The sequence below is a fragment of the Hyla sarda genome, unplaced genomic scaffold (assembly GCF_029499605.1).
Source record: "Hyla sarda isolate aHylSar1 unplaced genomic scaffold, aHylSar1.hap1 scaffold_1246, whole genome shotgun sequence".
Classification (NCBI taxonomy): Eukaryota; Metazoa; Chordata; class Amphibia; order Anura; family Hylidae; genus Hyla; species Hyla sarda.
Genome location: NW_026607867.1, coordinates 1 through 108,017, shown reverse-complemented (window position 1 = coordinate 108,017; position 108,017 = coordinate 1). Strand labels below are relative to the sequence as shown.

Here is a 108,017-nt window from a genome sequence, read left to right as displayed (position 1 = left end):
TAGGAGATATCTTTATATTATTATATTATATACAATATATTATGTCCCCATCATACAGGAGATATCTTTATATTATTATATACAATATATTATGTCCCCATCATACAGGAGATATCTTTATATTATTATATACAATATATTATGTCCCCATCATACAGGAGATATCTTTATATTATTATATACAATATATTATGTCACCATCATACAGGAGATATCTTTATATTATTATATACAATATATTATGTCCCCATCATACAGGAGATATCTTTATATTATTATATACAATATATTATGTCCCCATCATACAGGAGATATCTTTATATTATTATATTATATACAATATATTATGTCCCCATCATACAGGAGATATCTTTATATTATTATATTATATACAATATATTATGTCACCATCATACAGGAGATATCTTTATATTATTATATACAATATATTATGTCCCCATCATACAGGAGATATCTTTATATTATTATATACAATATATTATGTCCCCATCATACAGGAGATATCTTTATATTATTATATACAATATATTATGTCACCATCATACAGGAGATATCTTTATATTATTATATACAATATATTATGTCACCATCATACAGGAGATATCTTTATATTATTATATACAATATATTATGTCCCCATCATACAGGAGATATCTTTATATTATTATATACAATATATTATGTCCCCATCATACAGGAGATATCTTTATATTATTATATACAATATATTATGTCCCCATCATACAGGAGATATCTTTATATTATTATATACAATATATTATGTCCCCATCATACAGGAGATATCTTTATATTATTATATACAATATATTATGTCCCCATCATACAGGAGATATCTTTATATTATTATATACAATATATTATGTCACCATCATACAGGAGATATCTTTATATTATTATATACAATATATTATGTCACCATCATACAGGAGATATCTTTATATTATTATATACAATATATTATGTCACCATCATACAGGAGATATCTTTATATTATTATATACAATATATTATGTCACCATCATACAGGAGATATCTTTATATTATTATATTATATACAATATATTATGTCCCCATCATACAGGAGATATCTTTATATTATTATATTATATACAATATATTATGTCACCATCATACAGGAGATATCTTTATATTATTATATACAATATATTATGTCCCCATCATACAGGAGATATCTTTATATTATTATATACAATATATTATGTCCCCATCATACAGGAGATATCTTTATATTATATACAATATATTATGTCCCCATCATACAGGAGATATCTTTATATTATTATATACAATATATTATGTCACCATCATACAGGAGATATCTTTATATTATTATATACAATATATTATGTCACCATCATACAGGAGATATCTTTATATTATTATATACAATATATTATGTCACCATCATACAGGAGATATCTTTATATTATTATATTATATACAATATATTATGTCACCATCATACAGGAGATATCTTTATATTATTATATACAATATATTATGTCCCCATCATACAGGAGATATCTTTATATTATTATATACAATATATTATGTCCCCATCATACAGGAGATATCTTTATATTATTATATACAATATATTATGTCACCATCATACAGGAGATATCTTTATATTATTATATACAATATATTATGTCCCCATCATACAGGAGATATCTTTATATTATTATATACAATATATTATGTCCCCATCATACAGGAGATATCTTTATATTATTATATTATATACAATATATTATGTCACCATCATACAGGAGATATCTTTATATTATTATATACAATATATTATGTCCCCATCATACAGGAGATATCTTTATATTATTATATACAATATATTATGTCCCCATCATACAGGAGATATCTTTATATTATTATATACAATATATTATGTCCCCATCATACAGGAGATATCTTTATATTATTATATTATATACAATATATTATGTCCCCATCATACAGGAGATATCTTTATATTATTATATACAATATATTATGTCACCATCATACAGGAGATATCTTTATATTATTATATACAATATATTATGTCACCATCATACAGGAGATATCTTTATATTATTATATTATATACAATATATTATGTCACCATCATACAGGAGATATCTTTATATTATTATATACAATATATTATGTCCCCATCATACAGGAGATATCTTTATATTATTATATACAATATATTATGTCCCCATCATACAGGAGATATCTTTATATTATTATATACAATATATTATGTCCCCATCATACAGGAGATATCTTTATATTATTATATTATATACAATATATTATGTCCCCATCATACAGGAGATATCTTTATATTATTATATACAATATATTATGTCACCATCATACAGGAGATATCTTTATATTATTATATACAATATATTATGTCCCCATCATACAGGAGATATCTTTATATTATTATATACAATATATTATGTCACCATCATACAGGAGACATCTTTATATTATTATATTATATACAATATATTATGTCACCATCATACAGGAGATATCTTTATATTATTATATTATATACAATATATTATGTCCCCATCATACAGGAGATATCTTTATATTATTATATACAATATATTATGTCCCCATCATACAGGAGATATCTTTATATTATTATATACAATATATTATGTCACCATCATACAGGAGATATCTTTATATTATTATATTATATACAATATATTATGTCCCCATCATACAGGAGATATCTTTATATTATTATATACAATATATTATGTCCCCATCATACAGGAGATATCTTTATATTATTATATACAATATATTATGTCCCCATCATACAGGAGATATCTTTATATTATATACAATATATTATGTCCCCATCATACAGGAGATATCTTTATATTATTATATACAATATATTATGTCCCCATCATACAGGAGATATCTTTATATTATTATATTATATACAATATATTATGTCCCCATCATACAGGAGATATCTTTATATTATTATATTATATACAATATATTATGTCACCATCATACAGGAGATATCTTTATATTATTATATACAATATATTATGTCACCATCATACAGGAGATATCATTATATTATTATATTATATACAATATATTATGTCACCATCATACAGGAGATATCTTTATATTATTATATACAATATATTATGTCACCATCATACAGGAGATATCTTTATATTATTATATTATATACAATATATTATGTCCCCATCATACAGGAGATATCTTTATATTATTATATACAATATATTATGTCCCCATCATACAGGAGATATCTTTATATTATTATATACAATATATTATGTCCACATCATACAGGAGATATCTTTATATTATTATATTATATACAATATATTATGTCACCATCATACAGGAGATATCTTTATATTATTATATTATATACAATATATTATGTCCCCATCATACAGGAGATATCTTTATATTATTATATACAATATATTATGTCCACATCATACAGGAGATATCTTTATATTATATTATATACAATATATTATGTCACCATCATACAGGAGATATCTTTATATTATTATATTATATACAATATATTATGTCCCCATCATACAGGAGATATCTTTATATTATTATATTATATACAATATATTAATCATACAGGAGATATCTTTATATTATTATATTATATACAATATATTATGTCCCTCATACAGGAGATATCTTTATATTATTATATACAATATATTATGTCCCCATCATACAGGAGATATCTTTATATTATTATATACAATATATTATGTCACCATCATACAGGAGACTATCTTTATATTATTATATTATATACAATATATTATGTCACCATCATACAGGAGATATCTTTATATTATTATATTATATACAATATATTATGTCCCCATCATACAGGAGATATCTTTATATTATTATATACAATATATTATGTCCCCATCATACAGGAGATATCTTTATATTATTATATACAATATATTATGTCCCCATCATACAGGAGATATCTTTATATTATTATATTATATACAATATATTATGTCCCCATCATACAGGAGATATCTTTATATTATTATATTATATACAATATATTATGTCACCATCATACAGGAGATATCTTTATATTATTATATACAATATATTATGTCACCATCATACAGGAAATATCTTTATATTATTATATACAATATATTATGTCACCATCATACAGGAGATATCTTTATATATTATTATATATACAATATATTATGTCCCCATCATACAGGAGATATCTTTATATTATTATATACAATATATTATGTCCCCATCATACAGGAGATATCTTTATATTATTATATTATATACAATATATTATGTCACCATCATACAGGAGATATCTTATATTATTATATTATATACAATATATTATGTCCCCATCATACAGGAGATATCTTTATATTATTATATACAATATATTATGTCACCATCATACAGGAGATATCTTTATATTATTATATACAATATATTATGTCACCATCATACAGGAGATATCTTTATATTATATACAATATATTATGTCACCATCATACAGGAGACATCTTTATATTATTATATACAATATATTATGTCACCATCATACAGGAGATATCTTTATATTTATTATATTACAATATATTATGTCACCATCATACAGGAGACATCTTTATATTATTATATACAATATATTATGTCCCCATCATACAGGAGATATCTTTATATTATTATATACAATATATTATGTCACCATCATACAGGAGATATCTTTATATTATTATATTATATACAATATATTATGTCACCATCATACAGGAGATATCTTTATATTATTATATTATATACAATATATTATGTCACCATCATACAGGAGATATCTTTATATTATTATATACAATATATTATGTCCCCATCATACAGGAGATATCTTTATATTATATACAATATATTATGTCCCCATCATACAGGAGATATCTTTATATTATTATATACAATATATTATGTCACCATCATACAGGAGATATCTTTATATTATATACAATATATTATGTCCCCATCATACAGGAGATATCTTTATATTATATACAATATATTATGTCACCATCATACAGGAGATATCTTTATATTATTATATACAATATATTATGTCACCATCATACAGGAAATATCTTTATATTATTATATTATATACAATATATTATGTCCCCATCATACAGGAGATATCTTTATATTATTATATACAATATATTATGTCACCATCATACAGAAGATATCTTTATATTATTATATACAATATATTATGTCACCATCATACAGGAGATATCTTTATATTATTATATTATATACAATATATTATGTCACCATCATACAGGAGATATCTTTATATTATTATATACAATATATTATGTCACCATCATACAGGAGATATCTTTATATAATTATATACAATATATTATGTCACCATCATACAGGAGATATCTTTATATTATTATATACAATATATTATGTCACCATCATACAGGAGACATCTTTATATTATTATATACAATATATTATGTCCCCATCATACAGGAGATATCTTTATATTATTATATACAATATATTATGTCACCATCATACAGGAGATATCTTTATATTATTATATACAATATATTATGTCCCCATCATACAGGAGATATCTTTATATTATTATATACAATATATTATGTCCCCATCATACAGGAGATATCTTTATATTATTATATTATATACAATATATTATGTCACCATCATACAGGAGATATCTTTATATTATTATATACAATATATTATGTCACCATCATACAGGAGATATCTTTATATTATTATATACAATATATAATGTCACCATCATACAGGAGATATCTTTATATTATTATATTATATACAATATATTATGTCCCCATCATACAGGAGATATCTTTATATTATTATATTATATACAATATATTATGTCCCCATCATACAGGAGATATCTTTATATTATTATATACAATATATTATGTCACCATCATACAGAAGATATCTTTATATTATTATATACAATATATTATGTCCCCATCATACAGGAGACATCTTTATATTATTATATACAATATATTATGTCACCATCATACAGGAGATATCTTTATATTATTATATACAATATATTATGTCACCATCATACAGGAGATATCTTTATATTATTATATACAATATATTATATCACCATCATACAGGAGATATCTTTATATTATTATATACAATATATTATGTCACCATCATACAGGAGATATCTTTATATTATTATATCCAATATATTATGTCCCCATCATACAGGAGATATCTTTATATTATTATATACAATATATTATGTCACCATAATACAGGAGATATCTTTATATTATTATATTATATACAATATATTATGTCACCATCATACAGGAGATATCTTTATATTATTATATACAATATATTATGTCCCCATCATACAGGAGATATCTTTATATTATTATATACAATATATTATGTCACCATCATACAGGAGATATCTTTATATTATTATATACAATATATTATGTCCCCATCATACAGGAGATATCTTTATATTATTATATACAATATATTATGTCACCATCATACAGGAGATATCTTTATATTATTATATACAATATATTATGTCCCCATCATACAGGAGATATCTTTATATTATTATATTATATACAATATATTATGTCACCATCATACAGGAGATATCTTTATATTATTATATACAATATATTATGTCACCATCATACAGGAGATATCTTTATATTATTATATACAATATATTATGTCACCATCATACAGGAGATATCTTTATATTATTATATTATATACAATATATTATGTCCCCATCATACAGGAAATATCTTTATATTATTATATACAATATATTATGTCACCATCATACAGAAGATATCTTTATATTATTATATACAATATATTATGTCCCCATCATACAGGAGACATCTTTATATTATTATATACAATATATTATGTCACCATCATACAGGAGATATCTTTATATTATTATATACAATATATTATGTCACCATCATACAGGAGATATCTTTATATTATTATATACAATATATTATGTCACCATCATACAGGAGATATCTTTATATTATTATATACAATATATTATGTCCCCATCATACAGGAGATATCTTTATATTATTATATTATATACAATATATTATGTCACCATCATACAGGAGATATCTTTATATTATTATATACAATATATTATGTCACCATCATACAGGAGATATCTTTATATTATTATATACAATATATTATGTCCCCATCATACAGGAGATATCTTTATATTATTATATTATATACAATATATTATGTCCCCATCATACAGGAGATGTCTTTATATTATTATATACAATATATTATGTCACCATCATACAGGAGATATCTTTATATTATTATATACAATATATTATGTCACCATCATACAGGAGATATCTTTATATTATTATATACAATATATTATGTCACCATCATACAGGAGATATCTTTATATTATTATATACAATATATTATGTCACCATCATACAGGAGATATCTTTATATTATTATATACAATATATTATGTCACCATCATACAGGAGATATCTTTATATTATTATATACAATATATTATGTCCCCATCATACAGGAGATATCTTTATATTATTATATACAATATATTATGTCACCATCATACAGGAGATATCTTTATATTATTATATTATATACAATATATTATGTCACCATCATACAGGAGATATCTTTATATTATTATTATATACAATATATTATGTCACCATCATACAGGAGATATCTTTATATTATTATATACAATATATTATGTCACCATCATACAGGAGATATCTTTATATTATTATATACAATATATTATGTCTCCATCATACAGGAGATATCTTTATATTATTATATACAATATATTATGTCCCCATCATACAGGAGATATCTTTATATTATTATATTATATACAATATATTATGTCACCATCATACAGGAGATATCTTTATATTATTATATACAATATATTATGTCCCCATCATACAGGAGATATCTTTATATTATTATATACAATATATAATGTCACCATCATACAGGAGATATCTTTATATTATTATATACAATATATTATGTTTGCATCATACAATTGAGATGTTTTTACTTTTGGAGACATCAGAGGCTTCAAAGTTCAGCAGCAATTTTCCAATTTTTCACACAATTTTCAAAATCAGATGACCCCATTATAAAAACTGCACCCCTCAAAGTATTCAAAATGACATTCAAAAGGTTTGTTAACCCTTTAGGTGTTTCACAGGAATAGCAGCAAATGAAGGAGAAAATTCAAAATCTTCATTTTTTACACTTGCATGTGGTAATAGGAGAAAAAGCCCCCCAAAATGTATAACCCAATTTCTCTTGAGTAAGGAAATACCTCATATGTGTATGTCAAGTGTTCGGGGGGCGCAGTAGAGGGCTCAGAAGGGAAAGAGCGACAGTGGGATTTTGGAGAGTGAATTTTGCTGAAATGATTTTTGGGGGGCATGTCACATTTAGAAAGCCCCTATGGGGCCAGAACAGCAGAAACCCCCACATGGAAACTACCATTTTGGAAACTACACCCCTCAAGGCACATAACAAGGGGGTTCAGTGAGCCTTAACACCCCACAGGTGTTTGACGACTTTTTGTTAAAATCGGATGTGTAAATGGAGTTTTTCCCCCCCCAAATTTACCATTTTTACAAAGGATAATGGGAGAAAATGTCCCCCAAAATTTGTAACCCCATCTCTTCTGAATATGGAAATACCCCATGTGTGGATGTCAAGTGCTCTGCTGGCGAACTACAATGCTCAGAAGAGAAGGAGAGCCATTGAACTTTTGGGAAGATAATTTGTTTGGAATGGTAGTCAGGGGCCATGTGCGTTTACAAAGCCCCCCGTGATGCCAGAACAGTGGACCCCCCCCCCACATATGACCCAATTTTGGAAACTACACCCCTCACAGAATATAATAAGGGATGCAGTGAGTATTAACACCCCACTGGCATTTGACAATTCTTTGGAACAGTGGGATGAGGAAATGAAAAATTTCATTTTTCATTTTCATGGACCACTGTTCCAAAAATCTGTCAGACACCTGTGGGGCGTAAATGCTCACTGTACCTCTTATTACATTACATGAGGGGTGTAGTTTCCAAAATGGGGTCACATGTGGGGGGGGTCCATTTTCCGGCACTATGGGGGCTTTGTAAACACATGTGGCCTTCAATTCCGGACAAATTTTCTCTTCAAAATCCCAATGGTGCTCCTTCTCTTCTGAGCATTGTAGTTCACCCGCAGAGCACTTTACATCCACATATGGGGTATGTTCTTACTCAGAAGAAGTGGGGTTACAAATTTTGGGGGGGATTTTTTCCTATTTTCCCTTGTGAAAATGAAAAATTTAGGGTAACACCAGCATTTTAGTGATTTTTTTTTTCCATTCTCCCAACCAAATTTAATGAAAATTCGTCAGACACCTGTGGGGTGTTAAGGCTCACTATACCCCTTGTTACATTCTGTGAGTGGTGTCGTTTCCAAAATGGGTTCACATGTTGGTATTTATTTTTTTGCCTTTATGTCAGAACCGCTGTAAAATCAGCCACCCCTGTGCAAATCACCAATTTAGGCCTCAAATGTACATAGTGCGCTCTCACTCCTGAGCCTTGTTGTGCGCCCGCAGAGCATTTTGCGTCCACATATGGGGTATTTCCATACTCAGGAGAAATTGCGTTACAAATTTTGGGGGTCTTTTTTTACCTTTTACCGCTTGTGAAAATAAAAAGTATGGGGCAACACCAGCATGTTAGTGTAAAATTTTTTATTTTTTTACACTAACAGGCTGGTGTAGCCCCCAACTTTTCCTTTTCATAAGGGGTAAAAGGAGAAAAAGCCCCAAAAATTTGTAGTGCAATTGATCCTGAGTACGGAAATACCCCATATGTGGCCCTAAACTGTTTTCTTGAAATACGACAGGGCTCTGAAGTGAGAGAGCGCCATGCGCATTTGAGGACTACATTAGGGATTGCATAGGGGTGGACATTGGGTATTCTACGCCAGTGATTCCCAAACAGGGTGCCTCCAGCTGTTGCTAAACTCCCAGCATGCCTGGACAGTCAGTGGCTGTCCAGAAATGCTGGGAGTTGTTGTTTTGCAACAGCTGGAGGCTCCGTTTTGGAAACACTGCTGTACAACAAGTTTTTCATTTTTATTTGGTGGGACAGTGTAAGGGGGTGTATATGTAGTGTTTTACTCTTTATTATGTGTTAGTATAGTGTTTTTAGGGTACATTCGCACTGGCGTGTTGAGTTTCCCGCTAGGAGTTTGCGCTGCGGCTCAAACTTGAAGCAGGAAACTTACTGTAAACCTGCCCGTGTGAATGTACCCTGTACGTTCACATGGGGGGGGGGGGGGGGGCAAACCTCCAGCTGTTTCAAAACTACAACTCCCAGCATGTACTGACAGACCGTGCATGCTGGGAGTTGTACATTTGCAACAGCTGGAGGCACACTGGTTGAAAGCATTCAGTTAGGTTCTGTTACCTAACTCAGTATTTTCCATCCAGTGTGCCTCCACCTGTTGCAAAACTACAACTCCCAGCATGTACTGATCACCGAAGGGCCTGCTGGGAGATGTAGTTATGCAAAAGCTGGAGGTACACAACTACAACTCCCAGCATGCCGAGACAGGTGTTTGCTGTTTGGGCATGCTGGGATTTGCAGTTTTGCAACATCTGGAGGGTTACAGTTTCTAGACCAGTGCCCAGTGATCTCCAAACTGTGACCCTCCAGATGTTGCAAAACTACAAATCCCAGCATGCCCAGACAGCAAACAGCTATGCAAGCATGCTAGATTTTGTAGTTTTGCAAGATCTGGAGGGATTCTGTATAGTGGTCTCAAACTGTAACCCTCCAGCTGTTGCAAAACTACATATTCCAGCATGCCCAAAAAGCTGTCTGGGCATGCTGGGAGTTGTAGTTTTGCAACATCTGGAGGGCTATAGTTTAGAGACCACAGTCTCAGACTGTAGCCCTCCAGATCAACTTACCGGCTTCCGTAGGATCCAGGGAGCCGTCATCTTCTGCCGCACGACATGCCGCCCACCGATCACCGTCGCCCGCTGCCTCCGGACGGGTAAGTGGACTTCGGCTTTCGGTCCCCTTCGTTTCCCCGTTCTGCCCCTCTTATTGTGGGTGGGCAGGACGGGGAAAACGAAAGTTAACCCCCCCCCCCCGCCCCCGATCTGCTATTGGTTGTCGCTTCTGGCGACCAATAGCAGGGATAGGAGGGGTGGCACCCCTGCCACCTCACTCCTATGCCTTCAGGGGGATCGTAGGTGTCTTAGACAACCGCGATCCTCCTTATATTCCGGGTCAGCGGGTCACCATAGACACGTATGACCCAGAATAGGCGCAAATCGCAAGTGTGAATTCACACTTGCGATTTGCGCCTATTCTGGGTCATACGTGTCTATGGTGACCCGCTGACCCGGAATATAAGGGGGATCACGGTTGTCTAAGACACCTACGATCCCACTTGTGATTTGCGCCGACATGGGGGGGTCTGATGACCCCCTGGGCATTTGCGCAGGGTGCCTGCTGATCGATATCAGCAGTCACCCCGGTCCGGTCCCCGCCCGGCACGCAGCAAGGACCGAAATTCCCACGGGCGTATGGATATGCCCTGGGTCCTTAAGTACCAGGACGTCAAGGCGTATCCATACGCCTTAGGTCCTTAAGTAGTTAAGTATACAGCCCCTAAAAAGTACTGGAAGGATTAATATTTTTTAATAGAAGGAATTTACAAATCTTTTTAACTTTCTGGCACCAGTTGATTTAAAAAAAAAAAAAAAAAAAAAGTTTTCCACGGGAGTACCCCTTTAAATTTGAATAAGGAAGGGTTTTTTTTAAATACATTTTTTATTCAACTTTTTTTTTTTTTTACACTTTTAGTCCCCTTAGGGGACTTTTAGGAGGAATCATTCGATTCCTCTTACAGATCAATGTGGTTTCACAGAAACATATTGATCTGTGTTCGATTGATAAAGCCTGCCAGGCTTTATAATTCACAGTGCAGCAGCAGCAGCAGGACAAGAGGTAAGCCCTCTGGCTACCTCAGAAGTGGATCAACCCCTGCGATTGCGCTGCAGGGGGGGGGGGCGATCCACTCCACTGGACCACAGCGGCGATCTAAAGGGTTAATAACCAGCCACGGCATTCGCTGCATGTCGGCTATTAACGCCTGCCCCCAGCTACAGGAATCAGCTGGGGGCCAGCCGGTATGACACAGGCTCGAGTCGGGAGCCCGCGCCATACAACGGTTGCCGTCTCAGGACAAGCCAGCTCGTCCATAGACGGCAACCGGTTAATACCTGGGATGGACACTTTGAGTATCTCATGATGCCTTTTGGTCTTTGAAATGCCCCAGCTGTCTTCCAAGAATTTGTCAATGATATCTTCCGAGATCTTCTCTATTCGAGAGATCTAGTCTTCCGTTCCTCGGTTACATAGTTTCTCATCAAGGCCTCCAGATGGATCCTGACAAGCTGACTGCAGTATTGGATTGGCCTCATCCTACTGGTCTACGGGCTATTCAACGTTTTTTGGGATTTGCCAATTATTATCCTCAGTTCATCCCACATTTTTCTTCCTCGGTTGCCCCGATTGTGGCTCTCACTAAGAAGAACTGTAACCCCAAGACTTGGCCTCCTGAGGCCAAAGAGGCCTTCACTAGCTTGAAGTCTGCATTTGCCTCTGCATCCGTCCTTTCAAGACCAGATCCAGAGAAACCCTTTGCTTTGGAAGTAGATTCATCATCCGTAGGAGCGGGTGCCGTTTTAGCTCAGAAAAACTCCAAGGACAAGATTATAACCTGTGGTTTCTTCTCCAAGACATTCTCACCTGCAGAGAGGAACTACTCTATTGGAGACTGGGAACTCCTTGCTATTAAGCTTGCCTTGGAAGAGTGGCAACATTTATTAGAAGGCTCTTCTCATCCGGTCAGCATCTATTAAGACTATAAGGATCTCCTATATCTTCAGTCTGCTCAGTGACTGAACCCTCGCAAAGCTAGATGGTCTATTTTATTTTCCAGGTTTAATTTCTTTATTCATTTCTGCCCTGCGAACAAAAACGTCAGAGCCGATGCTCTTTCTAGGTGATAGAATTGGACTCCACTCCAAGACATATTGTTCCCCCAGAGCATCTGATTTCTGCAGCTCCTGCCAAGCTTCAGCAAGTCCCACCTGGAAAATCTTTTGTGCCTATTCAACTGAGACGTAGAGTCTTGAATTGGGGACATTCTTCTTTGCTGGCTGGTAATTCGGGAGTTCTGAAGTCCATTCAGCTTATCTCTCGGCATTACTGGTGGCCGCACCTTGAACGCGATGTCAACGATTTTGTCTATTCCTGTGTTACCTGTGCCCGCGACAAAACTCCTCATCAGAAACCTGCGGGTGTCTTACAACCTCTGCCCATCCCGGAGACTCCTTGGTCTCACATAACTATGGACTTTATTACCAATCTTCCACCTTCCTGCAATAATAAGATCATCTGGGTGGTGGTAGAGCAATTCTCTAAAATGGCTAATTTCGTTCCTTTACCAGGTCTTCCATCTGCTCCACAGCTGGCGAAACATTTTCTTCAACATATATTTTTTGCCTTCATGGCCTTCCCATTCACATCATCTCGGATCGTGGAGTACAGTTTATTTCCAAGTTCTGGTGAGCTCTCTGTTCCCAACTTAACATAAAGCTGGACTTCTTCTCTGCCTATCGCCCTCATACCAATGGCCAGGTGGAGAGAGTGAATCAGATTCTAGGTGACTATCTTTGTCATTTTGTCTCGACAGGACGATTGGGTCGATCTTTTGCCTTGGGCAAAGTTTTCTTACAATCACAAAGACTCTGAGTCCACAAAAACATCAAATTTTTTTGTGGTTTATGGACATCTTCCTCGTGTTCCTCTTCCAGCTGCTTCTGGAGTGACAGCCGTTGATGATCAAGTACGGGATTTCATGTCCATCTGGCAGGAGATCCGCCGCTCTTTGTTTTGTGCCTCTTCCCGTATGAAATCCCAAGCGGGAGAGAAGACCTCATCCAACTTTCTCTCCAGGCGACAAAGTCTGGCTCTCATCTAAGTATGTTTATTTTAGGGTTCCCAGTTATAAGTTGGGTCCTCGTTTCCTGGGACCATTTGAGGTTTTGCACAGAATCAATCCTGTGTCCTACAAGCTCTGTCTGCCTGCCTCCTTAAGTATCCTGAAATCTTTTCATGTCTCCCTCCTTAAACCAGTTGTTTTTAATTGTTTTTTCAAAAACACATTGGCCCTCATTTACTATTGCAAACCCGACATGTTTTGTCGGGTTGTGTGCCAGAAATTCTGTCTGCGCCAGATTTTGCGCCAGAATTGAAAAAACCCGACCAACTCTCCATTTTGCTAAGAAAACCCGAAAAGGGGCGTGTTCCTGACATTTTCTCAAAAACCCAACATATTTACTAAGGAAAACCAGACAGATCAGAGCATGTGTAAAAAAAAGGAAAGAGGAAAGTGAAAATGTAGGGAAACCTTAGTAAATACCGTGGAAAAAAAGTTGTAGGGAATTAAAACCCACAAAGAAACCTACACTTCACTCTTAATAAATGAGGGTCATTGTGTCCTCTCAAGTGTCAGGATCCGGGTACTGAGAGGATACTGATGGTGGATCCTCTGTGTCAGTGGGGTGATGACGTGGACCGCACCAGGGGAACGAAGTCTAAGGGATTACTGGTATTCACCAGAGCCCGCCGCAAAGCGGGATGGACTTGCTGCGGCAGGTAACCCCCAGGTTGTTCCACCCGATAGCGACTCAACCCCGACTGACTGCTGAGATAGGCGCAGTACAAGGGATTAGGCAAGAGCAAGGTCGGACGTAGCAGAAGATCAGGGCAGGCAGCAAGGATCGTAGTCAGGGGCAACGGCAGGAGGTCTGGAACACTGGCTTGGGACATACAAGGAACGCTTTCACTGGCACAATGGCAACAAGATCCGGCAATACAGGGAAGGGGAAGTGAGGTATAAGTAGGGAGTGCACAGGTGAAATAACTAATTTGGGCCAGGCGCCAATCAGCGGCGCACTGGCCCTTTAAATCGCAGAGAGCCGGCGCGCGCGCGCCCTAGGGAGCAGGGCCGCGCGCGCCGGGAGTGGACAGACGGAGGACAGGTCTGGTAAGCAGGCTGGGATGCGACCGGGGTGCTGCGAGCAGGTAAATTTGCGAATGAGGTCTTGGTCGAGGATGTTATCCTCGGGCTCCCACGACCTCTCCTCAGGAACGCAATTCTCCCAATCTACGAGAATTTTTTTTTTTACCTCTGACCGTCTTAGACGCAAGAATTTCTTTAACAGAGAAGACATCAAAGGAACCGGAGACAGGAGCTGGAGCGACAACCTTGGGAGAGAAGCGGTTAAGAACAATTGGTTTAAGGAGAGAAACATTAAAAGCGTTAGGAATACGGAGAGAAGGGGGAAGAAGGAGTTTGTAGGAGACATGATTGATTTGGCACTTGATTTTAAAGGGTCCAAGATAACGTGGTCCCAGTTTATAACTGGGGACATGGAAGCGGATATACTTGGCAGAGAGCCACACTTTTCTCCAGGAGCAAAGACAGGAGGAGTTCTTCTCTTTTTGTCGGCATGCTTCTTCATCTGGGATGAGGCCTGTAGAAGGGATTTTTGAGTTTCCTTCCAGATGGTGGAGAAGTCCCGGGTAACTTTGTCAACAGCAGGCAAACCAGAAGGGGTGGGAGTGGGGAGGGGGGGGACGAGGGTGACGGCCGTACACCACAATGAACGGGGATTTGGAGGAGGATTCAGAGTCCTTGAAATTGTACGAGAATTCAGCCCAGGGTAGAAGATCGGCTCAATCGTCCTGCCGGGAGGAAACAAAATGTTGCAAATAGTCATCAAGGATCTGATTAACTCTCTCTACTTGCCCATTGGATTGGGGATGATAGGAAGAAGAGAAATTTAATGTGATTTTTAGTTGATTACAGAGAGCTCTCCAAAATTTTGATACAAATTGAACGCCTCTATCCGAGACGATATGCGTGGGAAGCCCGTGAAGGCGAAAAATGTGCACAAAAAATAGCTTCGCCAACAGTGGCGCAGAAGGAAGGCCTGGAAATGGAATAAAATGTGCCATCTTGGAGAAACGACCACCCAAATGACTGTGTTGCCATGGGATAAAGGCAGGTCCGTTATAAAATCCATGGCAATGAGTTGGATGGACTTCTTGACGCCAGCATGGCCGGCGAGGTGCGAGGAATGTCCCCACCTGAGGATCTTGAGGCGTTGGCGTGGAGGGACGAAAGTCTTTCCAGGAGGTGTTTGTCTGATAGAAGCTGGAGAAGAGGAGATCAGACACTCTGGAGGAACAATGTGTTGCAGGGGGGCTTCCGATTCGGAAGCATCAGAGGAACGAGAAAGGGATGTTTTTGTCAGCAGGGCGAAAATGAATCTCGAAGTTAAAACGGGCAAAAAACAACAACCACCTAGCCTGGCGTGGGTTCAGCCGTTGGGCAGACTGGAGATACGAGAGATTCTTGTGATCCGTGTAGATGACAATTGGGTATTTGGAACCCTCCAGCAGGTGCCTCCATTCTTCGAGGGCTAGTTTAATGGGCAGAAGTTCACGGTCACCAATGGAGTAATTTTTTTCCGCCGGAGAGAAGGTCTTAGAGAAGAAACCACAAGTAATGTTATGTCCAGTAGAGTTTTTTTGGAGGAGTACAGCTCCGGCTCCCACCGAGGAGGCGTCTACCTCCAGCAAGAAGGGTTTTGATGGATCAGGTTTGGAGAGTACGGGAGCAGAAGCAAAGGCAGTTTTGAGACGATTGAAAGCCACATCCGCTTGGGGAGGCCAGGACTTAGGGTTGACGTTCTTCTTGGTTAGGGCCACAATCGGAGCCACAAGGGTGGAAAAATGCAGAATAAACTGTCAGTAGTAATTGGCAAACCCCAAGAAGCATTGGATAGCTCGGAGTCCGGAGGGGCGTGGCCAATCTAAAACGGCTGACAGTTTGTCTGGGTCCATTTGAAGTCCCTGGCCAGAGACTAAATAACCTAGAAAGGGAAGAGATTGGCATTCAAAGAGACACTTCTCTATCTTGGCAAATAATTGATTGTCACGGAGTCTCTGGAGCACTAGACGGACATGGCGGCGGTGTTCTTCGAAGCTAGAAGAAAAAATCAAAATGTCGTCCAGGTAAACCACAACACAGGTATATAACAGATCCCGAAATATTTAATTCACGAAGTCCTGGAAGACATCGGGGGCGTTGCAGAGCCCAAAGGGCTTAACCAGATATTCAAAATGTCCATCTCTGGTATTAAATGCGGTCTTCCACTCATCCCCTTTCCTGATGCGGATGAGATTATATGCGCCTCTTAAGTCCAATTTGGTGAAGATGTTAGCGCCACGTAGGCGGTCAAAGAGTTCCGAGATAAGAGTCAGGGGATAGAGTTTTTTTATAGTGATCTTATTTAAACTGCGGTAATCGATGCATGGCCGTAAGGAACCGTCTTTTTTGGAGACAAAGAAGAACCCCACTCCGGCAGGGGATGAAGACTTGCGGATGAATCCCCTCTTTAAATTTTCTTGTATGTAGTCCGACATGGCTTGAGTCTCAGGAGCAGACAGGGGATAGATTCTGCCCCGGGGTGGAGTAGTACCAGGAAGGAGATCAATAGGGCAGTCATAAGGCCTGTGAGGAGGCAAAGTCTCTGCTTGTTTTTTTGCAAAAAACATCGGCATAGTCCTGATAGGCCTTGGGGAGACCTGGTATAGGAGGAGCCACAGGGGTTTGACTGACGGAGCTGGGAGCAGACGTGAGGCATTTTTTGTGGCAAGAAGCACGCCAGTTCTTGATTTCCCCGGTGGTCCAGTCAAGGGTAGGAGAATGGCATTGGAGCCAAGGTAAGCCGAGGAGAATTTCAGAAGTGCAGTTAGAGAGGACCAGAAATTCTATTTTTTCGTGATGAGGTCCAATACACATTATCAGGGATTCTGTGCGGTAACGTACAGTTCAGTCCAATTTTTCTCCATTAACTGAAGCGATATAGAGAGGTCTGGCGAGACTGGTCACTGGGATGTTAAACCTGTTAACGAAAGAGGCCAAAATAAAATTTCCTGCAGAGCCTGAATCCAAGAAGGCCACAGCTGAGAAGGAGGAGTTAGCAGAAGAAGAAATCCGCACAGGCACAGTAAGACGTGGAGAAGCAAAGTTCACACCTAGAGCTGTCAAACCTTTGTGCGGAATCGGAGTGCGTCTTTCCTGACGCGGAGGACGGATAGGACAATCCATTAGGAAGTGTTCGTTACTGGCACAGTACAGGCATAGGTTCTCATTGCGGTGTGTCCTCTCTTGTAGGGTCAGGCGAGACCGGTCTACTTGCATAGCCTCCACGGCAGAAGGCACAGGAACAGATTGCAGCGGGCCAAAGAGAGGAGCCGGGGAGAGAAATCGCCTGGTGCGAACAAAGTCGATATCCTGATGGAGCTCCTGGCGTCTTTCGGAAAAACGCATGTCAATGCGGGTGGCCAAAAGGATAAGTTCATGCAGGTTGGCAGGGATTTCTCGTGCGGCCAGCACATCTTTGATGTTACTGGATAGGCCTTATTTAAAGGTCGCGCAGAGGGCCTCGTTGTTCCAAGATAATTCAGAGGCGAGGGTACGAACTTGGATGGCGTATTCGCCTACAGAAGAATTTCCTTGGACCAGGTTCAGCAAGGCAGTTTTGGCAGAAGAGGCTCGGGCTGGTTCCTCGAAGACACTACGAACCTCAGCGAAGGACTGAACAGTGGCAGTGACAGGATCATTGCGATCCCAGAGCAGTGTGGCCCATGACAAGGCCTTCCCAGACTAACCACGAAAGCCACCTTTGACCGTTCAGTGGGAAATTGGTCCGACATCATCTCCAAATGCAGGGAACATTGCGAGAGAAAACCACGGCATAGTTTAGAGTCCCTATCAAATTTGTCCGGCAGGGATAAGCGGAGGCTGGAAGCGGCCACTCGCTGCGGAGGAAGTGCAGGAGCTGGCGGAGGAGATGGTTGCTATAGCTGTGGTAAAAGCTGTTGTAGCATAACAGTCAGTTGAGACAGCTGATGACCTTGTTGCGCTATCTGTTGCGACTGCTGGGCGACCACCGTGGTAAGGTCAGCGACAACTGGCAGCGGGACCTCAGTGGGATCCATGGCCAGATCTACTGTCAGGATCCGGGTACTCAGAGGATACTGGTGGTGGATCCTCTGTGTCAGTGGGGTGATGACGTGGGCCGTACCAGGGGAACGGAGTCTAAGGGGTTACTGGTATTCACCAGAGCCTGCCGCAAAGCGGGATGGAGCTGCGGCAGGTAACCCCCAGGTCGTTCCACCCGATAGCGACTCAACCCCGACTGACTGCTGAGATAGGCGCGGTACAAGGGATTAGGCAAGAGCAAGGTCGGACGTAGCAGAAGGTCATGGCAGGCAGCAAGGATCGTAGTCAGGGGCAACGGCAGGAGGTCTGGAACACTGGCTTGGGACATACAAGGAATGCTTTCACTGACACAATGGCAACAAGATTCGGCAATACAGGGAAGGGGAAGTGAGGTAATATAGACCAGTGTACAGGTGAAATAACTGGCGCACTGGCCCTTTAAATCGAAGTGAGCCGGCGCATGCGCGCCCTAGGGAGCGGGGCCGCGTGCGCCGGGAGTGGACAGACGGATGACAGGTCTGGTAAGCAGGCTGGGATGCGAACCGCGAGTGGGCGCGTCCCCCATCGCATCCCTGCTAGAGACACTATCGCATCGCTCCCGGTCAGCGGGTCTGACCGGGGTGCTGCGAGCAGGTAAATGCTGCGAGCGCTCCGGGGAGGAGCGGGGACCCGGAGCGCTCGGCGTAACACCCAGTCTCTGGTTCCTCGAATATTTTTTAGTAGACTGGAAGGGGTTCGGTCCTGAGATGAGGTCTTGGGAGCCGGAGAATATTCTGGACAATTTGCTCCCAAATTTTCTAAGACCCAAAAAGAGGGAGAGACCAAAGGGGGGGGGGGGGGGTACTGTTGCGGCGAGCGCTTCGGCCACTGACTCTGGCCGTGAGCGCTCTTACTCCAGTGGGTCCGGGATTCGCATCGCAGGAGGTGCCAGCATGTGAATCTCGGGCCGTCACTCACCACTTGCATCTCCACTACCTCTGTTACCCGACATGCACGACCCCACCTCCTAGGGCGCCCGCCAGAGCTCTGAGATTTTAAAGGCCAGTGCGTTCTTAATATGCGTTTTCACCTGTCCCTTCATTATAAGTATGTGCACCTCCCTCTACCTGGATCTTTGTGTGCTGTTTTCTCAAGAGAAAGTGTTACTGTGTTTAGCCATGCCTTTGTTCTGACCTTCCGCTCCATGACCTGACCTTGCTGCTGTGCCGCCTGCCTATTGACCTCCTGCTACGTTCCTGACCATGTACCTGTGCCGCCTGCCCTGACCATTTGCTATTCTGACTACGAGTTGTCAGATCCCTCCTGTGCCACGTATCTCCTCAGCAGCCTGTGTGGACGAGTCGTGTCAGGGGTAGCGACCTGGGTGCCGCCTGCCGCAGCAAGTCCATCCCACTTGGTGAAAATCAGCGGCACCTTAGACTCCGCTCCCTGACACGGCACAAGTAATTATCCACACAGGTACAGCGGATCTACAACCTCCGTCAGCGTAACAAGAAGATTTGTCTTATTACAAGAAATAAGGGAACTAGAGCAAAAACCAAAGCCATGAGAGGGAAAGAACTGCCTATTGAGACAATGCATGGCCCATAGTGTGCGAGTCAGGCTATTGTTCATAGATTGGGAGTCACGGTATGGTCCGTTGTTTGAGAGTCACGGTGTGGTCTATAGTTTGGGAGTCACCATATGTTCCATAATTTTAGATTCATTTTCTGGTGGCTCCAGACCACGGCATAAATTACTAAGGGTTATAGGGCAGCACTGGTGATATAGGAATGGAATAGAAGGTGCACCGGGTCTGTAAATGGCCCAAATATAACAAGAACCATAACTGGCCATGAAGTGGTTCCCTCTCAGAATATCCTCATGGTTGTGCTGTAAGTAATACCGCTACACAAATCGAGACAACCCAGGAAATTTAATATCCAAACAAAACAGACATCACCCAGGAAAAATGTCCCAACTGGGGATCTGACATGTGACATCACAGCCGAGGATCTGACATCTGACATCACAGCCGAGGATATGACATGTGACATCACAGCCGAGTATATGACATGTGACATCACAGCCGAGGATATGACATGTGGGTGACATCACTGCTGGAGAAGATGACATCCCAGACAGACTAAGCCTCAGCCATTGGGCCCCTCAGCTCTTCCAGGACCTCAGCGGCCATCGTCTTCAGCTCTGAGTTGGCAGTATGGGAGAGCTGTGTGATGAGGGGCAGGCACGGCTGGAGTTCTCCCCATAACATGTGCAGAACATCCGGCTCTAGAACCAAGGACTGGAGGAGACGCAGAGCATGCAGACAGACGTCACTGTCAGGATCTAGGAGAAGAGACAAAGACAATTGTCATCTCCACATCAACAATTCCATCTCCGGGCACTCACCGAGGTATAGGGCGTCTACAGGGAAAGGGACTGAAAGTGCTGAAAAGCGTCCTGATTCCTGTATTTGCACAATGTGAAGAAACATTTTCTCTACCTGCTCGGTGAGTGCCCAAATATTAACTAGTATACACTGAACAAGTCACATGATCTGCAGAGTGCCCAAATATTAACTGGTATACACTGAACAAGTCACATGATCTGCAGAGTGCCCAAATAACAACTGGTATACACTGAACACATCACATGATCTGCAGAATGCCCAAATATTAACTGGTATACACTGAATACGTTACATGATCTGTGGAGTGCCCAAATATTAACTGGTATACACTGAATACGTCACATGATCTGTGGAGTGCCCAAATATTAACTGGTATACACTGAATATGTCACATGATCTGCAGAGAGCCCAAATATCAACTGGTATACACTGAATACGTCACATGATCTGCAGAGTGCCCAAATATTAACTGGTATACACTGAACACATCACATGATCTGCAGAGTGCCCAAATATTAACTGGTATACACTGAATACGTCACATGATCTGCGGAGTGCCCAAATATTAACTGGTATACACTGAATACGTCACATGATCTGCAGAGTGCCCAAATATTAACTGGTATACACTGAATACGTCACATGATCTGCGGAGTGCCCAAATATTAACTGGTATACACTGAATACATCACATGATCTGCGGAGTGCCCAAATATTAACTGTTATACACTGAATACGTCACATGATCTGCAGAGTGCCCAAATATTAACTGGTATACACTGAATACGTCACATGATCTGCAGAGTGCCCAAATATTAACTGGTATACACTGAATACATCACATGATCTGCAGAGTGCCCAAATATTAACTGTTATACACTGAATACGTCACATGATCTGCAGAGTGCCCAAATATTAACTGGTATACACTGAATATGTCACATGATCTGCAGAGTGCCCAAATATTAACTGGTATACACTGAATACATCACATGATCTGCAGAGTGCCCAAATATTAACTGGTATACACTGAACACATCACATGATCTGTGGAGTGCCCAAATATTAACTGGTATAAACTGAATACGTCACATGATCTGCAGAGTGCCCAAATATTAACTGGTATACACTGAATACATCACATGATCTGCAGAGTGCCCAAATATTAACTGGTATACACTGAATACATCACATGATCTGCAGAGTGCCCAAATATTAACTGGTATACACTGAATACGTCACATGATCTGTGGAGTGCCCAAATATTAACTGGTATACACTGAATACGTCACATGATCTGTGGAGTGCCCAAATATTAACTGGTATACACTGAACACATCACATGATCTGTGGAGTGCCCAAATATTAACTGGTATAAACTGAACACATCACATGATCTGTGGAGTGCCCAAATATTAACTGGTATACACTGAACACATCACATGATCTGTGGAGTGCCCAAATATTAACTGGTATACACTGAACACATCACATGATCTGTGGAGTGCCCAAATATTAACTGGTATAAACTGAATATGTCACATGATCTGCAGAGTGCCCAAATATTAACTGGTATACACTGAATACGTCACATGATCTGCAGAGTGCCCAAATATTAACTGGTATACACTGAATACATCACATGATCTGCAGAGTGCCCAAATATTAACTGGTATACACTGAATACATCACATGATCTGCAGAGTGCCTAAATATTAACTGGTATACACTGAACACATCACATGATCTGTGGAGTGCCCAAATATTAACTGGTATAAACTGAATACGTCTGTCACGATGCCGGCTGGCAGGTAGTGGATCCTCTGTGCCAGAGAGGGATTGGCGTGGACCGTGCTAGAGGATCGGTTCTAAGTCACTACTGGTTTTCACCAGAGCCCGCCGCAAAGCGGGATGGTCTTGCTGCGGCGGTAGTGACCAGGTCGTATCCCCTAGCAACGGCTCAACCTCTCTGGCTGCTGAAGATAGGCGCGGTACAAGGGAGTAGACAGAAGCAAGGTCGGACGTAGCAGAAGGTCGGGGCAGGCAGCAAGGATCGTAGTCAGGGGCAACGGCAGAAGGTCTGGAATCACAGGCAAGGAACACACAAGGAACGCTTTCACTGGCACTAGGGCAACAAGATCCGGCGAGGGAGTGAAGGGGAAGTGAGGTGATATAGGGAAGTGCACAGGTGTAAACACTAATTGGAACCACTGCACCAATCAGCGGTGCAGTGGCCCTTTAAATCGCAAAGACCCGGCGCGCGCGCGCCCTAGGGAGCGGGGCCGCGCGCGCCGGGACAGAACTGACGGGGAGCGAGTAAGGTACGGGAGCCGGGGTGCGCATCGCGAGCGGGCGCTACCCGCATCGCGAATCGCATCCCGGCCGGAGGTGGTAACGCAGCGCCCCGGGTCCGTGGAACCGACCGGGGCGCTGCAGTGAGGGAAGTGTAGCGAGCGCTCCGGGGAGGAGCGGGGACCCGGAGCGCTCGGCGTAACAGTACCCCCCCCCTTGGGTCTCCCCCTCTTCTTGGGGCCTGAGAACCTGAGGATCAGACTTTTGTCCAGGATATTGTCCTCAGGTTCCCAGGACCTCTCTTCTGGACCACAACCCTCCCAATCCACTAAAAAAAAAGTTCTTCCCCTGACCTTTTTAGAGGCCAAAATCTCTTTGACAGAGAAGATGTCCGAGGAGCCGGAAACAGGAGTGGGAGGAACAGATTTAGGAGAAAAACGGTTGAGGATGAGAGGTTTAAGAAGAGAGACGTGAAAGGCATTAGGGATACGAAGAGAAGGAGGAAGAAGAAGTTTGTAAGAGACAGGATTAATTTGACACAAAACTTTAAAAGGACCAAGATAGCGTGGTCCCAACTTATAGCTCGGGACACGGAAACGGACATATTTAGCGGAGAGCCATACCTTGTCTCCAGGGGAAAAAATGGGAGGAGCTCTTCTTTTCTTATCTGCGAATCTCTTCATGCGAGAAGAAGCCTGTAAGAGAGAATTTTGGGTCTCTTTCCATATGGTGGAAAGATCACGAGAAATTTCATCCACAGCGGGCAGACCAGAGGGCAAGGGGGTAGGGAGGGGGGGAAGAGGGTGACGGCCGTACACCACGAAAAACGGAGATTTGGAGGAAGATTCAGAGATTCTGAAATTATACGAGAATTCGGCCCAAGGTAAAAGATCTGCCCAGTCATCCTGGCGGGAGGAAACAAAATGTCGTAAATAGTCACCCAAGATCTGGTTAATTCTCTCTACTTGTCCATTGGATTGAGGATGGTATGCAGAAGAAAAATTTAATTTAATCTTGAGTTGTTTACAGAGAGCCCTCCAGAATTTAGACACAAATTGGACGCCTCTATCCGAGACGATCTGTGTAGGCAACCCGTGAAGACGAAAAATGTGTACAAAAAATTGTTTAGCCAACTGAGGCGCTGAAGGAAGACCAGGAAGAGGGATGAAATGTGCCATTTTGGAGAATCGATCAACGACCACCCAAATAACAGTGTTGCCATGGGATGGGGGTAAGTCAGTAATAAAATCCATACCAATCAGAGACCAAGGTTGTTCGGGGACAGGTAGAGGATGAAGAAAACCAGCGGGCTTCTGGCGAGGAGTCTTATCCCGGGCACAGATAGTGCAGGCTCGCACAAAGTCCACCACATCAGTCTCTAGAGTCGGCCACCAATAGAAGCGAGAGATGAGTTGCACAGATTTCTTGATGCCCGCATGACCTGCGAGATGGGAGGAGTGACCCCATTTGAGGATCCCAAGGCGTTGGCGTGGAGAAACAAAGGTCTTTCCTGGAGGAGTTTGCCTGATGGAGGCTGGAGAAGTGGAAATCAGGCAGTCAGGAGGAATGATGTGTTGAGGAGAGAGTTCAATTTCAGAGGCATCTGAGGAACGAGAGAGAGCATCGGCCCTAATGTTTTTATCAGCAGGCCGAAAGTGAATTTCAAAATTAAATCGGGCAAAGAACAGAGACCACCTGGCCTGACGAGGATTCAGCCGTTGGGCAGACTGGAGGTAGGAGAGGTTCTTGTGATCGGTGTAAATAATAACTGGAAATCTTGATCCCTCCAGCAGATGCCTCCATTCCTCAAGTGCTAATTTAATGGCTAGAAGCTCTCGATCCCCGATGGAGTAGTTCCTCTCCGCCGGAGAGAAGGTCCTGGAAAAAAAACCACAAGTAACAGCATGCCCGGAAGAGTTTTTTTGTAGAAGGACAGCTCCAGCTCCCACTGAGGAGGCATCAACCTCCAATAGGAAGGGTTTAGATGGGTCAGGTCTGGAGAGCACGGGAGCCGAAGAAAAGGCAGACTTGAGTCGTTTAAAGGCGTCTTCCGCTTGAGGAGGCCAAGACTTGGGATCGGCATTTTTTTTTGTTAAAGCCACAATAGGAGCCACAATGGTAGAAAAATGTGGAATAAATTGCCTGTAATAATTGGCGAACCCCAAAAAACGTTGGATGGCACGGAGTCCGGAGGGGCGTGGCCAATCTAAGACGGCAGAGAGTTTGTCTGGATCCATCTGTAGTCCCTGGCCAGAGACCAAGTATCCTAGAAAAGGAAGAGATTGGCATTCAAACAGACATTTCTCTATTTTGGCATAGAGTTGATTATCACGAAGTCTCTGAAGAACCATACGGACATGCTGGCGGTGTTCTTCAAGATTGGCAGAAAAAATCAGGATATCGTCCAGATATACAACAACACAGGAGTATAGTAGATCACGAAAAATTTCATTAACAAAGTCTTGGAAGACGGCAGGGGCGTTGCATAGACCAAAGGGCATGACCAGATACTCAAAGTGTCCATCTCTGGTGTTAAATGCCGTTTTCCATTCATCCCCCTCTCTGATGCGGATGAGATTATAAGCACCTCTTAAGTCCAGTTTGGTAAAAATATGGGCACCTTGGAGACGATCAAAGAGTTCAGAGATGAGGGGTAGGGGGTAGCGGTTCTTAACCGTGATTTTATTAAGACCGCGGTAGTCAATGCAAGGACGTAGAGAGCCATCTTTTTTGGACACAAAGAAAAATCCGGCTCCGGCAGGAGAGGAGGATTTACGGATAAAGCCCTTTTTTAAATTTTCTTGGACGTATTCAGACATGGCAAGAGTCTCTGGGACGGACAGAGGATAGATTCTGCCCCGGGGTGGAGTAGTGCCCGGGAGGAGGTCAATGGGACAATCATAAGGCCTGTGAGGAGGTAGAGTCTCAGCTTGTTTTTTGCAAAAAACGTCCGCAAAGTCCATATAGGCCTTAGGGAGACCGGTTACATGAGGAAGCACAGGGACACGGCAAGGTTTACTGGGAACCGGTTTTAAGCAGTCCTTGGAACAAGAGGGCCCCCAACTCTTGATCTCCCCAGTGGACCAATCCAGGATTGGGGAATGGAGTTGAAGCCAGGGAAGTCCAAGAAGGATTTCAGAAGTGCAATTGGGGAGGACCAACAGTTCAATCCTCTCGTGATGAGATCCGATGCACATTAGAAGGGGCTCCGTGCGGAAACGTATAGTACAGTCCAATCTTTCATTGTTTACACAATTGATGTAGAGGGGTCTGGCGAGACTGGTCACCGGGATGTTGAACCTGTTGACGAGAGAGGCTAAGATGAAATTTCCTGCAGATCCAGAGTCCAAGAAGGCCACAGCAGAGAAGGAGAAGGCAGAGGCAGACATCCGCACAGGCACAGTAAGACGTGGAGAAGCAGAGTAGACATCAAGGACTGTCTCACTTTTGTGCGGAGTCAGCGGACGTCTTTCCAGGCGGGGAGGACGGATAGGACAATCCTTCAGGAAGTGTTCGGTACTAGCACAGTACAGGCAGAGATTCTCCATGCGGCGTCGTGTCCTCTCTTGGGGTGTCAGGCGAGACCGGTCGACCTGCATAGCCTCCACGGCGGGAGGCACAGGAACAGATTGCAGGGGACCAGAGGAGAGAGGAGCCGGGGAGAAGAAACGCCTCGTGCGAACAGAGTCCATATCCTGGCGGAGCTCCTGACGCCGTTCGGAAAAACGCATGTCAATGCGAGTGGCAAGATGGATGAGTTCATGTAGGTTAGCAGGGATTTCTCGTGCGGCCAGAACATCTTTAATGTTGCTGGATAGGCCTTTTTTAAAGGTCGCGCAGAGTGCCTCATTATTCCAGGATAATTCAGAAGCAAGGGTACGGAACTGTACGGCATACTCGCCAACGGAAGAATTACCCTGGACCAGGTTCAACAGGGCAGTCTCAGCAGAAGAGGCTCGGGCAGGTTCCTCAAAGACACTTCGAATTTCCGAGAAGAAGGAGTGTACAGAGGCAGTGACGGGGTCATTGCGGTCCCAGAGCGGTGTGGCCCAAGCCAGGGCTTTTCCAGACAGCAGGCTGACTACGAAAGCCACCTTAGACCTTTCAGTGGGGAACTGGTCCGACATCATCTCCAAGTGTAATGAACATTGGGAAAGAAAGCCACGGCAAAACTTAGAGTCCCCATCAAATTTATCCGGCAAGGATAGTCGTATTCCAGAAGCGGCCACTCGCTGCGGAGGAGGTACAGGAGCTGGCGGAGGAGATGATTGCTGGAGCTGTGGTAGTAACTGTTGTAGCATAACAGTCAGTTGAGACAGCTGTTGGCCTTGTTGCGCAATCTGTTGTGACTGCTGGGCGACCACCGTGGTGAGGTCAGCGACAACTGGCAGAGGAACTTCAGCGGGATCCATGGCCGGATCTACTGTCACGATGCCGGCTGGCAGGTAGTGGATCCTCTGTGCCAGAGAGGGATTGGCGTGGACCGTGCTAGAGGATCGGTTCTAAGTCACTACTGGTTTTCACCAGAGCCCGCCGCAAAGCGGGATGGTCTTGCTGCGGCGGTAGTGACCAGGTCGTATCCCCTAGCAACGGCTCAACCTCTCTGGCTGCTGAAGATAGGCGCGGTACAAGGGAGTAGACAGAAGCAAGGTCGGACGTAGCAGAAGGTCGGGGCAGGCAGCAAGGATCGTAGTCAGGGGCAACGGCAGAAGGTCTGGAATCACAGGCAAGGAACACACAAGGAACGCTTTCACTGGCACTAGGGCAACAAGATCCGGCGAGGGAGTGAAGGGGAAGTGAGGTGATATAGGGAAGTGCACAGGTGTAAACACTAATTGGAACCACTGCACCAATCAGCGGTGCAGTGGCCCTTTAAATCGCAAAGACCCGGCGCGCGCGCGCCCTAGGGAGCGGGGCCGCGCGCGCCGGGACAGAACTGACGGGGAGCGAGTAAGGTACGGGAGCCGGGGTGCGCATCGCGAGCGGGCGCTACCCGCATCGCGAATCGCATCCCGGCCGGAGGTGGTAACGCAGCGCCCCGGGTCCGTGGAACCGACCGGGGCGCTGCAGTGAGGGAAGTGTAGCGAGCGCTCCGGGGAGGAGCGGGGACCCGGAGCGCTCGGCGTAACAACGTCACATGATCTGCAGAGTGCCCAAATATTAACTGGTATACACTGAACACATCACATGATCTGCGGAGTGCCCAAATATTAACTGGTATACACTGAATACATCACATGATCTGCAGAGTGCCCAAATATTAACTGGTATACACTGAATATGTCACATGATCTGTGGAGTGCCCAAATATTAACTGGTATACACTGAATACATCACATGATCTGTGGAGTGCCCAAATATTAACTGGTATACACTGAATACGTCACATGATCTGCAGAGTGCCCAAATATTAACTGGTATACACTGAATATGTCACATGATCTGCAGAGTGCCCAAATATTAACTGGTATACACTGAATACGTCACATGATCTGCAGAGTGCCCAAATATTAACTGGTATACACTGAATATGTCACATGATCTGCAGAGTGCCCAAATATTAACTGGTATACACTGAATACGTCACATGATCTGCAGAGTGTCCAAATATTAACTGGTATACACTGAATACGTCACATGATCTGCAGAGTGCCCAAATATTAACTGGTATACACTGAATATGTCACATGATCTGCAGAGTGCCCAAATATTAACTGGTATACACTGAATACGTCACATGATCTGCAGAGTGCCCAAATATTAACTGGTATACACTGAATACGTCACATGATCTGCAGAGTGCCCAAATATTAACTGGTATACACTGAATATGTCACATGATCTGCAGAGTGCCCAAATATTAACTGTTATACACTGAATACGTCACATGATCTGCAGAGTGCCCAAATATTAACTGGTATACACTGAATACGTCACATGATCTGCAGAGTGCCCAAATATTAACTGGTATACACTGAATACGTCACATGATCTGCGGAGTGCCCAAATATTAACTGGTATACACTGAATACGTCACATGATCTGCTCTGCCTCTAATCTATTGACCTCATGTTAAGGGGAAATAAACTAGTTGCAGTACTGACATATAGAAACTGTTTCAGTAGCTTGGCCTTTGCTCAGGTCCTCTGATGTCTCTTGGCCTTTGCTCAGGTCCTCTGATGTCTCTTGGCCTTTGCTCAGGTCCTCTGATCTCTCTTGACCTCTGCTCATGTCCTCTGATGTCTCTTGGCCTTTGTTCAGGTCCCCTGATCTCTCTTGACCTCTGCTCAGGTCCTCTGATGTCTCTTGGCCTTTGCTCAGGTCCTCTGATCTCTCTTGACCTCTGCTCATGTCCTCTGATGTCTCTTGGCCTTTGTTCAGGTCCCCTGATCTCTCTTGACCTCTGCTCAAGTCCTCTGATGTCTCTTGGCCTTTGCTCAGGTCCTCTGATCTCTCTTGACCTCTGCTCATGTCCTCTGATGTCTCTTGGCCTTTGTTCAGGTCCCCTGATCCCTCTTGACCTCTGCTCAGGTCCTCTGATGTCTCTTGGCCTTTGCTCAGGTCCTCTGATGTCTCTTGGCCTTTGCTCAGGTCCTCTGATCTCTCTTGACCTCTGCTCAGGTCCTCTGATGTCTCTTGGCCTTTGCTCAGGTCCTCTGATCTCTCTTGACCTCTGCTCATGTCCTCTGATGTCTCTTGGCCTTTGTTCAGGTCCCCTGATCCCTCTTGGCCTCTGCTCAGGTCCCCTGATGTCTGTTGGCCTTTGCTTAGGTCCTCTGATGTCTCTTGGCCTCGGCTCAGGTCCCCTGATGTCTCTTGGCCTCTGCTCAGGTCCTGATGTGTCTTGGCCTCTGCTCAGGTCCTCTGATGTCTCTTGGCCTCGGCTCAGGTCCCCTGATGTCTCTTGGCCTCGGCTCAGGTCCCCTGATGTCTCTTGGCCTCGGCTCAGGTCCCCTGATGTCTCTTGGCCTCTGCTCAGGTCCTGATGTCTCTTGGCCTTGGCTCAGGTCCCCTGATGTCTCTTGGCCTCTGCTCAGGTCCTGATGTGTCTTGGCCTCTGCTCAGGTCCAATGATGTCTCTTGGCCTCTGCTCATGTACTGATGTCTCTTGGCATCGGCTCAGGTCCCTTGATGTCTCTTGGCCTCTGCTCAGGTCCTGATGTATCTTGGCCTCTGCTCAGGTCCTGATGTATCTTGGCCTCTGCTCAGGTCCTCTGATGTCTCTTGGCCTCTGCTCAGGTCCTGATGTCTCTTGGCCTCGGCTCAGGTCCTGATGTCTCTTGGCCTTTGTTCAGGTCCCCTGATGCCTCTTGGCCTCTGCTCAGTTCCCCTGATGTCTCTTTGCCTTTGCTTAGGTCCTCTGATGTCTTTTGGCCTCGGCTCAGGTCCCCTGATGTCTCTTTTTCTCTGCTCAGGTCCTGATGTCTCTTGGCCTCGGCTCAGGTCCTGATGTCTCTTGGCATCGACTCAGGTCCCCTGATGTCTCTTGGCCTCTGCTCAGGTCCTGATGTCTCTTGGCCTCTGCTCAGGTCCTCATGTCTCTTGGCATCGACTCAGGTCCCTGATGTCTCTTGGCCTCGGCTCAGGTCCCCTGATGTCTCTTGGTCTCTGCTCAGGTCCTGATGTCTCTTGGCTTCGGCTCAGGTCCTGATGTCTCTTGGCCTTTGTTCAGGTCCCCTGATGTCTCTTGGCATTTGCTCAGGTCCCCTGATGCCTCTTGGCCTCCGCTCAAGTCCCCTGATGTCTCTTGTCCTTTGCTTAGGTCCTCTGATGTCTCTTGGCCTCTGCTCAGGTCCTGATGTCTCTTGACCTTGGCTCAGGTCCCCTGATGTCTCTTGGCTTCTGCTCAGGTCCTGATATCTCTTGGCCTTGGCTCAGGTCCTGATGTCTCTTGGCCTCCACTCAGGTCCCCTGATGTCTCTTGGCCTTTGCTTAGGTCCTCTGATGTCTATTGGCCTCTGTTCAGGTCCCCTGATGTCTCTTGGCATTTGCTTAGGTCCTCTGATGTCTCTTGGCCTCTGCTCAGGTCCTGATGTCTCTTGGCCTCCGCTCAGGTCCCCTGATGTTTCTTGGCCTTTGCTTAGGTCCTCTGATGTCTCTTGGCCTCGGCTCAGGTCCTCTGATGTCTCTTGGCCTCTGCTCAGGTCCCCTGATGTCTCTTGGCCTCTGCTCAGGTCCCCTGATATCTCTTGGCCTCTGCTCAGGTCTCAGGTCCTGATGTCTCTTGGCCTCACCTCAGATCCTGATGTCTCTTGGCCTCCGCTCAGGTCCCCTGATGTCTCTTGGCCTCAGCTCCGGTCCTCTGATGTCTCTTGGCCTCTGCTCAGGTCCCCTGATGTCTCTTGGCCTCTGCTGAGGTCCTGATGTCTCTTAGCCTCTACTTAGGTACTCTGATGTCTCTTGGCATCAGCTCAGGTCCTCTGATGTCTCTTGGCCTCAGCTCAGGTCCTCTGATGTCTCTTGGCTTCTGCTCAGGTCCTGATGTCTCTTGGCCTTGGCTCAGGTGCCCTAATGTCTCTTGGCCTCGGCTCAGGTCCTCTGATGTCTCTTGGCCTCTGCTCAGGTCCCCTGATATCTCTTGGCCTCTGCTCAGGTCCTGATGTCTCTTGGCCTCTGCTCAGGTCCTGATGTCTTTTGGCCTCCACTCAGGTCCCCTGATGTCTCTTGGCCTTTGCTTAGGTCCTCTGATGTCTCTGGGCCTCCACTCAGGTCCTCTGATGTATCTTGCCCAGACTGTAGGATGGGTTTGGTTATAATTGTTGTGGTTGGTTACAGAGGAGGACGTTTTTTTTCCTCACCAGGGGGTGAGGAAAAGGATGTGTAAAACTTATATGAGACAGAGCAGAGAGTAGTGGAAGGTGATCCCCGGAGTATCTTCTCCATTATCAATGAGTATGCTCTCCGTTATCAGTGGGTATCCTTTCCGTTATCAGTGAGTATGCTCTCCGTTATCAGTGAGTATGCTCTCCATTATCAGTGAGTATCCTCTCCGTAATCAGTGAGTATCCTCTCCGTTATCAGTGAGTGTGCTCTCCGTTATCAGTGAGTGTCCTCTCCGTTATCAGTGAGTGTGCTCTCCGTTATCAGTGAGTATCCTCTCCGTTATGAGTGAGTATGCTCTCCGTTATCAGTGGGTATCCTCTCCGTTATCAGTGAGTATGCTCTCCATTATCAGTGAGTGTCCTCTCCATTATCAATGAGTGCTCTCTCCATTATCAGTGAGTATGCTCTCTGTTATCAGTGAGTATCCTCTCCGTTATCAGTGAGTATCCTCTCCGTTATCAGTGAGTGTGCTCTCTGTTATCAGTGAGTGTGCGCTGCTGCAGGTCACCGCTTAGATACTTCCCAGTCTCAGGATCTAGTTAATGTATTTACTGTAATGCCCTCCTCTACATGCCCTCCTCGCAGGGACAATGGCATTCTCAAGAGGCATATGGTGGCAATGACTGTAGAGAGATGGTGGCGGGTGTATTTATAATCACCCTTCTGACATCAGTATTCGTTGCCCGTTATCCACAACCAATGATGTCATAGTTCACAATCTCTGAGAACATCCTCCAATGAGATGAATAGAAAACACTTCACAGATCAGGGACACTGGTGCTAGAGATAAATGCCTTTATTATAATGGAGAAAATGGAGATGATGTCACAGACACCACAGGAATTTATTCTATAGTAAATGCCGACTATAATATACGGAAAAAATGTGAGTAACTCCATAGGTTCTTAATGCCACATCCCATAATACACCACGAATCTCATAATAACAATCAGATAACTCTCACCATAATAACATCAGCATGGCCTTCACATCACAGATTGGTCGGCGGTCCATTCATTTATATAGATGGACAAAATCCCATCCAGATGGATATATTCTGGAAGCCTATGTCTCCTGCACCAGAGTAGTTGGCACCTGGGGCATCCGGTATATGCCAATACCTCAGGGCAAGGAGAAATTGCTCGGAGGAGACTATTTCCTGCGTGAAAGTGGAAAATTATATCAAACATCTAGACAAAGGGGTTATCCTCATCGGGTTGTCTGGTGATGCTGTAGGCTCCCAGTTATCTGGTAATGCGGCAGGCTCCCAGTTATCTGGTAATGCAGCAGGCTCCTGGCTATCTGGTAATGCTGTAGGCTCCCAGTTATCTGGTAATGCGGCAGGCTCCCAGTTATCTGGTAATGCAGCAGGCTCCTGGCTATCTGGTAATGCGGTAGGCTCCCAGTTATCTGGTAATGCGGTAGTCTCCCGATTATCTGGTAATGCAGCAGGCTCCTGGTTATCAGGTAATGCGGTATTCTCCCGGTTATCTGGTAATGCAGCAGGCTCCTGGCTATTTAGTAATGCGGTAGGCTCCCAGTTATCTGGTAATGCAGCAGGCTCACGGTTATCTGGTAATGCGGCAGGCTCCTGGCTATCTGGTAATGCGGTAGGCTCCTAGCTATCTAGTAATGCGGTAGGCTCCCGGTTATCTGGTAATGCGGTAGGCTCCCGGTTATCTGGTAATGCGGTAGGCTCCCGGTTATCTGGTAATGCAGCAGGCTCCTGGCTATCTAGTAATGCGGTAGGCTCCCAGTTATCTGGTAATGCAGCAGGTTCACGGTTATCTGGTAATGCGGTAGGCTCCTGGTTATTTGGTAATGCGGTAGGCTCTCGGTTATCTGGTAATGCGATAGGCTCTCGGTTATCTGGTAATGCAGCAGGCTCCTGGTTATCAGGTAATGTGGTAGGCTCCCGGTTATCTGGTAAAGTGGCAGGCTCATATCCATGTGGTTACTGCAGCTTCTGTCCATTTGTGTTAAGCTTAGATATAAGTTGTTAATCTTGTTTCCCTTAGCCTGTCAGCAGCACAATGAAGGGGTTAAACTCCCCCCCTGTGAACTGGCAGGACCTGGAGAAATAAAAAAAGACTAAGCCTCTTCCCCTAGAAGGAGATATAAGGCTACTAACACCACTCCCCCTTTGAGCAATTATAACGTAAAAAAGAAGAAACACACATAAAGGGAGGGACGCTTGTGCTGCTGACAGACTAAGGGAAACAAGATTAAATACTTAAATCTAAGCTTCCCCTAACGTCTGTCAGCAGCACAATGAAGGGGATTTAAATAGTAACTCCAGGGTGGGACTAAGAATTAACAGCATTAATTACATTAGGAAAAAACATTCTTCTCCGAAGATAAATTCCCCAGCCGGTAATGCTCGAAAAAGGTCAATGGAGCACTCCAAGAGGCGGAAACTGCCCGAGAAGAATGGGCCTTAATGAATTCTGGTAGACTTACTCCAGCTGTCTTATATGTAGATAAGAGACAGTCACAGATCCATCTGGATATGGTGGGTTTGGAAGCCTTCCTCCCTCGATTTGTATCCTGAAAAGCAACAAAAAGATTATCCTCTTTCCTAAAGACATCTAAGAAGATCCCACGTCTGAAGATTTTCATCCTCTTCCTCAGAGATTTGTGGACTGTATTTTGGGAGTACAATCATACTTTCTTGATTAACAAAGGTAGGAACCTTAGGCATAAAGGATGGCAAAAATGTCAGCAAGACTTTATTCTGAAGGAATACCGCATAGGGTTCCTTAGCTGGGAGCGCCTGAAGCTCCCCCCACTCTTTTAGCTGTAGTATTGGCTAATAAAAAAGCGACCTTAAGCGAAAGGTTCTTCAAGGATGCTTCTTCAAAAGGTGAGTTACATAGTTATTTAAGTACTATGGAAAGATCCCAAGGTGCAATAGGTGTTATAGCTCTAGGGCGAAGTCTGGAAACAGCCTTAATGAAATTCTTAATTTCAGTGATTGGAAGCAGTTTTTTACATAAGAAAGCCGATATTGCTGCCACCTGGACCTTAATAGTACTAGGCACTAGACCCTTTTCCAACCCATCCTGAAGAAATTCAAGTATTTGTGGGGTAGAAGGTGAGGAAACATCAACTTTATTCAGTGTACACCAGGCCAAAAAACTTTTTTGATTTTGCATAAGCTCTGTTAGTAGTCTCACTCCTAGAGTGAGAAAGCGTATTCAAAATTTGGTACGAAAAGCCCCTGGCTTTTAGTATGGACCTTTCAATCTCCAGGCCGTGAGATTGAGAGCTGCTAGGTTGTGGCAGACCTGAGATCCCAGGGATTTCAGATTCCACTGAAGTGGAAGTCTCCAATACATTCCCTTGCTCATCATCATCAGCTGAGAGAACCTCTTGGGCCAGAAGGGAATCAGTGCTATGACCGAGGCCCGGATCTTCATTAATACCCTGGGTATCATCGAAGTCGAGGGAAATATGTAGGCCAGCTGGAATGTCCAAGGTATGGACATTGCATCTACCGCCAGCGGCCTGTCCAGGGAGTATAGGCAGCAGAAGTTCTCGAGTTTGTTGTTGAATCTGGTGGCCATCTGAGTAAGGGAGAACAGAGCGACACCCGGTCCGGCCCACAGGACTGAAAAAACTCAAAGGGGGAGTGGCATTAGTAGCCTTATATCTCCTTCTAGGGGGAAAGGCTTAGTCTTTTTTATTTCTGTCAAATATCCTAGGTCGTGACAGTTCACAGGGGAGGAGTTTAACCCCTTCATTGTGCTGCTGGACAGACGTTAGGGGAATCCCGCTGACTGGTGCTTATATCAAATATGACACTTGCCCAATTGTCCAATGTATGAGCCCTAAATTCTACGTGGGCAAAACTGTGCAGAAATTTCACTGTCACAACATCTCAGTACCATCAGAATGCAGGGAGATACCCCATTGGCCAGACACATGGATGTAGCCCATAATGGCAGAACTCCAGACCTACGGTGTGTGGGTCTAAATCAGCTTCAGTTAGGACCCAGAATGGGGGGTATTTATGCCTCTAATACGGGAGGAAGCGAGATTGATTTTCAGGCATAAATGGAGGATTCTCATTTGCTGCCTTTCTATCAAATGATGTCATGTGATTAAGTCATCGTTTTCTATTACATATCCCAGTCAATTTTACAATTAGTCTGTCTCGTTTATTATTGGCGGTAGGGATGTCCCGATACCATTTTTTTTAAGACAGAGTACGAGTACCGTTACTTTTTTTTAAATTACTCGTCAATACCGATTACTGCTACTTTTTTCTATGTCATGTGAAGGTTTTTTTTTTCTTTATGGGAAAAAGGGGTGTGTTTTTTTGTTTTTATTAGAGGAAGGGCTATTTTAAATAAAAAAAGATTTCATTTAATTTAAAAAGTGTGTGTGTGTGTGGGGGGGGGGGGGGATTCAAACTTTTATTAGGGAAGGGGTTAATTCACATTTATTATTTATTTATTTATTTTCACACATTTTTTTTCACTATCTTCCCATAGGACACTATTACATGTAATCTGTAGATAGCATACACTGATCAATGATATGTGTTATGGGCGCTCCTTTACTACTGCCTGCCACGGATGGCTGCAGTAAAGGAGCGACAATTGGACAGCATGGGGCACGGTAAGGGACCTTCGGCCATTCTCTCACCTGATTGGGACACCGTGATTTCACCGAAGTGATTCCAATCAGCATCCCTGAACTAACCGGCAGTTAACTTCAGGACTTTTAGATGTCTATAGGGTTAATGCAAGACATCACCGCGATCGTGGATGTTTGGCATTAGCCAAAGGTCTTGGCTATGATGCGCTCAGCTACTGGGCGCGCTGCATAGTTCGGGGTCCCACCGGCGAGTATCAGATTAGATATCGGGGACATTTGCAGGAGTTCAAGTACTCCTGCAAATGTCCAATATCGGTTCCAATACCAGTATTGGTATCGGGACATCCCTAATTGGCGGTGTTATATATGAGATTCGTGGTGTCGTATGGGAGTAGTTATGGCATTAAAGGAAAACTAAAATAGAGAAAAAGAAACCCAGCCGCACATCCACAATTTGTATTTTGATCTAATTGCTTCTCAGCATAAATTCCAAACAGGTTGTTATTATAACATTTGAATCAAAAAGTACAAGCCCACTCGCCACCTCAAGGACACCGATTTAAAGTGGGTCCCTAAGCCAACATTGGCGTAGCGCCGGCGGCGGCCACCACCACCGCAACACCATGCCCACAGGGGGAGCGACAGGAAAACTGTCAGCTTGCTCCCCCCGCACTAACCAGCGGTACTGACTGATCAGTTTGATGCATACCATGCCCGGATCCGCTCGGCCGTCTTCATTACAGAGTGGGGAGAAGAGGGAGAGGCGGAGGGAGGGGGAATATTCATGAGCTGGGCGGAGCTGTGGACACTGACGTCAGAGTACCAGTTACCCCGCCTGTACCAGTTAGCACGTACCGTATTTATCGGGGTATACCACGCACCGGCCTATAACACGCACCCTCATTTTACCAAGGATATTTGGGTAAAAAAAGTTTTTTACCCAAATATCATTTGTAAAATGAGGGTGCGTGTGTGTGTGTGTGTGTCACGATGCCGGCTGGCAGGAGGTGGATCCTCTGTGCCAGAGAGGGATTGGCGTGGACCGTGCTAGTGGACCGGTTCTAAGTCACTACTGGTTTTCACCAGAGCCCGCCGCAAAGCGGGATGGTCTTGCTGCGGCGGTAGTGACCAGGTCGTATCCACTAGCAACGGCTCAACCTCTCTGACTGCTGAAGATAGGCGCGGTACAAGGGAGTAGACAGAAGCAAGGTCGGACGTAGCAGAAGGTCGGGGCAGGCAGCAAGGATCGTAGTCAGGGGCAACGGCAGGAGGTCTGGAACACAGGCTAGGAACACACAAGGAAACGCTTTCACTGGCACAATGGCAACAAGATCCGGCTAGGGAGTGCAGGGGAAGTGAGGTATAAATAGGGAGTGCACAGGTGAACACACTAATTAGAACCACTGCGCCAATCAGCGGCGCAGTGGCCCTTTAAATCGCAGAGACCCGGCGCGCGCGCGCCCTAGGGAGCGGGGCCGCGCGCGCCGGGACAGGACCGACGGAGAGCGAGTCAGGTACGGGAGCCGGGGTGCGCATCGCGAGCGGGCGCCACCCGCATCGCGAATCGCATCCCGGCTGGAGGCGGTATCGCAGCGCACCGGGTCAGCGGATCTGACCGGAGCGCTGCAGTAGCGAGAGTGTAGCGAGCGCTCCGGGGAGGAGCGGGGACCCGGAGCGCTCGGCGTAACAGTACCCCCCCCCTTGGGTCTCCCCCTCTTCTTAGAGCCTGAGAACCTGAAGAGCAGACTTTTGTCTAGGATATTGTCCTCAGGTTCCCAGGATCTCTCTTCAGGGCCACAACCCTCCCAATCGATTAAAAAAAAAGTTTTCCCTCTGACCTTCTTGGAGGCCAGTATCTCCTTTACGGAGAAGATGTCCGAGGAGCCGGAAACAGGAGTGGGAGAAACAAGTTTGGGAGAGAAACGGTTGATGATGAGTGGTTTAAGAAGAGAAACGTGAAAGGCATTAGGAATACGAAGAGAAGGAGGAAGAAGAAGTTTGTAAGAGACAGGATTAATCTGGCACAAAATTTTGAAAGGACCAAGATAGCATGGTCCCAATTTGTAGCTAGGGACACGGAAGCGGACATATTTAGCGGAGAGCCATACCTTGTCTCCAGGAGAAAAAATGGGGGGAGCTCTTCTTTTTTTATCAGCAAACTTCTTCATGCGTGATGAAGCCTGTAAGAGAGAATTTTGGGTCTCTTTCCATATGGTGGAAAGATCACGAGTTACTTCATCCACAGCGGGCAAACCAGAGGGCAAGGGAGTAGGGAGGGGGGGAAGAGGGTGACGGCCGTACACCACGAAAAATGGGGATTTGGAGGAAGATTCAGAGACTCTGAAGTTATACGAGAATTCGGCCCATGGTAGAAGATCTGCCCAGTCATCCTGGCGGGAGGAAACAAAATGCCGTAAATAATCACCCAAGACCTGGTTAATTCTTTCTACTTGCCCATTGGATTGAGGATGATATGCAGAAGAAAAGTTTAATTTAATCTTGAGTTGTTTACAGAGAGCCCTCCAGAATTTTGACACGAATTGGACGCCTCTATCCGAGACGATCTGCGTGGGCAACCCGTGAAGACGAAAAATGTGTACAAAAAATTGTTTTGCCAACTGAGGCGCTGAAGGAAGACCAGGAAGAGGGATGAAATGTGCCATTTTGGAGAATCGATCAACGACCACCCAAACAACAGTGTTGCCACGGGATGGGGGTAAGTCTGTAATAAAGTCCATACCAATCAGAGACCAAGGCTGTTCGGAGACAGGCAGAGGATGAAGAAGACCAGCGGGCTTCTGGCGAGGAGTCTTATCCCGGGCACAGACAGTGCAGGCTCGCACAAAATCCACGACATCCGTCTCCAGAGTCGGCCACCAATAGAAACGAGAGATGAGTTGCACGGATTTCTTGATGCCCGCATGACCTGCGAGATGGGAGGAGTGACCCCATTTGAGGATTCCGAGGCGTTGGCGTGGAGAGACGAAGGTCTTCCCTGGAGGAGTTTGCCTGATGGAGGCTGGAGAAGTGGAGATCAGGCAGTCAGGAGGAATGATGTGTTGCGGAGAGAGCTCTACTTCCGAGGCATCCGAGGAACGAGAGAGAGCATCGGCCCTAATGTTCTTATCGGCAGGCCGAAAGTGAATTTCAAAATTAAATCGGGCAAAGAACAGAGACCACCTGGCCTGGCGAGGATTCAGCCGTTGGGCAGACTGGAGATAGGAGAGGTTCTTGTGATCGGTGTAAATAATAACTGGAAATCTTGATCCCTCCAGCAGATGCCTCCATTCCTCAAGTGCTAATTTAATGGCTAGAAGCTCTCGATCCCCGATGGAGTAGTTCCTCTCCGCCGGAGAGAAGGTCCTAGAAAAAAACCCACAAGTAACAGCATGCCCGGAAGAATTTTTTTGTAGAAGGACCGCTCCAGCTCCTACTGAGGAGGCATCAACCTCCAATAGGAAGGGTTTAGATGGGTCAGGTCTGGAGAGCACGGGAGCAGAAGAAAAGGCAGACTTGAGCTGTTTAAAGGCGTCTTCCGCTTGAGGAGGCCATGACTTAGGATTGGCATTCTTTTTGGTTAAAGCCACGATAGGAGCCACAATGGTGGAAAAATGTGGAATAAATTGTCTGTAATAATTGGCGAACCCCAAAAAACGTTGGATAGCACGGAGTCCGGAGGGGCGTGGCCAATCTAAGACGGCAGAGAGTTTGTCTGGATCCATTTGTAGTCCCTGGCCAGAGACCAAGTATCCTAGGAAAGGAAGAGATTGGCATTCAAACAGACATTTCTCCATTTTGGCATAAAGTCGATTGTCACGAAGTCTCTGAAGAACCATACGGACATGCTGGCGGTGTTCTTCTAGATTGGCAGAAAAAATCAGGATATCGTCCAGATATACAACAACACAGGAGTATAAGAGATCACGAAAAATTTCATTAACAAAGTCTTGGAAGACGGCAGGGGCGTTGCACAGGCCAAAGGGCATGACCAGATACTCAAAGTGTCCATCTCTAGTGTTAAATGCCGTTTTCCATTCATCCCCCTCTCTGATGCGGATGAGATTATAAGCACCTCCTAAGTCCAGTTTGGTAAAGATGTGGGCACCTTGGAGGCGATCAAAGAGTTCAGAGATGAGAGGTAGGGGGTAGCGGTTCTTTACCGTGATTTTATTAAGACCGCGGTAGTCAATGCAAGGACGTAGGGAGCCATCTTTTTTGGACACAAAGAAAAATCCGGCTCCGGCAGGAGAGGAGGATTTGCGGATAAAGCCCTTTTTTAAATTTTCCTGGATGTACTCAGACATAGCAAGAGTCTCTGGGGCAGAGAGAGGATAAATTCTGCCCCGGGGTGGAGTAGTGCCCGGGAGGAGGTCAATAGGACAGTCATAAGGCCTGTGAGGAGGTAGAGTCTCAGCTTGTTTTTTGCAAAAAACATCCGCAAAGTCCATATAGGCCTTAAGGAGACCGGTTACAGGGGGAACCACAGAGTCACGGCAAGGAGTACTGGGAACCGGTTTAAGGCAGTCCTTGAAACAAGAGGGACCCCAACTCTTGATCTCCCCAGTGGACCAATCCAGGGCTGGGGAATGGTGTTGAAGCCAGGGTAGTCCAAGGAGAACTTCGGAAGTGCAATTGGGGAGGACCAAAAACTCAATTTTCTCGTGATGAGGTCCGATGCACATTAGGAGGGGCTCCGTGCGGAAACGTATGGTACAGTCCAATCTTTCATTGTTAACACAATTGATGTAGAGGGGTCTGGCGAGACTGGTCACCGGGATGTTGAACCTGTCGACGAGAGAGGCCAAAATAAAATTTCCTGCAGATCCGGAATCCAAGAAGGCCATAGTAGAGAAGGAGAAGGTAGAGGCAGATATCCGCACAGGCACAGTAAGACGTGGAGAAGCAGAGTTGACATCAAGGACTGTCTCACCTTTGTGCGGAGTCAGCGTACGTCTTTCCAGGCGGGGAGGACGGATAGGACAATCCTTCAGGAAGTGTTCGGTACCGGCACAGTACAGGCAGAGATTCTCCATGCGGCGTCGTGTCCTCTCTTGAGGTGTCAGGCGAGACCGGTCGACCTGCATAGCCTCCACGGCGGGAGGCACAGGAACGGATTGCAGGGGACCAGAGGAGAGAGGAGCCGGGGAGAAAAAACGCCTCGTGCGAACAAAGTCCATATCCTGGCGGAGCTCCTGACGCCTTTCGGAAAAACGCATGTCAATGCGAGTGGCTAGATGAATGAGTTCATGTAGGTTAGCAGGGATTTCTCGTGCGGCCAGAACATCTTTAATGTTGCTGGATAGGCCTTTTTTAAAGGTCGCGCAGAGGGCCTCATTATTCCAGGATAGTTCTGAAGCAAGAGTACGGAATTGTACGGCGTACTCGCCAATGGAAGAATTACCCTGGACCAGGTTCAACAGGGCAGTCTCAGCAGAAGAGGCTCGGGCAGGTTCCTCAAAGACACTTCGAATTTCCGAGAAGAAGGAGTGTACAGAGGCAGTGACGGGGTCATTGCGGTCCCAGAGCGGTGTGGCCCATGACAGAGCTTTTCCAGACAGAAGGCTGACTACGAAAGCCACCTTAGACCTTTCAGTAGGAAACTGGTCCGACATCATCTCCAAGTGCAGGGAACATTGGGAAAGAAAGCCACGGCAAAACTTAGAGTCCCCATCAAATTTATCCGGCAAGGATAGTCGTAGGCCGGAAGCGGCCACTCGCTGCGGAGGAGGTGCAGGAGCTGGCGGAGGAGATGATTGCTGAAGCTGTGGTAGTAGCTGCTGTAGCATCACGGTCAGTTGAGACAGCTGGTGGCCTTGTTGCGCTATCTGTTGTGACTGCTGGACGACCACCGTGGTGAGGTCGGCGACAACTGGCAGAGGAACTTCAGCGGGATCCATGGCCGGATCTACTGTCACGATGCCGGCTGGCAGGAGGTGGATCCTCTGTGCCAGAGAGGGATTGGCGTGGACCGTGCTAGTGGACCGGTTCTAAGTCACTACTGGTTTTCACCAGAGCCCGCCGCAAAGCGGGATGGTCTTGCTGCGGCGGTAGTGACCAGGTCGTATCCACTAGCAACGGCTCAACCTCTCTGACTGCTGAAGATAGGCGCGGTACAAGGGAGTAGACAAAAGCAAGGTCGGACGTAGCAGAAGGTCGGGGCAGGCAGCAAGGATCGTAGTCAGGGGCAACGGCAGGAGGTCTGGAACACAGGCTAGGAACACACAAGGAAACGCTTTCACTGGCACAATGGCAACAAGATCCGGCGAGGGAGTGCAGGGGAAGTGAGGTATAAATAGGGAGTGCACAGGTGAACACACTAATTAGAACCACTGCGCCAATCAGCGGCGCAGTGGCCCTTTAAATCGCAGAGACCCGGCGCGCGCGCGCCCTAGGGAGCGGGGCCGCGCGCGCCGGGACAGGACCGACGGAGAGCGAGTCAGGTACGGGAGCCGGGGTGCGCATCGCGAGCGGGCGCCACCCGCATCGCGAATCGCATCCCGGCTGGAGGCGGTATCGCAGCGCACCGGGTCAGCGGATCTGACCGGAGCGCTGCAGTAGCGAGAGTGTAGCGAGCACTCCGGGGAGGAGCGGGGACCCGGAGCGCTCGGCGTAACAGTGTGTATACCCCGATACATCCCCAGGAAAGGCAGGGGGAGAGAGGCCGTCGCTGCCCGCTTCTCTCCCCCTGCCTTTCCTGGGGTCTAGAGCCCTGCTGCCGCTGCTTCTCTCCCGCTGGCTATCGGTGCCGCTGCCCGTTCTCTCCCCCTGACTATCGGTGCCGGCAATGGGGCAGCGGCGCCGATAGTCAGGGGGAGAGAAGGGGCAGCGGCACCCATTGCCGCTGCAGGTGAGGACATGGTACCAAATATACTTACCTTTCCCCAGTACCATATATTACTAGTCATTATAATAATGTCAGGATTTATTCTTATATATATATATATATATATATATATATATATATATTAGTACAGGTGAGGACATGGCACCATATATACTGACCTTTCCCCGGTACCATATATTACTAGTCATTCTTATTTATATATATATATATATATATATATATATATATATATATATACATATACCCCTGCCCCATCTATATATATATATACCCCCGGCCCATCTATATATACCCCCCGACCCATCTATATATATATACCCCTGCCCCATCTATATATATACCCTGGCCCATCTATATATACCCCCGGCCCATCTATATATACCCCCGACCCATCTATATATATCCCTCGGGCCATCTATATATACCCCCAGCCAATCTATATATACCCCGGCCCATCTTTATATATACCCCTGCCCCATCTATATATATACCCCCGGCCCATCTATATATATATACATCTTGGCCCATCTATATATATACCCCCGGCCCATCTATATATACCCCCGGCCCATATATATATACCCCCACCCCATCTATATATATACCCCCGGCCCATCTATATATTCCCCTGGCCCATATATATATACCCCCACCCCATCTATATATATACCCCCGGCCCATCTATATATATATACCCCCGCCCCATCTATATATATACCCCCGACCCATCTATATATACCCCCGCCTCATCTATGCATATACCCCCGGCCCATCTATATAAACCCCCCGGCCCATCTATATATATACCCCCGGCCCATCTAGTCTACACTTTATATACACATTGGGTAGATTTCTCATTATTTGTCTATTGTAGACACAGATCTGCCCCTTTACACTCCTTGTCTAATTTCCACTCTTGCTCAAAATTTACAAAAGTTGTGCACGTCCTTTGATTAATTTTACACAAATATAGAACCCCCCGGCTCTACCGTGCACCCCTTCTCTACCGCACAATTCACAGGGCTGAGGCATTTTCCCACTGTACACTGCTCACATATCTAGTGCTGGAGCAGCAGTGTGTGCCGAACAAAACTCTGCACAATAGTAAAATCATACATTTTTATAAAGAGCACAGAATGTCTGGGGTTAAAAAATATGTAACTGTTCTGAACAATCTGTCCCCTTACCTCTATATCAGTGTTTACCAACCAGAATGCCTCCAAGGGTTGCAAAACTTGGCATGCTGGGTGGAGGCACCCTGGTTGGTAAACACTGTGTACATGTACCAGAGCTGAGTGTGTGATCATGTACATGGATGGAGCAGAGCTGAATGTGTGATTATGTGTATGCATGACCATGCACACTCAGCTCTGCTGCATACACACAATCACACACTCAGCTCTGCTGCATACACATGATCACTCACTCAGCTCTGCTGCATACACACAGTCACACACTCAGCTATGCTGCATACACATGATCACTTACTCAGCTCTGCTGCATACACACAATCACACTCAGCTCTGCTGCATACACATAGTCACACACTCAGCTCTGCTGCATACACACAATCACACACTCAGCTCTGCTGCACACACATAGTCACACACTCAGCTATGCTGCATACACAGTCACTCACTGAGCTCTGCTGCATACACACAATCACACATTCATCTCTGCTGCATACACATGATCACTCACTCAGCTCTGCTGCATACACAGTCACACACTCAGCTTTGCTGCATGATCACACATATACATAGACCTACCTCCTTCTTCCTCCTGCACATACAGTGGTATTGGAAGCTGTACAGTCACCATGGTTACACTCTCCTGCACTCATCAAGAACAGGTAGAGTTTGAATTTTACACAGTTCTACAGATCTGCAGTCTGTACAGATCGGAGTCTGATCTAAATATGTATTACATATCACTGGACTTATTCTTATCACCTTTTTTTTGTGTCCTCCTTGATGGTGTATATTTGTGCAATAAAATCAGGACTTTCGCAAAATTTGTGTGTGTAAAGAGAAAAGACGCATTTGATAAATCGATGTCCACCACATAATCAGCTCTACCGTACACCGTGATTAAGAATTCCACTTGTAAAATTCTATCAAAAATGACAGAAAAAAACATGCAAAAAACTGAATTGCACAAAAAAGATTGCGCAATATAGACAGTGAAAACGGTGTGTATATATATATATATATATATATATATATATATATAATGATAAATGGCCCCTATATATATATATATATATTGTAGGCGACCAGCAGGTAAAGTGGTGAAGGTAGATACGTGCCAAGTAGGTTGCTGTATCAACTAGTAAGCTTCCAGGAGTGTCACGGAGACCGATCCGGCAGTACGCTCCGGCATTTCCATGGAGCTAAGTTGCAGCAAAGAAACTGCTATATATATATATATATATATATATATATATATATGTGCCACTGAAGTCCCGGAGCTCGTGGGGGAAAAAGAGCATTTTTAGTCATTAGCAGTAGGTTACTGACCTGTGCGTAGTTTGGATCACTGCCATGCAGCTTTAAAGGGGTACTTCGCTGCTCAGAGTTTGGAACAAACTGTTCCGAACGCTGGAGCCGACACCGGGAGCTTGTGACGTCATAGCCTCGCCCCCTCTATGCAAGTCTATGGGAGGGGGCGTGACAGCCGTCACGCCCCCTCCCATAGACTTGCATAGAGGGGGCGAGGCTATGACGGCACGGTGCTCCAGCCCCTGTATCAGAGATTTTCTTCTGTTCTGTGATGACGGCGGGTGCCACTACTGAGAACGCGGGGGTCCCCAGCGACGGGACCACTGAGAGAAGATGTCTAGGGGTGGAATACCCCTTTAACAGCTGATGTTAAGCTTCTGCTGAACTGTTATGTTCATGCTGGTTTGCTTTTTAATAAACCCTTTTGTTTTTGCACCAACATTCTGCTTGTTTCCACCACTTGTGCAGCAATTTCCCACAATCTATATATATATATATAATGTGTGTATCTCCATCTATATTATACCATTTTCTCATGTTGCTTCTGATCGTGCCCCTTGTTCTTGTGTTTCGATGCCCCCTGATCCTTCTTTAACCCTTATTATGCCCCCTCTTTATATATACCCTCACCGGTCAGGAGCTGCTGAAGCTGAGGCATGAGTCCGCCATACTGACTCATCCACACGAGGCCTTCACGATGGATGGAGACGTTGTACAGAGTCATCAGGATGAGGCTGCCGAAAAAAGAGAGCAGATTATGGTGGTGCGTTGATCCCTGGCCACGCTTATCACTATAGTCATCCTCACTCACACTCGGAGCTGAGGGCAGTTCCCCACTCTGATCTTTCCCAGGAGCTCCATCCACTTTTCCAGAAGTTCTCTGCAGGAAGACATCAGGAAATCCCGTCCACAAGACACGGCAGCCACATCTACCAGGAAAGAGGAGTGGAAAAGGTGAGAGGCGGAGCCAAGAGGGGAGGATATCCCGATACAGGTCACATGACCGATGACATATTCTGACCACCACATGGAGATCCCTACGAGAAGAGTCCTAGTCACCCTGTTAGGGGTTATAACCAATCCTGGTCCCAAGGGTATGTAGCCAGACCTGCCATGGACCGCGCCGGGAACCTCCTCCTACGTATATACAGTATCACAGGTGCCACACCAAAATTCATTCATACGTCGATCTGTAATGTATATAAATATGACGCCCAGTCACAGAGCATGGAGAACTCCTTAATGTCACCCACAAATCCCAGAACAATGGGAACGCTGCCAGTTCTAGGGCTGCACAACAAATAATAATCATCACAACATATAATAATCACCACGACATATAATAATCACCACAACATAAAATAATCACCACAACATATAATGATCACCACAACATATAATAATCACCACATATAATAATCACCACATATAATAATCACCACGACATATAATAATCACTACGGCATATAATAATCACCACAATATAAAATAATCACTACGACATATAATAATCACCACAACATATAATAATCACTACGGCATATAATAATCACCACAACATAAAATAATCACTACGACATATAATAATCACCACAATATATAATAATCACTACGACATATAATAATAACCACAACATATAATAATCACCACAATATATAATAATAACCACGACATATAATAATCACTACGACATATAATAATCACTAAGACATATAATGATCACCACGACATATAATGATCACCATTACATATAATAATCACTACGGCATATAATAATCACCACAATATAAAATAATCACTACGACATATAATAATCACCACAACATATAATAATCACCACAACATATAATAATCACCACATATAATAATCACCACGACATATAATGATCACCACAACATATAATAATCACCACATATAATAATCACCAAGACATATAATGATCACCACGACATATAATGATCACCACGACATATAATAATCACCACAATATAAAATAATCACCATGACATATAATAATCACCACTACATATAATAATCACCACAACATATAATAATCACTACGACATATAATAATCACTACGGGATATAATAATAACTACAATATATAATAATCACTACGACATATAATGATCACTACGACATATAATAATCACCACAACATATAATAATCCCCACGACATATAATAATCACCACAACATAAAATAATCACCACAACATATAATAATCACACGACATATAATGATCACCACAACATATAATAATCACACGACATATAATGATCACCACAACATATAATAATAACCACAACATATAATAATCACACGACATATAATGATCACCACAACATATAATAATCCCCACGAGATATAATAATCACCACAACATATAATAATCACTACGACATATAATGATCACTACGACATATAATAATCACCACAACATATAATAATCACCACGACATATAATAATCACCACAACATAAAATAATCACCACAACATATAATAATCAAACGACATATAATTATCACCACAACATATAATAATCACCACGACATAAAATAATCACCACAACATAAAATAATCACCACAACATATAATAATCACCACGACATATAATGATCACCACAACATATAATAATCACCACGACATATAATAATCACCACAATATATAATAATCCCCACAATATGTAATAATCACCACGACAGATAACAATCACCACAACATATAATACTCACCACAACATATAATAATCCCCACGACATATAATAATCCCCACAACATATAATAATAACAACAACATATAATAATAACCACAACATATAATAATCACCACGACATATAATAATCACCACGACATATAATAATTACTACGACATATAATAATCACCACAACATATAATGATCACCACAACATATAACAATCACCACAACATATAATGATAATCACAACATATAATAATCACCACAACATATAATAATTACCACGACATATAATGATCACTACGACATATAATATTCACCATGACATTTAATAATCACCACAACTTATAATAATTACCACGACATATAATGATCACTACGACATATAATAATCACCACGACATATAATAATCACCACAACATATAATAATCACCACAACATATAATAATCACCACGACATATAATAATAACCACAACATATAATAATCACCACAATATATGATAATCACTAAGACATATAAGGAGCATCATGACATATAATAATTACCACAACATATAATCATCACAACATATAATAATCACCACAATATATAATAATCACTACGACATATAATGATCATCATGACATATAATAACCACCACGACATATAATAATCACCACAACATATTATCATGGCCCCCTGAGAAAATTACCTTTGGCGACGACCAGGGGAGATGTGACATGGGGGGGGAGGTGACAATTGGGGGGGATTGGACATGTAATAATCACCACGACAGATAACAATCACCACAACATATAATACTCACCACAACATATAATAATCACCACGACATATAATAATCCCCACAACATATAATAATCACTACGACATATAATGATCCCCACAACATATAATAATCACCCCAACATATAATAATAACCACAACATATAATAATCACCACGACATATAATAATCACCACGACATATAATAATCACCACGACATATAATAATTACTACGACATATAATAATCACCACAACATATAATGATCACCACAACATATAACAATCACCACAACATATAATAATTACCACGACATATAATGATCACCACAACATATAATAATCACCACAACATATAATGATCACCACAACATATAATAATCACCACAATATATAATAATCACCACAACATATAATGATCACCACAACATATAATAATAACCACAACATATAATAATCACCACAATATATAATAATCACTACGACATATAATGATCACCATGACATATGATGATCACCACGACATATAATGATCCCCACAATATATAATAATCACTACGACATATAATAATAACCACAACATATAATAATCACCACAATATATAATAATCACCACAACATATAATAATCACCACAATATATAATAATCACCACAACATATAATAATCACCACAATATATAATAATCACCACAACATATAATAATCACCACAATATATAATAATAACCACAACATATAATAATCACCACAATATATAATAATCACCACGACATATAATAATCACCACAACATATAATAATAACCACAACATATAATAATCACCACAATATATAATAATCACTACGACATATAATAATCACCACGACATATAATAATCACCACAACATATAATAATAACCACAACATATAATAATCACCACAACATATAATAATCACCACAACATATACCGGTAATAATCACTACGACATACAGTATAATGATCACCACAATATATAATAATAACCACAACATACAATAATCACCACAACATATAATAATAACCACAACATATAATAATTCCCACAATATATAATAATCACCCCAACATATAATAATCACCACAATATATAATAATCACCACAACATATAATAATCACCACAGTATATAATAATAACCACAACATATAATAATCACCACAATATATAATAATCACCACGACATATAATAATCACCACAACATATAATAATAACCACAACATATAATAATCACCACAATATATAATAATCACTACGACATATAATAATCACCACGACATATAATAATCACCACAACATATAATAATAACCACAACATATAATAATCACCACAACATATAATAATCACCACAACATATACCGGTAATAATCACTACGACATACAGTATAATGATCACCACAATATATAATAATAACCACAACATACAATAATCACCACAACATATAATAATCACCACAACATATAATAATTCCCACAATATATAATAATCACTACGACATATAATGATCATCATGACATATAATAATCACCACGACATATAATAATCACAACACATAATGATCAGCACAACATATAATGATCACCACAACATATAATGATCACCACAATATATAATAATCACTACGACATATAATGATCATCATGACATATAATAATCACCACGACATATAATAATCACAACATATAATGATCACCACAACATATAATGATCACCACAATATATAATAATCACTACGACATATAATAATAACCACAACATATAATAATCACCACAATATATAATAATCACCACGACATATAATAATCACCACAATATATAATAATAACCACAATATATAATAATCACCATGACATATAATAATCACCACGACATATAATAATCACCACAATATATAATAATCACCACATATAATAATCACCACAATATATAATAATAACCACAACATATAATAATCACCACAATATATAATAATAACCACAACATATAATAATCACCACAACATATAATAATAACCACAACATATAATAATAACCACGACATATAATAATCACCACGACATATAATAATAACCACAACATATAATGATCACCACAACATATAATAATCACTACGACATATAATAATAACTACGACATATAATAATAACCACAACATATAATGATCACAACATATAATGATCACCACAACATATAATGATCACCACGACATATAATAATCACCACGACATATAATAATCACCACAATATATAATAATAACCACAACATATAATAATCACCACAACATATAATAATCACCACGACATATAATAATAACCACAACATATAATAATCACCACAATATATGATAATCACTAAGACATATAATGAGCATCATGACATATAATAATCACCACAACATATAATAATCATCACAACATATAATAATCATCACAACATATAATAATCACCACAATATATAATAATCACTACGGGATATAATAATCACCACAATATATAATAATAACCACAACATATAATAATCACCACAACATATAATAATCACCACAATATATAATAATCACTATGACATATAATGATCATCATGACATATAATAATCACCACAAAATATAATAATCACTACAATATATAATAATAACCACAACATATAATAATCACCACGACATATAATAATCACCACAACATATAATAATCACCACAACATATAATAATCACTACAATATATAATAATAACCACAACATATAATAATCACCACGACATATAATAATCACCACAACATATAATAATCACCACAACATATAATAATCACCACAATATATAATAATCACTATGACATATAATGATCATCATGACATATAATAATCACCACAAAATATAATAATCACTGAAGGGGTTACTGTATTGTATCCATCACACAGTGTCTTTATCCTGTCAGCATGTAATGTTATCTCTTTGCTCGGAATGTAGCCGCGAAGGTTAATTAACCATATTAGGACTTCCTATTCTTACATGTGTTATGGCTTTCTCGATCATCTGTCTCTCCCATGAATTCTCTCAGAAACCTCCGTATACCTAATATTATAGGCTAGAGATTATACCAAATATTTGAGTGACGGAAGGAGGGGTGCAACCCCCCCCCCCCTATATTATGTGCTTACGGACTACTGAATAAACTAGAGTGAATTTGACCAGACAAACTGTTGTTATGTGTTATTTCTGGTAGATTCATTCTCCTGGATCCAGATAAAGACTTAAATCAAGCTACCACCGAAGTTCGGTACCAGGGGTACTTAGATAAGATCAGATCTCCTTACAATCTGGGGGCTCGTCCGGGATCGAGAAAGTCATCCCCGGATCCGTATGAGGGATATCTGTTTTATCCTCTGTCTGATCCGAGGGCACTGACAGCGTCTCGATCCAAGTAAGTAGAACCATTTACTTAGAAACTTCGGGGGGTTGCTGTGTCTGGGACACAGAGTGTCAGGGACACAATAGACAAAGGCTCAGGGAGTCATAGGTGATTATAAGAGGTGCTCCGGGAGCCCCATATCACCTTAGTCAGAGATAAGTGCACTTAAAACTAAAAGAAGCTGTTTGGGGAACAGAAGGTTACAAGCTTGATTTAACTCTTATATATATGTAGTTTGTAATAATAAGAAATTTTAGAAGTGATAAGATCATTTGTTTGTGTGAGACGTTGACCGGGTGGTAAGTGTACGGTCAAATCTCACTGTGATTTTTTTGTACTAACATCATTGACTGTGTAAAATTGCATGCGTTGTGGAGAGCTGCAAGACGCCCCACCCCTCTGGCTAGGAGACAATCTGTTGACCCAGAGACCGGTGAACGCAAGTGGCGGCTCAAAACAGAACTAGTCGATAGGGGTTTTGGGAGAGTGAGCAAACATTAAGACACGAGTCCGCTGATCAGTTGACAGGAATTGTCGGAGCCTCTGCGGCTCAGTACAGCCAGTCCTGACAGTGATTGTATGATCGCACTCCAAAACCAAACATACTAACATGGGAGCAAAAGGCTCTAAAACTAAGTACCCTAAACCAGAGCCAGGGGAAACTTGCAAATGTTATGTAACCCGTGTTAGTCCAAAAAACTATTACCTGATCAATCCATGGGTAGACGATTCAGCAGGCTGGACTGAGGTAATGGATGCTGCAGATCCATTCCCCAGAGACGGTGACAATAGTGTGTATCATATGGATATGGTCAAAGGACTATGTCTGGGTGATAAGGCAGCCTGGCCGCATTTCGATGCGGACCCTTCCTGGGACATGGATTATATGTCCAACGGAGGGGAGCAGTGGCTAGAAATAGCCCCCCATTGGTATGATGCAGGTAATAAGAAAAGGAATAAGAACCACAGCTGTCCCAAAGATGATAGGTCCCGTCATGAGATAGAATTTCCACCACCACCCCCTTCACCATATAACAGACCCCCTCCAGTAGTGCCTCAGTACCCAGTGTTGACTCCAGATGAAGAAGATGCAGTCACAGCAGTCATAACTAGGAGAGATCCCAGCCACAACCTTTAGCAGGAGGGAGGGGAGGGAGCTGCAGGAAGAGATAAGGACGCTGGTGCTCAAGGAGTTACTAGTGGGGGGGTCCAGACCCGCAGTATGTATGACAAACAAGAAGCAAGTGAAGAAGTTAAAATGTTTTCCCCTTTTCTAACAGCAGGACAGCACCTTATAAAAAAGCCCATAGATCTAGAGACCATTGACAGGGAATACATTACAGATCACACTTTCAGCATTATACCTGAGTGCCCCGTGAGTCTTCTTGGGAGAGATCTGTTTGTAAAGCTGGGATTGCAGCTCACAGTTGAATACAACGGTATCAGTATATACTCTGATGCTTTGCCCATTGTAACTCCACTGATCTTTACAAACATACAGGAACACCCAGAGCCAGGGGACATAGACCCATCACTGTGGGCAAATGGGGACTATGACACAGGGCTCATTGATTGCACACCATACAAAGCTACCCCAAGGGAAGGCAGTACACCTGTATATCAGAAACAATACCCCCTTTTAAGAGAATAACTTGATGGACTTAGGACAATGATAGAAGAATTCCTAGAAAAAGGAATCCTGGAAGAGGTGATTTCACCCTACAGCACGCCCGTCAATCCAGTGACAAAGGCAGATGGTACGCCGCTTTGTACAGGATTTGAGGGCAATAAACAACATCATTGTGCCTATTGCTCCTATTGTCCCAGATGTCAATTCACTTCTTTCTGCCATTCCTGCAGACGCTGTCTATTTCAGTGCGATAGATCTGAAGAATGCTTTCTTTTCTATCCCAGTTGATAAGGCGACCAGACCACTTTTTGTTTTTTCCTTTGACGGACGTCAACTGGCAGAATGCCCCAGGGATATGCTGATTCACCTGTTGTGTACAGCATAGTCCTCCAAGCCACATTAAAACCATGGTACCCCCCCCCCCAAGGTTCTGTGCTGCTGCAATATGTCGATGATTTGTTGTTATGTAGCATGACAGCGGAGGCCAGCATTCAGGATGGTTTATCACTGTTACAATGGTTATCAGGATGTGGTCACAAAGTGGCACTTAAGAAAATGCAATGGTGTAAAACGCAGGTGAAATATTTAGGGTTTGTCCTCACGAAGGGAGAAAGGAGAATCAGCACAGAAAGGGTCAAGTCTATTGCGGGCCTGGTCACCCCGCACACCAAGAAAGAAATGCTTTCCTTCCTTGGTATGATAAACTACTGTAGACAATGGATCCCTGATTGCTCCTACTATGACAATGTTCTGAGGCAAGCCACTCTGGAACAGAGTCCAGATTTGGTGAAATGGTCTCCTGGAATGTATGATGCATTTGATTACTTGAAATGTTCGCTCATGTCGAGTCCGGGGCTTGGCCTCCCTGACTATAAAATGCCTTTTCACATGTTTGCACGCCAAAATTGTAAAACCATGGCAGGGTTACTGACACAAGAACATGGAGGCAAGTTACGTCCTTGTGCATTTTTCTCAAAGGTGATGTCCACCTCTGTACAGGGGATGCCGGCATGTCTGCGTTCCCTTGCAGCCTGTGCAATGAAGGTAGAACTGACAACTCCTATTACCCTGGGACACTTGACCTTCCTGCACACCACACATGATGTTGTAGGCTTACTTAAAGGTGTACATACACAGCACATGTCAGCACAAAGATTGGTGCTATCCAATTTTGCTGAAAAATCCAAAAACAGGATTGATCTGCAAAGAGGGGAAGCCGTGCCTACCAAAACACAACGCATCTGTCTTCATTGCACATTTTTATACAGTTTCAGCTCTGCTAATCCTACATTCCTCACGCTGCTTCACATGCTTTTCCCTTCACAACCTTGAGTCTCTCTACTGATGTTTCTACATCACTGATGCCAAGCAGTTAGTCACAGACTACATACACAGATGCATCACATGTTTGAGAAACAATCCTAACAACCCATTGATGATTCCTCACCAACACCTTGACTACCCCACTACACCATTCACTCACTTGCAGGTGGATTACACGCATATACCTAAAACAAAAGGAAAACAGGAATATGCATTAGTGATAGTGGACATGTTCTCCAGATGGCCAGAAGTCTTTCCTACAAAGTCAGAGGATGCTAAAACTAGAGCCAAAATCCTGACCCAACAGATAGTCCCAAGGTGGGGCTGTCCTCTGGTCATTGAATCAGACCGTGGGCCGGCCTTCACCTCAAAGCTCAACAAGGAGATAGTAAGACTGTTACAGGTGGAGTGGAAATTCCATATTCCATATCACCCAGAGAGTTCAGGGGTCGTGGAACGGATGAACAGAACAGTGAAAGACAAACTTAGGAAGGCCACTGCTGGAACATTCGAAAAATGGAAACAAATCCTGCCCATAATACTTGCAGAGATCAGAATGACACCTAATAAGAAGCTAGGGTTGTCACCATTTGAAATTCTAATGGATAGGCCCTTCCCTACACCCTGGGCACAGCGCCCCCCTAGTGATACAGGAAGGGGATTTGGACCTGATCAGAGATGAGTATGTTATTAATCTGATCAAGGTCCTCAGTAAAACTGAAGAAAAAGTTGCTTGTAAATCTCCCTCTCTTCCACAGGAACCAACTCACCCATTCCGGGTAGGAGACCAGGTGATTGTCAAGGCCCTCCAGAAGGGAAAGAAGCCGGGGAGCTTCATCTACGGACAACCCACCGAGGTAGTCTCCATCACCAAAACAGCGGTCCTCACTGAGCAGTCACCCACCTGGATCCACGCCACAAGGATCATGCTGTTGAAGAAAAGAGAGGTACTAATGGAGGCAGACAGCCTTGACCTCGAAAAAGGCGGAAAAGGGGTACAAACGGGGGCAGACAGCCCTGACCCCCAACTAGGCGAAGAAGGGGTACAAACGGGGGCAGACAGCCCTGACCCCCAACTAAGCGAAAGTCTCCATGAGTTCTGGCAGTTAATTTCTAATAATGACACTGATTGCGGAACCTGGAAAATGAAATACCCTTTGCTAACAGAGACCCCACACTCAGGGGCAGGTATACACATATACCCAGGGAATTACACATGCTATAGGGGAGAAAAGGAAGATATCAATAGAAAGAACTTTACAAAGAGATATTGTGCTAGTTATAGCTCTGTAGAAGTGTCACTCACTCAGAACCAAGTTTTTTCAATAGGTGACATTTACTGGATCTGTGGCGATGGTAAAATAAGGTTCAAGCTAGAGGGCAAGTGGAAAGGAGAGTGGGATCTAGCTAAAGCCATTATGAACATTCACATATTCACAGAAGGGGGAGAACACGTAATCTCTGCCACAAAAAGGATAAAGAGGTCAACACCTGCAGGTAGCGTCCATCCACATGTATACATAGACACAATAGGGGTCCCAAGAGGGGTCCCTGATGAGTTCAAAGCCAGGAATCAAGTCGCTGCGGGCTTTGAATCTATCCTTTCTATAATCACTGTGAACAAAAATGTAGACTGGATTAATTACATTTACTATAATCAACAAAGGTTTGTAAACTACACAAGGGATGCGTTACGAGGTGTTGCAGAGCAGCTCCAAGCTGATTCCATTATGACATTTCAGAACAGAATGGTCTTAGATATGATTCTGGCAGAAAAAGGTGGGGTGTGCAAAGTGCTTGTGGATCCTACATCATGCTGCACCTTCATACCCAACAACACTGGTCCCAATGGGAAAGTAACTATTGCAATATAAAAGTTAGAGGACCTGTCTGCCGAACTAAAAAAGAACTCAGGTATTACAGATCCCTGGGATCAATATTTTGGATGGTTTACTAACTGGAAACATGATTAACACAATTAGGTATTATCATTCTTGTAATCATTATAGTTATTGCTGCATTTTCTCTATGTGTGATACCATGTATTAGGAGGTTGCTAGAAAAGGGAGTCGCCAATGCCACGGCCACATTTTACCAGGCCACGCCCTCATTGGCTAATGAAGACACTACACCCAGTGGATACATGCAATACCTAAAACTCTACAGAAAAAGGAAGGTAAAGAAAGGAGAACCGTATAGTATAAAATAATATAAGGTTCTAAGAGGGGATTGAAGGGGTTACTGTATTGTATCCATCACACAGTGTCTTTATCCTGTCAGCATGTAATGTTATCTCTTTGCTAGGAATGTAGCCGCGAAGGTTAATTAACCATATTAGGACTTCCTATTCTTACATGTGTTATGGCTTTCTCGATCATCTGTCTCTCCCATGAATTCTCTCAGAAACCTCCGTATACCTAATATTATAGGCTAGAGATTATACCAAATATTTGAGTGACGGAAGGAGGGGTGCAACCCCCCCCCCCCTATATTATGTGCTTACGGACTACTGAATAAACTAGAGTGAATTTGACCAGACAAACTGTTGTTACGTGTTATTTCTGGTAGATTCATTCTCCTGGATCCAGATAAAGACTTAAATCAAGCTACCACCGAAGTTCGGTACCAGGGGTACTTAGATAAGATCAGATCTCCTTACAATCACCACAACATATAATAATCACCACAATATATAATAATCACTATGACATATAATGATCATCATGACATATAATAACCACCACGACATATAATAATCACCACAATTATCATGGCCCCCTGAGAAAATTACCTTTGGCGACGACCAGGGGAGATGTGACATGGGGGGGGGGAGGTGACAATTGGGGGGGATTGGACATGAAATAGGGGAATGGGAAATGAAATGGAGGTATTGGACATGTAATGGGGGATTGGTCATGAAATGGGGGGGGGGGTTGGTCATGTAATGTGGGTATTAGACATGAAATTAGGGGATTGGACATGTAATGGGGAATTGGACATGACATGGGGGGATTGGACATGTAATGGGGGAATTGGACATGAATGGGGGAGATTGGAAGTGAAATGGGGGGGATTGGTCATGTAATGGGGGGATAGGACATGAAATGGGGGTATTGGACATGTAATGGGGGATTGGACATGTAATGTGGGGATTGGTCATGTAATGGGGGATTGGTCGTAAAATTGGGAAGATTGGACATGTAATGGGGGGGAATTGGACATGTAATGGGGAGATTGGTCATGTAATGGGGGATCGGACATGTAATGGGGGATTGGTCATGTAATGGGGGATCGGACATGAAATGGAGGGATTGGACATGAAATGGGGGGATTGGACATGAAATGGTGGGATTGGACATGAAATGGGGGGGATTGGACATGAAATGGGGGGGTTGGTCATGAAATGGAGGGATTGGACATGAAATGGGGGGATTGGACATGAAATGGGGGGGATTGGACATGAAATGGGGGGAGTGGACATGAAATGGGGGGGTTGGTCATGAAATGGAGGGATTGGACATGAAATGGGGGGACTGGTCATGTAATGGGGGGATTGGTCATGTAATGGGGGATTGGACATGAAATGGGGGGACCTGGTCATGAAATGGAGAGATTGGACATGTAATGAAGGGATTGGATATGAAATGCGGGGATTGGACAAGAAATGGGGGATTTGAAATGCAATGGGGAATTGGACATGTTATGGGGGGATTGGTCATGTAATGGGCGAGGCTGGTCAAGAAATGGGGGGATTGGACATGTAATGGGGGGATTGGACATGAAATGGGGGGATTGGACAAGAAATGGGGGATTGGAAATGTAATGGGGGATTGGAGATGAAATGGGGGGAATGGACATGTAATGGGGGAGATTGGAAGTGTAATGGGGGGGATTGGTCATGTAATGGGGGGATTGGACATGAAATTTGAGGATTGGACATGTCATGGGGGATTGGACATGAAATGGGGGATTGGACATGAACTGGGGGAATTGGACATGTAATGGGGGGATTGGACATGAAATTGGGGGATTGGACATGAAATTGGGGGATTGGACATGAAATTGGGGGATTGGTCATGTAATGGGGGGATTGGACAAGAAATGGGGGGACTGGACATGAAATGGGGGAGATTGGACATGTCATGGGGGAATTGGACATGAAATGGGGGGAGATTGAACATGTAATAGGGGGGATTGGACATGTAATGGGGGTATTGGTCATGAAATGGGGGGCGGGGGTTGGTCATGAAATGGAGGGATTGGACATGAAATGGAGGGATTGGACAAGAAATGGAGGGATTGGACAATAAATGGGGGATTGGACATGTAATGGGGGGATTGGACATAGAATGGGGGAATTAGACATATAATGGGGGATTGGACATGTAATGGGGGAATTTGACATGTAATGGGGGATTGGACATGAAATGGGGGAATTAGACATGTAATGTGGGGGATTGGACATGTAATGGGGGATTGGTCATGTAATGGGGATTGGACATGTAATGGGGGATTGGTCATGAAATGGGGGGGTTGGACATGAAATGGAGGGAGTGGACATGAAATGGGGGGATTGGACATTAAATGGGGGGATTGGACATGTAATGGGGGAATTGGACATGAAATGGGGGGATTGGACATGTAATGGGGGGGATTGGACATGAAATGGGGGGATTGGACATGTAATGGGGGGGATTGGACATGTAATGGGGGGGGGAATGGACATGTAATGGGGGGGTGGACATGAAATAGGGGGATTGGACATGAAATGGGGGGATTGGACATGAAATGGGGGGATTGGACATGTAATGGGGGGATTGGTCATGAAATGGGGGGATTGGTCATGTAATGGGGGATTGGACATGTAATGGGGGATTGGACATGAAATGGGGAAGATTGGAAGTGTAATGGGAGATTGGTTATGTAATGGGGGGATTGGACATGAAATTGGGGGATTGGACATGTAATGGGGGCATTGGACATGTAATGGGGGATTGGACATGAAACGGGGGGATTGGACATGAAATGGGGGGATTGGACATGTAATGGGGGATTGGTCATGAAATTGGGGGTTTGGACATGTAATAGGGGGATTGGACATATAATGGGGGATTGGACATGAAATGCGGTATTGGACAAGTAATGGGGGAGATCGGAAGTGTAATGGGGGGATTGGTCATGTAATTGGGGTATTGGACATGAAATTGAGGGATTGGATATGTAATGGGGGGATTGGACATGTAATGGGGGATTGGACATGAAATGGGGAGATAGGAAGTGTAATGGGGGATTGGTCATGTAATGGGGGGATTGGACATGAAATGGGGGAGATTGGTCATGAAATGGGGGGATTGGACATGAAATGGGGGGATTGGACATGAAATGGGGGAGATCGGTCATGAAATGGGGGGATTGGTCATGTAATGAGGGCTTGGACATGAAATGGGGGGATTGGACAAGAAATGGGGGGATTGGACATGAAATGGTGGATTGGACATGAAATGGTGGGATTGGACATGAATTGGGGGGATTGGACATGTAATGGGGGATTGGATATGAAATGGGGGGATTGGACATGAAATGGGGGGGATTGGACATGAAATGGGGGGGGACTGGATTGGGGGGGTTCTCTCATGGTGGAAGATACAGCCATCAATAGCAGGATTATGAGGATGCTCTGAGGGGGTCAGTATAGGAGGTGATAATTAAATACCCACTTTACTGTCACCCCAGGGCTCCCCTCCTATATCATGTGGGATAAATGTGATGCCCATCGCTGTCCCAGTTAATCAAACAACAAAAAACGTGCATACAATGGAGGATGCCTGCAGCGGACTACAAGTGCCACAATAGAATCCTACACCAGATAGACGGTGCGGATGTGTAACAATTAGAATAATACAGGAATATGGGTCACGACTGTGGTAGATGTAACAGTGACATTGGCTAATCCCTCAACACTGAGGTTAAAATGGAGACATTCGCCAGTGTATCCTTATATGAAGGACACACCAGAACCCGCACACCAACGCCAGTATATCCTTATATGAAGGACACACCAGAGCCCGCACACCAACGCCAGTATATCCTTATATGAAGAACACACCAGAGCCCGCACACCAACGCCAGTATATCCTTATATGAAGGACACACCAGAGCCCGCACACCAACGCCAGTATATCCTTATATGAAGGACACACCAGAGCCCGCACACCAACGCCAGTATATCCTTATATGAAGGACACACGAGAGCCCGCACACCAACGCCAGTATATCCTTATATGAAGGACACACCAGAGCCCGCACACCAACACCAGTATATCCTTATATGAAGGACACACCAGAGCCCGCACACCAACGCCAGTATGTCCTTATATGAAGGACACACCAGAGCCCGCACACCAACGCCAGTATATCCTTATATGAAGGACACACCAGAGCCCGCACACCAACGCCAGTATATCCTTATATGAAGGACACACCAGAGCCCGCACACCAACGCCAGTGTATCCTTATATGAAGGACACACCAGAGCCCGCACACCAACGCCAGTATATCCTTATATGAAGGACACACCAGAGCCCGCACACCAACGCCAGTATATCCTTATATGAAGGACATACCAGAGCCCGCACACCAACGCCAGTATATCCTTATATGAAGGACACAGCAGAGCCCGCACACCAACGCCAGTATATCCTTATATGAAGGACACACCAGAGCCCGCACACCAACGCCAGTATATCCTTATATGAAGGACACACCAGAGCCCGCACACCAACGCCAGTATATCCTTATATGAAGGACACACCAGAGCCCGCACACCAACGCCAGTATATCCTTATATGAAGGACACACCAGAGCCCGCACACCAACGCCAGTATATCCTTATATGAAGGACACACCAGAGCCCGCACACCAACGCCAGTATATCCTTATATGAAGGACACACCAGAGCCCGCACCCCAACGCCAGTATATCCTTATATGAAGGACACACCAGAGCCCGCACACCAACGCCAGTATATCCTTATATGAAGGACACACCAGAGCCCGCACACCAACGCCAGTATATCCTTATATGAAGGACACACCAGAGCCCGCACACCAACGCCAAGGTTTCTCAGATGGCACGGGACCCAACGCTAACCTACCTGTGCATGATAAGCAAAACAGGGGCCAGTGGGCAATTACAGAAGTATTAGGCCGACATGCAGCCTCCTCCCAGTAACCTCCAGTGTGGACTGAGCACATATACAATGGGAGGAGGGAGAGAGGCTACAAGCCCCACCTGAGTTGGCTGATATCGGTGCCGGCCTCACAGGTGCAACCCTAATGCTGCCCGGAAAATGTTCAAGGCGCATCCACCACAGTAGTGACCTAAATCCCTGTATTATTCTAATTGTTACACATCCGCACCGTCTATCTGGTGTAGGATTCTATTGTGGCACTTGTAGTCCGCTGCAGGCATCCTCCATTGTATGCATTTTTATGCTGGGGATCGCCCCTAGCAACAGACTACAAGGGCAGGATCTGCTCCCCCAGTATAAATGCCCTTGTAGTCTGTTGCTAGGGGCGATCCCCAGCATAAAAATGCATACAATGGAGGATGCCTGCAGGGACTACAAGTGCCACAATAGAATCCTACACCAGATAGACGGTGCGGATGTGTAACAATTAGAATAATACAGGAATATAGGTCACTACTGTGGTGGATGCGCCTTGAACATTTTCCGGGCAGCATTAGGGTTGCACCTGTGAGGCCGGCACCTATATCAGCCAACTCAGGTGGGGCTTGTAGCCTCTCTCCCTCCTCCCATTGTATGTGCTCAGTCCACACTGGAGGTTACTGGGAGGAGGCTGGACGTCATTGTATATGTGCTCAGTCACACTGGAGGTTACTGGGAGGAGGCTGGACGTCATTGTATATGTGCTCAGTCACACTGGAGGTTACTGGGAGGAGGCTGCATGTGGGCCTAGTGCTACTGTAATTGCCCACTGGCCCCTGTTTTGCTTATCACGCACAGGTAGGTTAGTGTTAGGTCCCGTGCCATCTGAGAAACCTTGGCGTTGGTGTGCGGGCTCTGGTGTGTCCTTCATATAAGGATATACTGGCGTTGGGGTGCGGGCTCTGGTGTGTCCTTCATATAAGGATATACTGGCGTTGGTGTGCGGGCTCTGGTGTGTCCTTCATATAAGGATATACTGGCGTTGGTGTGCGGGCTCTGGTGTGTCCTTCATATAAGGATATACTGGCGTTGGTGTGCGGGCTCTGGTGTGTCCTTCATATAAGGATATACTGGCGTTGGTGTGCGGGCTCTGGTGTGTCCTTCATATAAGGATATACTGGCGTTGGTGTGCGGGCTCTGGTGTGTCCTTCATATAAGGATATACTGGTGTTGGTGTGCGGGCTCTGGTGTGTCCTTCATATAAGGATATACTGGCGTTGGTGTGCGGGCTCTGGTGTGTCCTTCATATAAGGATATACTGGCGTTGGTGTGCGGGCTCTGGTGTGTCCTTCATATAAGGATATACTGGCGTTGGTGTGCGGGCTCTGGTGTGTCCTTCATATAAGGATATACTGGCGTTGGTGTGCGGGCTCTGGTGTGTCCTTCATATAAGGATACACTGGCGTTGGGGTGCGGGCTCTGGTGTGTCCTTCATATAAGGATATACTGGCGTTGGTGTGCGGGCTCTGGTGTGTCCTTCATATAAGGATATACTGGCGTTGGTGTGCGGGCTCTGGTGTGTCCTTCATATAAGGATATACTGGCGTTGGTGTGCGGGCTCTGGTGCGTCCTTCATATAAGGATATACTGGCGTTGGTGTGCGGGCTCTGGTGTGTCCTTCATATAAGGATATATTGGCGTTGGTGTGCGGGCTCTGGTGTGTCCTTCATATAAGGATATACTGGCGTTGGTGTGCGGGCTCTGGGGTGTCCTTCATATAAGGATATACTGGCGTTGGTGTGCGGGCTCTGGTGTGTCCTTCATATAAGGATATACTGGCGTTGGTGTGCGGGCTCTGGTGTGTCCTTCATATAAGGATATACTGGCGTTGGTGTGCGGGCTCTGGTGTGTCCTTCATATAAGGATATACTGGCGTTGGTGTGCGGGCTCTGGTGTGTCCTTCATATAAGGATATACTGGCGTTGGTGTGCGGGCTCTGGTGTGTCCTTCATATAAGGATATACTGGCGTTGGTGTGCGGGCTCTGGTGTGTCCTACATATAAGGATATACTGGCGTTGGTGTGCGGGCTCTGGTGTGTCCTTCATATAAGGATATACTGGCGTTGGGGTGCGGGCTCTGGTGTGTCCTTCATATAAGGATATACTGGCGTTGGTGTGCGGGCTCTGGTGTGTCCTTCATATAAGGATATACTGGTGTTGGTGTGTGGGCTCTGGTGTGTCCTTCATATAAGGATATACTGGTGTTGGTGTGCGGGCTCTGGTGTGTCCTTCATATAAGGATATACTGGCGTTGGTGTGCGGGCTCTGGTGTGTCCTTCATATAAGGATATACTGGCGTTGGTGTGCGGGCTCTGGTGTGTCCTTCATATAAGGATATACTGGCGTTGGTGTGCGGGCTCTGGTGTGTCCTTCATATAAGGATATACTGGCGTTGGTGTGCGGGCTCTGGTGTGTCCTTCATATAAGGATATACTGGTGTTGGTGTGTGGGCTCTGGTGTGTCCTTCATATAAGGATATACTGGCGTTGGTGTGCGGGCTCTGGTGTGTCCTTCATATAAGGATATACTGGCGTTGGTGTGCGGGCTCTGGTGTGTCCTTCATATAAGGATATACTGGCGTTGGTGTGCGGGCTCTGGTGTGTCCTTCATATAAGGATATACTGGCGTTGGTGTGCGGGCTCTGGTGTGTCCTTCATATAAGGATATACTGGCGTTGGTGTGCGGGCTCTGGTGTGTCCTTCATATAAGGATATACTGGCGAATGTCTCAATTTTACATCAGTGTTGAGGGATTAGATGTCATTATATACATCTACCACAGTAGTGACCCATATTCCTGTATTGTACTGTCCCAGTTAATGCAGAGAGGGTCCAGCAGTAAAGATCAGTGTAGGGTGGTCTATGTACAGAGGTCCCGGGAGAGACCAGTACCCTCCATTATATGGGTACACGACTACAGCCACACAAACTACCCTAAACTGGGCCAGAATTATGGAACATATCTGTGAGGTACAGCAGGGGGCGCTCTCACATGTTTCCATGGTCATCCTTACTATTACCCCCCTAAACACACTGGGCTCCCACCAATCTACATTAAGGATGACACCCCTCTACTCACTTGTGATGGTACCGGCCAGACCCAGGACAAAGCTACTTTCCTCCATGTCCTCCTCCTGACTAACGGAGAGCGACTCCACCAAACTGCTGACGGTCTGAGCAGCCAAACTGAAGAACTCTGTGGTCCTATCCTGCCGGCCAGAGGGGAGAACTAGAGATTAGTCCCAGCGGAGGACCCCTGACCTCCTCCTGCCCCCCCCCCCCCCCGCCTCCTCCTGACTAACGGAGAGCGACTCCACCAAACTGCTGACGGTCTGAGCGGCCAAACCGAAGAACTCTGTGATCCTATCCAGCCGGCCAGGGGGGAGAACTAGAAATTAGTCCCAGCGGAGGACCCCCGGCCTCCTCCTGCCCCCCCCCCCCCTGCATCCTCCTGCCTTCCCTTGTCCTGCCCCTCCCCTGTCTCCTCCTGCCTCCCGCAGGTCTCTTGCTGCCCCCACCTCCTCCAGCCTCCCTCCGGCCTCCAACTGCCTCCTCCCTGCCTCCTCCAGCCTCCCCCCGGCCTCCTCCTGCCTCCCCCCCACCTCCTCCTGCCTCCCCCAGGCCTCTTCCTGCCCCCACCTCCACCAGCCTCCCCCCGGCCTCCAACTGCCTCCTCCCTGCCATCTCCAGCCTCCCCTCGCCTCCTCCTCCTGGGCGGTGGACTATCATTCCTGCGGATGATGACGCTTCTCCCACCTTTCTGTCTTGATGGTGTCCACACCGCATTAGTGTCATTACAGGTGGTGTCCACACCCCATTAGTGTCATTACAGGTGGTGTCCACACCCCATTAGTGTCATTACAGGTGGTGCCCACACCCCATTAGTGTAATTACAGGTGGTGCCCACACCCCATTAGTGTCATTACAGGTGGTGCCCGCACCCCATTAGAGTCATTACAGGTGGTGTCCACACCCCATTAGTGTCATTACAGGTGGTGTCCACACTGCATTAGTGTTATTACAGGTGGTGTCCACACTGCATTAGTGTCATTACAGGTGGTGTCCACACCCCATTAGTGTCATTACAGGTGGTGCCCACACCCCATTAGTGTCATTACAGGTGGTGCCCACACCCCATTAGTGTCATTACAGGTGTTGTCCACACTGCATTAGTGTCATTACAGGTGGTGTCCACACTGCATTAGTGTCATTACAGGTGGTGCCCACAGCGCATTAGTGTCATTACAGGTGGTGCCCACACCCCATTAGTGTCATTACAGGTGGTGCCCACACCCCATTAGTGTCATTACAGGTGGTGTCCACACCCCATTAGTGTTATTACAGGTGGTGCCCACACCCCATTAGTGTTATTACAGGTGGTGCCCACACCCCATTAGTGTCATTACAGGTGTTGTCCACACCCCATTAGTGTCATTACAGGTGGTGTCCACACCCCATTAGTGTAATTACAGGTGGTGCCCACACCGCATTAGTGTCATTACAGGTGTTGTCCACACCCCATTAGTGTTATTACAGGTGGTGCCCACACCCCATTAGTGTTATTACAGGTGTTGTCCACACCCCATTAGTGTTATTACAGGTGTTGTCCACACCCCATTAGTGTTATTACAGGTGGTGTCCACACCCCATTGGTGTCATTACAGGTGTTGTCCACACCCCATTTGTGTTATTACAGGTGGTGTCCACACCCCATTAGTGTTATTACAGGTGGTGCCCACACCCCATTAGTGTCATTACAGGTGTTGTCCACACCCCATTAGTGTTATTACAGGTGGTGTCCACACCCCATTAGTGTCATTACAGGTGGTGCCCACACCCCATTAGTGTCATTACAGGTGGTGTCCACACCCCATTAGTGTCATTACAGGTGGTGTCCACACCCCATTAGTGTCATTACAGGTGGTGTCCACACCCCATTAGTGTCATTACAGGTGGTGCCCACACCCCATTAGAGTCATTACAGGTGGTGTCCACACTCCATTAATGTCATTACAGGTGTTGTCCACACCCCATTAGTGTTATTACAGGTGGTGTCCACACCCCATTAGTGTCATTACAGGTGGTGCCCACACCCCATTAGTGTCATTACAGGTGGTGCCCACACCCCATTAGTGTCATTACAGGTGGTGTCCACACCCCATTAGTGTAATTACAGGTGTTGTCCACACCCCATTAGTGTCATTACAGGTGGTGCCCACACCCCATTAGTGTCATTACAGGTGGTGCCCACACCCCATTAGTGTTATTACAGGTGGTGCCCACACCCCATTAGTTTTATTACAGGTGGTGCCCACACCCCATTAGTGTTGTTACAGGTGGTGCCCACACCCCATTAGTGTTATTACAGGTGGTGCCCACACCCCATTAGTGTCATTACAGGTGTTGTCCACACCCCATTAGTGTCATTACAGGTGGTGCCCACATCCCATTAGTGTTATTACAGGTGGTGCCCACACCCCATTAGTGTTATTACAGGTGGTGCCCACACCCCATTGGTGTCATTACAGGTGTTGTCCACACCCCATTAGTGTTATTACAGGTGGTGCCCACACCCCATTAGTGTCATTACAGGTGTTGTCCACACCCCATTAGTGTTATTACAGGTGGTGTCCACACCCCATTAGTGTCATTACAGGTGGTGCCCACACCCCATTAGTGTCATTACAGGTGGTGCCCACATCCCATTAGTGTTATTACAGGTGGTGTCCACACCCCATTAGTGTCATTACAGGTGGTGCCCACACCCCATTAGTGTCATTACAGGTCTTGTCCACACCCCATTAGTGTCATTACAGGTGGTGTCCACACCCCATTAGTGTCATTACAGGTGGTGCCCACACCCCATTAGTGTCATTACAGGTGGTGTCCACACCCCATTAGAGTCATTACAGGTGGTGCCCACACCCCATTAGTGTCATTACAGGTGTTGTCCACACCCCATTAGTGTTATTACAGGTGGTGTCCACACCCCATTAGTGTCATTACAGGTGGTGCCCACACCCCATTAGTGTCATTACAGGTGGTGTCCACACCCCATTAGTGTCATTACAGGTGGTGCCCACACCCCATTAGTGTTATTACAGGTGTTGTCCACACCCCATTAGTGTTATTACAGGTGGTGTCCACACCCCATTAGTGTCATTACAGGTGGTGCCCACACCCCATTAGTGTCATTACAGGTGTTGTCCACACCCCATTAGTGTTATTACAGGTGGTGCCCACACCCCATTAGTGTTATTACAGGTGGTGTCCACACCCCATTAGTGTCATTACAGGTGGTGTCCACACCCCATTAGTGTCATTACAGGTGGTGTCCACACCGCATTAGTGTTATTACAGGTGGTGTCCACACCCCATTAGTGTCATTACAGGTGGTGCCCACACCCCATTAGTGTCATTACAGGTGTTGTCCACACCCCATCAGTGTTATTACAGGTGGTGTCCACACCCCATTAGTGTAATTACAGGTGGTGCCTACACCCCATTAGTGTCATTACAGGTGGTGCCCACACCCCATTAGTGTCATTACAGGTGTTGTCCACACCCCATTAGTGTTATTACAAGTGGTGTCCACACCCCATTAGTGTCATTACAGGTGGTGCCCACACCCCATTAGTGTCATTACAGGTGGTGTCCACACCCCATTAGTGTTATTACAGGTGGTGTCCACACCCCATTAGTGTCATTACAGGTGGTGCCCACACCCCATTAGTGTCATTACAGGTCGTGACCACACCGCATTAGTGTCATTACAGGTGGTGTCCACACCCCATTAGTGTCATTACAGGTGGTGTCCACACCCCATTAGTGTCATTACAGGTGGTGCCCGCACCCCATTAGAGTCATTACAGGTGGTGTCCACACCCCATTAGTGTCATTACAGGTGTTGTCCACACCCCATTAGTGTTATTACAGGTGGTGTCCACACCCCATTAGTGTCATTACAGGTGGTGTCCACACCGCATTAGTGTCATTACAGGTGGTGTCCACACCGCATAAGTGTTATTACAGGTGGTGTCCACACCCCATTAGTGTCATTACAGGTGGTGCCCACACCCCATTAGTGTTATTACAGGTGGTGCCCACACCCCACAAAAAATGCATTACGTCTGCTCCCAGTCCTGTCAGTCAAACTCCAGTGGCTCCTCCTATACCAGGTCTCCCCAAGGCCTATCAGGACTATGCCGATGTTTTTTGCAAAAAACAAACAGAGACTTTGCCTCCTCACAGGCCTCATGACTGCCCTATTGATCTCCTTCCTGGTACTACTCCACCCCGGGGCAGGATCTATCCTCTGTCTGCTCCTGAGACTCAAGCCATGTCGGACTACATCTAAAAAAATGTAAAGAGGGGATTCATCCGCAAGTCTTCATCCCCTGCCGGAGTGGGGTTCTTCTTTGTCTCCAAAAAAGACGGTTCCTTACGGCCGTGCATCGATTACCGCGGTTTAAATAAAATCACTATCAAAAACCGCTATCCCCTGCCTCTTATCTCGGAACTCTTTGACCGCCTACGTGGCGCTAACATCTTCACCAAATTGGACTTAAGAGGCGCATATAATCTCATCCGCATCAGGAAAGGGGATGAGTGGAAGACCGCATTTAATACCAGAGACGGACATTTTGAATATCTGGTTATGCCCTTTGGGCTCTGCAACGCCCCCGCTGTCTTCCAGGACTTCGTGAATGAAATATTTCGGGATTTGTTATATAACTGTGTTGTGGTCTACCTGGACGACATTTTGATTTTTTCTTCTAGCCTCGAAGAACACCGCCGCCATGTCCGCCTAGTGCTCCAGAGACTCCATGAAAATCAATTATATGCCAAGATGGAGAAATGTCTCTTTGAATGCCAATCTATTCCCTTTCTAGGTTATCTAGTCTCTGGCCACGGCCTTCAAATGGACCCAGACAAGCTGTCAGCCGTTTTAGATTGGCCACGCCCCTCTGGACTCCGAGCTATCCAACGCTTCTTGGGGTTTGCCAATTACTACCGACAGTTTATTCCGCATTTTTCCACAATTGTGGCTCCAATTGTGGCCCTAACCAAGAAGAATGCCAACCCTAAGTCCTGGCCTCCCCAAGCGGATATGGCATTCAATCGCCTCAAAACTGCCTTTGCTTCTGCTCCCATACTCTCCAGACCTGATCCATCAAAACCCTTCTTGCTGGAGGTGGACCCCTCCTCGGTTGGACCCGGAGCTGTACTCCTACAAAAAAACTCTACCGGACATAACATTACTTGTGGTTTCTTTTCTAAAACCTTCTCTCCGGCGGAAAAAAATTACTCCATTGGTGACCGTGAACTTCTGGCCATTAAACTAGCCCTCGAAGAATGGAGGCACCTGCTGGAGGGTTCCAAACACCCGATCGTCATCTACACGGATCACAAGAATCTCTTGTATCTCCAGTCTGCCCAACGTTTGAACCCACGCCAGGCTAGGTGGTCGTTGTTTTTTGCCCGTTTTAACTTCGATATTCATTTTCGCCCTGCTGACAAAAACATCAGGGCTGACGCCCTTTCTCGTTCTTCTGATGTTTCCGAAGCGGAAGCCCCCCTGCAACACATTGTACCTCCTGAGTGTCTGATCTCCTCTGCTCCAGCTTCTATCAGACAAACACCTCCTGGAAAGACTTTCGTCCCTCCACGCCAGCGCCTCAAGATCCTCAGGTGGGGACATTCCTCGCACCTCGCCGGCCATGCTGACATCAAGAAGTCCATCCAACTCATATCTCGTTTATATTGGTGGCCTACCCTGGAGGCAGATGTTGCTGATTTCATTTGGGCCTGTACAGTTTGTGCCCGGGACAAGACTCCTTGCCAGAAGCCTGCCGGTCTCCTTCATCCTTTGCCTGTTCCTGAGTTACCATGGTCTCAAATTGCCATGGATTTTATTACAGACCTGCCTTTATCCCATGGCAACACAGTCATCTGGGTGGTCGTTGATCGTTTCTCCAAGATGGCACATTTTATTCCACTTCCAGGTCTTCCTTCAGCGCCACAGTTGGCGAAGCAATTTTTTGTACACATTTTTCGCCTTCACGGGCTTCCCACGCTTATCGTCTCGGATAGAGGCGTTCAATTTGTATCGAAATTTTGGAGAGCTCTCTGTAATCAACTAAAAATCAAATTAAATTTCTCGTCCTCCTATCATCCCCAATCCAATGGGCAAGTAGAGAGAGTTAATCAGATCCTTGGTGACTATTTGCGACATTTTGTTTCCTCCCGCCAGGACGATTGGGCCGATCTTCTACCCTGGGCTGAATTCTCGTACAATTTCAGGGACTCTGAATTCTCCGCCAAATCCCCGTTCTTTGTGGTGTACAGCTGTCACCCTCTGCCCCCCCTCCCCACTCCCACTTCTTCTGGTTTGCCTGCTGTTGATGAAGTTACCCGGGACTTCTCCACCATCTGGAAGGAAACTCAAAAATCTCTTCTACAGGCCTCATCCCGGATGAAGAAGCATGCTGACAAAAAGAGAAGAACTCCTCCTGTCTTTGCTCCTGGAGACAAAGTGTGGCTCTCCGCCAAGTATATACGCTTCTGTGTCCCCAGTTATAAGCTGGGACCACGTTATCTTGGACCCTTTAAAATCAAGAGTCAAATCAATCCTGTCTCCTACAAACTCCTTCTTCCCCCTTCTCTCCGTATTCCTAACGCTTTTCATGTTTCTCTCCTTAAACCGCTTGTCCTTAACCGCTTCTCTCCCAAGGTTGTCGCTCCAGCACCTGTCTCTGGCTCCTCCGATGTCTTCACTGTTAAAGAGATTCTTGCTTCTAAGACGGTCAGAGGTAAAAAAAAATTCTCGGAGATTGGGAGAATTGTGGACCTGAGGAGAGGTCTTGGGAACCCGAGGATAACATCCTCGACAAAGACCTCATTCACAAGTTCTCGGGTTCCAAAAAGAGGGGGAGACCCAAGGGGGGGGGGGGTACTGTTACGCCGAGCGCTCCGGGTCCCCGCTCCTCCCCGGAGCGCTCACAGCGTTTACCTGCTCGCAGCGTCCCGGTCAGACCCGCTGACCGGGAGCGCTGCACTAGTGTCTCTGGCGGGGATGCGACCCGCGATGTGGGACGCGCCCGCTGGCAATTCGCATCTCAGCCGGCTTATCCAACCTGTTCCCCGTTTGTCCAGTCCCGGCACACGCGGCCCCGCTCCCTAGGGCGCACGCGCGCCGGCTCTCTGCGATTTAAAGGACCAGTGCGCCGCTGATTGGCGCCTGGTCCAATTAGTTACTTCACCTGTTCCTTAGCCTATATTACCTCACTTCCCTTCCCAGTATTGCCGGATCTTGTTGCCATTGTGCCAGTGAAAGCGTTCCTTGTATGTCCCAAGCCAGTGTTCCAGACCTTCTGCCGTTGCCCCTGACTACGATCCTTGCTGCCTGCCCTGACCTTCTGCTACATCCGACCCTGCTCTTGCCTAATCCCTTGTACCGCGCCTATCTCAGCCGTCAGTCGGGGTTGAGTCGCTATCGTGTGGAACGACCTGGGGGTTACCTGCCGCAGCAAGTCCATCCAGCTGTGCGGCGGGCTCTGCTGAATACCAGTAACCCCTTAGACTCCGTCCCCCTGGTACGGCCCACGTCATCACCCCACTGACACAGAAGATCCACCACCAGTATCCTCACAGTACCCGGATCCTGACAATCTTCCTGTATCTCGCTTGTTAAAGCCCTTGTACATCTTTACGGTCAATGGAGAAAGACTGTACTGTACTGTGCCGCACTGAACTGTTGTCTATGCAGTTCGGAGCCTCGCATAAGGAGAACTTGTCTTTCTATGTCCTCCCTTATTGTATTTCTCCTCTCTTACTTGGCCTTACATGGTTGCAACTCCTTGCTCCGCAGCTGGATTGGAAAACGAGAGAAGTTCTTCATTGGGGTCCGCATTGCAAGAACCATTGTATTCAAATACGTTTGATTAAGCTGAAACCATCTTCTTGTCCTCTACCCGGTTTGCCATCGTTCCGACATGACTTTGCTGATGTCTTTAGTGAAAAACAAGCTGAAGTGTTACCACCACATTGTCCATATGACTGTCCTATTGACTTACTGTCCGGCTCCACACCTCCTTGGGGCAGAATACACCCTTTATCTGTCCCTGAAACTCAGGCTACAGTATGTCTAATTACGTTCAGGAGAATCTTTAAAAGGGATTTATCAGGAAGTCCTCTTCCCCTGCCGGAGCCGGGTTCTTCTTTGTAGAAAAGAAAGACGGCTCTCTGCGACCTTGCATCGTCTACCGAGGCTTGAATAAAATTACGATAAAGAACCGGTACCCACTTCCTTTAATCTCAGAATTATTTGATCGTCAGCGGGGTGCCAGGATCTTCTGTAAACAAGATCTTTGTGGGGCCTATAATTTGATTCGTATACAAGAAGGGGACGAATGGAAGACTGCATTTAATACTTGTGACGGACATTTTGAGTATCTGGTGATGCCATTTGGACTCTGTAATGCTCCGGCAGTCTTCCAGGAGTTTGTCAATGACCTCCTATATTCCTGTGTTGTTGTCTATTTGGATGACATTCTCATCTACTCCCCCAATCGCCACACTCATCGTTCTCACCTCCGCCAAGTTTCACAGCGCCTCCGAGACAATCATCTCTATGCAAAACTGGAAAAGTGTACTTTTGAGAAGACCAGCCTTCCATTTCTGGGGTATATTGTTACCAGTAGACTTGTGCACTAGAAAAATTTTCGTTTAATTTCGTTTCGTTTTTTCGTTTTGTAAAAAAATTTCGGTTCGGCAATGTTTTCGGTTTAGATTTTTCGGATACATTCGGTATTCGTGTTGTTTTTTTCGGATACATTCGGTATTCGGGTACATTCGGTAAATCTTTTTAGTCTTTTTTTGGACTTTAGCGATCCTAATAAATAATGGAGATACCTTTTTTATTAAAATTTCGCAGGGTATCATAAAAAAATCATAATAAAAAAGATACAGTGGTGATGAAAAAAATTGTATCTAATGAAATGTATCTTTTTTATTATGAAATGTTTATTCATTTTTAAACAGGGATCAATTTATGTGAGCGGGTAAAGCACTAAAAATGGAGCCGACAATAATGAAAATGTAGTGTGTGCGTGTTTTTCACTGTTTTTTTTAAAACATTTTTTAGGTAGTACTACTACTCCCAGCATGGAACACACTCTTCCATGATGGGAGTAGTAGTTACCTGTACTAATTGACAGATCGCAGGGGTCCCTTGCGATCATCTTGTATAATGTATAGATGCGGCGGCTGCTCTTCTATGGTCCCCTGCACTCACGTATATATACACATATTCATATTTCCCGCAGAGCTGTGATTGGCCAGATGGTTCCAGCCAATCACAGCTCTCTGTGAGAAATAGGAATATGTGTATATATACGGCCGTGCAGGGGACCATAGGAGAGCGGCTGCCGCATTCATACATTATACTGGAGGATCGCAGCGGGCGTCAGGAGTGATACCCGCAGTGATCTTCCCTTTACTACAAGTACTACCACTCCCAACATGGAGTACACTCTGCTCCATGCTGGGAGCTGTAGTACCTGCATTAATAGACAGATCGCAGCGGGTGTCAGAAGTTACACTGGCTGCCATATGTCTATTAATGCAGGTACTACAGCTCCCAGCATGGAGCAGAGTGTGCTCCATGTTGGGAGTATTAGTACCTACAGTAAGGGACAGATCCCAGCGGATGTCACTCCTCCTGACACCCGCTGCGATCGTCCTTACGTGAATGTCGGGATCAGCTGTTCTCAGGGCTACAGAGCCGGGAGAACAGCTGACGCTGAGCCGTAGGTATACATCGTATATCTACTGCCCAGCAAGAACTTACAGTGAGCTTGCAATGTGTATACAGTATACACATTGCTGGCTCACTTAACCCCTTGCTGAGCTGTGCGCTATGCGCAAGCCCAGCAAGGGAAGAGTTAAATTACACTGCTGGACAGTGTAGGTTAACCCTTTGGGCGGTATACACTATATACAGCTATCTATAGATAGCTGTATACAGTGTATACAGAAGACGAAGTCCAGCTTACTTCCCTCGAGTCCCGGGCCGGGTTCGTGTAGCTCCGCCCCCTAGTGGTGACGTCATTAGGGGCGGAGCTACAGAAGGGAACAAGGCTAATTAATCTGAAGCTCTGTTCACATTGTACGTTTTGTATAATGTGAACAGACCCTTCTGGCAGTGTCTACCCAGACAGGGAGACTCCAGCTGTTGCTAAACTACAACTCCCAGCATGCCCAGACAGCCAAAGGCTGTCTGGGCATGCTGGGAGTTGTAGTTTTGCACCAATTGGTGGCTCCCTGTTTGGGTAGACATTGCATCATGGGTGCTCTCCCCAGCGGACAGCGCCAAAAATGTCATAACCAATTTTTTGTGTTTTTTTTTCTTCTCGTTTCAGATCCGTGTATGCAGAGGATTACTGCGGATTCGATGGATTACGGCGGATTATTTTTTTTCCCTTTAATAAAATGGTTAACGAGGGCTGTGGGGGAGTGTTTTTTTAAATAAAATAATTTTTCCAATGTGTTGTGTTTTTTTTATTTTTATTGAATTTTCAGGGTTAGTAGCGGAAGCTGTCTTATTGACGGAATCCATTACTGGGCCAGGGCTTAGTGCTAGCCCCAAAAACAGCTAGCGCTAACCCCCAATTATTACCCCGGTACCCACCGCCACAGGGGTGCCGGGAAGAGCCGGTACCAACAGGCCCGGAGCGTCAAAAATGGCGCTCCTGGACCTAGGCGGTAACAGGCTGGCGTTATTTAGGCTGGGGAGGGCCAGTAACAATGGTCCTCGCCCACCCTGGTAACGTCAGGCTGTTGCTGTTTGGTTGGTATTGTGCTGAGAATGAAAATACGGGGAACCCTATGCGTTTTTTTTTTTATTTAAATAAAAAAATTTAAAAAAAAAACGCATAGGGTTCCCCGTATTTTCATTCTCAGCCAGATACCAACCAAACAGCAACAGCCTGACGTTACCAGGGTGGGTGAGGACCATTGTTACTGGCCCTCCCCAGCCTAAATAACGCCAGCCTGTTACCGCCTAGGCCCAGGAGCGCCATTTTGACGCTCCGGGCCTGTTGGTACCGGCTCTTCCCGGCACCCCTGTGGCGTTGGGTACCGGGGTAATAATTGGGGGTTAGCGCTAGCTGTTTTTGGGGCTAGCACTAAGCCCTGGCCTAGTAATGGATTCCGTCAATAAGACAGCGTCCACTACTAACCTTGAAAATTCAATTAAAAAAAAAAACACAACACATTGGAAAAATTATTTTATTTAAAAAAACACTCCCCCACAGCCCTCGTTAACCATTTTATTAAAGGAAAAAATAAATAATCCGCCGTAATCCATCGAATTCGCAGTAATCCTCTGCATACACGGATCTGAAACGAGAAGAAAAAAACACAAAAAATTGGTTATGACATTTTTGGCGCTGTCCGCTGGGGAGAGCACCCATGATGCAATGTCTACCCAAACAGGGAGCCACCAATTGGTGCAAAACTATAACTCCCAGCATGCCCAGACAGCCTTTGGCTGTCTGGGCATGCTGGGAGTTGTAGTTTAGCAACAGCTGGAGTCTCCCTGTCTGGGTAGACACTGCCAGAAGGGTCTGTTCACATTATACATAACGTACAATGTGAACAGAGCTTCAGATTAATTAGCCTTGTTCCCTTCTGTAGCTCCGCCCCCTAATGACGTCATCACTAGGGGGCGGAGCTACACGAACCCCGCCCGGGACTCGAGGGAAGTAAGCTGGACTTCGTCTTCTGTATACACTGTATACAGCTATCTAAAGATAGTTGTATATAGTGTATACCGCCCAAAGGGTTAACCTACACTGTCCAGCAGTGTAAGTTAACTCTTCCCTTGCTGGGCTTGCGCATAGCGCACAGCTCAGCAAGGGGTTAAGTGAGCCAGCAATGTGTATACTGTATACACATTGCAAGCTCACTATAAGTTCTTGCTGGGCAGTAGATATACGATGTATACTGTATACACATTGCAGACTCACTGTAAGTTCTTGCTGGGCAGTATATATATATATATACGATGTATACCTACGGCTCAGCGTCAGCTGTTCTCCTGGCTCTGTAGCCCTGAGAACAGCTGATCCCGACATTCACATCAGGAGGATCGCAGCGGTGTCAGGAGGAGTGACATCCCTGGGATCTGTCCCTTACTGCAGGTACTAATACTCCCAACATGGAGCACACTCTGCTCCATGCTGGGAGCTGTAGTACCTGCATTAATAGACATATGGCAGCCAGTGTAACTTCTGACACCCGCTGCGATCTGTCTATTAATGCAGGTACTACAGCTCCCAGCATGGAGCAGAGTGTACTCCATGTTGGGAGTGGTAGTACTTGTAGTAAAGGGAAGATCACTGCGGGTATCACTCCTGACAGCCGCTGCGATCCTCCAGTATAATGTATGAATGCGGCGGCCGCTCTCCTATGGACCCCTGCACGGCCGTATATATACACATATTCCTATTTCTCACAGAGAGCTGTGATTGGCTGGAACCATCTGGCCAATCACAGCTCTGCGGGAAATATGAATATGTGTATATATACGTGAGTGCAGGGGACCATAGAAGAGCAGCCGCCGCATCTATACATTATACTGGAGGATCGCAAGGGACCCCTGCGATCTGTCAATTAGTACAGGTAACTACTACTCCCATCATGGAAGAGTGTGTTCCATGCTGGGAGTAGTAGTACTACCTAAAAAATGTTTTAAAAAAAAGTGAAAAACACGCACACACTACATTTTCATTATTGTCGGCTCCATTTTTAGTGCTTTACCCGCTCACATAAATTGATCCCTGTTTAAAAATGAATAAACATTTCATAATAAAAATGATACATTTCATTAGATACAATTTTTTCCATCACCACTGTATCTTTTTTATTATGATTTTTTTATGATACCCTACGAAATTTTTATAAAAAAGGTATCTCCATAATTTTTTAGGATCGCTAAAGTCCAAAAAAAGAATAAAAAGATTTACCGAATGTACCCGAATACCGAATGTATCCGAAAAATCAAACTATCTATATCCTTTTTATTATATTTGTTATCAGAATGAATTCTTCACGTTCGTTTACAGATAACGAATGCATTCGTTATTTACAGCAATAGGGTCGGGAAATAACGAATGTATTCGTTACTTTGCTATTCGTATTATCGTGGCTATTCGGGAATGTTCAAAATATGTTTTCGTGCATTCGGATCGGTCCGAATGCACGAAAACGGTAAAATTCGTTAATTTAGACATTCGTGCCGAACCGAATTGCACATGTCTAGTTACCAGTCAAGGTCTGCAAATGGATCCTAACAAGTTGTCCTCTGTACTGGATTGGCCTCGCCCTTCTGGCTTGAAAGCGATTCAGCGCTTCCTCGGCTTTGCCAATTATTATCGGCAATTTATTCCGCACTATTCCACTTTGGTTGCCCCCATCGTCTCTCTTACCAAAAAACTGCTAATCCGAAGGACTGGACTCCTGAGGCCAAAGAAGCGTTCAAACAGTTAAAATCCACCTTCGCTTCTGCTCTTGTGTTGTCAAGACCTGATCCAGGCAAGCCATTTATTTTGGAAGTGGATGCTTCTTCTGCTGGTGCAGGTGCTGCTTTTACACAAACATCATCCAAAGTAAAAACCGTAACCTACGGCTTCTTCTCTATGACTTTCTCCCCTGCGGAGAGAAACTAAACTATTGGAGATCGTGAGCTCTTGGCTTTTAAGTTGGCCTTGGAAGAATGGCGTCATTTCTTGGAGGGCTCTACATCCACTTACCGTTTATACTGACCACAAGAACTTGCTATTTCTACAGACTGCCCATCGTCTCGACCCTCGACAGGCTCGCTGGTCTGTGTTCTTCTCCAGATTTGACTTTTTTATTTACTTCCGTCCAGCTGAGAAGAATCTTCGGGCTGACGCACTATCTAGATCCTCTGAGGTACAAGACCAAGAATCGCACCCTCAGCATATTGTACCTCCTGATCGTGTCATTTCCGCAGCACCAGCAACTCTTCAGCACCTGCCTTCTGGGAAGATCTACATCACTACCCGCCTAAGGCTGGGTCCACACTACGTTTTGTCCCATACGGGAGCGCATACGGCAGGGGGGAGCTAAAACCTCGCGCTCCCGTATGTGACCGTATGCGCTCCCGTATGCCATTCACTTCAATGAGCCGACCGGAGTGAAACGTTCGGTCCGGTCGGCTCATTTTTGCGCCGTATACGCTTTTACAACCGGACCTAAAACCGTGGTTGACCACGGTTTTAGGTCCGGTTGTAAAAGCGCATACGGCGCAAAAATGAGCCGACCGGACCGAACGTTTCACTCCGGTCGGCTCATTGAAGTGAATGGCATACGGGAGCGCATACGGTCACATACGGGAGCGCGAGGTTTTAGCTCCCTCCTGCCGTATGCGCTCCCGTATGGGACAAAACGTAGTGTGGACCCAGCCTAAGACTCCGAATCTTGAAATGGGGTCATTCCTCTCTGTTGGCTGGTCATGCCAGTATACGTAAGTCTTTGCAGCTCATCTCCCGACAGTATTGGTGGCCAACTCTAAGACAAGATGTCGTTGACTTTGTTCGTTCCTGTTCGGTCTGTGCCCAGGACAAGACCCCTCGTGCCAAGCCTGCTGGTCTATTACATCCTTTGCCAGTTCCTGAGCTGCCCTGGACCGACATAGCAATGGACTTTATTACTGACCTTCCTTCTTCCAGCGGCAATACGGTCATCTGGGCTGTTGTGGATCGATTTTCTAAAATGGCTCATTTTGTGCCCTTGCCAGGTTTACCATATGCACCGCAGCTTGCCAAGCTATTCCTTGGTCATGTCTTCCGTTTCCATGTTTTGCCTACTCATATTGTCTCCGATCGGGGGGTCCAGTTCGTCTCCAAGTTCTGGAGGGCCCTCTGTTCTCGTCTCCAAGTTAAATTGGACTTCTCCTCGGCTTACCACCCACAATCTAATGGTCAGGTTGAAAGGGTGAATCAGGTCCAGAGGGACTATCTTTGCCATTTTGTCTCTGCTCACCAAGATGACTGCTGATGATCATACGGATTCTGAATCCACTGGAACTTCTTCCTTCTCGTCTATGGGCTTCATCCTCGTCCACCTCTTCCCTTGTCTTCCTCTTCCTCCAGAGAACCTATTTCTGACGAACTGGTACGGAATTTTGCCTCCATCTGGCAGAAGACTCGTCACTCCCTTCTTCATGCTACGACCCGTATGAAGTCGCAAGCGGACAGGAAAAGATGCCCTCCTCCCACGCTCTCCCCTGGGTACAAGGTGTGGTTGTCCTCCAGATACATCCGCTTTAAGGTACCCTCTTATAAACTGGGATCACGCTTTTTGGGTCCCTATAAAGTCAAAAAACAACTTAATCTTGTGACTTATTCCCTCCATCTGCCCGCCTCTCTCCGGATACCGAATTCCTTCCATGTCTCCCTCTTGAAGCCTGTCATTTACAACCGCTTTTCTTAAAAGGACATCACACCTTCCTCCATCTCTGGTACCTCTGATGTTTTTGCTGTAATGGAAATTCTTGATTACAAACTGGTCAGAGGAAAACGCTTCTTTCTTGTGGATTGGGAAGGATTCGGTCCTGAGAAGAGGTCTTGGGAACCACAGGACAATATCTTGGACCAGGATCTTCTCAAAAAGTTTCTGAGCCTCAAGAGGAGGGGGAGACCAAAGGGAGGAGGTACTGTCACGCGCTGCACTCTGTCCGCAAGCTCCGGCCGTGAGCGAAGTATCTCGGGGTCCCCGTCTGATGGCGGGGCTGGGATTCGCATTGTGGGACGCGCCCGCATGCGAATCCCAGCCCGTCACTAACCCCGTTCTGCTGCTTCTGTGTCTCAGCTCCGGCGTGCGCATCCCCGTCTCCTAGGGCGCGTGCACGCCGAAGCTCTGATATTTAAAGGGCCAGTGCCCCTAGCCTGAGATTAAGCGTTCCTTATTGCCTGTTTGCCTTACCCATCTATCCAGACCTTTCTGCCTTGACCTTCTGGTACATTTGACTACACTACTGCCTTATCCTTCGGTACCTCGCGTTGCCCAGCTACCTGTGTTGTCGAGCCGTGTCGGGGGTAGCGACCTGGGTGTCGCCTGCCTCAGCAAGCCCATCCTGCCTTGCAGTGGGCTCTGGTGAAGACCAACACAGGTTAGAGGATCCACCCCCAGCTCTGTTACACTCCTCTAGTCTGGAGGCTTTGGTTCATCTCTCCAGGATAAGACCTGTATAAGTGATACTTTTTAGGAGCGGTCTACAGCAAGGTTCAGCCAGAGGGGTTAAAGGGCACCCGCTTCCTCTAAATGGGCTACATAAAGGGGGTCACTCCATTTATCATCAGCCAAGAATCAGCACCGAGATTATAAGGTGACGGAATCTCCTCTTCTTATAATATCGTCTACTGTATGTTGGTCCCTCCTGCCGCAGAGCCCCCCCAAACCATGATGCTGCCGCCCCCCACATCCGCACCCACTTCATCCTCGCCCTGACTCATCCCCGCCCCCCAAATCCGCCCCCCACTCATCCTCGCCCCTCCGAGCTGCACAGTTTGGATGGTGATGTTTGGCTCACCCCCCTCCTTATACACAACCATAAGAGAAGATGGGCATTTGACTGACCCTCCACCCAGAAGACCCCGTCACTCACCATTCCCAGGATGGTCTTCACCGTCTCCTCTCTGTTAGAGACCCCCCACAGTAACGTGCACAGTGCAGACCCCATCTGAGTGCAGAAGTCGACCTGCTGGACTGACCGTGCGCGGAGCTCAGTCACCTGGAGGAGCAGATCCAGATTCTCCTGCACAAGCACAAAAGAAGAAAAAACGTACACCATATAGCGCACACCCAATCTCATAAATATATCAATCTTTATTAAGTTAACACAAAGCATGATTTACTACATATGGAAAAGGTAGAAAGTAGTGGAGCTCACAATATATAAGATACGAGGTTATCTCAAAGGAAGAGAAAAATAAATATAGAAAAATACAACAATGCCTAGGCTGAATATGTGATGAGTATAGGGTTAAATTCGTGTCTGGAGCCAGCTAAACCACATAAATATCTATATTTAATAAACAAATGAATTTATCCTATTACAATAACTTCCGCAGGGCCCGTGCGGTTCACTGTATATAGGTAAAACACAAATAAAATACAAATAAATGGATAAACTCTCGTCTTGTCACACACTTCATATAGAGAGAACTCACTATAATAGCAAATTCATGGCACCTGTAATCATAAACATGAAATATGATCATTCCCGGATGTTGGTCGCTCAGGCCCCTTTCACACTACAAAAAGATCGGTACAAAGTTCCGTCTGAAAATCAGCTGAAAACGGCGATTACAAAATCCCATACGGCCATTAGAAAATCTCATTATAGTCTATGGGATTTTTCTAATAGCCGTTTTAACCCGTTATAGAACGTTATTAATAACGGCCGTTATTTTGTGAAGGAAGATAACGGGAGAAATAGTGCATGCACTATTAATAACGGGGTATAATGGGTTAAAACGGTTATTCGAAAAATCCCATAGACTATAATGGGATTTCCTAATGGCTGCATAGGATTTTTTTTATATTATATTAAATTAAAGGGTATATTGGGAATACATGGTATATTATATTAAAGGTTATATTAGGAATACAGGGTATATTATATTAAATTAAAGGGTATATTGGGAATACATGGTATATTATATTAAAGGTTATATTAGGAATACAGGGTATATTATATTAAAGGGTATATTAGGAATACAGTGTATATTATATTAAAGGGTATATTAGGAATACAGTGTATATTATATTAAAGGGTATATTAGGAATACAGGGTATATTATATTAAATTAAAGGGTATATTAGGAATACAGGGTATATTATATTAAATTAAAGGGTATATTAGGAATACAGGGTATAGTATATTAAAGGGTATATTAGGAATACAGGGTATATTATATTAAAGGGTATATTAGGAATACAGTGTATATTATATTAAAGGGTATATTAGGAATACAGGGTATATTATATTAAAGGGTATATTAGGAATACAGGGTATATTATATTAAATTAAAGGGTATATTAGGAATACAGGGTATATTATATTAAATTAAAGGGTATATTAGGAATACAGGGTATAGTATATTAAAGGGTATATTAGGAATACAGGGTATATTATATTAAAGGGTATATTAGGAATACAGTGTATATTATATTAAAGGGTATATTAGGAATACAGGGTATATTATATTAAAGGGTATATTAGGAATACAGTGTATATTATATTAAACGGTATATTAGGAATACAGGGTATATTATATTAAATTAAAGGGTATATTAGGAATACAGGGTATATTATATTAAATTAAAGGGTATATTAGGAATACAGGGTATAGTATATTAAAGGGTATATTAGGAATACAGGGTATATTATATTAAAGGGTATATTAGGAATACAGTGTATATTATATTAAAGGGTATATTAGGAATACAGGGTATATTATATTAAAGGGTATATTAGGAATACAGTGTATATTATATTAAAGGGTATATTAGGAATACAGGGTATATTATATAAAATTAAAGGGTATATTAGGAATACAGGGTATATTATATTAAATTAAAGGGTATATTAGAAATACAGGGTATATTATATTAAATTAAAGGGTATATTAGGAATACAGGGTATATTATATTAAAGGGTATATTAGGAATACAGGGTATATTATATTAAAGGGTATATTAGGAATACAGGGTATATTATATTAAAGGGTATATTAGAAATACAGGGTATATTATATTAAAGGGTATAATAGTAATACAGGGTATATTATATTAAAGGGTATATTAGGAATACAGTGTATATTATATTAAAGGGTATATTAGGAATACAGGGTATATTATATTAAAGGGTATATTAGGAATACAGGGTATATTATATTAAAGGGTATATTAGGAATACAGGGTATATTATATTAAAGGGTATATTAGGAATACAGGGTATATTATATTATAGGGTATATTAGGAATACAGTGTATATTATATTAAAGGGTATATTAGGAATACAGGGTATATTATATTATATTAAAGGGTATATTAGGAATACAGGGTATAATATATTAAATTAAAGGGTATATTAGGAATACAGGGTATATTATATTAAATTAAAGGGTATATTAGGAATACAGGGTATATTATATTAAATTAAAGGGTATATTAGGAATACAGGGTATATTATATTAAAGGGTATATTAGGAATACTGTTACGCCTAGCGCTCCGGGTCCCCGCTCCTCCCCGGAGCGCTTACGGCGTCTCTCTCTCCGCAGCGCCCCGGTCGGTCCCGCTGACCGGGAGCGCTGCACTGTCATGGCCGTCGGGGATGCGATTCGCACAGAGGGACGCGCCCGCTCGCGAATCGCATCCCAGGTCACTTACCCGTCCCGGTCCCCTGCTGTCATGTGCTGGCGCGCGCGGCTCCGCTCTCTAGGGCGCGCGCGCGCCAGCTCCCTGAGACTTAAAGGGCCAGTGCACCAATGATTGGTGCCTGGCCCAATTAGCTTAATTGGCTTCCACCTGCTCCCAGACTATATCTGATCACTGCCCCTGCACTTCCCTGCCGGATCTTGTTGCCTTAGAGCCTAGTGAAAGCGTTACTGTGTTTTTCCATACTGTGTACTTGACCTCCTGCCGTTGCCCCTGACTACGATCCTTGCTGCCTGCCCCGACCTTCTGCTACGTCCGACCTTGCTTTTGTCTACTCCCTTGTACCGCGCCTATCTTCAGCAGTCAGAGAGGTTGAGCCGTTGCTAGTGGATACGACCTGGTCACTACCGCCGCAGCAAGACCATCCCGCTTTGCGGCGGGCTCTGGTGAACACCAGTAGTGACTTAGAACCGGTCCACTAGCACGGTCCACGCCAATCCCTCTCTGGCACAGAGGATCCACCTCCTGCCAGCCGGCATCGTGACAAATACAGGGTATATTATATTAAATTAAAGGGTATATTAGGAATACAGGGTATATTATATTAAATTAAAGGGTATATTAGGAATACATGTTATATTATATTAAAGGGTATATTAGGAATACAGTGTATATTATATTAAAGGGTATATTAGGAATACAGTGTATATTATATTAAAGGCTATATTAGGAATACAGTGTATATTATATTAAAGGGTATATTAGGAATACAGGGTATATTATATTAAAGGCTATATTAGGAATACAGGGTATATTATATTAAATTAAAGGGTATATTAGGAATACAGGGTATATTATATTAAAGGGTATATTAGGAATACAGGGTATATTATATTAAAGGGTATATTAGGAATACAGTGTATATTATATTAAAGGGTATATTAGGAATACAGGGTATATTATATTAAAGGGTATATTAGGAATACCGTGTATATTATATTAAAGGGTATATTAGGAATACAGGGTATATTATATTAAAGGCTATATTAGGAATACAGGGTATATTATATTAAAGGCTATATTAGGAATACAGGGTATATTATATTAAAGGGTATATTAGGAATACAGGGTATATTATATTAAAGGGTATATTAGGAATACAGTGTATATTATATTAAAGGGTATATTAGGAATACAGGGTATATTATATTAAATTAAAGGGTATATTAGGAATACAGGGTATATTATATTAAAGGGTATATTAGGAATACAGTGTATATTATATTAAAGGGTATATTAGGAATACAGTGTATATTATATTAAAGGCTATATTAGGAATACAGGGTATATTATATTAAATTAAAGGGTATATTAGGAATACAGGGTATATTATATTAAAGGGTATATTAGGAATACAGGGTATATTATATTAAAGGGTATATTAGGAATACAGTGTATATTATATTAAATTAAAGGGTATATTAGGAATACAGTGTATATTATATTAAAGGGTATATTAGGAATACAGGGTATATTATATTAAAGGGTATATTAGGAATACAGGGTATATTATATTAAATGAAAGGGTATATTAGGAATACAGGGTATATTATATTAAATTAAAGGGTATATTAGGAATACAGTGTATATTATATTAAAGGGTATATTAGGAATACAGGTTATATTATATTAAATTAAAGGGTATATTAGGAATACAGGGTATATTATATTAAAGGGTATATTAGGAATACAGTGTATATTATATTAAAGGGTATATTAGGAATACAGGGTATATTATATTAAAGGGTATATTAGGAATACAGGGTATATTATATTAAATTAAAGGGTATATTAGGAATACAGGGTATATTATATTAAAGGGTATATTAGGAATACAGGGTATATTATATTAAAGGGTATATTAGGAATACAGTGTATATTATATTAAAGGGTATATTAGGAATACAGGGTATATTATATTAAATTAAAGGGTATATTAGGAATACAGGGTATATTATATTAAAGGGTATATTAGGAATACAGGGTATATTATATTAAAGGGTATATTAGGAATACAGTGTATATTATATTAAAGGGTATATTAGGAATACAGGGTATATTATATTAAATTAAAGGGTATATTAGGAATACAGGGTATATTATATTAAATTAAAGGGTATATTAGGAATACAGGGTATATTATATTAAATTAAAGGGTATATTAGGAATACAGGGTATATTAAATTAAAGGGTATATTAGGAATACAGTGTATATTATATTAAAGGGTATATTAGGAATACAGTGTATATTATATTAAATTAAAGGGTATATTAGGAATACAGGGTATATTATATTAAAGGGTATATTAGGAATACCGGGTATATTATATTAAAGGGTATATTAGGAATACAGTGTATATTATATTAAATTAAAGGGTATATTAGGAATACAGTGTATATTATATTAAAGGGTATATTAGGAATACAGTGTATATTATATTAAATTAAAGGGTATATTAGGAATACAGTGTATATTATATTAAAGGGTATATTAGGAATACAGTGTATATTATATTAAAGGGTATATTAGGAATACAGTGTATATTATATTAAAGGGTATATTAGGAATACAGGGTATATTATATTAAAGGGTATATTAGGAATACAGGGTATATTATATTAAAGGGTATATTAGGAATACAGTGTATATTATATTAAAGGGTATATTAGGAATACAGGGTATATTATATTAAATTAAAGGGTATATTAGGAATACAGGGTATATTATATTAAATTAAAGGGTATATTAGGAATACAGGGTATATTATATTAAAGGGTATATTAGGAATACAGTGTATATTATATTAAAGGGTATATTAGGAATACAGTGTATATTATATTAAAGGGTATATTAGGAATACAGGGTATATTATATTAAAGGGTATATTAGGAATACAGGGTATATTAAATTAAAGGGTATATTAGGAATACAGGGTATATTATATTAAAGGGTATATTAGGAATACAGTGTATATTATATTAAAGGCTATATTAGGAATACAGGGTATATTATATTAAATTAAAGGGTATATTAGGAATACAGTGTATATTATATTAAAGGGTATATTAGGAATACAGTGTATATTATATTAAAGGCTATATTAGGAATACAGGGTATATTATATTAAATTAAAGGGTATATTAGGAATACAGTGTATATTATATTAAAGGGTATATTAGGAATACAGTGTATATTATATTAAAGGGTATATTAGGAATACAGTGTATATTATATTAAAGGGTATATTAGAAATGCAGGGTATATTATATTAAATTAAAGGGTATATTAGGAATACAGGGTATATTATATTAAAGGGTATATTAGGAATACAGGGTATATTATATTAAAGGGTATATTAGAAATGCAGGGTATATTATATTAAATTAAAGGGTATATTAGGAATACAGGGTATATTATATTAAAGGGTATATTAGGAATACAGGGTATAGTATATTAAAGGGTATATTAGGAATACAGTGTATATTATATTAAAGGGTATATTAGGAATACAGGGTATATTATATTAAAGGGTATATTAGGAATACAGGGTATAGTATATTAAAGGGTATATTAGGAATACAGGGTATATTATATTAAAGGGTATATTAGGAATACAGGGTATATTATATTAAAGGGTATATTAGGAATACAGGGTATATTATATTAAAGGGTATATTAGGAATACAGGGTATATTATATTAAAGGGTATATTAGGAATACAGGGTATATTATATTAAAGGGTATATTAGGAATACAGGGTATAGTATATTAAAGGGTATATTAGGAATACAGTGTATATTATATTAAAGGGTATATTAGGAATACAGGGTATATTATATTAAAGGGTATATTAGGAATACAGGGTATATTATATTAAAGGGTATATTAGGAATACAGGGTATAGTATATTAAAGGGTATATTAGGAATACAGGGTATATTATATTAAAGGGTATATTAGGAATACAGGGTATATTATATTAAAGGGTATATTAGGAATACAGTGTATATTGTATTAAAGGGTATATTAGGAATACAGGGTATATTATATTAAAGGGTATATTAGGAATACAGTGTATATTATATTAAAGGGTATATTAGGAATACAGGGTATATTATATTAAAGGGTATATTAGGAATACAGGGTATATTATATTAAAGGGTATATTAGGAATACAGAGTATATTATATTAAAGGGTATATTAGGAATACAGTGTATATTATATTAAAGGGTATATTAGGAATACAGGGTATATTATATTAAAGGGTATATTAGGAATACAGGGTATATTATATTAAAGGGTATATTAGGAATACAGTGTATATTATATTAAAGGGTATATTAGGAATACAGAGTATATTATATTAAAGGGTATATTAGGAATACAGGGTATATTATATTAAAGGGTATATTAGGAATACAGTGTATATTATATTAAAGGGTATATTAGGAATACAGGGTATATTATATTAAAGGGTATATTAGGAATACAGGGTATATTATATTAAAGGGTATATTAGGAATACAGTGTATATTATATTAAAGGGTATATTAGGAATACAGGGTATATTATATTAAAGGGTATATTAGGAATACAGGGTATATTATATTAAAGGGTATATTAGGAATACAGGGTATATTATATTAAAGGGTATATTAGGAATACAGGGTATATTATATTAAAGGGTATATTAGGAATACAGGGTATATTATATTAAAGGGTATATTAGGAATACAGGGTATATTATATTATATTAAAGATTATGAAAAGTGTGGAAAAATGTATTGGGTCTTACCTGGCCCCTTTTTATTTATTTATTTCTCTCTCTTTTCCTTGTTTTAGCTTAGTTGATGTCTGTTCTGTTTAGTGTTAGTAAAGAGGATTATGTTGGGATACTGCTTAGTCGATTTTTGGTTACTTACTTCTCTTTTCGGTCCCTGTAAGACTAATTGGTTGTACTGTGTTTTTCGTGAATAAAAAATGTAAAAAAATAAAATAATGTTGTATTCCACCTGTGAATGAATCGCATGGGACGAGTTATCAGTAAGAAAAACCAAATCCACAAGCTCCACCTGCAATGGAAATAATCCGCACTGAAGTGCACCGGGAAATAAAAGCAGGAACCGTCCTAGATTGTCCGTTTGGGGACCTACAGAGTTCCACGTGGGACACCAAATCTATCATCCAGTACAATCACTTTGAGCCATGTACAGTGGCCCCTACACATCCGATGGGAATCCGCTCCAAATGGACCATCGTTTGTTGAAACCATCGTATGTTGAGGGATCCGTGCAATGTAAAGTATAGGACAGTGGTCTACAACTTGTGGACCTCCAGATGTTGCAAAACTACAACACCCAGCATACCCGGACAGCCGTTGGCTGTCCGGGCATGCTGGGAGTTGTCGCTTTGCAACATCTGGAGGTCCGCAGGTTGAAGACCACTGGTATTGGAAGTTGTATTCACCTGTCCCCGCCGCTCCGGCAAGGCCTCTGCTTCCCCGGCATCCGCACTCTCCGTCGCCGCCATCAAGTCGCTACGCACGCCGCTCCTATTGGATGACGGGACAGCGTGCGCAGCGACATGATGACGACGATGGAGAGCACCGACGATGCAGGGATCCTGAAGAGGACGCGCCGGAGCCCCGAGGACAGGTAAGTGATCGTCAGCGGACCACACGGGGCACCGTAAACGGCTATCCGAGGGCAGCTAAAGCAGTCAGTGCTGAGGGATAGCCGTTTATGTGATGGCCCCGACATACAAAAGCTTCGTATGGTGATGCTGCCTCTGAGAGTGATCGTATGTCGGGGCCATCGTAGGTCGGGGGGTCACTGTGTATATATGGTATGTCGGGGCCATGGTAGGTCAGGGGGTCACTGTATATATATGGTATGTTGGGGCCATCGTAGGTCGGGGGGTCACTGTATATATATGGTATGTCGGGGCAATCGTAGGTTGGGGGGTCACTGTATATATATGGTATGTCGGGGCCATTGTAGGTCGGGGGGTCACTGTATATATATGGTATGTCGGGGCCATCGTAGGCCGGGGGGTCACTGTATATATATGGTATGTCGGGGCCATCGTAGGTCGGGGTGGGGTCACTGTATATATATGGTATGTCGGGGCCATCGTAGGTCGGGGGGTCACTGTATATATATGGTATGTCGGGGCCATCGTAGGTCGGGGGTCACTGTATATATATGGTATGTCGGGGCCATCGTAGGTCGGGGGGGTCCACTGTATATATGGTATGTCAGGGCCATCGTAGGTCGGGGGGTCACTGTATATATATGGTATGTCGGGGCCATCGTAGGTCGGGGGGTCACTGTATATATATGGTATGTCGGGGCCATCGTAGGCCGGGGGGTCACTGTATATATATGGTATGTCGGGGCCATCGTAGGTCGGGGTGGGGTCACTGTATATATATGGTATGTCGGGGCCATCGTAGGTCGGGGGGTCACTGTATATATATGGTATGTCGGGGCCATCGTAGGTCGGGGGGTCACTGTATATATATGGTATGTCAGGGCCATCGTAGGTCGGGGGGTCACTGTATATATATGGTATGTCGGGGCCATCGTAGGTCGGGGGGGGTCACTGTATATATATATGGTATGTCGGGGCCATCGTAGGTCGGGGGGTCACTGTATATATATATGGTATGTCAGGGCCATCGTAGGTCGGGGGGTCACTATATATATATAGTATGTAGGGGCCATCGTAGGTCGGGGGGTCACTGTATATATATGGTATGTCAGGGCCATCGTAGGTCGGGGGGGTCACTATATATATATGGTATGTCGGGGCCATCGTAGGTCGGGGGGGTCACTGTATATATATGGTATGTCGGGGCCATCGTAGGCCGGGGGGTCACTGTATATATATGGTATGTCGGGGCCATCGTAGGTCGGGGGGGTCACTGTATATATATGGTATGTCGGGGCCATCGTAGGTCGGGGGGTCACTGTATATATATGGTATGTCGGGGCCATCGTAGGTCGGGGGGTCACTGTATATATATGGTATGTCAGGGCCATCGTAGGTCGGGGGTCACTGTATATATATGGTATGTCGGGGCCATCGTAGGTCGGGGGGGGGTCACTGTATATATATGGTATGTCGGGGCCATCGTAGGTCGGGGGGTCACTGTATATATATATGGTATGTCAGGGCCATTGTAGGTCGGGGGGTCACTATATATATATGGTATGTAGGGGCCATCGTAGGTCGGGGGGTCACTGTATATATATGGTATGTCAGGGCCATCGTAGGTCGTGGGGGTCACTATATATATATGGTATGTCGGGGCCATCGTAGGCCGGGGGGGTCACTGTATATATATATGGTATGTCGGGGCCATCGTATGTCGGGGGGGTCACTGTATATATATGGTATGTTGGGGCCATCGTAGGTCGGGGGTCACTGTATATATATGGTATTTCGGGCCATCGTAGGTCGGGTGGTCACTGTATATATATGGTATGTCAGGGCCATCGTAGGTCGGGGGGGTCACTGTATATATATGGTATTTCGGGGCCATCGTAGGTCGGGGGGGTCACTGTATATATATGGTATGTCGGGGCCATCGTAGGTCGGGGGGTCACTGTATATATATGGTATGTCGGGGCCATCACAGGTCGGGGGGGTCACTGTATATATATGGTATGTCAGGGCCATCGTAGGTCGGGGGTCACTGTATATATATATATATATATGGTATGTCGGGTCCATCGTAGGTCGCGGGTCACTGTATATTTATGGTATGTTGGGGCCATCGTAGGTTGGGGGTCACTGTATATATATGGTATGTCGGGGCCATAGTAGGTCGGGGGGAAGGTCACTGTGTATATATGGTATGTCGGGGCCATCATATGTCGGGGGGTCACTGTATACATATGGTATGTCGGGGCCATCGTAGGTCGGGGGGTCACTGTATATATATGGTATGTCGGGGCCATTGTAGGTCGGGGGGTCACTGTATAAATATGGTATGTCGGGGCCATCGTAGGTCGGGGGGGTCACTGTATATATATGGTATGTCGGGGCCATCGTAGGTCGGGGGGGTCACTGTATATATATGGTATGTCGGGGCCATCGTAGGTCGGGGGGTCACTGTATATATATGGTATGTCGGGGCCATCGTAGGTCAGGGGGTCACTGTATATATATGTATGTCGGGGCCATCGCAGGTCGGGGGGTCACTGTATATATATGGTATGTCGGGGCCATCGTAGGTCGGGGGGGTCACTGTATATATATATATATATATATATATATATATATATGTTATGTCAGGGCCATCGTAGGTCGGGGGGTCACTGTATATATATGGTATGTCGGGGCCATCACAGGTCGGGGGGTCACTGTATATATATGGTATGTCAGGGCAATCGTAGGTCGGGGGGTCACTGTATATATATGGTATGTCAGGGCCATCGTAGGTCGGGGGTCACTGTATATATATATATATGGTATGTCGGGTCCATCGTAGGTCGGGGGTCACTGTATATATATGGTATGTCAGGGCCATTGTAGGTCGGGGGTCACTGTATATATATGGTATGTCGGGGCCATTGTAGGTCGGGGGATCACTGTATATATATGGTATATCGGGGCCATCGTAGGTCGAGGGGTCACTGTACATATATATGGTATGTCGGGGCCATCGTAGGTCGAGGGGTCACTGTATATATGTGGTATGTCGGGGCCATCGTAGGTCGGGGGGTCACTGTATATATATGGTATGTCGGGGCCATCGTAGGTCGGGGGTCACTGTATAATATGGTATGTCAGGGCCATCGTAGGTCGGGGGGTCACTGTATATATATATGGTATGTCGGGGCCATCGTAGGTTGGGGGTCACTGTATATATATGGTATGTCAGGGCCATCGTAGGTCGGGGGGGTCACTTTATATATATGGTATGTCGGGGCCATTATAGGTCGGGGGGTCACTGTATATATATGGTATGTCGGGGCCATCGTAGGTCGGGGGGTCACTGTATATATATGGTATGTCGGGGCCATTATAGGTCGGGGGGTCACTGTATATATATGGTATGTCGGGGCCATCGTAGGTCGGGGGGTCACTCTATATATATGGTATGTCGGGGCCATCGTAGGTCGGGGGGTCACTGTATATATATGGTATGTCGGGGCCATCGTAGGTCGGGGGGTCACTGTATATATATGGTATGTTGGGGCCATCGTAGGTCGGGGGGTCACTGTATATATATGGTATGTCGGGGCCATCGTATGTCGGGGGGTCACTGTATATATATGGTATGTCGGGTCCATCGTAGGTCGGGGGTCACTGTATATATATGGTATGTCGGGGCCATTGTAGGTCGGGGGTCACTGTATATATATGGTATGTCGGGGCCATTGTAGGTCGGGGGGTCACTGTATATATATGGTATATCGGGGCCATCGTAGGTCGAGGGGTCACTGTACATATATATGGTATGTCGGGGCCATCGTAGGTCGAGGGGTCACTGTATATATGTGGTATGTCGGGGCCATCGTAGGTCGGGGGGTCACTGTATATATATGGTATGTCGGGGCCATCGTAGGTCGGGGGTCACTGTATAATATGGTATGTCAGGGCCATCGTAGGTCGGGGGGTCACTGTATATATATATGGTATGTCGGGGCCATCGTAGGTTGGGGGTCACTGTATATATATGGTATGTCAGGGCCATCGTAGGTCGGGGGGGTCACTTTATATATATGGTATGTCGGGGCCATTATAGGTCGGGGGGTCACTGTATATATATGGTATGTCGGGGCCATCGTAGGTCGGGGGGTCACTGTATATATATATGGTATGTCGGGGCCATCGTAGGTCGGGGGGTCACTGTATATATATGGTATGTTGGGGCCATCGTAGGTCGGGGGGTCACTGTATATATATGGTATGTCGGGGCCATCGTATGTCGGGGGGTCACTGTATATATATGGTATGTCGGGGCCATCGTAGGTCGGGGGTCACTGTATATATATGGTATGTCGGGGCCATTGTAGGTCGGGGGGTCACTGTATAAATATGGTATGTCGGGGCCATCGTAGGTCGGGGGGGTCACTGTATATATATGGTATGTTGGGGCCATCGTAGGTCGGGGGGTCACTGTATATATATGGTATGTCGGGGCCATCGTAGGTCGGGGGGGTCACTGTATATATATGGTATGTCGGGGCCATCGTAGGTCAGGGGGTCACTGTATATATATGTATGTCGGGGCCATCGTAGGTCGGGGGGTCACTGTATATATATGGTATGTCGGGGCCATCGTAGGTCGGGGGGTCACTGTATATATATGGTATGTCGGGCTATCGTAGGTCGGGGGGTCACTGTATATATATATGGTATGTCGGGGCCATCGTAGGTCGGGGGGTCACTGTATATATATGGTATGTCGGGGCCATCGTAGGTCAGGGGGTCACTGTATATATATGTATGTCGGGGCCATCGTAGGTCGGGGGGTCACTGTATATATATGGTATGTCGGGGCCATCGTAGGTCGGGGGGTCACTATATATATATGGTATGTAGGGGCCATCGTAGGTCGGGGGTCACTGTATATATATGGTATGTCGGGGCCATCGTAGGTCGGGGGGGTCACTGTATATATATATGGTATGTTGGGGCCATCGTAGGTCGGGGGGTCATTGTATATATATGGTATGTCGGGGCCATCGTAGGTCGGGGGTCACTGTATATATATGGTATGTCAGGGCAATCGTAGGTCAGGGGTCACTGTATATATATGGTATGTCGGCCATCGTAGGTCGGGGGGGGGTCACTGTATATATATATATATATATATATATATATATATATATGGTATGTCGGGGCCATCGTAGGTCGGGGTCACTGTATATATATGGTATGTCGGGCCATCGTAGGTCGGGGGGTCACTGTATATATATATATGTTATGTCAGGGCCATCGTAGGTCGGGGGGTCACTGTATATATATGGTATGTCAGGGCCATCGCAGGTCGGGGGGGTCACTGTATATATATATGGTATGTTGGGGCCATCGTAGGTCGGGGGGTCATTGCATATATATGGTATGTCGGGGCCATCGTAGGTCGGGGGTCACTGTATATATATGGTATGTCAGGGCAATCGTAGGTCAGGGGTCACTGTATATATATGGTATGTCGGGGCCATCGTAGGTCGGGGGGGTCACTGTATATATATATATATATATATATATATATATATATATATATGGTATGTCGGGGCCATCGTAGGTCGGGGTCACTGTATATATATGGTATGTCGGGCCATCGTAGGTCGGGGGGTCACTGTATATATATATGGTATGTCGGGGCCATCGTAGGTCGGGGGGTCACTGTATATATATGGTATGTCAGGGCCATCGCAGGTCGGGGGGTCACTGTATATGTATGGTATATCGGGGCCATCGTAGGTCGGGGGGTCACTGTATATATATATATATATATGGTATGTCGGGGCCATCGTAGGTCGGGGGGTCACTGTATATACATGGTATGTCGGGGCCATCGTAGGTCGGGGGGTCACTGTTTATATATATGGTATGTTGGGGCCATCGTAGGTTGGGGGGGGTCACTGTATATATGGTATGTCGGGGCCATCGTAGGTCGGGGGGTCACTGTATATATATGGTATGTCGGGGCCATTGTAGGTCGGGAGGTCACTGTATATATATATATATATGGTATGTCGGGGCCATCGTAGGTCGGGGGGTCACTGTATATACATGGTATGTCGGGGCCATCGTAGGTCGGGGGGTCATTGTTTATATATATGGTATGTTGGGGCCATCGTAGGTTGGGGGGGTCACTGTATATATGGTATGTCGGGGCCATCGTAGGTCGGGGGGTCACTGTATATATATGGTATGTCGGGGCCATCGTAGGTCGGGGGGTCACTGTATATATATGGTATGTCGGGGCCATCGTAGGTCGGGGGGTCACTGTATATATATGGTATGTCGGGGCCATCGTAGGTCGCGGGGTCACTGTATATATATATGGTATGTCGGGGCCATCGTAGGTGGGGGGGGCACTGTATATATATGGTATGTCGGGGCCATCGTAGGTCGGGGGGGTCACTGTATATATATGGTATGTCGGGGCCATCGTAGGTCGGGGGGTCACTGTATATATATGGTATGTCGGGGCCATCGTAGGTCGGGGGGGGGGGGTCACTGTATATATATGGTATGTCGGGGCCATCGTAGGTCGGGGGGTCACTGTATATATATGGTATGTCGGGGCCATCGTAGGTCGGGGGGTCACTGTATATATATGGTATGTCAGGGCCATCGTAGGTCGGGGGGTCACTGTATATATATGGTATGTCGGGGCCATCGTAGGTCGCGGGGTCACTGTATATATATGGTATGTCGGGGCCATTGTAGGTCGGGGGGGTCACTGTATATATATGGTATGTCGGGGCCATCGTAGGTCGGGGGGTCACTGTATATATATGGTATGTCGGGGCCATCGTAGGTGGGGGGGGGCACTGTATATATATGGTATGTCGGGGCCATCGTAGGTCGGGGGGGTCACTGTATATATATGGTATGTCGGGGCCATCGTAGGTCGGGGGGTCACTGTATATATATGGTATGTCGGGGCCATCGTAGGTCGGGGGGGGGTCACTGTATATATATGGTATGTCGGGGCCATCGTAGGTCGGGGGGTCACTGTATATATATGGTATGTCGGGGCCATCGTAGGTCGGGGGGTCACTGTATATATATGGTATGTCGGGGCCATCGTAGGTCGGGGGGTCACTGTATATATATGGTATGTCGGGGCCATCGTAGGTCGCGGGGTCACTGTATATATATGGTATGTCGGGGCCATCGTAGGTGGGGGGGGCACTGTATATATATGGTATGTCAGGGCCATCGTAGGTCGGGGGGTCACTGTATATATATGGTATGTCGGGGCCATCGTAGGTCGGGGGGTCACTGTATATATATGGTATGTCGGGGCCATCGTAGGTCGCGGGGTCACTGTATATATATGGTATGTCAGGGCCATCGTAGGTGGGGGGGGCACTGTATATATATGGTATGTCGGGGCCATCGTAGGTCGGGGGGGTCACTGTATATATATGGTATGTCGGGGCCATCGTAGGTCGAGGGGTCACTGTATATATATGGTATGTCGGAGCCATAGTAGGTCGGGGGGTCACTGTATATATATGGTATGTCGGGGCCATCGTAGTTCGAGGGGTCACTGTATATATATATGGTATGTCGGGGCCATCGTAGGTCGGGGGGGGTCACTGTATATATATGGTATGTCGGGGCCATCGTAGGTCGGGGGGTCACTGTATATATATGGTATGTCGGGGCCATCGTAGTTCGAGGGGTCACTGTATAGTAAATGGTCCACAGGACTGTTCCCAGAATTCATTGTGCACTAGCGCTGGCAGTATATGCCCCTCGCCGCTCCACGTCGTCCGCTTCAGCTCCCGCTTGTGATAGTCTGACCTTCTCGCTCCAGCCGGCGGTAGTTCTTGCAGCTCAATGCGGCCGCACACGCTGGCGAGCTTGCTGTATGGTGCGGTCAGAATACTGAATGAAATTACTAGATACATAATGTAAATAAAAAATAAAATAAAAAGTAAATAATTATAAAAATAGAAATAAATAAAAATAAAAAGGCAAATAAAATAAAATATATAAAAAAATATATACTCGAGTATAAGATTTTTCGTGCTGAAAATGCCCCCCTCGGCTTATACTCGAGTGAACTCTCCGCCTATCAATCCCTTCTCAGTGGTCTTCAACCTGCGGACCTCCAGATGTTGCAAAACTACAACTCCCAGCATGCCCAGACAACCATTGGCTGTCCGGGAATGCTGGGAGTTATAGTTTTGAAACTTCTGGAGGTCTGCAGGTTGAAGACCACTGCGGCCTTCGTCATCATCCAGACCCCCCCCCCCCCCTTTTAGTTTTCTACTCACGTCCCCTCGGTGGGAAGGAAGGCTGAGCTGGTCCGGGCCATCTATGCTGCAGGGACCGTCCGGTGGGGAGGGTTAGTTGTTCCAGGCTGTCCATTTTCACCGGGGGGGGGGGGGGGGCCTCTTCTATGCACTCCGGGCCCGGCCCTGCGCTAGTGACGTTGCCTTGACGAACACGCACAGGGACGTTCATGCGCCTCCCTGTGCGCCGTCGCCAAGGCAACGTCACTAGTCCGGGGCAGGCCCGGGGCGCGGAGAAGAGCTATTGAAAATGGACAGCCTGCAACGACTAACCCTCCCCACCGGACGGTCCCTGCAACATAGATGGCCTGGACCAGCTCACCCTTACTTCCCACCGAAGGGAGGTGAGTAGAAAGCTACTCTGGATGATGACGAAGGCCGCAGTGGTCTTCAACCTGCGGACCTCCAGAGGTTTCAAAACTACAACACCCAGCATGCCCAGACAACCATCGGCTGTCCGGGCATGCTGAGAGTTGTAGTTCTGCAACATCTGGAGGTCCGCAGGTTGAAGACCACTGATTGACAAGCGGTGATGATGAAGAGGGGGGGAGGGATGATGACGGGGGTGTCACAGCAAGCGCTCCAGTCTCCACCTCCGCACCGGAGCGCCCGATGCCTCTGTCCTCCGCTCCGGGATCCCAGACGCACTGACCGGGAGCGCGGGTCTCACTGTGGCAGGGACGCGGCTAGCGTGGCGGCTGGTCCACACTCACGCGCCGCATCCCCGTTCATCTTACCTGCTCCCCGCGCGGCACTCTGTTCTCCTGGATCCCGGCGCGCGCGGCCCCGCTCTCACAAGGCACGCACCTGCCTCTTCCTGCCCTCGCCGGATCTTTGTGCCTTGTGCGTTCCCTACTGTGTTTATTGCCTTGCCAGTTGCCGAACCCATTGCTACCGTATACTCGCCTGTGAACCCTTGCTGCCTGCCCTGACCTCTGCTACATCCGACTACGCTCCTGCCCACTCCCTGTGTACTACGCCATATCAGCTGCCAGAGAGGTTGAGTTGCTACTGGAGGATACAACCTGGTGGTTACCACCGCAGCAAGTCCATACCGTCTTGTGGCGGGCTCTGGTGAAAACCAGTAACCACTTAGAGCCGGTCCTCTGGTACAACCCGCGCCATCGCCTCTCTGGTCCAGAAGATCCACTACCAGTCCTGCCGGTAGGTGACAGTAAGATCCGGCCATGGATCCCGCTGATGTTCCTCTGCCAAGTCTAGCGGACCTCACCTCCATTGTGGCCCAGCAAGGTCAGCAGCTGGCCCAGTTGACCGCCATGATAAAACAGCTCCTGCCTGCTCAGCAACAGCCTGCACCTGCTGCATCACCTCCGCCTGCACTTGCTATACTGGAGCCAGAATCCGTTTGTCTCTACCAGACAAATACGACGGAGATCCTAAACTTTGCCGAGGGTTCCTGTCTCAGTGCTCCCTTCACCTTGAGCTACTGTCCGACCAGTTTCCGTCTGAGCGAGCCAAGATAGCCTTCATCCTCAGTCTGCTCTCCGCTATGGGACCGCGCTGATACAGCCACCACTTCTGTCCAGAGTTTTTGTCAGGAGTTTTGTAGTGTTTTTGAGGAACCTGCCCGTGGGTGACTATGCCGTCCAGTTCCGCACCCTTGCTTCCGAGCTCAACTGGAATAATGAAGCTCTCTGTGCCACCTTTAAGAAGGGACTTAATTCTGACATTAAGGACGTCCTTGCTGCACGTGATCTGCCTACCACCCTGAGTGACCTCATCTTGCTAGCCACAAGGATTGACAAACGTTTCTCCGAGAGACAAGAGGAACTCCATCTTGAAAAGGGAAAAGCTCATCCTAAACGCTGCCCTCGTCTGACTCCAGTGTTCCAGCGTCCACCTCTACCTGTCTCTGGGTCTTCGGCTGTGGAGGCCATGCAGGTGGAGCGGTCTCGCCTGACCCCGCAAGAATGGAGCCGCCGTAGAGACGAGAACCTGTGTTTGTACTGCGCTAATACCGAGCACTTCCTTAAGGACTGTCCTCTTCGTCCTCCACGTTCAGGAAACGCTCGCACCTAATGGATGCGGGAGAGGCATTATTAGGTGTGGATTCTTCCTCTCCACGCCTCATGATATCCGTGCAGTTGTTCCTTTCGTCCAAGTCATTCTTCTCTACTGCTGCTTTCGTGGACTCCAGCTCAGCCGGTAACTTCATCCACGCCTCCTTGGTCGACAAGTATCAAATTCCTATAACCCGTCTACCCAAGCCATTCCTTATTTCTACGGTCAACGGGGAGAAACTCTCTGCTACGGTGCAATACCACACCCAGCCCCTGCGGATGGACATTGGGATATTCCATACCAAGACTCTGGAATTTCTTGTTCTTCCCTTCTGCTCTTCCGAACTCCTGCTGGGTTTACCATGGTTGCAACGCCATTCTTCTGTCTTGAATTGGTCCACCGGTGAGATTCTGCGTTGGGGAACCTCCTGCTCTGACCGGTGCTTCAAGCCTGCTCCTATTAAACAGGTTCCGGCAGTTCCTCCGCCACCAGGTCTCCCCAAGCCTTACCATCAATTTGCTGACATCTTCTGTAAAAAAAAACAAGCGGAGACTCTTCCTCCTCACAGGCCTTCTGATTGTCCCATTGACCTGTTACCGGACTCAACTCCTCCTCGGGGCAGAATTTATCCTCTCTTACCTCTAGAGACTCAGGCCATGTCGGACTATGTACGTGAGAATTTACAGAGAGGCTTTATTAGGAAGTCCTCGTCTCCTGCTGGAGCCGGGTTTTTCTTTGTGTCAAAAAAGGATGATTCTCTCCGCCCCTGCATCGATTATAGAGGACTCAATAAGATTACCATTAAAAACCGTTACCCTCTGCCCCTAATCTCTGAGCTGTTTGACCGTCTCAGAGGAGCCAAGATTTTCACCAAGTTGGATCTCCATGGGGCCTACAATTTGATCCGCATTCGTAAAGGAGACGAGTGGAAGACCGCATTTAACATCCGGGAAGGTCACTTTGAGTACTTAGTGATGCTTTTGGACTTTGCAACGCACCCGCAGCCTTCCAGGAGTTCGCGAACGACATCTTCCGGGACCTTCTCTACACTTGTGTTGTAGTATACCTGGATGATATCCTTATTTTTTCATCCAATCTGGATCAACATCGAGTCCATGTCCGGCAAGTTCTCACCCGACTCAGAAGTAATCGCCTCTACGCCAAAATTGAGAAATGTCTGTATGAACGTACCTCCTTGCCATTCCTGGGGTATAGCATCTCTGCCCAAGGTCTGCAAATGGATCCTGCCAAGCTATCTGCAGTTCTAGACTGGCCACGCCCCTCTGGTCTCCGAGCCATACAAAGATTCCTAGGTTTTGCCAATTACTACAGACAGTTTATTCCTCATTATTCCATCCTGGTGGCTCCTCTTGTGGCTTTGACTAAAAAGGGTGCCAATCCCAAGTCCTGGCCTCCTCACACTGAAGAGGCCTTTCAGTCCCTGAAAGCCGCCTTTGCATCTGCACCTGTTCTCTCCCGGCCAGATTCCTCCAAGCCATTTTATCTTGAAGTGGATGCATCCTCGGTGGGAGCTGGAGCGGTATTAACTCAGAAGTCTTCCAGGGGCAAAACCATAACTTGTGGCTTATTCTCTAAAACCTTTTCTTCCGCCGAGAAGAATTACGCTATTGGGGACAGAGAACTGTTGGCAATTAAATTGGCCTTGGTGGAGTGGAGACATCTTCTCGAGGGTGCTCCTCACCCTGTGACCATTTTCTCGGACCATAAGAACCTAGTCTACCTCCAGTCTGCTCAGAGACTAAATCCCCGCCAAGCCCGTTGGTCCATCTTCTTCGCCCGCTTCAACTTCCAGATTCACTTCCCTCCCGCTGCCAAGAACATCAGGGCAGATGCCCTTTCTCGCTCTTCGGATGTGGTGGGCGACATATCTACTCCTCAACCCATTGTCCCACCCGAATGTCTTATCTCGGTTGCACCTGTGGACTTACGGCTTTTTCCTCAGGGTAAGACCTATGTTCCTCCTCGCCAGCAGTTGCAAGTTCTCAAGTGGGGTCACGCTTCCTTCCTTGCCGGTCACCCTGGGATTAAGAAGTCTCTGCAGTTAATTCTCAAAGATATTGGTGGCCTCCACCAGACAAAGACGTCACTGAATTCGTCCAGTCCTGTGCGATCTGCGCCCGGGACAAAACTCCTCGTCAGAAACCTGCGGGCCTTCTCCTGCCTTTCCCTGTTCCGGAGACCGCTTGGTCACACATCGCCATGGACTTTATCACTGATCTTCCCTCCTCCCATGGTATGACAGTCATTTGGGTCGTGGTTGGCTAAGATGGCTCATTTTGTGTCCCTGGTAATGGAAAAAATGACCTTTCATCAGGCTCTCGGGGATCCAAGGAGATCTCACAACCAGGTCATGGAGGTGGATAAGAATTCAAGCTTTATTAGTATACAACAACGCGTTTCGGGGTTAACATACCCCTTCTTCAGATTGACAGATTTGTACAATACAGTGCAACAGAGAGCTTTTTATACACACCTTGATTGGAAACAAAATGGTGGCAGGGTCATAGGTTCAGGATGGGAGGTACAGCAATAGCAATAAAAATGCAAAAAAAACTGGGAACTGGATGTTTAGATTGACTCTTGTACTTTTTACCTATACATAGGGATGACAGTAATTTCAAATAAAAAGAAAGAAATGTGCTTTATTAGGTAATATAAAGGAGAGGTATATTACTTGATCCGGTTCATGTACTGAATAGAGGCTTGATGCGCCCTCGCTATAAACATAGCCGTGCGCTCCACTGCATGTAAACAACGGCCGCATGTCACCGAACAGAGCGGAGATGCAGCGTTTAGGGTTTAGCGCTGCTCTGTGTATGTCAGATGGAAAGAAACTATATATCTAGTGTGTGGAAAGCAGTTTTAACGGCACAGTTTGCTTGATATGTAGGAATGAATGTTTTAAACAAAATAGACTGTCATAAATTAAGTTTATATTGACAGAAATCAACAGGTTAAAAGTATGAAAGAATATAGTATACCTTGATAAAGGGTGCATATATAAATGAAAATTGAATAAATCCTCCTAAAATTAGTTACTATAGAATATAAAAAGGAGCATAAGCTGATAAAATTACAGACTGGATAATATATAAATATATGCAAATAAATAAATATTGCAGTATATTTAATATATAAGCAATAAATATGTATAACAAATAAATAAATATATGGGAGAATTCATGTGGGGATGTATGAAAATATATAAAAATATGAAAATATATAAAAACCCGCACATATATAGGTAGCTCATAATATAGGGAAAAAAGTATTATGTAAATATTTCCGCACAGCCATACTCACAAGTTACTCTCAATAAATGTAAACCCCGGGGCTGGAGTGTGCGTAATTTGAATATCCAAAAGCCTAAGCATGTTGAATCGCTGGGGGACATCCTTATTGATCTGTTCTATGGCAGATACCTTGAAGGCCGAATAATCACCCTCATGATATAGCGAAGCATGGCGTGACACACTGTGAAGCAGGTACTTAAGGGTTACATTGCTACGGTGTTTGTTAATCCGATTTCTTACACACTGTGTAGTGCGGCCTACGTATTGCAGGCCGCACGTGCACTGTAAGAGGTATACAACATATTGGGAGTCACAGGATATATGTGATAGGAAAAATCTCTTTGGTGACTCTTTTGTCATATGCGTTAAATTTAAACAACATTTACAGCGCGCGTGATTACACTTAAAACAACAATTCTTTTGTAAAAAGTTGGAAGGTTTATTTTGCAGAGTTTTTAAGTTACTTGGGGCGAGTATGTTTTTTAGGGAACGTGCACGCCGAAAAGTTACTTGTGGTTTTGGAGGGAGAGTTTTTTGCACAAAAAGGATCATTTAAAAGGATGTTCCAATGTTTGGCAAGTATAGATGTAATGTCTTTATTACTATTGGAAAAGGTGGTAATAAAATTGCAACATCGTTTATCTAGTGATGTGTCTATGTCAAAGTTTTTTTGGCAAGACAGTCAGATTGTGTCAATTTGTTTGCTCTAGTTTTAGCAGAGGCTACAATTTTTTTCCGGATATTTTTTCGCTTGAAATTTACTGACAAGTACCGTATTTATCGGGGTATACCACGCACCGGCCTATAACACGCACCCTCATTTTACCAAGGATATTTGGGTAAAAAAAGTTTTTTACCCAAATATCCATGGTAAAATGAGGGTGCGTGTGTGCGCGTGTATACCCCGATATACCCCCAGGAAAGGCAGGGGGAGAGAGGCCGTCACTGCCCGCTTCTCTCCCCCTGCCTTCCCTGGGGTCTAGAGCCCTGCTGTCGGCCCTTCTCTCCCCCTAGCTATCGGCGCCGCTGCCCGTTCTGTCCCCCTGACTATCGGTGCCGGCGCCCCATTGCCGGCGCCGATAGCCAGGAGGAGAGAAGGGGCAGCGGCACCGATTGCCGGCGCCGCTGCCCCGTTGCCTCCCCCCATCCCCGGTGGCATAATTACCTGGGTCGGGTCCGCGCTACTGCAGGCCTCCGGCGTGCGTCCCCGGCGTCGTTGCTATGTGCTGCACGGCGCGGAGCATGACGTCAGTGCGCCGCGCCGTGCATAGCAACGACGCAGGGGAAGCACGCCGGAGGCCTGCAGCAGCGCGGATCCGACCCAGGTAATTATGCCACCGGGGATGGGGGGAGGCAACGGGGCAGCGGCGCCGGCAATGGGTGCCGCTGCCCCTTCTCTCCCCCTGGCTGTTGGCGCCGCTTCTCTCCCCCTGGCTATCGGTGCCGGCAATGGGGCGCCGGTACCGATAGTCAGGGGGACAGAACGGGCAGCGGCGCCGATAGCCAGGGGGAGAGAAGGGCCGGCAGCAGGGCTCTAGACCCCAGGGAAGGCAGGGGGAGAGAAGCGGGCAGCGATGGCCTCTCTCCCCCTGCCTTTCCTGGGAGTGTATCGGCGTATAACACGCACATAGACTTTAGGCTAAAAATTTTAGCCTAAAAAGTGCTTGTTATACGCCGATAAATACGGTAGTTTGCTCTGTTGGACATAGTCTGTTTTTAAGGTGCAATTGCGGCGGATGCGCTTAAATTGTACAAACGGTACATTCTGGAGCCATTTCTTATAATAACAACTTCTAAAATCTAAGTAACTGTTGCTGTCCACCTTTTTAGAAAAAATTCTTAGTATTAAGAACATTATCTTCAGTATAAAAAACACACACATCGAAAAATTCTGCATGATTGGAGTAAAATTCCTGTGTAAAAGTAAGTCCCCATTTGTAAAAGGAATTTTACTCCAATCATGCAGAATTTTTCGATGTGTGTGTTTTTTATACTGAAGATAATGTTCTAAATACTAAGAATTTTTTTTAAAAAGGTGGACAGCAACAGTTACTTAGATTTTAGAAGTTGTCATTATAAGAAATGGCTCCAGAATGTACCGTTTGTACAATTTAAGTGCATCCGCCGCAATTGCACCTTAAAAACAG

The 108,017-nt window shown here is 44.4% G+C and overlaps 2 protein-coding genes across 2 annotated transcripts; one reads left to right on the top strand and one right to left on the bottom strand.

The window, feature by feature from the left end:
* Positions 1–21,356: 21,356 nt before the first annotated feature.
* HSF2BP (heat shock transcription factor 2 binding protein) lies at positions 21,357–84,313 on the bottom strand. The gene is made up of 6 exons (XM_056551856.1): positions 84,263–84,313; positions 83,698–83,847; positions 67,084–67,213; positions 47,739–47,856; positions 47,558–47,661; positions 21,357–21,801 (listed from the first exon to the last, which is right to left on the bottom strand). Exons 1-6 carry the CDS (start codon positions 84,311–84,313, stop codon positions 21,599–21,601), a joined length of 756 nt encoding a protein of 251 aa, XP_056407831.1. The 3' UTR covers positions 21,357–21,598.
* On the top strand, positions 53,314–59,370 carry LOC130303811 (uncharacterized). Its single transcript, XM_056551857.1, has 2 exons — positions 53,314–53,836; positions 57,536–59,370. Exon 2 carries the CDS (start codon positions 57,704–57,706, stop codon positions 58,649–58,651), a length of 948 nt encoding a protein of 315 aa, XP_056407832.1. The 5' UTR covers positions 53,314–53,836; positions 57,536–57,703; the 3' UTR covers positions 58,652–59,370.
* Positions 84,314–108,017: the final 23,704 nt, after the last annotated feature.

Coding starts and splice junctions, on each gene's coding strand:
- LOC130303811 (XM_056551857.1), top strand. CDS start 57,704: ATGCTGTTGAAGAAAAGAGAGGTACTAATGGAGGCAGACAGCCTTGAC.
- HSF2BP (XM_056551856.1), bottom strand. CDS start 84,313: ATGATCATATTTCATGTTTATGATTACAGGTGCCATGAATTTGCTATT. Junction 47,857..67,083: donor TCTGGCCGGTACCATCACAA/GTGAGTAGAGGG, acceptor CTTTCCTGGTAG/ATGTGGCTGCCGTGTCTTGT. Junction 47,662..47,738: donor AACTGCCCTCAGCTCCGAGT/GTGAGTGAGGAT, acceptor TTTTTTCGGCAG/CCTCATCCTGATGACTCTGT.